This window comes from Coregonus clupeaformis, chromosome 8, assembly GCF_020615455.1.
Source record: "Coregonus clupeaformis isolate EN_2021a chromosome 8, ASM2061545v1, whole genome shotgun sequence".
NCBI lineage: Eukaryota > Metazoa > Chordata > Actinopteri > Salmoniformes > Salmonidae > Coregonus > Coregonus clupeaformis.
Window position 1 is genome coordinate 1,400,065 of NC_059199.1, and position 117,043 is coordinate 1,517,107.

Consider the following 117,043-nt stretch of genomic DNA (forward strand, 5'->3'; position numbering starts at 1 on the left):
TTGAAAGCGAGTGGCGCAGTGGTCTAAGGCACTGCATCGCTGTGCCACTAGAGATCCTGGTTCGAATCCAGGCTCTGTCGTAGCTGGCCATGACCGGGAGACCCATGGGGTGGCGCACAATTGGCCCAGCGTCGTCCAGGGTAGGGGAGGGAATGGCCGGCAGGGATGTAGCTCAGTTGGTAGAGCATGGCGTTTGCAACGCCAGGGTTGTGGGTTCGATTCCCACGGGGGGCCAGTATGAAAAAAAATAAAAAATAATAATGTATGCAGTTACTAACTAGTCGCTCTGGATAAGAGCGTCTGCTAAATTACCAAAAAAAAACAGAAATGGAACTGGAGTGATATGTTCTTTTAACACCAATGTCATAAACAGAAGAGAGAGAGAATAAACAAAGTGCAAACTACAATGGGGGACTTCATAATCAAACCTGTCCTTGGGCTGGGCCATGGCCTTTTCAAAGCATCAACTGCTATTTTTTTGGTAGTCCAAATAGAACGAACACCTGTCTTAAAAAAACAACCTGGTTCAAATTCTCCACAATAAAATAAGAAAAAAATTAAAACATAATATACAACCGATTACTGGTCTTCAGCGGTGGCGGCTGTCATGTCTACGCGCCTTACTGACAGTTGTTGGAGGCTTTTCCTGAACAATGAGCTGCATGTGAGCGTCTCCCCAGGCCCACCTCTTTCTCAATGCAGCCACACAAGAGAACAACTTAAGAGAAAATGAAAGGTAAAAGAGTGGGGGGAGCTAAGAGTCATAATCTTCATCATCGTCATCGTCGTCATCTTTGTGCGGCATGGAGGGGGGTGGCGGGGGTGCGGTGCCCATCAGCGAGGGGTGGGGGGCAAAGGAGCCCAGGGACATGGCCAGACCCCCCTGTGTGGTGCCCACGTGGAGATACTGGGGTTGTATGGTGTCTGGGCTGTGGCACACAACAGAGAGAAGAGTCGTGTTCAGGAGGTGGGAAACATTGTTGAAGCGTTTTGTCATTGAAAAGTAATCATTCAACTTGTCCAATTATGAACAGATTTTTGCTCTACTGGACACCACCCAGAAAAGCGAATATCTGCTTCACTTCAGTGTGCTTCAAGTTTGTATTGTCACGTGCACTAGTACAGTGAAATGCCTTTCTTGCTCTTTCCCAACAATGCAGTAATCAATATCAGTAGCACAAAAAGTTGAACAAAAACACACAAGAAACAGAAATAAGACGAACATGACAAAGTAGGTAAGCTATATACAGGGTCAGTTCCAGGGTCAGTAAGCTATATACAGGGTCAGTAAGCTATATACAGGGTCAGTTCCAGGGTCAGTAAGCTATATACAGGGTCAGTAAGCTATATACAGGGACAGTTCCAGAGTCAGTAAGCTATATACAGGGTCAGTTCCAGGGTCAGTAAGCTATATACAGGGTCAGTAAGCTATATACAGGGACAGTTCCAGGGTCAGTAAGCTATATACAGGGTCAGTTCCAGGGTCAGTAAGCTATTTACAGGGTCAGTAAGCTATATACAGGGACAGTTCCAGGGTCAGTAAGCTATATACAGGGACAGTTCCAGGGTCAGTAAGCTATATACAGGGACAGTTCCAGGGTCAGTAAGCTATATACAGGGACAGTTCCAGAGTCAGTAAGCTATATACAGGGACAGTTCCAGGGTCAGTAAGCTATATACAAGGACAGTTCCAGGGTCAGTTCCAGGGTCAGTAAGCTATATACAGGGTCAGTTCCAGGGTCAGTAAGCTATATACAGGGACAGTTCCAGGGTCAGTAAGCTATATACAGGGTCAGTTCCAGGGTCAGTAAGCTATATACAGGGACAGTTCCAGGGTCAGTAAGCTATATACAGGGTCAGTTCCAGGGTCAGTAAGCTATATACAGGGTCAGTTCCAGGGTCAGTAAGCTATATACAAGGACAGTTCCAGGGTCAGTAAGCTATATACAAGGACAGTTCCAGAGTCAGTTCCAGGGTCAGTAAGCTATATACATGGACAGTTCCAGAGTCAGTAAGCTATATACAAGGACAGTTCCAGGGTCAGTAAGCTATATACAGGGACAGTTCCAGAGTCAGTAAGCTATATACAGGGACAGTTCCAGGGTCAGTAAGCTATATACAGGGACAGTTCCAGGGTCAGTAAGCTATATACAAGGACAGTTCCAGGGTCAGTTCCAGGGTCAGTAAGCTATATACAGGGTCAGTTCCAGGGTCCGTAAGCTATATACAGGGTCAGTTCCAGGGTCAGTAAGCTATATACAGGGTCAGTTCCAGGGTCAGTAAGCTGTATACAGGGACAGTTCCAGGGTCAGTAAGCTATATACAGGGTCAGTTCCAGGGTCAGTAAGCTATATACAGGGACAGTTCCAGGGTAAGTAAGCTATATACAGGGACAGTTCCAGGGTCAGTAAGCTATATACAGGGTCAGTAAGCTATATACAGGGTCAGTTCCAGGGTCAGTAAGCTATATACAAGGACAGTTCCAGGGTCAGTAAGCTATATACAGGGACAGTTCCAGGGTCAGTAAGCTATATACAGAGTCAGTAAGCTATATACAGGGTCAGTTCCAGGGTCAGTAAGCTATATACAGGGTCAGTTCCAGGGTCAGTAAGCTATATACAGGGTCAGTTCCAGGGTCAGTAAGCTATATACAGGGTCAGTTCCAGGGTCAGTAAGCTATATACAGGGACAGTTCCAGGGTCAGTAAGCTATATACAGGGACAGTTCCAGGGTCAGTAAGCTATATACAGGGTCAGTAAGCTATATACAGGGACAGTTCCAGGGTCAGTAAGCTATATACAGGGTCAGTTCCAGGGTCAGTAAGCTATATACAGGGACAGTTCCAGGGTCAGTAAGCTATATACAGGGTCAGTTCCAGGGTCAGTAAGCTATATACAGGGTCAGTTCCAGGGTCAGTAAGCTATATACAAGGACAGTTCCAGGGTCAGTAAGCTATATACAAGGACAGTTCCAGAGTCAGTTCCAGGGTCAGTAAGCTATATACATGGACAGTTCCAGAGTCAGTAAGCTATATACAAGGACAGTTCCAGGGTCAGTAAGCTATATACAGGGACAGTTCCAGAGTCAGTAAGCTATATACAGGGACAGTTCCAGGGTCAGTAAGCTATATACAGGGACAGTTCCAGGGTCAGTAAGCTATATACAAGGACAGTTCCAGGGTCAGTTCCAGGGTCAGTAAGCTATATACAGGGTCAGTTCCAGGGTCCGTAAGCTATATACAGGGTCAGTTCCAGGGTCAGTAAGCTATATACAGGGTCAGTTCCAGGGTCAGTAAGCTGTATACAGGGACAGTTCCAGGGTCAGTAAGCTATATACAGGGTCAGTTCCAGGGTCAGTAAGCTATATACAGGGACAGTTCCAGGGTAAGTAAGCTATATACAGGGACAGTTCCAGGGTCAGTAAGCTATATACAGGGTCAGTAAGCTATATACAGGGTCAGTTCCAGGGTCAGTAAGCTATATACAAGGACAGTTCCAGGGTCAGTAAGCTATATACAGGGACAGTTCCAGAGTCAGTAAGCTATATACAGGGACAGTTCCAGGGTCAGTAAGCTATATACAGAGGTAAGCTATACAGGGTCAGTAAGCTATATACAGGGTCAGTTCCAGGGTCAGTAAGCTATATACAGGGTCAGTTCCAGGGTCAGTAAGCTATATACAGGGTCAGTTCCAGGGTCAGTAAGCTATATACAGGGTCAGTTCCAGGGTCAGTAAGCTATATACAGGGACAGTTCCAGGGTCAGTAAGCTATATACAGGGACAGTTCCAGGGTCAGTAAGCTATATACAGGGTCAGTAAGCTATATACAGGGACAGTTCCAGGGTCAGTAAGCTATATACAGGGACAGTTCCAGGGTCAGTAAGCTATATACAGGGACAGTTCCAGGGTCAGTAAGCTATATACAAGGACAGTTCCAGGGTCAGTAAGCTATATACACAGGGACAGTTCCAGGGTCAGAAAGCTATATACAGGGACAGTTCCAGGGTCAGTAAGCTATATACAAGGACAGTTCCAGGGTCAGTAAGCTATATACACAGGGACAGTTCCAGGGTCAGAAAGCTATATACAGGGACAGTTCCAGGGTCAGTAAGCTATATACAGGTTAAGTAAGCTATATACAGGGTCAGTAAGCTATATACAGGGACAGTTCCAGGGTCAGTAAGCTATATACAGGGACAGTTCCAGGGTCAGCAAGCTATATACAGGGTCAGTAAGCTATATACAGAGTCAGTAAGCTATATACAAGGACAGTTCCAGGGTCAGCAAGCTATATACAGGGTTAGTTCCAGGGTCAGTAAGCTATATACAGGGACAGTTCCAGGGTCAGTAAGCTATATACAGGGTCAGTTCCAGGGTCAGTAAGCTATATACAGGGACAGTTCCAGGGTCAGTAAGCTATATACAGGGTCAGTAAGCTATATACAGGGTCTGTTCCAGGGTCAGTAAGCTATATACAGGGTCAGTTCCAGGGTCAGTAAGCTATATACAGGGTCAGTTCCAGGGTCAGTAAGCTATATACAGGGACAGTTCCAGGGTCAGCAAGCTATATACAGGGTCAGTAAGCTATATACAGAGTCAGTAAGCTATATACAGGGTTAGTTCCAGGGTCAGTAAGCTATATACAGGGACAGTTCCAGGGTCAGTAAGCTATATATAGGGTCAGTTCCAGGGTCAGTAAGCTATATACAGGGACAGTTCCAGGGTCAGTAAGCTATATACAGGGTCAGTAAGCTATATACAGGGTCTGTTCCAGGGTCAGTAAGCTATATACAGGGTCAGTTCCAGGGTCAGTAAGCTATATACAGGGTCAGTTCCAGGGTCAGTAAGCTATATACAGAGTCAGTAAGCTATATACAGGGTCTGTTCCAGGGTCAGTAAGCTATATACAGGGACAGTTCCAGGGTCAGTAAGCTATATACAGGGTCAGTAAGCTATATACAGGGTCTGTTCCAGGGTCAGTAAGCTATATACAGGGTCAGTTCCAGGGTCAGTAAGCTATTTACAGGGTTAGTTCCAGGGTCAGTAAGCTATATACAGGGTCAGTAAGCTATATACAGGGACAGTTCCAGGGTCAGTAAGCTATATACAGGGTTAGTTCCAGGGTCAGTAAGCTATATACAGGGTTAGTTCCAGGGTCAGTAAGCTATATACAGGGTCAGTAAGCTATAGACAGGGTCTGTTCCAGGGTCAGTAAGCTATATACAGGGTCAGTAAGCTATTTACAGGGTTAGTTCCGGGGTCAGTAAGCTATTTACAGGGTTAGTTCCAGGGTCAGTAAGCTATATACAGGGACAGTTCCAGGGTCAGTAAGCTATATACAGGGACAGTAAGCTATATACAGGGACAGTTCCAGGGTCAGTAAGCTATATACAGGGACAGTTCCAGGGTCAGTAAGCTATATACAGGGACAGTTCCAGGGTCAGTAAGCTATATACAGGGACAGTTCCAGGGTCAGTAAGCTATATACAGGGACAGTTCCAGGGTCAGTAAGCTATATACAGGGTCAGTATGCTATATACAGGGACAGTTCCAGGGTCAGTAAGCTATATACAGGGACAGTTCCAGGGTCAGTAAGCTATATACAGGGACAGTTCCAGGGTCAGTAAGCTATATACAGGGACAGTTCCAGGGTCAGTAAGCTATATACAGGGACAGTTCCAGGGTCAGTAAGCTATACACAGGGACAGTTCCAGGGTCAGTAAGCTATATACAGGGACAGTTCCAGGGTCAGTAAGCTATATACAGGGTCAGTAAGCTATATACAGGGTCAGTAAGCTATATACAGGGTAATTAAAGATATATACAGGGTCAGTTCCAGGGTCAGTGCCAATAACATATTTAGAAGGTAAAAGGATACTGGAGTGGTAGGTAGTGCGTGTGAGTGTTTACCTGTGGAATCGGGATTGCGGCTGCAGGTTTGTGCTTGACTGAGAACCGTCCTCCTCATCCCCATCTGTCTCGCTGTCCTCAGAGTCATCCTGTTCCCATGGCAACAAAAAGCTAAATAAGCCTCTGAAATCCATACTCTTCCCTCTCACACTTGATGTAACTTAAATTGGCCACCAAGCCAAACTAACTAACATTTCCCTCTATACAAGGTTACTGTCATCCAAGGTAAGGTTCTGTTTAGTGGCCGCCAAATTAAAGGTCAACACCGACCTCTTGCTCCGACTCTGTGTCTGATAGCTTCTTGTCCTTTCCCTTGGAGCCAGCTCCTCCGTTCTTGCGGCCTGACCCCGGCTTTCGACCTCTGGAGGACACCAAGTACACAAAGTTAGGATTGCATAATTCACATTTTCCAGAGACCCAAACTTTAGGGTACTTCAGTAGTATCCTATCCAAGTCAACAGTGGGTATCATTCAGTGTCCGTTACCTGCGTGCAACTTTTTCCCCTCCCTCTGCGTGGTTGTCCTCTCCCTCACCCTGCATGTCTGGCACTGCTGCTACCAGGTCCTTCAGGAAGTCAAATTGCTGCTCCAGCTCAATGCACTGTTTTCTACACACAGACACACATTGTTTAAAACATTACTTTCCCAGATCCAAAAGCACTGATAGTCAACAATGCTGACCATTACGATCTGCAGTCCTATCGGCTTTTGTGACCAACACTGATAACTGAATACATGACTTACAAGTGTGACGTGGTCATTGTTTTTGCGTTCCGGGACTGGGTGACTTGACAGGCTTTCGTCAGGAGAGACTCCAGGAACAGCTCCAGAGCTCGTGCTGGTGGTTGAATTAAGGAAAGGGAAAAGTAGCCACTAGCCGACAGGACCAGGTGGCCATGTTTTCTTGTCTTCAATAACAGTTAGATATTTCACAACTACTCAAGATTGAATACTAGACTCTTACTAGGGCAACAAACCCTCAAAACTGTGGGTCAAATGAATTTCATTCAAACTGCACAACACAATGACAAACAATTAACACTATAGGCAAAATCTCCATATTGTCATTGGCAAATAAACATGTTTTTGAAATGCAATTACTGGGAACTTGCAATGAAATACAGCCAGGTGAAGCTCTCAGGCCAGAGAAGGATACATATGATGACAGGAACTGCAGCAGCCACTTTACCTATCTCTTCATCAGTCTGCATAATCTTCTTAATCCTCGCCTGTAATAGGAATGGGAAGACGTCAGTGAAAGAGTGTTTTAAAGATTCTACTACTATTAAGCATTTGCATGATTGCGGACTGTACTAACTGATCAATCAACCAACCACACATGCACAGCACATTTACCGTAGTTAGATGACAAGGAAACTAAGCTATAGACAGCAATGGCTCAATGTGTAATGCATAAGTCTAATCAGGGTTGCCCAAACGCGGTGCATGTTTTGTTTTTTGCCCTAGCACTACACAGCCAATTCAAATAATCATCAAGCTTTGATCATTTCTATCAGCTGTGTAGTGTTTGGGCAAAAACCAAAACATGCACCCCTTGGGGTCCCGAAGGACCGAGTTTGGGAAATGCTGGCTTAACTCATTGCCGAAGGATCTATCTAAACTAGGCCTATTCCCATCTGTTTGAATCACCTGAGGATTTAGGTAATGCGCAGAAGTCATGCAGAGCGTAGCATGATGACGATCTTGATAGATAGTTAATAATACCACACAAACTGGGAGCTAGTTTTTTGTTATGGTGACGATTATGTTATCTACATACCTATTTCTTTTGAAGCTGTACCTGTTATTCTCCTACCAAGTTAACCTAGCTACATATCACCATGCACCTACTTGGCTTCAGGCCTGTCTGTTTTGGCTCACCTCACATCTCAAGACAGGGAGGAGGTCATCTACATCTAGCTACCTCACTCCCTCACCTGCTGTCTCGACCTCTGAATGCTCGGCTATGAAAAGCCAACTGACATTTACTCCTAAGGTGCTGACCTGTTGCACCCTCTATAACAGGGTTCTTCAATTCTGGTCCTGGAGGGCCGAAACACCTCTGTTTTTCATCCTCTCCTTCTAATCAGGGGCTAATTCAGACCTGGGACACCAGGTGAGTGCAATTAACTACCAGGTAGAGATAAATAAAAAACAGAAGTGTTTCGGCCCTCCAGGACCGGAATTGAAGAACCCTGCTCTATAACCACTGAGATTATTATTTGACCCTGCTGGTCATCTATGAACGTTTGAACATCTTGAAGAACGATCTGGCCTTAGTGGCCATTTACTCTTATAATCTCCACCTGGCACAGCCAGAAGAGGACTGGCCACCCCTCAGAGCCTGGTTCCTCTCTAGGTTCCAGCCTTTCTAGGGAGTTTTTCCTAGCCACCCTGACTCTAAAACTGCATTGCTTGCCCTCTGGGGTTTTAGGTTCGGTTTCTGTATAAGCACTTTGTGACAACTGCTGATGTAAAAAGGACTTCATAAATAAATGTTTATTGATTGACTGAGTGAGTAGTGGCAGCAGGTATCATGACATTCGTAGGTGGACTGGTTTGCTAACAACTTAGCCATTATACTAGCTAGCAACATCCTCTTTTTCCGTATAAGATGTGTCACTTATTCTAATGCAAATCCCTACCTAACATGGTAATACTGATTTTGGTCAATAATTAATCTAGGTCTCTCAGCACAGATGACAAGTTTGCTAATAACAATGACCACGCTAGCTAGCAATGCAATGTTAAAGGCCACCCTCCCTAACTAGTTACCATTTTAGCTAGATAGCATATCGAACATTACAGTTCTAGCTAGTTACTAAGTAGCTAGGTAGTTTTGTCTTCTTGTATTGTTAACTAGCTAACAACCTAGCCCAAACTCCATTCAAGGGTGTACTGTTCTAGCTAACGTTAGCAAGCTACTTAGCAAACCGTTAGTAGTCCCAGCTCATTTTACTTGGATCATTAACGCTAGCAAGCTAGGTTAACTAACTGCTTAGCAAGCAAAGTATCAACTTACCGGAGGGAATCTGGCGTTATATTTCTTCTTTTTACTGGGCATTATTGAGTAACCTGACTAGTTAACTTAAAATAATCTTCAATATTGTGTTATTATATCTCCCTCCAACACGCACCCAAGTGGGTACCTAACGTTAGCTACTAGCTAGCCTAGCACGTAGCAACGTCGGCTTCTCTAGATGTTCCGCAGGGTCTCGCGTTCCGTAGTCTCTCGCCTGAGCCTGCACACTGTCTGGTCTGGTCAAATAGACAGTACGCAGGTTTGAAATAATAAACAAACACAGATTTATTATTATCAAAGGCCTCTCGTGTTGAGGTAAAATGCAACATTGCAAACTCTACGTGACAAAAAGCTAAAGGTGTAAGATCCAACTGTTTAGTAGCACTATATTGGATCGCTCCAATATGGTATCCTTCCGCGCGGCAGGATACATTCCGAGGAAGAATTTCAGATTAGTCCCGTATACCGGGTAGTGCTGCGGCTAACACCCTTAAATAACTGCCGCTGCACTACTTCCACCTCTTCTCGGCTCATACCAGAGAGGATTCACTTGGTAAGAGTTCTATGTTAGTGTATAAGCGCAGAAGTACAGTCGCAGCTATTCAATAGCTTGGAGCAGCTAGCTAGCATCTCCATCAGGGTGCTCTGCTGTCCCCCCACTCGGTTTGACTTGTGCCGTCTCGTTTGGGTTTCGTCCTTGTTTTTATTACTTGTGACAGTGTACCAACCTGGGCGATACTCTTGTTTGGCTACCAGTATTGCGGCGCTGAGGGTTTGTCTTAGTTGTCTGTGTGAATTGTCCGTCCACCTAAACCCTCCGGTTGTAGCCGGGTCGGGTCCCCCGCGCCTACCCCACAAGATCGGGAGACTATATTTCATTCCGGTGGGCTTGCAGTTCTCTCCTGAGCGTGAACTAGGTGTCGCGAGGCGCAGTCATCTTGCCTAGACTCTTGTGTGTCATGTAGCACTATATTGGATCACTCCAAAATTGTATTATTTCGCGCGGCAGGATACATTCCGAGTAAGAGGCTGCAGTCCAAACGCCTAAAAGACTCACGCTGGCAGCATTCCAAACACGTAAAATACACTCCCTCAACCCCCCAACCCTCAAATTAAGTCGACACTAATGATAACATATCATGAGGTATGATGATGAGTTGACACTTGCAGGGCAAGGTGGGAGGGAAGAATGAATGAATTTCAAATGGCCGCCCTTGCCCGGAAGTTCGTCTCAGGGTTGTGTTTTCAGGCATCATGGAACCACCGGTAGCGCGTGTGTGCGTGCAACAGTCAATTATGATAGCATTTCATATCTTGGCTAGAAGACTACATCCGCAGACATCGAATACTAGCCATCCGACGACATCAGGTAAATCGAAAATTACAATGTATACGTGTGATGTCAGGGAAAGTTGTATGCATGTGCTAGCTAACGTTTCCAAAGGCTAAACAAACATTACTTTTATACATTTACATTTTACATTTACATTTACGTCATTTAGCAGACGCTCTTATCCAGAGCGACTTACAGGAGCAATTAGGGTTAAGTGCCTTGCTCAAGGGCACATCGACAGATTTTTCACCTAGTTGGCTTGGGGATTAGAACCAGCGACCTTTCGGTTACTGGCACAACGCTCTTAACCACTAAGCTACCTGCTACGTGTTTGTGCCATCATGTGCATTAGTAGCACAATTTCTAACTTATTGAACTTTGTTTTTACTTACAGTTGTATGGTGACTTCTCCATATTGGTGTTGGTTTTAAGTTTTGGCAGACTTTCCTTAGCAGATGTACAGTCATCGCAAATTGAATTATGGGGCATTTCAGGCCCCGGAGTGAACAGAATCTTATACTCTCACAAACGAGGGCTGAGGGGCTAACGTTGTCAACTTCCCTTGCTTGGCTAATTGTTTGGACCGGCGGCTAAGATGGCCGCAAGGATTCCCCCATGGGCATAAGGCGAGGGTAAGTGGAGGAGGGTGTGTCTTTTACGTGTTTGAAACGCAGCCAGAATTTCAGTTTCGTCCCGTGGACCAGGTAGTGCTGTGGCTGACCCCCTTAAATAGCTGCCACGCACTACTTCCACCTCTTTGTTTTCTCGGCTCATTCCAGAGAGGATTCGCTTGGTAAGAGCTCTATGTTAGTGTATAAGCGCAGAAGTATACCCACAGCTATTCAATAGCTTGGAGCAGCTAGCTAGCTAGCTAGCCTCTCCATCAGGGTGCTCTGCTGTCCCCCCACTCGGTTTGGCTTGTGCCGTCTCGTTTGGGTTTCGTCCTTGTTTTTATTACTTGTGACTAACAACCTGGGCGATACTCTGTTTGGCTACCAGTATTGCGGCGCTGAGGGTTTGTCTTAGTTGTCTATGTGACTTGTCTGTCCACCGGAACCCTCCCAGTTATATCCTTTGGGTTCGGGGACCGCGCAAGATCGAGAGACTGTATGTTTCTCTCTGGCGGGCTTGCAGTTCTCCCCTGAGAGTGAGCTAGGTGTCGCGATGTGCACCACGTTTCAGCTCTCACGGCGCAGCCATCTTGCCTAGAGTCTTGTGCGTTCCACGGTGAACGAGCTATGCAAAGTAGCTAGTTTAAGGAGAGGTGACCATTGCAGGACTAAGCCCGGTTATAAACACACTTTCCCTTAAATCCTAACAACCAGCACCCCCACGTATAAAGCAAGAAATAAGCTATAAACGTGTGTGCAGTAGAATGCCCTGCCCCTTCACGGTCAGACAGTTTACACTGTTGGCTGAATTTTTCCACAAGGAAAAGCTACAGCATTCATGTCTCCTCTCCTTCAGATAATGTATGAGACTAAGGCTGATACTGTAGGTCCCATTCTATACTATTGCGCAGTGTGTACTATAGACGCAGTAATATTTCACTGTTGGCTTCATTTTCCAGTGTTGAGGAAGGGTGTTTTCCTGTGAAGGAACTAGCTGAGTTTATGTTAGCCCAACCATAGTGAGATTACACTGGTGTTTTGTTTTTTTCACACAGTTGCTGGGTTGCGATAGTTTTTGTTACTGTTTTACAGTACAGACAGTAACCATCACAGTTTGACTTGGAAACTCACATCTCCGCTCTAATACACTGAGGGTTACTGTCTGAGTTCTGTTGCACTACTTTACATTACAGACAGTAACTATCCCTTGATTGGAAACTGATAACTCTATTACACTACTGTTTTTCCACACAGTGTGTAGCTGGCTTTACAATAGTTTTTCTGTTGCACTACTTACAGTAGGCTACGTAGCATAACTATGCTAGTTTCCCTTGGAATCTCACTTTTCAGCTATTACACTGCAGTCTTGCACAGTGTGTAGCTGGGGTTACTAGTTTTGTTGTACTTACAGTTAAGACAGTAACTATCCTAGTTTCCCCTGGAAACTTACATCTCAACTATTACACTGAGGGTTTAAGTATATACAGTGCCTTCTGAAAGTATTCAGACCCCTTTACTATTTCCACATTTTGTTACGTTACAGCCTTATTCTAAAATTGATTAAATAAAACAATTTCCTCAGCAATCTACACACAATACACCATAATGACAAAGCGAAAAACAGATTTTTAGAAATGTTTGCAAATGTAAAAAACCCCGAAATACCTTATTTACATAAGTATTCAGACCTTTGCTATGAGACTCGTAATTGAGCTCGGGTGCATCCTGTTTCCATTGATCATCCTTGATGTTTCTACAACTTCATTGGAGTCCACCTGTGGTAAATTCAATTGATTGGACATGATTTGGAAAGGCACACAGTTGTCAGAGCAAAAACCAAGCCGTGAGGTCGAAGGAATTGTCCGAAGAGCTCCGAGACGACAGGATTGTGTCGAGGCACAGATCTGGAGAAGAGTACCAAAAAATTTCTGCAGCATTGAAGGTCCCCAAGAACACAATGGCCTCCATCATTCTTAAATGGAAGAGGTTTGGAACCACCAAGACTCTTCCTAGAGCTGGCCGCCCGGCCAAACTGAGCAATCGGGGGAGAAGGGCCTTGGTCAGGGAGGTGACCAAGAACCTGATGGTCACTCTGACAGAGCTCTAGAGTTTCTCTGTGGAGATGGGAGAACCTTCCAGAAGGACAACCATCTCTGCAGCCGATCGAACATCTCTGGAGAGACCTGAAAAAAGCTGTGCAGCAATGCTCCCCATCCAACCTGACCGAGCTTGAGAGGATCCGCAGAGAAGAATGGGAGAAACTCCCCAAATACAGGTGTGCCAAGCTTGTAGCGTCATATCCAAGAAGACTCAACACTATAATCGCTGCCAAAGGTGCTTTAACAAAGTACTGAGTAAACTGTCTGAATATTTATGTGAATGTGATATTTCAGGTTTTTATTTTTAAGAAGGGTGGCACTCTGCAGTCACCCTGAGGTGCTGGCATTGGCAGCTTCTCACAGGCCCAAAAGCCTAACAGAGAGGCAAGTGGAATCCCCACTGGCAATGAATACAGTGATGGAAGGCTACGAACTCCGATGCCGGCCACCGCTTTAGTTCTGGCGCCTCAAATGTCTCAGGGTCTTCTAGTGTTGACGCCCTGGTTGACTGAATGTTTCAGAAGGAGTGTCAACCTACATCCAAACCCCTCATTCTGACCAAGGGTTCTGTCTGACGAGACGTTAACCGGCCATTACAGTTGTCCACACTCGCTGTTGCGGGTGCACTAGGGGCTTCCCACAGTGTGTTGTGCCCGGCTAGGGCAATGGACACTTTTCACAGACGCAGGCAATACGAAAGCTTTATCCGTTTTTGTTAGCTATAGTGAGAGTTTTGGGCAAGGGCCTATCTGACCGGACTCTCACATTGCATGGTGGACACTGTTATTGCAGCATCTTGGCTGGCCTTTGCCTTTTGCTGTGGTGGCACATTCTACTGGATGAGTTAACTGCCTTACCTGGGCAGTCTGCCCCATCAAGGGAACAGGCCACAACAGACACGAGGACCCTCTTCAACCACATTTGAGTTATGGGACTCACCCTAAACGAGGAGAAGAGTCACCTGACCCCCCTCACGGAAGGTGATCTACCTTGGGATGTCCATAGACTTGACTCTCATGAGGGCACATCTCCCTTAGGTTAGAGTAACAAAATCCTGTCCTACCTCAACTAGTTCTGGCTTGGACGAGCCATGTCTGTGTTAGTGCCAACAGTTACTCGGCCTACTGACAGTGGCTTCACTGTTGGTTCCGCTGGGCATTCTCATCAGGCCCCCAAAACAATACAGACACCGTCAACTGTTGGTGGTTTAGTGCATGTTTGAGGACCCTATCGAAGTGGCTGCTCCTTCCTGGTAAAGGGGGTGAGCCTGAGCCGAGTCCACCGCAGAGAGCTGGTGTGCACTGAAGCGTCTGACAGGTTGAGGTGCCGTGTTCAGAGGCCGCTGGATCAATGTGCTGGAGCTCAGGGTGGTTCTTCTAGCTCTTTCAACAGTTCCAGCCCTACCTGGTAGGACAGCATTTCCTGATCCAATGGTTCGGGAGCTCTTTCCATGGGCCCAGACCCGCTTGGCATCGCTGCGAGCAGCACATATTCCCGGGGTCCTGAACAATGCTGCGGACATGTTCTCGAGAGACTCTGCTTAACGCTTTCCCATGGTTCAGCCTTCGGTCTTTCCTCTCGGGCACCCCGTGGCAGCTGTCCCTGAGGCCTGACCTTCTCTTCAGGCTGGGTGGACACTGTGCCATCACAACCCGCACCGCCTCCAGCTTCGGGCTTGGCCTCTAAGAGGCGTTAGTGGCCCAGTCTAGGCCTTCAGGACGATGTGGTGAACACGTTGCGGAGCACCATGGTTTCTTCCACCAATGCATCATATGAAATGTGGTGGGGCATATTCTGTACCTGGTTTGAGAGGCATATGTGCAAACTGTTTTCAGTCACTGCTTGATGCGGGCCGAGCAGCATCCACATTTAGTGTATTTAGTCGCTATCTGGGCATGCCATGACGAAGGCCAAGAGGGACCCATGGCTGGCTACCCATTGCTCTCCAAATGTATGAAGGGAGTTCGACATCTGTGTCCAGCAATGGCCCGCTTGGTGCCAAACTGGAACGTTGACGTCAGCGCTTGCTAAGCCGCCCTTGAGCCCCTAGAGTCTATGACTTTGAATACCCCTATCCATGAAGGTGGCATTCCTGTTGGCTATTACCTCCACCAAGAGGGTGAGTAAAACTCATGCCTTTTCAGTGAGCACTGAATGTATTTCAGAATGGGTCCAGACGAGGAGTGTCACCCTCCGTCTTAACCCCTCATTCTTGCTGAAAGTCCTGTTTGACAGACGTGAACCAGCCCTTACATTTGTCCACACATGCTCCTCCCACGGCTGAGGGTGAGCTTTTTTTTTTTCTCCCCCAAGTGTGCTCTGCCCAGGTCAGGGTCTTGGACACAGGCAATAGGGACAGTCTGATCGGCTATTCGTTTGCTATAGATCGATACAAAGGCTTTCACATTGAATTGTGGACACTTACTACAGCATATCGGCTGGCCAGCACATTCTACTAGAGGAGTAGCTACATCGTGGGCACTGCTCCAAGGAGTTCCCCTCAATGACATTTTCACTTTGACCAGTTGGGCATCATCTAGCACCTTTTTCTAGGTACTATCGAGTCATTGTTGTTCTAATAGACACCGTTAGCTAGGCTACATGCTATTTTGTATACGAGGTGTTTCAATAAAGTTTTGCTAGCGACATTGAAATCATGATGGAGGCTTGAGCAGGCTTAAACATTGCTAACTGTCCAGCTACCTTCAAGACTTGGTAGCTGGCATGTAAAACCGCTCAGTAAAGGGAAAACGTTTCATTACTATACTGTAAGTTGCTCTATGTTCATGCAAGTAAAATGTAAATACTGCGGGAGTTCTAAATGACATTTATCCATGCTAACGAGCTAGCTAGCTAGCTGTCTAACAAAGCTAGGCCAAAATAGCTTCCATCTTTGGTTGCACAAGCTCATTGCGGGCTTTCCATGCTCTCTGTTGTATGCTTGTTCGGGATGACTGCAAAGGCAGTGTTCTCATGAACAGGGTTTTATAACTTTTCCTACTCAAACTAACATCATGCTTATCTACAGGAAAATTGTGCACCCTTTTGACCATTGCTGAGAACACACCCCAGGAACCCCTTGTTGAGTTTCCACCATGGAGGATGTTCAGGTGGAGGAAGATGCCCCAGAGGGGGCAGAGTTGGAGAACCCAGAGCCATTCTCTGCAGAGAGCTATGCAGCAGAGTCCATGGCTGCAGACGTGGATCCCTGGATTATATTCGACTCCCGCAAAACACCTGCAGCCGAGTTTGACGGCTGGCTGGAGACCAACAGGCCATCCCAGGTGGGCCGCTTCGGGGACGATGAGGGTGGTAAGGGACCTGTGGGGTGGATCGCTGTGTTGGGCCCGGACCACTGCCCTGCCACAGGGGACGTCACTGGACTCCAGGCAAGCTGGGAGAGGCTGCTGGCCAGCGGGAGAACAGTCACCTTCCAAACTGTGAAGGAACTGGCACTGAACCACGGGGTGCTCACCGGCAAGTGGCTGATGCACCTGGACTCAGGCTTTAAGGTGGACCATGCCTGGGAGTGTGTAGCCAGAGCAACCCAGGAAGGGAAGATCTTCCAGACCAAGGTGAGCCCGTGCGACCCAAAGTCTGACCGTAAACACGTCATCTGTTCCTATAACAAGGACTTCACGGACGAGAACGAGGTGATGAGGCTGGACGCAGTCATCCGGGCCACGGGGGTCAAGTGCTTGCTGTCCTTCAAGCCGGATGTTTACACTTACCTGGGTATATACCGCAACAACCGCTGGAATCTCTGCCCCACCATCTACGAGAGCAAGTTCGACCTGGAGTGTGTGCCCCGACGTTCACACATCGTCAACAAAGTCACCAATCTGGAGGTCACATAGGAAAGAAGAGTGGGAGGATAGTTTGCTATTGCTAACCAAGCACTTAGCAGTGGACAGTTGGACACATGCCATGAGTTAGGCTACGTTGTACAGTACTGTACTTCTGACTTGGGTTCGGTTCATTTCCCGAAGTATGGGGTTTCATATTTCTGAGTTTTTCCTATATGTCTCGAAGCAGACTTGTTTCATCGTGCTGAAATTAATTTAAGATAATAGTTCTTTGGAGGGTGCTTCTATTGATTCTATTGTCTACCATACAAGCAAAAATGTTTGTTAAAACATTTTTGTTGAAGTAGTAAATCAAGTCTTAAATTGACTTATTCTGTAATGCAGCCGCCATCCACAACTCTGAAACCAGACCTTGTCATGCAGTGAATGAATACATGCATGTCTTGCTTTGTTGTTGTGATTCTGTACCTTAACTTTTACAAAGATTGCTGTACTACAAACATGTCATTGTATCTGTAATAAAAAATAAAGTTGCTTACCATTTTCATAGTTTGGCTTCAATATGTTTTGTACTTGATGTTATCAATTAATTACAACAATTGCCAAATAAAGTTATTTGAAACATTCTCTTTATTGCGTGACATTGTGGGAAGTAAAGTCCAGTGTAGCTCAGTTGGTAGAGCATGGCGCTTGCAACTCCAGGGTTGTGGGTTCGTGAAAATGTATGCACTCGCTAACTGTAAGTCGCTCTGGATAAGAGCGTCTGCTAAATTACAAAAAAATGTAAAGTAGGTAACACGTGCAAACCCAAATGTTTCAATTAATGTCATTTCCTGTCTGCATACAGTACCAGTCAAAAGTTTGGACACGCCTACTCATTCCAGGGTCTTTATTTTTACTATTTTCTACATTGTAGAATAATAGTGAAGACTTAACTATGAAATAACACGTATGGAGTCATGTAACAAAAGTGTTGAACAAATCAAAATATATTTGAGATTCTTCAAATAGCCACTCTTTGCCTTGATGACAGCTTTGCACACTCTTGACATTCTCGAAGGTCAGTCAATCCGGAAAATATCAAGAACTTTTAAAGTTTATTCAAGTGCAGTCGCAAAAAACATCGAGCGCTATGATGAAACTGGCTCTCATGAGGACTGCCACAGGAAAGGAAGACCCAGAGTTACCTCTGCAGAGGATAAGTTCATTAGTTAACTGCACCTCAGATTGCAGCCCAAATAAATCCTTCACAGAGTTCAAGTAACAGACACATCTCAACATCAACTGTTCAGAGGAGACTGCGTGAATCAGGCCTTCACGGTCGAATTGCTGCAAAGAAACCACTACTAAAGGACACCAATAAGAAGAAGAGACTTGCTTGAGCCAAGAAACACGAGCAATTGACATTAGGCCGGTGGAAATCTGTCCTTTGGTCTGATGAGTCCAAATTTGAGATTTTTTGTTCCAACCGCCGTGTCCTTGAGACGCAGAGTAGATGAACGGATGATCTCTGTTCACCTACTCTGTGGTTCCCACCGTGAAGCATGGAGGAGGAGGTGTGATGCTTTGCTGGTGACACTGATTTATTTAGAATTCAAGGCACACTTAACCAGCATGGCTACCACAGCATTCTGCAGCGATACGCCATCCCATCTGGTTTGCGATTAGTGGGACTATTATTTGTTTTTCAACAGGACAATGACCCAACACACCTACAGGCTATGTAAGGGCTATTTGACCAAGAAGGAGAGTGATGGAGTGCTGCATCAGATGACCTGGCCTCCACAATCACCCGACCTCAACCCAATTGAGATGGTTTGGGATGAGTTGGACCGCAGAGTGAAGGAAAAGCAGCCAACAAGTGCTCAGCATATGTGGGAACTCTTTCAAGACTGTTGGAAAAGCATTCGAGGTGAAGCTGGTTGAGAGAATGCCAAAAGTCTGCAAAGCTGTCATCAAGGCAAAGGGTGGCTACTTTGAAGAATCTCAAATATAAAATATTTTGATTTGTTGATAACACCTTTTTGGTTACTATATGATTCCATAGGTGTTATTTCATAGTTTTGATGTCTTCACTATTATTCTACGATGTAGAAAATAGTAAAAATAAAGAAAAACCCTGGAATGAGTAGGTGTGTCCAAACTTTTGGCTGGTCCTGTATATACTTGTACAAAATATTATACAAGTGTCTATTTTCAGTAAGGCAGCATTGACTTAAGTACAGAGTTATGGTTTAAACATGTTTTATTTTATATAAAATGAACTGCAGCCGAAGTTCATATACCATATAGCAAAATGTAGGTATCACACTGGCCTAAAAGCAAACTGCACTGTGAATGAGCATAATTGACATAGTGAGGGACAGAAATTATATTTGAGATGCAGACTCAACTACTAACAAGTATTTTTTCACTAAGCATTTCAGTGCATCTGCTACATTTTTTGGACATCTATAAACAATATCCTTCCCATTCCAAAGATGTATTGAATATTGAAAATGACAAGTTATAGTTAGATGTTAACATGGTAAAACTGTACATAACATTTAGTTTTGTCACCAAGGTGAGTACTGTATCGCGCATTTCATCACCTAAGGCAGGGGTGTCAAACTCATTCCAGGGAGGGCCTAGTGTCTGCTGGTTTTTCCCTTTCAATTAAGCCCTAGACAACCAGGTGAGGGGAGTGCATTACTAATCAGTGACCTTAATTCATCAATCAACAATCAAGTACAATGGGGGAGCGAAAACCCGCAGACACTCGGCCCTCCGTGGAATGAGTTTGACAAGTGATCTAAAGCCTAAGCACATTGAAATGACAATGTATTCTTGTCTTGCTTTATAGTACGGTGATATTACACTACCTACAGTATAGGCTAGTAATAAACTATTCAGATTGTAATTTTGAATGGTCGTAATACATAGAAATCTGGCTCACTCATCTACAAATAGATCAGGGGTGTCAAACTCATTCCACGGAGGGCCGAGTGTCTGCATGTTTTAGTTTTTTCCTTTCAATTGAGGGGAGTTCCTTACTAATTAGTGACCTTAATTCATCAATCAAGTACAAGGGAGGTGTGAAAACCCTCAGCCACTCGGACCTCCGTGGAATGAGTTTGACACATGAAATAGATGGACAAACCATTTTAAGGCTTTTCATTGGTTGTGAGAAGATTGCATAGCTAAACTGGGAACTTATTTTGTGCTTACAAAAATTATTCCCTTTTTGAGAAATATTTTCCCTTTCACATACACATTTCTCAATGGCAAGCTGTGAAAGCAGAGGTTATTATGACCTGATTTCTTGTAAAAACCAGAATCTTCTGACATTCTTCAAGGAGTCCAACAAAACCTATAGCACACAAACAAGCACAATATAATAGATGACAGAGCAATCATTTCATTTTGATTCTTATTTGGAGAACAACCAAGTGTCATCCCAAAAGGCCTTGATACAGACATAGTGGTTGTCGAGTGAACATTTGTCGGGGCATGGACACTACAAGATGTCGAAAGCATTCCACAGGGATCCTGGCACATGTTGATTCCAATGCTTCCCACAGTTGTGTCAAGTTGGCTGGATTTTATTAGGGCGGTGGACCATTCTTGATACACACAGGAAACACCTGGCACCTACTACCATACCCTGTTCAAATGCACTGAAATATTTTGTCTTGCCCATTCACCCTCTGAATGACACACATACACAATCCATGTCTCAATTGTCTCAAGGCTTAAAAATCCTTCTTTAACCTGTCTCTTCCCTTTCATCTACACTGATTGAAGTGTATTTAAGGGATCATAGCTTTCACCTGGATTCACCTGGTCAGTCTTTGTCCCTCAAACTCAACTCTGGACCTTAAAGCCAGCGCCACTGCATTTATTCATTGTTCCCCTCTAATCGGGGGAAAGATTTAGACCTGGGACACCAGGTGTGTGCAATTATTATCAGGTAGAACAGAAAACCAGCAGGCTCTGGACCTCGTAGGGTAAGAGTTGAATACCCCTAGTCTATGTCATGGAAAGAGCAGGTGTCCTTAATGTTTTGTATACTCTGTGTATGTTACATCTTCGGGCGTTGTAAGAAAGATGCATTGTTAAAAACCCTCGTAAGCCTAAGTTCCATCGCCATCAGGAAACCGGGCCCTGGACTATTCAGTCCATACATTGACACATTTCGAACCCTGATGTTCTTAGGGACCAGAAGTGAATACCACTGCCTTTGGAGACTAGATACAAGCCTGGGTTTCTACACAACCCAGTGGGTGTGTATCTTTAGGGGTTGACAAAAAGCGACAAAAATCCTTGGGTCTCGCGATTGCCCACAAACTGGCAGTTACCAGGGGTTCCCTGTAGCCCTCTCTCCTATTCACTCTGTTCATCGAGTACAGGCAGGGTTCTGCAGCTGTCCTAATAAACATGTCCACAATCCACATAGAGAAGAGCGCAAACGGCACCATCATCTGACTCTCGATCAGCCAGCCTTCAAATGTATTTTCTTTGTAGTCCATTATGAATAACAAGTACAAGGGAAGTTGGGTTAGAAAGGAGCTGGGTCTCAAAAGGCAAGGGGACAGATAAAAGTAGTATGGCAGTAAAAATGTCTAAAATCACAGAGGTCTCTTAAGTCTGATGTCCGGACACGAAACCGGCCTGGTTGCCAGTGTTCAGGATGGACATGAGACGTTCTTCGTCCATGGAGCTGAAGACGTCCAGGTCGTCGAGGACGGCCGGCTGGCTGGCATTGCCAGGAGAACTGTCCATCATGCCCTCACTCTGGAGCAGGTTCACGATGCTGTTGGGGTAGTTCATCAAGGTGCTGCCGCCACAGCTGATGTTGTGGTGGTTGGCTGGCTCTGTGTGGTTCTGGGTCGCGTTGTTGGACACCGGGTTGGTGGCGGGTAAGTGGCAGGGTGCCTGAGAGACCGACGCCCTACTGCTCCCTGGCCCCTCTCCAACCAGACCACTCTGGCCCAGCAGAGCCTGGAAGTCGTCGATGTTTATGCCATCTAGTGTCCCTGACGGGTGGGCCTCAGAGAAGCTGGGGAACTCGGGTAGCTCCTCATCCACCATGGGGCCATCCACCCTGAACTGGGAACCCTGGACGCCGAAGGTAGAGGTGGGCTCTGGAGTAGCGGCTGCGCTCACTGGCTCCTGGGGACTAGGGAACGTGGGGAAGGTGAAGCCGTGGAGGTCCAACAGGTTGACGGTGGGGAAGGCCTGGGAGGAGGCTGTGGCTGCAGATGCCTGGGCCTGGGAGTTGGTGGTGAATCTGGCCACGGGGGTGGCTTTGGGCTGGGAGTCCAGGGTCAGGCTGTTGAGGAACTTCCAGGTCTCTGCTGGAGTGGAGGAGGAGGGCTCTGCTCTGGGCTGGGTTTGGAACAGCTGGCCAGGCTGGGGGCTGTCGTAGTAGGGCTGGGGCTTCACAGAGGCGGCACGAGGGGGCGCCACTGGGTTCACTACTGCAAGAGACACAAACAGTCAATACCGCTGTCGAATTTACTAATAAACCTAGGGTCCCTAAAACAGTATTATCTATGTTAACTTCTGACCACTAATGTTACATACAGAACCCCCTTAACTGTATTAAGAGAAACAGCTAAATAAATAGGATGATTTACCAGGCTGGCTAGCTGCTGGCTTGGCGGCGACTGTTCTTCTGGCAGTGTTGAAAGGCCTTCTGTCTGCTGGCATGGCCCCTGGAATTCAAACATAAACCATCACACATTAACTCCCCCAGAACCGTCAGATGACACAGCTGTCTAGTTCAGTGAGTGACATGGATCATTTTAGACACCTACCTGACATCATGGTCCCCAGCTTCAGATTCTGGAACATGCCCTCTGTCCGTTTTCGCTTCTCTATCAGTCTATATTCATCTGTACAGTAAAAAAATAAGAGTTAGCCTGGGTGAAATGTTTGGCATGACAACCACACAGCCTACAGGAGTGTCGCCATAGAAACCAAATGGGTCGTCCTAGTAACAAAAAGGGAAGTGACCTGGGTCGGAGGGCAGGAATTGGAAGTCCATTGGCTCGCTGACCTCGCGGTCCGAGGGCCTGCGGAGCTGCATCTTCACTCTGATTGGCTCGGTCAGGTTGGTGTCGTAGAAGGGCGGGGTACGGAACACGATGGCCACCTGCCTGTGGACGTCCGCCTGGGAGAAGGTCCCCTTCCCCTCCCACGAGTCCTGGAAGAACCGCACCTCGATGTCCTCTGTGGAGGGAAGAAAGAAGAGGGTGGAAGTGGGGATGGGAAGGAGGAGGTGTGGGATAGTGAGGTCAGTTACTGGCTGGGAGAACTCATTCTGAGCCAGTCCAGCTGACTTGGTAACATTCTGTAACAACACAATTGGTAGCCCACCTTTTCATGTAATACAGAGAGGAGATCATAGTCCCTTCGTTTTTAAGTTTGAACAATTAAGTAAGCAGTTACCAGTGGGCTTATACACAATACTATCAAATGGGTCTCAATTAGGTAAGTGGTTACCAGTAGGCTTATACGCAATGATTTGAAATGGGTGTCAATTAAGTAAGTGGTTACCAGTGGGTTTTTACACAATGATTTCAAATGGGTGTCAATTAAGTAAGTGGTTACTAGTGGTTACTAGTGGGCTTATACACAATGATTTCAAATTGGTGTCAATTCAGTAAGTGGTTACCAGTGGGCTTATATACAATGATTTCAAATTGGTGTCAATTCAGTAAGTTATTAACAGTGGGCTTATACACAATGATTTCAAATGGGTTTCTGGCAAAGAGAACTTAAAGAGTCCACACACTAACAGGAGAACAAAGCCGTTGACAGCAGGTAAAAATAACTAACAGGCTCAACTCAATAACACCAACAAGAATAGGAGTATGTGTGTGTCAGACAAACCTTTTTGCACTTTGTCACAGAGTAGGAAGATCTCGTCCCCTCCTCTACAGCTCCCAGAGTTTCTGTTCACTCGACAGATCTTCAGTTCTGCTGTGTTGGGTGCTCCTGTGAGACGGAGAGAGGTGGGAGTGAAGGAGTGTAAAAGGGCCACAGCACCTGTCTAGATGTTTATAAATGAGTAAACAGTGGAACAGGAACAGCCTGAACAGAACAATGACAAATGAGGGAGCCAGTGTGTACTCAGTGAGTGTTTGGTGAGTGTGTGTGCAGTGTGTGTGTGCGTCCGTCTATGTGTGTGAGTGCGCGTGTGCATTTGTGTGTGTGTGTGTTTGTAGCAGACTCACTGTTGTCGTAGATGGGCTGAGACACCACGGGCTCCAGAGGGCGGAGTTCACCGGTAGGTAGAGTGATCGAGGCCTGGAAACACAGCCTCACTGCATTCAGGTCAAACTCCTCCTCCCACACCTTCGCCTCGGGAACTACCACCAAAACACAACACAGTCAGTCACAAAGCCAATGGGTGTGGCATCTGGGATTGGCTATCTGGCGTTGACAAGTGATGAAACAAAATCGATAGTTACATATCACAATATTATTTTTCTCATGCTACAACAGACATATAGTGAGCAATATGTTTGTAACATCAAATTGCAATAAAATCGCAATATTTATAGAATCGTGAGAATCGCTATACGTATCGGCACCTAAGTAACGTGATAATATCGTATCATGAGGTCTCTGGCAATTCCCAGCCCTAGCATTGACTGTATCCTGTCAATCAGGGTCAATAGAGGACAAATACATTACTCTTCACACAATATTATTGGATTAAACCAAGGTAAACAAAACATGAAAATTAGATTGGATGAGTCAATATGTGCATAACTGGCATAATGTTATGACAGCCTTGGTTTCTCAAATGACTACCTCGCCTGGTTCACCAACTACTTCTCAGATAGAGTTCAGTGTGTCAAATCGGAGGGCCTGTTGTCTGGACCTATGGCAGTCTCTATGGGGGTGCCACAGGGTTCAATTATTGGGCTGACTGATATCAATGATGTCGCTGGTGGTGACTCTCAGATCCACCTCTACGCAGACGACACCATTTTGTATACATCTGGCCCTTCATTGGACACTGTGTTAACAAACCTCCAAACGAGCTTCAATGCCATACAACACTCCTTCAGTAGCCTCCAACTGCTCTTAAACACTAGTAAAACTAAATGCATGCTCTTCAATCGAACGCTGCTGGCACCCGCCCACCCGACTAGAATCACCACTCTCGACGGGTCTGACCTAGAGTATGTGGACAACTACAAATACCTAGGTGTCTGGTTAGACTGTAAACTCTCCTTCCAGACTCACATTAAGAATCTCCAATCCAAAGTTAAATCTAAGTTTTACGAGGCTTCCTATTTCGCAACAAAGCCTCCTTCACTCATGCTGCCAAACATGCCCTCGTAAAACTGACTATCCTACCGATCCTTGACTTCGGCGATGTCATTTACAAAATAGCCTCCAACACTCTACTCAGCAAATTGGATGTAGTCTATCACAGTGCCATCCGTTTTGTCTCCAAAGCCCCATACACTACCCACCACTGTGACCTATACGCTCTTGTTGGCTGGTCCTCACTACATGTTCGTCGTCAAACCCACTGGCTCCAGGCCATCTATAAATCACTGCTAGGCAAATCCCCGCCTTATCTTAGCTCATTGGTCACCATAGCAGCACCCACCCGTAGTCTGCGCTCCAGCAGGTATATCTCACTGGTCATTCCCAAAGCCAACACCTCCTTTGGCCGCCATTCCTTCCAGTTCTCTGCTGCCAATGACTGGAACGAATTGCAAAAATCTCTGAAGCTTGAGACTTATCTCCCTCACTAACTTTAAGCATCAGTTGTCAGAGCACCTTACCGATCACTGCACCTGTACACAGCCCATCTGAAATTAGCCCACCCAACTACCTCATCCCTATATTGTTATTTATTTTGCTCTTTTGAACCCCAGTATCTCTATTTGCACATAATCTCTTGCACATCTAGCATTCCAGTGTTAATACTAATTGTAATTATTTTGCACTATAGCCTATTTATTGCCTTACCTCCATAACTTGCTACATTTGCACACTGTATATATATTTTCTGTTGTATTTTTTTGACTTTATGTTTTTTTACCCCATATGTAACTCTGTTGTTGTTTTTAATCGCACTGCTATGCTTTATCTTGGCCAGGTCGCAGTTGTAAATGAGAACTTGTTCTCAACTGGCTTACCTGGTTAAATAAAGGTGAAATAAAAATACATAAATAAACAGTGGACCGACTGTGTGTGTGTGTGTGTCTGTCTGTACTCACTGTTGAAGGGGTTGTTTTGGGTCTGCAGTCTACAGGAAACTGCTTCGGTCACATCCTTTTTCTTCACACACTGAATGCCCAGGTTCTGAAAACTGCGATCAGACAGTGAGAGGACTCAGAGTGAACGTGTGTGAAAGTGAGAGAGATCGTCCACAAGAGCGTGCTTCATTCAACCACGCTCTGGTTCTAGCCTTTAAAAAATCAAGACTATGTGAAACAACTTTTCCTTTTCCTGACCTAAATGGTCATATCAATGATTAACTGGTAATCTTTTGTCATCCAAGTGTATGTCTTCTATCACACTCACACACAGTCTAACCTGTGTACTCGTCTCTCCTGCAAGTCTGCCTCATAGTAGCCATGTTTGCAGTCTTTCCCCACCAGCTCGTGCGGGTGGGGCTTGTGAGGCGGGTTCTTGGTCACCAAGGAGACACGGACACGCAGGGGACCATTGTAGTTGTGCACCTGCATGGGAGCAAGCCAGGTTAACAGGATCTGTCTCATCACTCACCACAAAATCTCCACCACTTCCTGTCCTATGTTGCAAAGCAAGGTGGGTCACGTCTAGATGGGATACAGCTTCTGGCAAATTTGACGTCAAAAAGTATATATTTTTTACATTTTAGCTAACCCTAACCCTTTTCCTAACCTTACCTAATTATCCTAACCTGATTCATTCATTATCCTAACCTGCAGCGTAAGGTCTCCTAAACCTGCTACAAAAAGTCAATTTTGACAAAAGCTATATCCCTTCTAGACAAAACCCCTGTTGTGTAGTCGTAAAACAGACAGCTATAGGCTACCGTGGTTATAACTAGACAAAATGGCTAATTTGCATAACAAATCTTACTTTGATTAATAATTTATCCATCAACTACAGTATCTTAGAATATATGGTGAACGTAGCCATGGTTTAAGGTCTCAGAAGGTCTCAATAAGCTACAGCGCAAATAAAGCATGGCCCCTTAATACATAGTTAGCTCAGTGTGCCAATGATGTGTAATTTAAGGATGCCCTAACCTTGATGGCGGGGTGTGTCTTGGTGGTATCGTTGCTCTTCTCTCCCGGGATGCTGCCCGCCGAGCGCCCCTCACACTTGTACCTGAACCTCATGCCTCTCGGCTTGGGCTGCTCAATGATCTCTATGAAAGAATTCCCTGCAGAGAGAGAAAGAGAGAGAGAGAGAGAGAGAGGCAGAGAGAGAGAGAGAGAGAGGCAGAGAGAGAGAGAGGCGAGAGAGAGAGGCAGAGAGAGAGAGAGAGAGAGGCAGAGAGAGAGAGAGAGAGAGAGGCAGAGAGAGAGAGAGAGCGAGAGAGAGAGAAATACACTGTGACCTTCATTTCAATGGGATCTCATAACTATCTCAATGTAACTGATTGGCACACATAGACAATCAATGTCTCAATTGTCTCAAGGCTTAAAATCCTTCTTTAACCTGTCTCCTCCCCTTCATCTACACTGATTGAAGTGGATTTCAGTGGTGTGTATTCATGGATGCCAAGGGAAGTCAGGCTTCCCCCCAAAAAATTACAAGAACAAAAGAAACAAATATAAAATAATGTATCTTTCGTCTCTCTGTGTTTCATAATTTTCCTTCAATTCGCAAGAGGCTGAATGTGTCTCACCGGAGAAAGCATCCGAGCGAGAGAAACAGCGCCCCTCTGTCTCTGTATGTGTAGGCCATCTATCTGATGCTGTCTGGTCAAAACGAGTATGACATTGTTGCCACCCATAGCGTTGAATGTAAGGGAAGCCAGCGAGCATTTGTCCTACCTTAATTAATAAAAAAGTATAAAATAATAGCCACTCAGCGTTGAGCTAAACTGAGTGAGCTCAACTGTGAATGGTCCTGACGCACCAAAAAAAAGTGTTAAGGGAAGCCAGTTTGGATTTGGCTTCACTCCAATCACATCACATCGAGAGCATTACGTCATTGACAGAAACAACTTGAATTGTTCCATTTCTTTGTGTTGTTGTCCTCCGGTGGCTAGCTAGCTAGCTAAAATGATCCCTTTCCTAAATTAGCCATGGATGGAGATAGGGATTTGGACATGTGGTTTTACTTAATTCTCCGTACTGGCCAATGATTATAACGGCGATTCTGATCCAACCATAAATTCATACATTGTGCCCCTGGCCTGAGACGATGGAAGTTCAATATTTAGCTTGATGTAGAAGGCTAATGTTAACTAGCTAACGTTGCCCATTAAAGGAAGTTAGGCTAGCGAGGTAGCCTAGGACAACAAAACATTTAAGCGTGACGTGTACTGTATCACAGTCATAGACCTTTTCGTCAAAATGAAAGAGAGGAGGATGGCATTGGCATTTCTCAACAAGTAGGGTGATCCAACATGTTTTTTCTACTTGCACGCACACACACAGAAATCAGAACCATGGACAGCCACATCATATTTAGCTTACGTTGATTGGACTAAATTGTTTTTGGTATCTTTTAGTTACCACTGTATTAGACTAAGCATAGGTGATTTGATGATGATGAAATGTTGAAATTGAAATGGTGCTGGAATAGTGGAGGCAGCTCCTGTTTTCTTTGCGACTTGTGGTAACTCTCCGTGGTTCTAAATCAATAGTTGTATAGTAGTCCGAAAATGTCGGAAACATTAACTTGCTTGACCATGCTGTAGGTCATGTAACTGTTTGTTACATGCAATATGATTTGTGGATTTCACCGGAGAGAGGTTGCTCTCCGGTTATGTGATGAAACATTTCTGTCTTGGCTTCCCCAGTGATTTTACCCACGCACCGCTACTGCTGGATGTAACAGGTGACATCAATAAGGGAATCATAGCTTTCACCTGGATCCACCTGGTCAGTCTATGTCATGGAAAGAGCAGTGTATGTATGTCAGTATGTGTTTCAAAGCAAAGCTGATGCTTCAAGTGAATGCAGTCATGATGAGAGAGAAGACAGAAAGTCAACAGTGGAGACAAACAGAAAACAGGTACACAGCGTGATATACAGCGGGGGGGAAAAGTATTTAGTCAGCCACCAATTATGCAAGTTCTCCCACTTAAAAAGATGAGAGAGGCCTGTAATTTCCATCATAGGTACACGTCAACTATGACAGACAAAATGCGGAAAAAAAATCCAGAAAATCACATTGTAGGATATTTTATGAATTTATTTGCAAATTATGGTGGAAAATAAGTATTTGGTCAATAACAAAAGTTTCTCAATACTTTGTTATATACCCTTTGTTGGCAATGACACAGGTCAAACGTTTTCTGTAAGTCTTCACAAGGTTTTCACACACTGTTGCTGGTATTTTGGCCCATTCCTCCATGCAGATCTCCTCTAGAGCAGTGATGTTTTGGGGCTGTCGCTGGGCAACACAGACTTTCAACTCCCTCCAAAGATTTTCTATGGGGTTGAGATCTGGAGACTGGCTAGGCCACTCCAGGACCTTGAAATGCTTCTTACGAAGCCACTCCTTCGTTGCCCGGGCGGTGTGTTTGGGATCATTGTCATGCTGAAAGACCCAGCCACGTTTCATCTTCAATGCCCTTGCTGATGGAAGGAGGTTTTCACTCAAAATCTCACGATACATGGCCCCATTAATTCTTTCCTTTACACGGATCAGTCGTCCTGGTCCCTTTGCAGAAAAACAGCCCCAAAGCATGATGTTTCCACCCCCATGCTTCACAGTAGGTATGGTGTTCTTTGGATGCAACTCAGCATTCTTTGTCCTCCAAACACGACGAGTTGAGTTTTTACCAAAAAGTTCTATTTTGGTTTCATCTGACCATATGACATTCTCCCAATCCTCTTCTGGATCATCCAAATGCACTCTAGCAAACTTCAGACGGGCCTGGACATGTACTGGCTTAAGCAGGGGGATACGTCTGGCACTGCAGGATTTGAGTCCCTGGCGGCGTAGTGTGTTACTGATGGTAGGCTTTGTTACTTTGGTCCCAGCTCTCTGCAGGTCATTCACAAGGTCCCCCGTGTGGTTCTGGGATTTTTGCTCACCGTTCTTGTGATGAACTTGTTTCTGGTGTCCTTTGACAGCTCTTTGGTCTTGGCCATAGTGGAGTTTGGAGTGTGACTGTTTGAGGTTGTGGACAGGTGTCTTTTATACTGATAACAAGTTCAAACAGGTGCCATTAATACAGGTAACGAGTGGAGGACAGAGGAGCCTCTTAAAGAAGAAGTTACAGGTCTGTGAGAGCCAGAAATCTTGTTTGTTTGTAGGTGACCAAATACTTATTTTCCACCATAATTTGCAAATAAATTCATAAAAAATCGTACAATGTGATTTTCTGGATTCTTTTTTCTTAATTTGTCTGTCATAGTTGACGTGTACCTATGATGAAAATTACAGGCCTCTCTCATCTTTTTAAGTGGGAGAACTTGCACAATTGGTGGCTGACTAAATACTTTTTTCCCCCACTGTAACTCTCCTTACCTTGGTTCAAAGGGGGCTGTACCCATCCATACATTCCTATGGAGATGGGAGAAATTGACACAAAACATTTACTAGAACAAATAAGTCAGTAAGAAACGATGATCAACCAAAATCCACAACCCATAATTCCCCTCAACTATTCTCTGATGAGAAAAGGCAGACAAGAATTGGTGACGTTGAAGATCACAACAGCTTAGCGGTACAAATTCAGCTCCTTCTCCATAACCAGAAGGGTGTTAACTAAAAGTAGAAGTTAAAGGGGAAGTTCACCCCAAAAAACTTATGGGCCCTTTATAAACACTTGCCTGCCATTTGTCATCACGCTAGACCAGGGGTACTCAACTCTTACGCTATGAGGTCCGGAGCTTGATGGTTTTCTGTTCTACCTGGTAATTAATTGCACCCACCTGGAGTCCCAGGTCTAAATTAGTCCCTGATTAGAGGGGAACAATGAAAAAAATGCAGTGGAACTGGCTTCAAGGTCCAGAGTTGAGTTTGAGGGCCCAAGACCCTTCAAAAACCAAAATGTGGCAAATAACAAAACGTGCACCCCTTGGGGTCCTGAGGACAGAGTTTGGGAAACCCTGATTTAGACGTAGCTTATAAGCGAATTCTACCCCCTATTTTTGTATTGAAATCCAGGAAGTAGATTAATGCGCTCCGTGAGTCGGGTCATGACTAGTTACCACAGCCACAAAGTCACAAAGTCATAAAGCCTGCCTAAGATTGAATCCTACTACAGTGGCTCTGACGCTCCTCGGATGTGGCAGGGCTTGAAAAATATTACAGACTACGAAGGGAAACCCAGCCGCGAGCTGCCCAGTGACGCGAGCCTACCAGACAAGCTAAATATATTTTATGCTCGCTTTGAGGCTAGCAACACTGAAGCATGCATGAGAGCACCAGCTGTTCCGGACGACTGTGTGATCATGCTCTCCGTAGCTGATTCACAAAGCCGCGGGCCAGACGGATTATCGGGACGTGTACTCAAAGCATGCGCGGACCAACTGGCAAGTGTTTTCACTGACATTTTCAACCTCTCCCTGACCGAGTCTGTAATACCTACATGTTTCAAACAGACCACCATAGTCCATGTGCCCAAGAAAGCAAAGGTAACCTGCCTAAATGATTACCGCTCCGTAGCCCTCACGTCGGTAGCCATGAAGTGCTGTGGACAAAAGGAACACCTATGTGAGAATGCTGTTCATTGACTACAGCTCAGCGTTCAACACCATAGTGCCCACAAAGCTCATCACTAAGCTAAGGACCCTGGGACTAAACACCTCCCTCTGCAACTGGATCCTGGACTTCCTGACGGGCCGCCCCCAGGTGGTAAGGGTAGGCAACAACACATCTGCCACGCTGATCCTCAACACTGGGGCCCCTCAGGGGTGTGTGCTTAGTACCCTCCTGTACTCCCTGTTCACCCACGACTGCGTGGCCAAGCACGACTCCAATACCATCATTAAGTTTGCCGACGACACAACAGTGGTAGGCCTGATCACCGACAACAATGAGACAGCCTATAGGGAGGAGGTCAGAGACCTGGCAGTGTGGTGCCAGGACAACAACCTCTCCCTCAATGTGAGCAAGACAAAGGAGATGATTGTAGACTATAGGAAATGGAGGGCTGAACAGGCCCCCATTAACATCAACGGGGCTGAAGTGGAGCGGGTCGAGAGCTTCAAGTTCCTTGGTGTCCTCTTCACCAACAAACTATCATGGTCCAAACACACCAAGACAGTTGTGAAGAGGGCACGACAACACCTTTTCCCCCTCAGGAGACTGAAAAGATTTGGCATGGGTCCCCAGATCCTCAAAAAGTTCTGTAGCTGCACCAGAGAGCATCCTGACCGGTTGCATCACCGCCTGGTATGGCAACTGCTCGGCATCTGACCTTAAGGCGCTACAGAGGGTAGTGCGTACGGCACAGTACATCACTGGGGCCAAGCTTCCTGACATCCAGGACCTATATACTAGGCGGTATCAAAGGAAGGCCCAAAAAATTTCAAAGACTCCAGTCACCCAAGTCATAGACTGTTCTCTCTGCTACCGCACGGCAAGCGGTACCGGAGCGCCAAGTCTAGGACCAAAAGGCTCTTTAACAGCTTCTACCCCCAAGCCATAAGACTGCTGAACAATTAATCAAATAGCCTCCTGGACTATTTACATTGACACCCCCCCGTTTTTACACTGCTGCTACTTGCTGTTTATTATCTATGCATAGTCACTTTACAAATGACCTTGACTAACCTGTACCCCCGCACATTTACTCGGTACCGGTACCCCCTGTATATAGCCTCGTTATTGTTATGTACTTTTTAATTTTTAATTTTTTGTAACTTTAGTTTATTTAGTAAATATTTTCTTAACTTTATTTATTGAACTGCATTGTTGGTTAAGGGCTTGTAAGTCAGCATTTCACGGTAAGGTCTATCTATACCTTTTGTATTCGGCACGTGACAAATAAAATTTGATTTGATCTCTACAATTTCTCTTCTTAAAATGTGATTTTAACTCTAACCTTAACCTTAAAAGTAGCATTTTTATATACAAATACAGAAATCTAAATACTCAAGCAATGGACCTAAAAACTGTCTGGGGTGATGACAAATGGCCAGGCAAGTGTTATAAAGGGCCCAGGAGTGTTTTTGGGTGAACTTCCCCTTTAATAGCTTGAATGCAAAGCTAAATGCATTGAAAACAAAGGAGGTTCCTCTAAAACACAATAGCAGGCAAGGTGTAATTGCTCATAATGTCTGACCTGCCAGGATTGGCCTGAAAGTGTACTGCGGATTAATAAAGAAAAGTAAACACCGGGTCAATAAAGGGTGTCAGATTACCATTATTTTTACCACCTGACATCACTTCTATCACGTCTGAAATAGTTCAATAGAGCAGTCGGTTTATAGAACACATCTACAATACAGACTTGTTCTAGTTCAAAAAAAGACTGGAAACTGTTTCTTCCTTGATAGTCTATGGTCGATTCTGCATCAACTGGGTAGACAAGATTGATCACACATGGTGTTTGAGCATTGATTGAGTTGAGTGTTATTACATGACATTAACATTTTTATAAAGCTTTCAAAGCCTCACTTATGTTTTAGCTTTGATGATTGTATAGTTAACTTTGTCAATGATTTTCAACTCCTGATAAAACAGTATATTACTCGATTTTCAGACTCCTGTGTAAGCCAATGTAAATAATGCAGCAGGAACGAATACATGTACAACTTACCCTATATTGACAAGAGGTTAATTAATTAGTGAAAGTGAAAGCTCATCAAATCAAATGTATTTATAAAGCACTTTTTAAATCAGCAGATGTCACAAAGTGCTTACGTCCCACACGTGACATATTACAAGAACGTTTGCTTTTTGTGAGGGGCAAATTTCTGAGACGCGCCTCGCGCATGTGTGTTGTCCATACCTCAGTGGTGTTGTCGCACTGATTTGGTTACAAAGTATCCACATTGTTGATGTTCGACCTTCAAGCCTACTAGGTACAATGTAACTTTGAGTCACATTGTTGTTGCGTTGCTTTATTAATCTGTTATCAAAACCTCGTGACGACGTAGGACGATTTCTTAAATGTCATAAATTGTAAACATTTAGGCATGTAACATACAGCTACATCTATCAAATTGGGATATGCAATGATTTGTTCACACGATGACGTAATATCGGGGCCATTGTCCCCTTAATAATTACGCTAAGCGTCAACAACGTTGTATGGTCATAGAAGTGAAATATCTCGGAGAACCGCGTAGCCTAGGCCTCTTGACTGTCGCACTACCCTAGTGTTAGGATAAAAAGGCATCCATAATGTGCAGATAGGCTCCTGATAGCCTATACAACTTCAATGTCACGAGAGATCACGTTCTACTAGATATAATGTCAAATAATACATCTATAATAGATGTAGTCCTATCTCAAATCATGTCCAACTTCCTAGCAGGCTACATTGCTGGCAAGTCGCGGACAGTGATCTCCATTATGTTTATTGACTCCTCCTGCGGTAGTACAAAACAAATGGTATCTGGGCTGCCCTTATGCGCAAACAAGTGGCTAAGCTTCACACGAGACTCGAAAATGCATTTACTTTGAGGATCAGTTTGTAAACAAACTTACCATCCATTTCCGACTTCAACTTCTGCCACGTCGGTTATTGGAATAGCCTCAGGGTGTTTGTCCCTTGAAAACAGGTAAATTAGTAAACTTGTCGTGACAGATCGCTTTTTAGCCACCTCCGCCTTCAAGTCTCCAATGCAACTTGCCACCGCCCCCGAAAATGGGGCGGAAATACCCAAATGACGTAAAGGAACAGAAAATGTATATTGGTTTCGTAGGCGGGGGTACCAGTCAAAAGTTTGGACACACCTACTCAGTCAAGGGTTTTTCTTTAGTTTTACTATTTTCTACATTGTAGAATAATAGTGAAGACATCAAAACTATGAAATAACACATATGGAATCATGTAGTAACCAAAAAAGTGTTAAACAAATCAAAATATATTTTATATTTGAGATTCTTCAAAGTAGCCACCCTTTCCCTTGATGACAGCTTTGCACACTCTTGGCATTCTGTCAACCAGCTTCGTGAGGTAGTCACCTGGAATGCTTTTCAATTAACATGTGTGCCTTGTTAAAAGTGAATTTGTGGAATTTCTTTCCTTCCTAATGTGTTTAAGCTAATCAGTTGTGTTGTGTATACAGAAGATAGCCCTATTTGGTAAAATACCAAGTCCATATCATGGCAAGAACAGCTCAAATAAGCAAAGAGAAACTACAGTCCATCATTACTTTAAGACATGAAGGTCAGTCAATCCGGAAAATGTCAAGAACTTTGAAAGTTTCTTCAAGTGCAGTGGCAAAAACCATCAAGCGCTATGATGAAACTGGCTCTCATGAGGACCACCACAGGAAAGGAAGACCCAGAGTTACCTCTGCTGCAGAGGATAAGTTCATTAGAGTTACCAGCCTCAGAAATTGCAGCCCAAATAAATGCTTCACAGAGTAACAGACACATCTCAACATCAACTGTTCAGAGGAGACTGCATGAATCAGGCCTTCATGTTCGAATTGCTGCAAAGAAACCACTACTAAAGGACACCAATAAGAAGAAAATACTTGCTTGGGCCAAGAAACACTAGCATTGGACATTAGAACAGTGGAAATCTGTCCTTTGGTCTGATGAGTCCAAATTTGAGATTTTTGGTTCCAACTCTTTGTGAGACGCAGAGTAGGTGAACGGATGATCTCAGCATGTGTGGTTCCCACTGTGAAGCATGGAGGAGGAGGTGTGATGGTGTGGGGGTGCTTTGCTGATGACACTGTCTGTGATTTATTTAGAATTCAAGGCACACTTAACCAGCATGGCTACCACATTCTGCAGTGATACGCCATCCCATCTGGTTTGCGCTTAGTGGGACTATCATTTGTTTTTCAACAGGACAATGACCCAACACACCTCCAGGCTGTGTAAGGGCTATTTTACTAAGAAGGAGAGTGATGGAGTGCTGCATCAGATGACCTGGCTTCCACAATCACCCAACCTCAACCCAATTGAGATGGTTTGGGATGAGTTGGACCACAGAGTGAAGGAAAAGCAGCCAACAAGTTCTCAGCATATGTGGGAACTCCTTCAAGACTGTTGGAAAAGCATTCCTCAAAGCTGTCATCAAGGCAAAGGGTGGCTACTTTGAAGAATCTAAAATATTTAATATATTTTGATTTGTTTAACACTTTTTTGGTTACTACATGATTCCATATGCGTCGTTTCATAGTTTTGATGTCTTCACTATTATTCTAAAACGTAGAAAATAGTAAAAATAAAGAAAAACCCTTGAATGAGTAAGTGTATCCAAACTTTTGACTGGTACTGTATATATGTTTTTAAGGAACCCAGTCCAGCTTTCAACTTACTCTTGAAAGTTATAATAGTAGAATGCACAAGGTGCAATTTTGAAATTGGGTAGTGCATCATCAGTTTTCCTCTTGTCATGTCTGTCATTCCATACCTTAGAGAGCTATTTATAACTTGTCAGAAATGTCCAGATCAACTAGCGTGAGATGTTCCCCAATGCTGGGCCTGAGTGAAAAAGTTTGGGAATCCCTGTTATAAGCTACACAACTCGCCCACTGGGCATCGATGTCAATTCAACGTCTATTCCACATTGGTTCAACGTCATTTCATTGAAATTATGTGGAAACAACATTGATTCAACCAGTGTGTGCCCAGTGGGAGGCCAGTGGACTACCGGCATGTGGTCTCATTATTTTGCCCATAAAAAGCCCAATTCCCTATAAGCTATATGTAGTTTCTTGTACATGTAGGCTATATACACTGAACAAAAATATAAACGCAACATGTAAAGTGTTGGTCCCATGTTTCACGAGCTGAAATAAAAGATCAGAGAAATGTTCCATGTGCATAAAAAGCTTATTTCTCTCAAATTTTGTGCTGAAATTTGTTTACATCCCTGAATTTATCATTTGCCAATAATCCATCCACCTGACAGGTGAAGCATATCAACAAGCTGATTAAACAGCATGATCTTTACACAGGTGCACCCTGTGATGGGGACAATAAAAGGCCACTCTTAAATGTGCTGTTTTGGCACACAACACTATACCACAGATGTGTCAAGTTTGAGGGAACGCACAATTGGCATGCTGACTGCAGGAATGTCCACTAGAGCTGTTGCCAGATAATGTAATGTTAATTTCTCTACCATAAGCCGCCTCCAACATTGTTTTAGAAAATTTGGCAGTACGACCTCACAACGGCAGACCACGTGTAACCACGCCAGCCCAGGACCTCCACGTCCGGCTTCTTCACCTGCGGGATAATCTGAGACCAGCACCCGGACAGCTGATGAAACTGAGTATTTCTGTCTGTAATAAAGCCCTTTCTTGGGGAAAAACTCATTCTAATTGGCTGGGCCCAGCCCCCCAGTGGCTGAGCCTGGCTCCCAAGTGGGTGGGCCTATGCCCTCCCAGGCCCACCTATGGCTGCGCCCCTGCCCAGTCATGTGAAATACATAGATTAGGGCCTAATTCATGTATTTCAATTGACTATTTCCTTATATGAACTGTAATTCAGTAAAATCGTTGAAATTGTTGCATGTTGCTTTTATATTTTTGTTCAGTATATATAACATAGATAATAGGTAACCTATTATGTCTTGGATAGAGGTAAAGGCACCACAGTGTACACATTTATACTAGTGCACTACTCCGGCTATTGGACCATGCAGTGCGCCAAATGGCCAGAGGGAAGCGCCAAAAGCCAAGTTTGGTATCGACAGTTGACCCATCGCCCTCTCAAATCTCCATAATCTCTCGTGGACAGACTACATAAACATAATGATACTTTTAATCCAGCATCTGACCAATTACGCGAGACTTCAAAAATCCAAGACAAATCAAATATCCCACTGCAGGAGTAATAAAAACAAACCAGTATAAGATTTCCAGTAATGTTAATCAATTTAATTCACCCATTAATTTTGAAGTGATTCACAAATAGACTACTGAGATGTTAATTTTTTTATGATTTAGGCTACTCAATTTTATATGTAAAAAATAAATTATAAAACAGTATAAGCATTACACAATTAATTAAGAAATTGCTAATTGCAATTCCCTTTACTGAAATATGGCCATGGCTCATCATTATGCATAGGCCTTTATTGGATTTCATTCAATAGGTTAATTAGGCTATTTCTGCATATTTGCTATTGATTTATAACACACAGACACTAGCATACACCTGTTATGATTAGGCCTACATGTTCTTAGCTGTGTTATTACCATGAACCTGTGGCATTATAGGCCTATACTATAGGTCTACAGTGTTTTACCAGTACAAAACAACTTCGGGCGGAGAGACCCGGGAGCGTGCATTCCGCTGGCTGTGAGTCGGCGGCAGTGTTCAGGCGGTGCCTTCCAGGGACCGTGGCAGCAGTGAGCAGTGAGCAGTGGAGAGAGAGAGTGCTGTCTGACAGCACCACCCACTACAGAAATGGCTGAGGGGGAATTGGACGTCGACTCGCTGATCGCCCGACTATTAGAGGGTGAGTTTATCATAGCCGTTATATTTTTTAAATCACATTTCAAATCAGGGGGCTGGCCATTGCGTTACGGTATTAAACACTGTCCTTGCAGTGGAGGCCCTGGTTCGAGGGAAGGAGAGACAGAGGTGTAATCGTTAGCCAAACAGTTGCTAAAACGAGAGTTTCTATTGGACAAATTCAGGAAGGTCCTTCCCCGTTTGGTTCCGTTTGCTTTCGTTTAAGAAACGTTTTGCAACAGAATCAGCGTAATGAATATGCCCCCGGAGTTTAAGCGTATAGGTCTAGCCATAGTGAAGGGATACTTCAGAATTGTGGAAATGAAACCCTTTAACTACTTTCCCAGAGTTAGATGAACTCGTGGATACCATTTTTATGTCTCTGCATGCAGTTTGATAGAAGTTGCTGTTAGCGCAATTGTCTCTGTTTGCGGTTTAAATAAGTTGCTAACTAGTGTTAGCGCAATGACTGGAAGTCTAGGGTAACTCAAATCAAATGTATTTGTCACATGCTTCATAAACAACAGGTGTAGATAAACAGTAAAATGCAGTGCCAGCTCTAGCCTTTTGGGGGCCCTAAGCAAGTTTTGGTTGGAGGGCCCCCCACATCACTGCAAAACATTTTAGGCCCCCCATCGGTGGAGATAATTTTTTGTTTTAAACTTCATTTCCCGCAGTTCTACACAATTTGCCATGGGGCAGAGAGAACTGCAATTTTATAACACATTTCATGTAAATCTACTCATTTTGCCATGGGGCAGATAAGACATTTGCGGTTTTACAGCACATTTCCTGCAATTCTACTGATTTTGTAATGACTTATGCCTCGTTTACATTTAACATTTAAGTCATTTAGCAGACGCCCTTATCCAGAGTGACTTACAGTTTAGTGAGTGCATATATATATTTTTTATACTGTCCCCCTGTGGGAATCGAACCCACAACCCTGCCGTTGCAAACGCCATGCTCTACCAACTGAGCTACATCCCTGCCGGCCATTCCCTCCCCTACCCTGGACCAATTGTGCGCCGCCCCATGGGTCTCCCGGTCACGACAGAGCCTGGATTCGAACCAGGATCTCTAGTGGCACAGCTAGCACAACGCAGTGCCTTAGACCACTGCGCCACTCGGGAGTTATATATGATATCTGAGTTAGAATGACTAACAAATTCAATGTGGGCCCCCTGGAGGTCAGGGCCCCTGGGCACGTGCCGTTCGTGCCCGGTCGGTATTCGGCCATGATTACTTCAAGTTTAGATAGCTGGATAGACTAACTACCAATCAAAAAATTAAGTGACTAGGTAAAGGGGAAAGATAATAAACAGTAGCAGCAGCGTATGTGATGAGTCAAAAGAGATTAGTGCAAAAAGGGTCAATGCAGATATTCCTGGTAGCTATTGGTTAACAATTTAACTAACTACACTGAACAAAAATATAAAAGCAACATATAAAGTGTTGGTCCCATGTTTCATGAGCTGAAATAAAAGATCCCAGAAATGCTCCATACGCACAAAAGCTTATTTCTCTAAAATGTTGTGCACAAATTTGTTTACATCCCTGTTGGTGAGCATTTCTCCTTTGCCAAGATAATCTATCCACTTGACAGGAGTGGCATATCAACAAGCTGACTAAACAGCATGATCATTACACAGGTACACCTTGTGCTGGGGACAATAAAAGGTCACTCTAAAATGTGCAGTTTTGTCACACAACACAATGCCACATATGTCTCAAGTTTTGAGGGAGCGTGCAGTTGGCATGCTGACTGCAGGAATGTCCACCAGAGCTGTTGCCAGATAATTTAACGTAAAAAATAAAAAAAATGGTATCAGTGACCAACAGATACATATCTGTATTCCCAGTCATGTGAAATCCATAGATTAGGGCCTAATGCATTTTATTTAAATTGACTGATTTCCTCCATATGAACTCAGTAAAATCAATTAAATTGTTGCATGTTGGTTTATATTTTTGTTCAGTATATTTAGCAGTCTTATAGCTGCTAAAATAACGTAATTCGAAACTGTTACAATCTGACAAATTATGACTTTTGTTGCTTAAATGTTTACAAAGTTGCAAAACTCTATATAGTGTTGGTTTGGAATTATACTGTTACTGGTAGGCTTATACTGTTACTGAGTATTGGGTCAATTTCCTCTCTAGGCTACTCATGGATGATTAGAGGTTGAACCACAATCAATAGATCTAGATATCGATTTGGTTTGATGTGCAGGAATGTGAACAGTCTAGCCTATATAATTAGGTAAGTTAGGCTACTTCAGAAAAAGACTGTCTACTATACATAAAGCATAGAATAGAAGCCAAGCTCAGCTCAGCTGGTAGAGCACGGCGCTTGTAAAGCCAAGGTAGTGGGTTCGATCCCCGGGACCACCCATACACAAAAATGAATGCACGCATGACTGTAAGTCGCTTTGGATAAAAGCGTCTGCTAAATGGCATATTATTATTATTATTATTACACTTGATTGAATATTTAGGATAATATTATGAGATACTCCTTACATTAATAGTAACTAGATGGATGCTTAGTGAAGACAATTGTTGGACTTTCCAACTTGATTTACCAATTCATCTGTTGCAAAGAACCCTTCAACAAATGCTTGCCTATATCACCATATAGGCTAATGCTAATAATACACTGCAGTTACTGAGTCAGTTGCCTATTGGCATTATGTCACTTAGGCTGCATTTACAGAGGCAGCCTAATTCTGATCTTTTGCCACTAATTGGTCTTTTGACCAATCAGATCAGCTCTTTTGCCAAGAATTTGGATTTTAGTTTTAGAACATCTACTCATTCTAGGTTTTTCTTTATTTTTACTATTTTCTACATGGAATCATGTAGTAACCAAAAAAGTGTTAAACGAATGAAAATATGTAATATTTTAGATTCTTCAAAGTAGCCACCCTTTACCTTGATGACAGCTTTGGCATTCTCTCAACCAGCTTCACCTGGAATGCTTTTCCAATATTCTTGAAGGAGTTCCCACATATGCTGAACACTTGTTGGCTGTTTTTCCTTCACTCTGCGGTCCGACTCATCCCAAACCATAACACCTCCATGCTTTATGGTGGGAAATACACATGCGGAGATCATCCGTTCACCCACACCGCGTCTCACAAAGACACGGCGGTTGGAACCCAAAAATCTCAAATTTGGACTCCAGACCAAAGGACACATTTCCACTGGTCTAATGTCCATTGCTCGTGTTTCTTGGCCCAAGCAAGTCTTCTTATTGGTGTCCACACCTTGTCACAACACAACAGATTGGCTCAAACACATTAAGAAGGAAATAAATTCCACAAATTAAATTTGAAGGAGGCACACCAGTTAATTGAAATGCATTCCAGGTGGCTACCTCATGAAGCTGGTTGAGAGAATGCCAAGAGTGTGTAAAGCTGTCATCAAGACAATGGGTGGCTATTTGAAGAATCTGAAATATAAAATATATTATATAACACTTTTTTGGTTACTACATGATTCCATATGTGTTATTTCATAGTTTTGATGTCTTCACTATTATTCTACAATGTACAAAATAGTAAAAAAATAAAGAAAAACCCTGGAATGAGTAGGTGTTCTAAAACTTTTGACCGGTAGTGTATGTATATATATACATATATATATAAATATATATACATACATACATACTGAACAGAAATATAAACCCAACATGAAGCGATTTAACTGAGTTACAGTTCATATAAGGAAATCAGTCAATTGAAATAAATTCATTAGGCCCTAATCTATTGATTTCACATGACTGGGCAGGGGCGCAGCCATGGGTGGGCCTGGGAGGGCATAGGCCCATCCACTGGGGAGCCAGGCCCAGCCAATCAGAATGAGTTTTTCCCCACAAAAGGGCTTTATTATAGACAGAAATACTCCTCAGTTTCATCAGCTGTCCGGGTGGCTCATCTCAGATGATCCCGCAGGTGAAGAAGCCGGATGTGGAGGTCCTGGGCTGGTGTGGTTACACATGGTCTGCGGTTGTGAGACTGGTTGGACGTACTGCTAAATTCTCTAAAACGACATTGGAGGCGGCTTATGGTAGAGAAATGAACATTCAATTCTCTGGCAACAGCTCTGGTGGACATTCCTGCAGTCAGCCTGCCAATTGCAGGCTCCCTCAAAACTTGAGAAATCTGTGGCATTGTGTTGTGTGACAAAACTGCACATTTTAGAGTGGCCTTTTATTGTCCCTATCACAAGGTGCACCTGTGTAATGATCATGCTGTTTAGTAAGCTTCTTGATATGCCACACCTGTCAGGTGGATGGATTATCTTGGCAAAGGAGAAATGCTCACTAAAAGGGATTGAAACAAATTTGTGCACAACATTTTAGAGAAATAAGCTTTTTGTATGTATGGAACATTTCTGGGATCTTTTATTTCAGCTCATGAAACATGGGACCAACACTTTACATGTTGCGTTTTATAGTTTTGTTTAGTGTAGTAATCATAAGGAATTCAAGGAGTGCTCTGCTCCTCTTCTAGTATGGCAATTATTTTGTACCAGCCACAGAGAGATGGACAGGCTGCTCTGTTCACAACTAGGCACTTTCACACTGTAAGGTACATCGTAAGTGCACTGAGTTTAGGTCTCAGCAATTTGAAAAGTGCCTGTTTGTTCAGAAGTAGGCTACATTTAGACATTTGGCAGTTTCCTCCTAAAGTTAAAGACAATGTACATAACTTGGCAAAAAAATGATCTGTTATTCTGAGATGTTTTGTTATTAATGCAACACAGAATTACGAGTGTAAAGGGTTATGTGCTCCTGATCCTGTAGGTAACCTTTTTGCTTTCGGAAAAAAAACGATTGTTGTGCCCACACAGCCAATTATGAGCAGAGTTAGCTGGGCATGATGTCTCACTGAAGCATACGGGATTTCCAGACGGGTGAGGCTACAGTATGTGCTCTCAGGAACGAAAATCAAACTCAAAGACATTGTTCTTCTTGTGTGTTCTGTATATGTGTTTCCACACCTGGATTGTGCAACATTTGCCCATTTATTATTTTCAAAATTCTTCAAGCTCTGTCAAATTCCTTGTTAGTCATTGCTAGACAACCATTTTCAGGTATTGCCATTAGATTTTCAAGTAGATTTATGTCAAAGCTGTAACTAAGCCACTCAGGAATATTCACTGTCTTCTTGGTAAGAAACACCAGTGTAGATTTGGCCTTGTGTTTTAGGTTATTGTCCTGCTGAAAGGTGAATTCATGTCCCAGTGTCTGGTGGAAAGCAGACTGAACCAGATTTTCCTCTAGGATTTAGCCTGTGCTTAGCTCCATTTCATTTATTTTTTATCCCAAAAAACTCCCCAGTCCTTAACGATTACAGGCATACCCATAACATGATGCAGCCACCACTATGCTTGAAAATATGGAGAGTGGTACTTAGTAATATGTTTTATTGGATTTGCCCCTAAATATAACACTTTCTTTCAGGCAACATTTTTTGTAGTATTACTTTAGTGCCTTGTTGCAAACAGGATGCATGTTTTGGAATATTTTTTCTCTGTACAGGCTTCCTTCTTTTCACTCTTTTAGGTTAGTATTGTGGAGTAACTACAATGTTGTTGATCCAACCTTATACGTTTTCTCCTATCACATCCATTAAACTCTGTAACTATTTTAAAGTCACCATTGGCCTCATGGTGAAATCCCTGAGCGGTTTCCTTCCTCTCCGGCAACTGTGTTAGGAAGAACGGCTGTGTCTTTGTAGTGACTAGGTGTATTGATACATCATCCAACGTGTAATTAATAACTTCACCATGCTCAAAGGGAAATTCCATGTCTGATTTGTTCTATTTTTACCCATCTACTAATAGGTGCCCTTATTTGCGAGGCATTGGAAAACCTCCCTGGTCTTTGTGGTTGAATCTGTGTTTTGAAATGTACTGCTCGACTGAGGGACCTTACAGATAATTGTATTTGTGGGGTACAGAGATGAGGGATTCATAAAATAATTAATGCAACTTAGCACTATTATTGCAACTTATTATGTGACTGAACGTATTTAGGCTTGCCATAACAAAGGGGTTGAATACTTATTGACTCAAGACATTTCAGCTTTTACATTTTTGAAAAACATAATTCCACTTTGACATTGTGGGGTATTGTGTGTAGACCAATGACTCGCCCCTCCATTTCCTATAGTCCACGATCAGCTCCTTTGTTTTGCTGACGTTGAGGGAGATGTTGTTGTCATGGCACCACAATGCCAGGTCTCTGACCACCTCCATATAGGCTGCCCCATCGTCGTCGGTGATCAGTCCTACCACCATTGTGTCGTCAGCAAACTTGATAAAAAAAAAAAATGATGGTGTTGGAGTCGTGCACGATCACGCAGTGTTCAGTGAATAGGGAGTACAGGAAGGGACTAAGCACACACCCCGGAGGGGCCCGCGTGTTGATGGTCAGCGTGGCGGATGTGTTGTTACCTACCCTCACCGCCTGGGGGTGGCCTGTCAGGAAGTCCAGGATCCAGTTGCAGAGGGAGGTGTTCAGTCCCAGGGTCCTGAGCTTGGTGATGAATGCTGAGCTGTAGTCAATGAACAGCATTCTTACATAGGTATTCCTTTTGTCCAGGTGGGTGAGGGCAGTGTGGAGTGCAATAGAGATTGTGTTATCTGTGGATCTGTTGGGGCGGTATGCGAATTGGAGTGTGTCCAGGGTGTTTGGGATGATGATGTTGATGTGATCCATGACCAGCCTTTCAAAGCATTTCATGGCTCTAGATGTGAGTGTACAGGGTGATAGTCATTTAGGCAGGTTACCTTGCCGTTCTTGGGCACGTGGACTATGGTGGTCTGCTTGAAACAAGTTGGTATTACAGGCCGGGTCAGGGATAGGTCAGTGAATACATTTGCCAGCGCATGCTCTGAGTACGCGTCCTGGTATTCCGTCTGCGAATGGTTTTCCCTTTGTAATCCATGATAGTTTGCACGCCCTGCCACATCCGTCGAGCGTCAGAGGCGGCGTAGTAGGATTCGATCTTAGTCCTGTATTGACGCTTTGCCTGTTTGAGGGCTCGTCGGAGGTCGTAGCTGGATTTCTTATAAGCTTCCGGATTAGTGTCCCGCTGCTTGAATGAGGCAGCCCTTGCCGTTAGCTCAGTGCGAATGTTGCCTGTAATCCATGGCTTCTGGTTGGGATATGTACTTAAGGTCACTGTTGGGACGACATCGTCGATGCACTTATTAATGAAGCCGGTATAAACCAGTATAAACAAATGTATAGAATTTATTCCACAAGAGACAAAGTTCACAAATTCTACAGCACGTCTTAAGTGTAAAACTAACAATCCATGCCTTCTAGGAATGCTATAAAGTCCAAAGGTTATGGGCGGAGTTAGAAAGTTGGCTGTCAGAAGTATTACAATGTAAATTTACTTTTAGTCCGTCTGTCTGCATATTTCAAGACATGGCTTATGAGGGTGCAGTGAGATACCCGATGGGTTGGACGATACTTTTCTCGTCAATCATCTTGAAAATACGTAAAAACTGGAAATCAACCAATCCTCCATCGTTAACACAATGGAAAGGTCAAATGCTTTTATTATCTAAATGTTATAAGTGTGTGGGCGATGAAGGGAAAGAAAGTGATGCAGGTTGAGGCCATGTGGCCGAGAGTAATGTGGGCGATGGAAATGGGGGTGTGAGCAGGTGGGTCTGGGCAGGGGTGACGTTGTGGATGTTTGTGTGTGTCTGTATGTTGTCATTTGTATGTTTTGTATTGTTAGTCCCCTGTAGCTCAGTTGGTAGAGCATGGCGCTTGCAACGCCAGGGTTGTGGGTTCGTTTCCCACGGGGGGCCAGTATGAAAATGTATGCACTCACTTAACTGTAAGTCGCTCTGGATAAGAGTGTCTGCTAAATGACTAAAATGTTTAAAAATATATATAACAAATAAAATCGTACAAAAAACAACAACATTTTGTAGCTTAGCATCAACTTCTTAGCACCACTTCTGTATTGAGCGCATCACTGGTACTTCCTGTTTGAGTTTGCTTGTAAGCAGGAAGCAGGAGGATAAAGTTATGGTCTGATTTGCCAAAGAGAGGGCGAGGGAGGGCCTCAAGTTGCACAGGTGGCATGCTGGTAAAAATTAGGTCAAACGGATTTCAGTTTCCCTGCATCAAAATCACCATCCACCAGAAAACAAATATTAACACTGTGAATTCTACACCTCTACAACAGGGTCATGTTCAGCCCATATCAAATGGGAAAAAACATTTAGAAACTGAAGAGGTATTACCTGAACTTCACCAATAGGAAAACCTGTTGTTTTCATTTTCCGGTTTCACAATGTTTTCCCATTTTTTGCCTAATGAACACGTCCCAGGGTTGGAGATTCCTGGTTACCCCTTCAAATGGTGGTCTCACCTCCTTAACGGTGAGCATTTGTGCCACTCAGCTCCCCTCCAACCCCCTCTCGACCCCCCTCTGATCCCTCATTAAATGTCAACAGACGCACTTGTCACTCTCTGAGTAATTACCCACATGCCCCTTTGGTGACACACACACACGGCAGCAGCATACTGTATACTTGTGGTTGTTGTCTCTCATGACTCACTATTGCTCTCTTTCTCCTTTGTCTTTCATTCACACGCATCTCTCTCACTCACTCTCTCTCTCTCTCACACACACACACACACACACACAGGGCCAGCTCCAGGCATAAGCAACCGGAAAATAAATAACATTTGAGGAACAGAATCAGAACCGAGAACGAAAGTGGTCTATACTGTTCTGGAACAGAACCGTTATTTTAAAATCATGGGAACCAGTTATTTTACGTTCCAAGCATTTTTTTCTAGTCCTACAAAAAATGCAAGAAAGCGCCAATGCAAAGCCCTCAATTTGTCACTCAGAAAATTATTGTAGTGACTGCCTGCCTGCCAGCTGAAAATCTTTGCCAATGTGTGCGAGTCTAGGCTACCTGCCCCTTCCCCTCCAAAGAATAGTATAGTAGTCTGCTAGCTGATCCAATGTTAAGCCAACTCTCTGTTCAAAGATATTCAAGTTCCTTTATAGAAGCCGCTCCTCCGTAGGTATAATTCTGTGGGCCTAATTCAGATAATGCATGTCATAACAACAAAATTCCCAGCTTTTCAAGCCAAGCATCCTCCTCCATCCTCTCTCGCGCTCTCCCCACCCACAAAATTTCAGTCGCATTTCGTGCCCTACACTCGTCTGTTCAATGCATGTACAGTACCAGTCAAAAGTTTGGACACACCTACTCATTCAAGGGTTTTTCTTTATTTTTACTATTTTCTACATTGTAAAATAATAGTGAAGACATCAAAACTATGAAATAACGCATATGGAATCATGTAGTAACCAAAGAAGTGTTAAACAAATCAAAATAGATTTTATATTTGAGATTCTTCAAAGTAGCGACCCTATGCCTTGATGACAGCTTTGCCATCTCTTGGCATTCTCTCAACCAGCTTCATGAGGTAGTCACCTGGAATGCATTACAATTAACAGGTGTGCCTTGTCAAAAGTGAATTTGTGGAATTTCTTTCCTTCTTAATGCGTTTGAGCTTAATGCGTTTGTGTTGTGACAAGGTAGGGGTGGTATACAGAAGATAGCCCTATTTGGTAAAAGACCAAGTCCATATTATGGTAAGAACAGCTCAAATAAGCAAAGAGAAACGACAGTCCATCATTACTTTAAAACATGAAGGTTAGTCAATACGTAACATTTCAAGAACTTTTAAAGTTTCTTCAAGTGCAGTCGCAAAAACCATCAAGCGCTAAGATGAAACTGGCTCTCATGAGGACCGCCACAGGAAAGAAAGACCCAGAGTTACCTCTGCTGCAGAGGATAAGATCATTAGAGTTAACTGCACCTCAAGGATACCAATAAGAAGAAAGGACACCAATAATAAGAAGAGACTTGCTTGTCGTTTGGTCTGATGAGTCCAAATTTGAGATTTTTGGTTCCAACCGCATTGTCTTTGTGAGATGCGAAGTAGGTGAACGGATTATCTCTGCATGTGTGGATCCCACCGTGAAGCATGGAGGAGGTGGTGTGATGGTGTGGGGGTGCTTTGCTGGTGACACTGTCTGTGATTTATTTAGAATTCAAGGCACACTTAATCAGCATGGCTACCATAGCATTTTGCAGTGATACGCTATACCATCTGGTTTGTGCTTAGTGCGACTATCATTTGTTTTTCAACAGGACAATGACCCAAAACACACCTCCACGCTGTGTAAGGGCTATTTGACCAAGGAGAGTGATGGAGTGCTGCATCAGATGACCTGGCTTCCACAATCACCCGACCTCAACCCAATTGAGATGGTTTGGGATGAGTTGGACCACAGAGTGAAGGAAAAGCAGCCAACAAGTGCTCAGCATATGTGGGAACTCCTTCAAGACGGTTGGAAAAGCATTCCTCATGAAGCTTATTGAGAGAATGCCACGAGTGTGCAAAGCTGTCATCAAGGCAAAGGGTGGCTACTTCTAAAATATAAAATATTTTTTGATTTGTTTAATGCTTTTTTGGTTACTACATGATTCCATATGTGTTATTTCATAGTTTTGTTGTCTTCACTATTATTCTACAATGTAGAAAATAGTAAAAATAAAGGTGTGCAAACTTTTGACTGGTACTGTAAATTGATTGCCCGCTCTATAGCAAGCTGCTCTATAAGTAATTGAATGTTGAGCTATCTATGGGAAAAAAAGATTTCAGAGGTTTAAAAAGGAACAGAAACATAACTTTTTCTGGGTTCGAACCGGTTCAGAACTTTATTTTGCTGGTTAGAACAGTGGAACGGAACAAAGAAAATATTGGTTCTGTTCAGAACAAAACGATTGTAAAATAATTTCAGTTCCAACCCCTGCTGCTAATACATATTCACAAATTGGGGGTGGGACGTTGTGGTGATTTCCACGTGGAGTGGAGAAATAACAAGTAGGGCACTGACAGCTGTTTACCTTTTTTAGCTAGCGAATGTTTTCTGTTGTTATTACACCGTGTTCTAAAGATTAGCCAGCTGGCTAGGCTATGGCTGGTTCTGGAGCTGGATTTGTCATAAGTATTTAGGGAAAACTTCGCCACAGATGGATAGGGGAAACAAGTATCTTTGACTTTGCCATATATTGTTGTAGCCAAAGTTTTGGCATGTTCTATAAATAGCAGCCATGAATCCTCAATAGAAATAGAAATAATAAGATGAAGCTCTGGTAATATGGATAGCCTAACTATTGAACGGTTTGGACTAGAGACAACTCTTTCTACATTGTAATGGAATTTGTACAACCTTTGCGAGGCTGCTGGCAGGCTATTCGGCTGTGCTACAGCAATGCCAAGTCAGCCCGTGCTCATGCCATGGTTAGGGGAAGTGAAATGATAAGCCACAATGACTTTGCTCATGATGCACGCCGCAAATTATATCTGACAACACCCTGAGCGCATCGGACATGAAACGAAACACCAATACAAATGTAACAACAGCACAAAATAGATAAATAAGATTGTGGAATTTTCTTTCTTGAGTGCCTTTTCATTATAGGATAGACACTTGTGATTTCTAGCTGCACCAATCAAAGCAGTGGCGCATGGTCAAAACCATTCATCTTGGGGGGAGCGGGGTTCTAAAATGTAATCATATCACACACAATTGTACCATTTATAAAATTGTCTCTTTTTTATAGACTAGCTAAAAAAATTGAAACTTGACAAATTATCCAATGTATTATGATCATTTGCTGGTAAAAACATATGTTTGCACCTGCCATTTTAATTTGCTCCATGGCTCAGGCAGCCAAGTGTAGGCTACGGCGAAAAGCTGTGTTTCTCAGCCAAAGATTATTTATTATATTTCGCAGCTCTATCGTAAGAGGAAGAACTTTGCAGGTGTTTCTGATTAATAAACAATGCCATGCTGGTGGGTGGTACCATTCAAATAAAACCTAGCCCTGAAAAGAAATGTAGACTGAAAAGTATTAGCACGTCATATCATAGGGGAAACACACAGCATTGGCATGGAAAATATCCGAAGTTACCACTTCAGATTTCCCACTTCAACCCCAAATATGTCTATGATTTATTTACTTAAATCGTTGCATAACATCATGGGTAAGCTATGGGCATCGTCTTTCAACTGAAAAAAAGTGAATTTCCATCCTTGTGGGTGTTTAAAATGACTAAAATGTCTCTCCACCCCATGGCAAAATGTGTAGAATTGCATTAAATGTGTTATAAAATGTATTTTTTTCTCCGCCCCATTGCAAAATGAACTTTAAAACATACAGTTTTTGTCTCCGCCGTCAAGAGGGGCCACTAAAATGTTTTGCTCGAGGTGGGGGCCCCCCCAACCAAATCTGGCTTAGGGCTCCCAAAAGGCTAGAGCCGGCCCTGAACACACAGAGCACATTGTTTTGGCAGACAGGTGGTAGACAGGAACAGGGGGAGCCTGTCTTTCTACTACAGTCTATAGTCTGCATTCCCTCCCGTTTTATGACTAGGGAGTTTTCCTGATCAGGAATGACTACTGGCCCTGTTGTGTAGAGGTAAAGCCACAGGAGCAATGTACAGGTAACTGCCAAAATAACAAAAACACTTACATTTACATTTACGTCATTTAGCAGACGCTCTTATCCAGAGCGACTTACAGTTAGTGCATACATTATTCTTTTTTAAATTTTCATACCCCATGGGAATCGAACCCACAACCCTGGCGTTGCAAACGCCATGCTCTACCAACTGAGCTACCTCCCTCCCCCCACTTGAGTAAATGAGGGATACAAACTATATTGAAAGAAGGTGCTTCCACACAGGTGTGGTTCCTGAGTTAATTAAGCAGTTAACATCCCATCATCCTTAGGGTCACGCATAAAAAAGACACTTGTAGAATCTATGTCAAGTTGCATTGAAGCTGTTCTGGCTCATGGTGGCCCAAAGCCCTATTAAGACACTTTATGTTGGTGTTTCTTTTATTTTGGCAGTTACCTGGAACGCCATGCTTTATAAAATAAGCTTATTTGCTGTGTGTCTGTCTGTCCATCTGTGCGTGCGTCTTTGTGTGTGTGTGATTAATTGTTTATATCAGTCTCATGTCTGTGGTCTGTCACGGCCACACACACAAGAACCGAGGTTGTTTGACATTTGTTCCATCTGTTTTACTGTCCCTAAGACACTGGCCTCTGACAGAATAGTACCCTCATCTGATAGATGGACTCTCTCTCAGGGGGTCTCTCAGATTCTTCATACTGTACATATACAATACATTCTCTTGTCACTGTGTTCTATCTGTGTATTTTGGGGGGGCTAGTCATTGGAATTCCAGCCATTATTACGTGCTAGCTAGGAAAGCATCTTTGAGGGCAAAATGTAGACTAATTGAACAGTTTCCTATACCATCGGATTGAGTTAGTTTTAGTTCTCCATGCATGTTTCTCGTGTCTTATGCTTGTTTCAGTTTTCCATCTTTTGGGGGGTTAGCTTTGTACAGGAATGTGAGCATGTGGGAAAGTCATTGGAATTCCAGCCATAATTACATGCTAGCTAGGAAAGCATATTTGAGGGCAAAATGTAGGCTAATTGAACAGTTTCCTATACCATCGGATTGAGGTAGTTTTAGTTCTCCATGCATGTTTCTCGTGTCTTATGCTTGTTTCAGTTTTCCATTCCCCCCCTCCAGTACCTGCTTCTCCTTAGCTTCATAAGTATTGCTTCTACATAAGATTCACAGTATGTTGCTTGTAAAAATAATTGGCCAATGTTTATTCTTCTCTTCTCTTTCTCGTCGGCATTCACCTTTTATATAGCCATTGCTTTTGCCGGGAAGGAGCAAGAGACATTTAACTTTGACCATGTTGTGCGACCGTTGTCATGGTAACCTGACAGCTGCATGTTCTAAAATATGGTGCCCTTATATGGTGAGTAGAATGATTGAGCCTGACACCTTGGAAATCAAGTTAAAAACAATGAGTTGCTCTTTTTAGTACAGCTACTGTTGGCTTGTGACTCATTCAAAATACTTCTCTATAGAGCTCGTCAGCTTGTAGTCCTAAAACCCGGAAATAAGTTACCTCTGGTTTGTTCAGCCATCCCTATGGGAAAAATGAATGGGGAAAGAATATCATTTTGGGATAAACGCTTAAAATAAGGTCTGAGGTTAACACAGGCTTAGGAGATCTTATACCTTTTGTTCTATGAGATAATAGCAGTCCGTTAGCAGTACCTTTTATGTTTTTATTATTACATCAATTCTTAAACATTTACAAAAAGTGACGTTAGCTGATGAAGATTATCTCATAGAACAAACGTATAAGATCTCCTAAGCCTGTTTTTTGGCATTTATCCAAAAACCAGACAAAAGCGCCATTAATTTTCCTCATAGGCTTTGTCCAACGAACCATGGCGATGTTGGTGCTTACAAAAAGACGCCATTACTATTTCTCTCTATTCTTATACAATTACTAAATAAATAGCCAACATAATAAAACAATTAATAAACAAGTATTACAATGATCTATTGTCATACATTCATTTAATCATCACAAATACATTTACATTTTAGTCATTTAGCAGACGCTCTTATCCAGAGCGACTTACAGTTAGTGCATACATTACTTTATTTTATTTTATTTAAATTATACCCCCCGTGGGAAACGAACCCACAACCCTGGCGTTGCAAACGCCACGCTCTACGAACTGAGCTACATCCCCTGCCGGCCATTCCCTCCCCTACCCTAGACGACGCTGGGCCAATTGTGCGCCGCCCCATGGGTCTCCCGGTCACGGCTTGCTACGACAGAGCCTGGATTCGAACCAGGATCTCTAGTGGCACAGCTAGCACTGCGATGCAGTGCCTTAGACCACTTGCGCCACTCGGGAGTAAATTTAATCATCTCATTCTTCAGCTAGTGCTCAATACACAGCAAGAAACAATTGCTGTGTTCGAATACCCATACTAGCATACTTTATACTACATAGTTAATGAGTATATACTACATACTATATACTATTAGTTCATTTAAGTATACTGTAAACGAACGGTATCCTTTCAGTTGAACGTACTAGCGCTTCGCCTGTTTACCGGAAGTTGAAGCTGTTGCAATGCAACCTCTTGGTAGCTTCTTAGCGTAACAAATGACTAGCTAGACATTTTAAGATTTCGGCTGTGTTCATAAATTCAATATGGAGTGCAAGAGAGCGCTCAGAGTGCGCTCGTAAATCCAGAGCGATGTCAGTTTGTCCATTCGTAAATTCAGAGCGTTTCGCTCTCGGAGCGCACACTGGACGCTCTGGCCGAGGAGTAGGGTTGATCCGAGCATTCTGACCTCACAACGGCAGTCAAGCACCCAAGCTAACTGGCTAGCTTGCTAGCTACTTCCAGACACAAATGAGAGAACAACTCACTCTGACCATTTTACTCACCCTAGCAGAGCTGGTTAGGCTGTTTTCATGTTATCCAGAGTGTTGGTGACTGTAACTGTGCTGCTGGCAACAATTTAACTACGCTTTTTTTGCCGACGTTTACTGACACCGGCATATTCAACGGCTGTTGAGCATTTTGTAAATTGATCTGTTATTCTGCGCTCTGGCACACTCAGACGAGAGTGCTCTGAAATCGGAGTAGATAGCCAGAATTAACAATGTCCATTGAGAACACACAACGACTATACCATTTAGCTAAGAATGACGTGAATAATCAAGTCAATAAACGTTGGGTAGTTAGATAGCATATATTTAATATACTGCCTGGCAAGTTCAATGTATTAGTAGCAAACTAACGTTAGGTAGCTAGCTAACATACCGGTACATACTACTGTAATGCTATGCGGTTCGTAAGGATAGCATAGCTAACAAATTGTCAGCCAACAACTTGTAACTTATTTGAAAAGTCATTACTTTATTACATTGCTCAACATTTTCTTAACATTTGTCATAGTTAAAGCAAGGAATTTGTATCCGCTCTCGTCGGACTTCGGCTGCATATTTTCAGCCATTTACTTCAAATCTGAAAACGTTGTGAAGCCACGCCCATTTTCTGAAGAATTGCATTATGGGCTCTAAAAGCACCGAAATAGTGTCCACTGCTTGTATACTTCGTATTTTGGCGAATTTAGTACTATGACCAATAAGCATACTACATACTACATTTACGTCACAAATAGTGCGGTTAGTATGAGTATTCAAACACAGCTAATGTTTAGGCTTTTGTTTATATCCTGTGCCCATTTGGACTGAGCCTCCGTTACCATGACAACAGAGCTGCCATTAGTTATTGTTAGCTTCTATGCTAGCGGACATCTAACAAACTAATTTAACTATGAAAACGTAACGAAAGCAATAGTGTAACTACACTCCTCTTATCTTAGTGTTTCTTATTATGTGCTTTACAACTCGCTCACCTTGGAAAAAAGTTTAAACCAATGAGTTTATATCTGGTTGCTCTTAGTACAGCTACTGTTGGCTTGTCACTCATTCAACTGACAAGCTAGCGTGAGAACTACAGCAGTGAGAGCTCGTGGCTGAAACCAGCACAACCAAACTTCTATAAATATACTGTATGATTAGCTAGCAATTACAAAGTTTAACATACAGTCGGGAAAAAAAGTATTTAGTCAGCCACCAATTGTGCAAGTTCTCCCACTTAAAAAGATGAGAGAGGCCTGTAATTTCCATCATAGGTACACGTCAACTATGACAGACAAATTGAGATTTTTTTTCTCCAGAAAATCACATTGTAGGATTTTTAATGAATTTATTTGCAAATTATGGTGGAAAATAAGTATTTGGTCACCTACAAACAAGCAAGATTTCTGGCTCTCACAGACCTGTAACTTCTTATTTAAGAGGCTCCTCTGTCCTCCACTCGTTACCTGTATTAATGGCACCTGTTTGAACTTGTTATCAGTATAAAAGACACCTGTCCACAACCTCAAACAGTCACACTCCAAACTCCACTATGGCCAAGACCAAAGAGCTGTCAAAGGACACCAAAAACAAAATTGTAGACCTGCACCAGGCTGGGAAGACTGAATCTGCAATAGGTAAGCAGCTTGGTTTGAGGAAATCAACTGTGGGAGCAATTATTAGGAAATGGAAGACATACAAGACCACTGATAATCTCCCTCGATCTGGGGCTCCACGCAAGATCTCACCCCGTGGGGTCAAAATGATCACAAGAACGGTGAGCAAAAATCCCAGAACCACACGGGGGGACCTAGTGAATGACCTGCAGAGAGCTGGGACCAAAGTAACAAAGCCTACCATCAGTAACACACTACGCCGCCAGGGACTCAAATCCTGCAGTGCCAGACGTGTCCCCCTGCTTAAGCCAGTACATGTCCAGGCCCATCTGAAGTTTGCTAGAGTGCATTTGGATGATCCAGAAGAGGATTGGGAGAATGTCATATGGTCAGATGAAACCAAAATATAACTTTTTGGTAAAAACTCAACTCGTCGTGTTTGGAGGACAAAGAATGCTGAGTTGCATCCAAAGAACACCATACCTACTGTGAAGCATGGGGGTGGAAACATCATGCTTTGGGGCTGTTTTTCTGCAAAGGGACCAGGACGACTGATCCGTGTAAAGGAAATAATGAATGGGGCCATGTATCGTGAGATATTGAGTGAAAACCTCCTTCTATCAGCAAGGGCATTGAAGATGAAACGTGGCTGGGTCTTTCAGCATGACAATGATCCCAAACACACCGCCCAGGCAACGAAAGAGTGGCTTCGTAAGAAGCATTTCAAGGTCCTGGAGTGGCTTAGCCAGTCTCCAGATCTCAACCCCATATAAAATCTTTGGAGGGAGTTGAAAGTCCGTGTTGCCCAGCGACAGCCCCAAAACATCACTGCTCTAGAGGAGATCTGCATGGAGGAATGGGCCAAAATACCAGCAACAGTGTGTGAAAACCTTGTGAAGACTTACAGAAAACGTTTGACCTGTGTCATTGCCAACAAAGGGTATATAACAAAGTATTGAGAAACTTTTGTTATTGACCAAATACTTATTTTCCACCATAATTTGCAAATAAATTCATTAAAAATCCTACAATGTGATTTTCTGGATTTTTTTTCCTCATTTTGTCTGTCATAGTTGATGTGTACCTATGATGAAAATTAAAGGCCTCTCTCATCTTTTTAAGTGGGAGAACTTGCACAATTGGTGGCTGACTAAATACTTTTTTTCCCCACTGTATATCTCATATTCTCCCCCTCTTGAAAAATGTTGTTCCGATATTACAACTATACAGGTAAATTATACCTTCAACTACTTGTTGGCATTGCACAGGGAACCCAAAAATGACTAATTAAACTATACCAATTACACTGTGGCCAGTTTATTAGGTACACCCATCTAGTACCTGGTCGGACCCCCCTTTTTCTCTAGAACAGCCTGAATTCTTCGGGGCATGGAAATGTTGCTCAATTGGTATCAAAGGGACCTAACATGTGCCAGGAAAACATCCCCCACACCATTTCACCACTGCCATGGACTCATGCTGTTTACGGCAAATCCTCACTCTGCCATAAAAATCCTCACTCTGCCATCAGTGTGATGCAACAGGAACCGGGATTTGTCGGCAGTGCTTGACTTAGGCCGGAGCTTTCCGGTGTGCCGTACCAGCACCTCTAATTTTGGCAGAATTGAATTCCGGCTCCTCTATAAAACAAAGTAGCCTATCGCAGTCCCAGATTCACACACCAAGGTAAAAAAGCTTGATCAAAGCGTAATGAAGGCAGGATCTGCATTGAACGAGTTGACATCTGGAATGACTTCTCCTGTGCAGTGTTCCATCTGGTTTGATCTCTAGTATTCTCCATTATCTGAGCAAGGCTCTCACTTCACTGTGTGAATTACATTTGCACTTGGCCTCTGGTTTCTCATCTTGTACGCCAACACTTTTCCAATCACTGGATCTTTGTGTTGAGCCTCCTGTGTCTCGTCTCTGGAGATTGGTTGTACTGTTCTGAGTAGTGTCTCATTCTCTGTTTGTTCTTGGATGGCGTTGAATGTGATGGAGCTGAACAGTGGATTAGGCTCTTCCTGCTGCTTTGTGGCACTGACAGTGTCCTGACTTGCTCCCTCTGTACACTGTGTCATGAACGTCTCCGTATCCAATGGCATCCTTGATAGGCCATCTGTGTCTCCATTTGCCTTACCAGGTCTGTACTTTATGGTGAAGTTGAAATCAGCCAATTCAGCAACCCACCTCTGTCCTGTTACATTCAACTTAGCAGTGGTCAGTACCACTGCTTTAATTTCTTCACATTCACAACAGTAAGTTAGCAGCTTGCCATAGCCTACTTGTAAATCATTTGTAAATAATGACCTTGTATTTTCCTGTTATGGTAAATAAAAGGTTGGCTACTCAACGTTGTTAGATAGCCAATGTTCTGGTAATTATATGAGCTGGCTGGACAAAGAAAACCTTAATATTAATTATTAAAATATTAATTAATTAAGGTCCTAAGAAACATAAGACCAATACAATTTATTTTCAAAAGAATAGAATAGCATATTTTGAGTTTAAAATGCTTTCCCCACTGTCATATAACAAAAAACAAAAAAAGTTGTATTTTAAAACAGAGCCCGTGTCCTCATTTTTTTTGCCCATGTCCTCATTCCTTTTTGCGGTAGAAGCATTAGAATCGCTCTTTCCGATCATGCAAAGAAATACAAAATCTGACCTGGATGAACCTCTGTAGGATGATTTCAGAAAGTTGCTTTTTAAAGAAATAAAAAATCTGACCTGGATAAACCTTTGTAGGATGATTTCAGAAAGTTGCTTTTGTGATCCACATTGGTTGTGATCACAACATTGCACACTTTCTCTTCTTTCAAACTCCCCAACAGTTAATTTGGCTGAAAACAGATAGCCTACTAGTGATTTGTAGTTTAAGTTAGAATTTGTATGCATATTAACCCATCATTTCTTGGCTAAATATAAGGGCCTTTAAATATTTACCTGTCAACTTCAAGAAAGAAAGATGATGAAAATTCAGTGTGTATTCCCCCAGGCTAAATGCCAAAGCATTTCTGTGACAAAAGACAAGAACAGCTTAAGGACAGAACTACATACATTTAAATGGAGAGAATAAATCCATTAAAATCATTTAGTTGAAGCTTTTTGATTGACAAGGACAGTTTTGATGTCGGACAACATGATTTAATGCGTGCCAAAGACAGTAAGATAAAAGGCGACGTTTATAGTGAGAGGTTGGCGGGACTTTTAAATACATTACTGCAATCATGACTAGGTCAGTTGGGGGAAATAAAAGTACAGGCTTTGTTGTCGGCAATACCTTTCAGATATAAAGAAAGGATGTCAAAAAATTTGGCGGCATGGTAAAGTTGGCAGAAAAACGTATTGGTTTGAAAGGTGTCATTTTGGAGTCACTTTTATTGTAAATAAGAATATAATATGTTTCTAAACACTTCTACATTAATGTGGATGCTACCATGATTACAGAAAGTCCTGAATGAATCGCGAATGAGTGAGAACGTTACAGCAGCATGAAAATCATACCCTCCCAAAAATGCTAACCTCCCCTGTTATTGTAATGGTGAGATGTTAGCATGTCTTGGGGGTATGATATTTGTGCGTCTGTAAATTTCTCACTCATTATTATTCATGATTCATTGAGGAATTTCTGTAACCATGATAGCATCCACATTAATGTAGAAGTGTTTAGAAACATATTATCATTTCAAATCCGAAGTGCTGGAGTAAAGAGCCAAAACAAAACAAAAATAGCCACTGTCCCACTAACTATTCCACTGCATCTCTCTCTCGCTCTCTCTCTGCCCACACGCCCTAGCTTACCAACAATAGCCTCTCTGTCTCCCTGCCATCACAGGTGGCCCGTGACCTTTCACAGATTTTATATGGCACAAACAACACCATTTCGCCATACATGAGCATGGCAGAGAGCACATAAACCTGCAGTTAGAGCTGGAGTCATTTTGTGTTCTTTTTGTTTACAGTACATTAGGGCAGGGGTTCCCAAACTTTTTCACTCAAGCCCCCCTTCCAGCATGCGGAAACATCGCACGCCCCCCCCTCCCCTGCACGCACATCTATTTCTATGGGCACAAGCACTGTTCATGACACAAACTGTTCACACCCCTCTTGTTGGCGGAGAGAACATTTTGCAGGTTAAAGCTTATTTCCTTTGGTGGCATGTCTTGTGGCGTATGCATGGGTGTCTTAGCTGTGTGCTAGTAGTTTAAACAGACACCTCGGTGCATTCAGCATGTCAACACTTCTTACAAAAACAAGTAGTAATTAATGAAGTCAATCTCTTCTCCACTTTGAGCCATGAGAGATTTACATGCATATTATTAATGTTAGCTCTCCGTGTACATTTAAGGGCCTGCCGTGCTGCCCTGTTCTGAGCCAATTGTAATTTTCCGAGGTCCCTCTTTGTGGCACCTGACCACACGACTGAACAGTAGTCCCCCTACAACAGCCCGTCTGGTGTTCAACCTTCCCAAGTTCTCTCACGTCACCCCGCTCCTCCGCACACTCCACTGGCTTCCAGTTGAAGCTCGCATCTGCTACAAGACCATGGTGCTTGCCTACGGAGCTGTGAGGGGAATGGCACCTCCGTACCTTCAGGCTCTGATCAGTCCCTACACCCAAACGAGGGCATTGCGTTCATCCACCTCTGGCCTGCTGGCCCCCCTACCTCTGCGGAAGCACAGTTCCCGCTCAGCCCAGTCAAAACTGTTCGCTGCTCTGGCGCCCCAATGGTGGAACAAGCTCCCTCACGACGCCAGGACAGCGGAGTCACTCACCACCTTCCGGAGACACTTGAAACCCCACCTCTTTAAGGAATACCTGGGATAGGATAAAGTAATCCTTCTACCCCCCCTTACCCCACCCCCCCAAATTGTATTTATTTATTGTAAAGTGGTTATCCCACTGGCTATAAGGTGAATACACCAATTTGTAAGTCGCTCTGGATAAGAGCGTCTGCTAAATGACGTAAATGTAAATGTAGTCCAGATGAGACAAAACTAGGGCTTATAGGACCTGCCTTGTTGATAGTGTTGTTAAAAAGGCAGAGCAGCACTTTATTATGGACGGACTTCTCCCCTTCTTAGCTTCTGTTGTAAGAACATGTTTTGACCATGACAGTTTACAATCCAGGGTTACTCTAAGCAGTTTATTCACCTCAACCTGCTCAATTTCCACATTATTTATTACAGGATTTAGTTGAGGTTTAGGGTTTAGTGAATGATTTGTCCCAAATACAATGCTTTTAATTTTTGAAATATTTAGGACTAACTTATTCGTTGCCACCCATTTTGAAACTAACTGCAGCTCTTTGTTAAGTGTTGCAGTGATTTCACTCACTGTAGTAGCTGACGTGTATAGTGTTGAGTCATCCGCATACATAGACACACTGACTTCACAGCTGCCCTGGGGATTTCCTGATTCTACCTGGATTATGTTGAAGAGGTTTCCATTAAAGAATACCCACTGTGTTCTGTTATACAGGTAACTCTTTATCCACAATATAGCAGGGGGTGAAAGCCATAACACATACGTTTTTCCATCCGCAGACTATGATCGATAATGTCAAAAGCCACACTGAAGTCTAACAAAACAGCTCCCACAATCTTTTTATCATCAATTTCTCTCAGCCAATCATCAGTCATTTGTGTAAGTGCCGTGCTTGTTGAATATCCTTCCCTATAAGCGTTCTGAAATTCTGTTTTCAATTTGTTTACAGTAAAATAGCATTGTATCTGGTCAAACACAATTTTTCCCAAAAGTTTACTAAGGGTTGATAACAGGCTGATTGGTCAGCTATTTAAGCCAGTAAATGGGGCTTTACTATTCTTGGGTAGCGGAATTAGTTTTGCTTCCCTCCAGGCCTGAGGGCACACACTTTCTAGTAGGCTTAGATTGAATATATGGCAAATAGGAGTGGCAATATCGTCCGCTATTATCCTCAGTAATTTTCCATCCAAGTTGTCAGACCCCGGTGGCTTGTCATTGTTGATATTTTTTGGACCTCTTCCACACTCACTTTACAGAATAAAAAATTACAATGCTTGTCTTTCATTTATTTTGTTTTTCTATGTGTAATTTAGCAGATGCTCTTATCCAGAGCGATTTACAGTAGTGAGTGCAGCCATGCTGTTTGGGTCATTCAAAATGGACCGAAACCTACTTGTGATCCTTACTTACTTGTAATCTTGCATTCAATGGAATATTTGCATAAAAATCTACCCATACAGTGCATTCAGAAAGTATTCAGACCCCTTGACATTTTCCACATTTTGTTACGTTACAGCCTTATTCTAAAATTGATTAAAAAAAAAAAATCCTCATCAATATACACATAATACCCCATAATGACAAAGCAAAAACAGGTTTTTAGACATTTGTAAAAATGTATAAAAAATTAAAAACAGAAACCTTATTTACATAAGTATTCAGAACCTTTGCTATGAGACTCGAAATTGAGCTCAGGTGCATCCTGTTTCCATTGATCATCCTTGAGATTTTTCTACAACTTGATTAGAGTCCACTTGTGGTAAATTCAATGGATTGGACATGATTTGGAATGGCACACACCTGTCTATATAAAGGTCCCACAGTTGACAGTGCATGTCCGAGCAGAAACCAAGCCATGAGGTCAAAGGAATTATCCGTAGAGCTCCGAGACAGGATTGTGTCGAGGCACAGATCTGGGGAAGGGTGCCAAAACATTTCTGCAGCATTAAAGGTCCCCAAGAACACAGTAGAATGGAAGTTTCCTAGAGCTGGCCGCCGGGCCAAACTGAGCAATCGGGGGAGAAGGGCCTTGGTCAGGGAGGTGGAGATGGGAGAACCTTCCAGAAGGACGACCATCTCTGCAGCATTCCACCAATCAGGCCTTTATGGTAGAGTGGCCAGACGGAAGCCACTTCTCAGTAAAAGACACATGACAGCCCACTTGGAGTTTGCCAAAAGGCACAGAAAGACTCTCAGACCATGAGAAACAAGATTCTCTGGTCTGATGAAACCAAGATTGAACTCTTTGGCCTGAATGCCAAGCGTCACGTCTGGAGGAAACCAGACGTGGGATGTTTTTCAGCGGCAGGGACTAGGAGACTAGTCAGGATCGAGGGAAAGATGAACAGAGCAAAGTACAGAGAGATCCTTGATGAAAACCTGCTCCAGAGCGCTCAGGACCTCAGACTGGGTTGAAGGATCACCTTCCAACAGGACAACGACCATAACCACACAGCCAAGACAACGCAGGAGTGGCTTCGGGACAAGTCTCTGAATGTCCTTGAGTGGCCCCAGCCAGAGACCGGACATGAACCCGATCGAACATCTCTGGAGAGACCTAAAAATAGCTGTGCAGCGACGCTCCCCATCCAACCTGACAGAGGTTGAGAGGATCTGCAGACAATAATGGGAAAAACTCCTCAAATACAGGTGTGCCAAGCTTGTAACGTCATACCCAAGAAGACTCAAGACTGTAAGCGCTGCCAAAGGTGCTTCAACAAAGTACTGAGGAAAGGGTCTGAATAATTATGTAAATGTGATTTTTCAGTTTTGTATTTTTTATAAATTTGCAAACATTTATAATAACCTGTTTTTGCTTTGTGATTATGGGGTATTATTGTGTATAGATTGAAGAGGGGGGGAAACAATTTCATCCATTTTAGAATAAGGCTGTAACGTAACAAAATGTGAAAAAATTGAAGAGGTCTGAATACTTTCCGGATGCACAATAAATTCTGCACATGGATCACAAGTTGAGATTTGGCCCTATGAGTCCAAATCCATTCCTGAACTGAAGCACAGGACAGTACAGTGTACGGAGTATAGCTATGTTTTTTCTTCTTCTAGGTATTGTTATTGTTGTTGTTGATGATGAGGATGATGGTGCTATTGGTGCCCTCTTTGAAGGGATGGAGGATTTATGTATGTTGAGGAATGACAGTGAGGGTGGTGCACCACTGTTATGGAAACCACAATGTTGGTGCCCGTGTGTGTGGTGCAGGGCTGGCAGCACGGAGCGTCTCCCCCTGGCACCAGCCATGGCACTGCACTGGGCTCATGGAGGCTTTTCAGCTCGAGAGCTTTTCAGATAAACTGCTCTTTCTCTATTTTCTCTCTCTCTCTCTTCATCTTCCTGTGTCTCTCCATCCATCACGCTCTCTTTTTCTCCCTTTCTCTTTCTCTCCCTCTTTTCCTCTATTTTCTCTCCCTCTCTTTCGCTGTCTCCCTCTCTCGCTCCACAGTGACTGCCATTCACGGCCATTCACCCAACACTTCATGAAGAACAAAAAAGTGCTCTTGAAGAAAAACATATCTGAAATGCCATGGAAGGCAGTTGGGATTTCTGCTTGACATTCTCTCGGACCCAGTGTCAAGTCGCTGCGTGTCCACTGTGGGTTCACTGTTTTCCGTCCCCTGTTTGTGGGACAGGGGGATGGAGGAGGGGTGGAGGGGGGGTAGCCTGGCCCGGTGCCCAGAAGGAAGAAAGGAAGAAAGCGAGACGCATGGAAGATGGAGACTGGCGAAAGATCACAGAGTTCATTACCATAGTTGGGCCATTACACCTGTGGTGGTCTGACAAAGCACACCCCTCACCTGCTTGAAATTCATGAATTGTGTTAACTCATGTGGAGCCTTGATCTGAGTGAGTTTGAAAGATTTCTATCTGAATTGGATGTAGTACGGAGAAAAAGCTAATACATTTCATCGGACAATATTCTGTTAACGTCTCTGTTAAAACATTCCCAGTCAGTGTGGTATGTCTGTCAGTGTGACAGTCTGAGTTGCCCTTGCTGCCCTCACATAGTGAATGGGCTGACGGTGTGAATGGCTGGCTGCAGCAGCTGACAGGGCATGTATTGTTGTGGCTCTCAGTCATCATGGCTGCCAGGGGGGTGACTTGTGTTGTTGTTGTCAGATGTTGTTAAGTGAAACTGGCTAGCTGGTGGCTAGCTGGTGGCTAGCTAGTGTTAGTGTACTTAGCATCAGTTGGCCGTGGCTGGATACTTTTTGAAGTACTTTCCCTCAGTCCTCTATTGTCCTGAGTGACTTCTTCCTCCTTCCTCTCAAACAGCGCCATATATGGTCATGCCTGGGAGAAGCACGGTCTGACTCTGTTATTCAGTTTCTCTCCCCTTCAACACCAACATTAACTGAACCCTGCTCTTTTAAATGAATGGAAAACTTCTTGACCCACCTGACCTCTTTCCTTAATAAAAACTCAGCCAAGGAAGCTAAAAAAAGATGATATCTAAATAGACTCCAAGTTGCCCTATAACTAACCACCACAAGACTACCTTTGTGCCGTGTCTAGAAAACAACAACATATACAAGCTGTAAATATGATTTTTCCACACAATGAGCCAGTCTTTTAGCTTCCAAATGTTCTTTAATTGCATAAAACCATCCCATTTTCAGATGAATCTCTTAAGTTATATTTTATCCAACTTTAGACAGCCTTTTACTTTGCTAAAGGTCAAAACGTTGGCCGTTGTCTAAACTCTAAAAACACAAGTCAACAATAACAGGGTAAAAGTAATGAAAAATAAGCTCTAAATCCAATGTATTCAGCCCTGTCTCTGACTAACAGCGCTCTCAAATAAACCCAGCTCACGTTTGTCTCTCTCTGCTCTGAGCTGCTTAGAAATGTACCGTGTTTATTGCTCGTCCTGATATTTATATATTTCTTAATTCCATTCTTTTACTTTTAGATATGTGGATTGTTGTGAATTGTTAGATACTACTGCACTGTTGGAGCTAGGAACACAAGCATTTCGCTACACCCACAATAACATCTTCTAAATATGTGTATGTGACCAATCAAATTTGATTGGATTTGTTTTAGTTTCCCTCTTCACACTGTCATCAGGATGTAGTGTAGGAACTTGATTAGCCCTCAGGAGGTTTGCTGCTGCTACGTGTGTGTGTCTGCGTGTGTGTGGGCTGGCCTTGTGGAATGTTGTGTGTGTCAGGGGAGGGCCAGGGTTGGGCTGTCCTGTGATGTCACAGACTACTGCTTCAGAAGAGCTGTCAGATAAATAGATGAGAGTGGGAAACCGGGGGGGAAGAAGGGGTGGAGGAGAGGATAGAAGGAGAGAGGGTTTGGATAGGAGAGCTGCAGAGCAGTGCTCTGACCTGGCAGAGAGAAAAGTACAGAGCAGAACATTTTGTACTGGTGTTGGAAGGGTCAGCTTGTGTATCCTTATTCTCCACTTACCCTCTTTGCAGTGTGTGTCACACACACACACACACACACACACACAAACTGTCAGAACAGGGCCAAATTAGGAGTGATGAATTGGAAGGTGGAGCGAGGGATTATTTTTTCAAACAGAACCAAAGAAAAGCCACACTTGAAACCCGTACCAACCTTACATATGAAGCAGTAGAAACCCACAGGAAACTTCAATGTCTTTTCAATTAAAGTACCTTTTGACAAAATTACACTTTATTCTACAGGGGTCTGGCTCATTTTGACTCAACCAAACAAGTGGTGACGCCTATTCATAAACATCCTGGGCCTAGGGTGTGGAAGTCTGCTCCCCATGTCAGTCAGTGGCCATGACATGACACATTAGTATTCACACCATGGGGTAGCTGGAGTGGAGGAGCCTCTGTGTCTGCCAATCAGCTCCGCCTTCAGCTAGCAACCAACGCCCATCAACACCTTGCCAAAACCGATGGCCTGCCTGGTGTGTTGCCATGGTGACATCATGTTGTCCCACCCGTCACCGTTGACCGCTGCAGTGCAGTGAAAAGGGGCAGGATTAGTGGGTTGATACCTCCCATGAATCCTCCAGTTGGTTGCATCTGAAGTCAAGGTCACAAGACTGTGGGTGGCAGGCTGTGTGTGCGCATGACTGTCGTGTAGACTTTTCCATAACGTGTTGTAAGGCGATCCCCTCCGGTGTTGCGGTGGTGTCTGGTGTGATGGTCTCCTCTACTATATTGGGCCTTTCTGTCGCTTCTCTGTCAGCTGATACAAGACAGACCTGCAAACACGTCAGCACCGCTCTGAGTGGGAGAGCTGGAAGGGGTGTGTGGCAGGTCTGAGGGCAACACACACACAGAGATGTACGTACACACACAGGCAGACACACACCCCACTGACCGCAGCCTCCTCAGGTTTCATCCTCACTGTAGTGTGTGTGTGTGTGCGCAAGTCAGAAGGTGTGTCTATATTTTCAAATCTAGACCCCCTCTAAATCAAACAGTATCAGCTCGGACTGCTCAATGTTATGGCTACTATTAGACTAATAATAATAACACCTGGCTTCTCGTTAACGTGACTCTCTTTGGAATACAATAAATATTATCTGATGTGCTTAGATCACTTTTTCATGTGTGTTTGGAGGAGAACAGTGAATGTTTATACAGCTGGTTTAAGGTATCGGTGCATAAATAGCCAGGTCACGCAAAGTACCAGGCAACATTGCTAGAGGTGCTAGACAGTGTCTCGGTGACTTGTAGGAATCTCTCTGCCCATACCTATGCCTCATCCGTAGTCTGCCATTAAATAGGTAGCAATACAAAATGGAGGACAGGTTTTAGACAGGGGTTTGGCTATGAATCCATTGTGCATGTCTTTGGGAAGCTGACTATTTTTAAGACTGCATTTCTTTTTTTCTTTTTTTTCTCAAATGCATGCTATGAAAACCATTTTTCTTAGTTATAACTGAAGAAACCTAATTTGCTCAAGTGTATGATGAATTGCGCCCATTGTTTAACAATGTACCTTTTCATTTAGAATGCTTTAGGGACACCTTTGTCTACATATAGCTAACTAAATGAATGTGACCCGGTTATTTCATGTTAAATAACAACCACAGCCAGTGCTTTTGTTACAAGCGCTGTGTTAGTAGGCTATCTGTAGCTACCATAATGTTTGGCTGTTTCATGAAAACCTCACCCTCGGGACACTGGGCCGGACTGACTCGCCATGTGTTCCTGTTGTGGTTATAAACACAGATTTGAAAAATGTGAAAAGTAAGTAAAAGTAAGTAGGGTTCCGTGCTCGGGGGTAGTAGTGGGTACCTGCTTAGTAGAGTGTTGTGCCTGCGCTCGTATCCTGAACTGGACTAGTCCACTGTCCCACCCCCCACCCCCTCCCCCACTCCACGTCCCTCCAGTCATCACTTCAGGCTTGGTAGTACTGCACTCTGACTTCTGAGAAGCCATAAAGGAACACCCTCACGTACAAAATGTAGGTCTGTTGCACCTGGCAGAAAAGTGAATCGTCACCACAGATGATATGGGGACATGACACTTTCAAAGCAAAGTTTGTCAGATGTTTTCAGACCTCTAGGGTAGTCTGTCAAGATAGAACCACAACCAGTGTCGTAGGACGTGGTTTCATCTTGACATTACTCTACTTTTGAGGTTTGAAAACATCTGTCAAAGTTTCATTTATGAGGGAAATGTGCCTTTAAGTTCCAGCACTCTTTGCCATCAAATCTAACTGTCTCTCTCTGTGTCTCTGTGTCAGTGCGGGGATGTCGCCCAGGGAAGATCGTGCAGATGTCAGAGGCTGAGGTGAGAGGCCTCTGCATCAAGTCCAGAGAGATCTTCCTCAGCCAGCCCATCCTGTTGGAACTGGAGGCTCCCCTCAAAATCTGTGGTAGGTGGTGATGATGATGATGATGATGGTGGCTGATGATGCTGATGATGCTGATGGTGAAGGTGATGATGATGATGATGAATCCCCACTACATCTCATGTCCAGTTCTGGACCTATTATTCATTCATTGGCCTGACTGTGGATGGATAGGCAATGGTAGTTAAGTAACCCCCCCCCTCCTCAGGTGACATCCATGGCCAGTACACAGACCTGCTGAGGCTCTTTGAGTACGGGGGCTTCCCGCCCGAGGCCAACTACCTGTTCCTGGGGGACTACGTGGACCGAGGGAAGCAGTCCCTGGAAACCATCTGTCTACTGCTGGCTTACAAGATCAAATACCCCGAGAACTTCTTTCTCCTCCGGGGCAACCACGAGTGTGCTTCCATAAACCGCATCTATGGCTTCTATGATGAGTGTGAGTAGTATGCGTGCGTGCACACACGCTCTGCGCACATACACACACACACACACACATCAATACCTCGCCTCATGCACTTGTTAGTGTATCATACAAGTAATTGAGCTAAATACCCACCCGACACACACGCTAATTCATGTTTATTTGCCATTCAACACATGTATGCTGTGACAAGAGTAAAGTTGCAAATGAATACACTTGCACACACAACTGTCTCACATGAGTGTACAAGATCCCAGATGATTGTAGAAAGTATATTTAATCTTCATCTCTTAATCATTCTCTAGGTAAGCGCAGATTCAACATAAAGCTGTGGAAGACATTTACTGACTGCTTCAACTGCCTTCCCATCGCTGCCATCGTAGACGAGAAGATCTTCTGTTGCCATGGAGGTGCAGTATTGCTGGAAGAGCTGTCCCTCAAACTCCCTGTCTATAAATGACATGGTTGTTAAAAGAGCATAGCGTTTTGTCTTGCTCAGAAAGTGAATATGAAAGTTGATATAGCATTAGAATAATGATTACATACTACATATGTATTAAATAGTTACAGTATATAAAATAATGCAAGCAGGCATTAGACATGAGTCATGACTATGATTAAGTGAAAAAAATAGTTAAAGGTTCTGTGCACAGCAGTGCCTCTCCTACAACGTGCTGGTCCTGCCAGGGAAGCTAACCTTGAAAGTTTGTGTGGTTTGTATGTGTTTTGGATGACTGAGTGCTGTTGTCTCTGTGCTCCTCTGTCTCCTACCAGGCCTCTCTCCAGACCTGCAGTCTATGGAGCAGATCCGTCGCATCATGAGACCCACAGATGTCCCTGACACAGGTAGGTCCACATACACACAGATGGATGGATGCACATGGACATACACATATACTGAACAAAAATATGAATGCAACATGCAACAATTTTCAAAGATTTGACTGAGTTACAGTTAATATCAGGAAATCAGTCAATTGAAATAAATTCATTAGGCCCTAATCTATGGATTTCACATGACTGGGAATATAGATATGCATCTGTTGGTTACAGATACCTTAAAAGAAATGGGCCTCACAATGGGCCTCAGGATCTCTGTGCATTTAAATTGCTACACATATTGTACGTGGACACACACACACACACACACACACACACACACACACACACATATGTTTTACTGTCCTTGTGGGGACCTATTTTATCTAACCCCTAACCCTAAACAACCCTTACCCTAACCCCTAACCCTAACTCCTAACCTAAACCTAACCCCTAACTCTTAACCCTAATTGTAACCCTAAACCTAAGCCTAAAATAGCCTTTGTCCTCGTGGGGGCCTGGGAAATGTCCCCACGAGGATAGTAATACAAGCCCACACACACACACACACACACACACACACACACACACACACACACACACACACACACACACACACACACACACACACACCCTCTCCAACTCTCTAAGCTGTTTACAGAAACATGTGCTATTTCCTTTAGCAGACAGTAGGGGTCATCCCAGATTGTACTGTACATGATTTTGAGCAGTTTAGCTAATTCTTTGTTAAAGATTTTATGTTTCTCCAAACCAAATGAATATTGAAATTACCATAGATGGGTTGTTTAAACATTACTTTAATGACTGTCCATGATCAACCCATTGTTATGTCAACACAGTAGACCTATGTGTAGTTACATCTAAATAAGGTTCTGAGAATCATTGAATACAGTGGGGGGGAAAAAGTATTTAGTCAGCCACCAATTGTGCAAGTTCTCCCACTTAAAAAGATGAGAGAGGCCTGTAATTTTCATCATAGGTACACGTCAACTATGACAGACAAAATGAGAAAACAAAATCCAGAAAATCACATTGTAGGATTTTTAATGAATTTATTTGCAAATTATGGTGGAAAATAAGTATTTGGTCAATAACAAAAGTTTCTCAATACTTTGTTATATACCCTTTGTTGGCAATGACACAGGTCAAACGGTTTTCACACACTGTTGCTGGTATTTTGGCCCATTCCTCCATGCAGATCTCCTCTAGAGCAGTGATGTTTTGGGACTGTCGCTGGGCAACACGGACTTTCAACTCCCTCCAAAGATTTTCTATGGGGTTGAGATCTGGAGACTGGCTAGGCCACTCCAGGACCTTGAAATGCTTCTTACGAAGCCACTCCTTCGTTGCCCGGGCGGTGTGTTTGGGATCATTGTCATGCTGAAAGACCCAGCCACGTTTCATCTTCAATGCCCTTGCTGATGGAAGGTGGTTTTCACTCAAAATCTCACGATACATGGCCCCATTCATTCTTTCCTTTACACGGATCAGTCGTCCTGGTCCATTTCCAGAAAAACAGCCCCAAAGCATGATGTTTCCACCCCCATGCTTCACAGTAGGTATGGTGTTCTTTGGATGCAACTCAGCATTCTTTGTCCTCAAAACACGACTAGCAAACTTCAGACGGGCCTGGACATGTACTGGCTTAAGCAGGGGGACACGTCTGGCACTGCAGGATTTGAGTCCCTGGCGGCGTAGTGTGTTACTGATGGTAGGCTTTGTTACTTTGGTCCCAGCTCTCTGCAGGTCATTCACTAGGTCCCCCCGTGTGGTTCTGGGATTTTTGCTCACCGTTCTTGTGATCATTTTGACCCCACGGGGTGAGATCTTGCGTGGAGCCCCAGATCGAGGGAGATTATCAGTGGTCTTGTATGTCTTCCATTTCCTAATAATTGCTCCCACAGTTGATTTCTTCAAACCAAGCTGCTTACCTATTGCAGATTCAGTCTTCCCAGCCTGGTGCAGGTCTACAATTTTGTTTCTGGTGTCCCAGCTCTTTGGTCTTGGCCATAGTGGAGTTTGGAGTGTGACTGTTTGAGGTTGTGGACAGGTGTCTTTTATACTGATAACAAGTTCAAACAGGTGCCATTAATACAGGTAACGAGTGGAGGACAGAGGAGCCTCTTAAAGAAGAAGTTACAGGTCTGTGAGAGCCAGAAATCTTGCTTGTTTGTAGGTGACCAAATACTCATTTTCCACCATAATTTGCAAATAAATTCATAAAAAATCCTACAATGTGATTTTCTGGAGAAAAAAAATCTCAATTTGTCTGTCATAGTTGACGTGTACCTATGATGAAAATTACAGGCCTCTCTCATCTTTTTAAGTGGGAGAACTTGCACAATTGGTGGCTGACTAAATACTTTTTTTCCCCACTGTAAGTCACAGAAAACCCAAGGGATCTAGTATCTGGTCATCAGACCGTTCTAGCAAACATCTCCTTATATGGGCGTGATGTGAACCACCGGACCGTGAGGCCATTTTACACGTCTCAGATCTTGTTATGGTTGTGTGTGTGTGTGTGTGTGTTCCAGGGTTGCTGTGCGACCTGCTGTGGTCGGACCCAGACAAAGACGTTCAGGGTTGGGGAGAGAACGACCGCGGGGTCTCGTTCACGTTTGGGGCTGATGTGGTCAGCAAGTTCCTCAACCGCCACGACCTGGACCTCATCTGCAGAGCCCACCAGGTACTGTAATGATCAAGTGACCTGTCATTGTAGTAGAAACAAGACATTAGAGTTGTCCAGTACTAGCAACATAATCCAGTACACTGTAGTGTCATCCACCCAAACCCTCTTACACACAGAAATGACAGCTCCAGTTCCTATAAACCCAAAGTATCAAATCTTAAAACACTTCTCTATTGCTGTTGAGATACTTAACAACGTACCACTGTAAAATGTACATAGTGAATATACTTAATGACAATGATATTGAGGGCTCACTAGTGGCAACACTATAGATAGTTACTGGAAATTATGCTGTAAACTGGGTGGTTCGAGCCCTGAATGCTGATTGGCTGACAGCCGTGGTATATCAGACCGTATACCACGGGTATGACAAAACATTTATTTTTACTTTTCTGATTATGTTGGTAACTAGTTTATAATTGCAATAAGGCACCTTGGGGGTTTGTGGTATATGGCCAATATACCACGTCTAAGGGCTGTGTCCAGGCACTCTGCGTTGCATCGTGCTTAAGAACAGTCCTTAGCCGTGGTATATTGGCCATTTATACAACGGGTGGGTCTAATCTTGAATGCTGATTGGATAAAAGAGCATTCCAGCCAGTGTCTATTCCACAAGTTACCACAGTCTAAATCTATGGCGTTAAAATACCTATTTACTCTTTTCCATCTGACTGCACAACCCACTGTCTCATCAGCCCAGCCAGGCAATTTATAAACATGATCTCCACTTTAAAAAGCATCTAGACATTATCTCACATTTCTTTTAGACTAACAACACCTCCTCAGGCTTTAACGGCTCAGGGCTGTATCCAGGCACATAAGAACAGCCCTTAGGCGTGGTATATTGGCCATAGACCACACCTCCTTGTGCCTTATGGCTTTAATTATAGCTACACGCTTATATAGCTACATATAGTTGCACTTCATGACTTCGATGGTCCCCTCCACTGATGTGCTGACTGTGTGTGCCTCCCCAAGGTGGTGGAGGATGGCTATGAGTTCTTTGCCAAGCGGCAGCTGGTGACTCTGTTCTCAGCTCCTAACTACTGTGGAGAGTTTGACAACGCCGGCGGCATGATGAGTGTTGACGAGACCCTGATGTGCTCCTTTCAGGTAACGCTATTAATGTAACGTCAGTAGTGTCATTGGAACAACAGCTGTTTTCTGTCTCTACAGAGAGTAAGGAGTGTTTGTCATTAGGGTAGACTGACTGAGTTTATTCTCAGGATAAGTCCCTAAAGTGTATCATTCCACACACTTATGTTTGTAGGCCTACACTGTTTAGGCAATAAGGTACAGTGGCTTGCGAAAGTATTCACCCCCCTTGGCATTTTTCCTATTTTGCAAGGCACTGTACTTGTCAATGCTACGTTTTGATTATCGCTACTATCCCTCTGCTACAGCTGGGGCCAAACAACAGCCCTTAGCTTTGATAGAATCAAACCCTGTTCAGTCTCTTGCGTCTATTGGTTTTATTAATTCACTAGACATATTAAAGAAGAATTTCACAGGTGGAATATGCCTTGGATTGGGGTTTAGATGTATAGTCTAATGGTCCACCATCACTTTGTAGATCCTGAAGCCGTCTGAGAAGAAGGCCAAGTACCAGTACGGAGGGATGAACTCCGGCCGACCCGTCACCCCGCCCCGCACCGTGGTCCCGCCAAAGAAACGGTGAATGTGGAAGAGAGGAAGAGCGAGTGAGAGAGAGAGGAAGGGAGGGAGATGGAGGGACGTCGTGGATGAGTGTGATGGTCCCTGTGATCAGTTTTTCACAACGGAGAAACACTTGGCAGACATCAATAAACGTAGATAAAACGCAAAGTTTTTGATTTCATGACCCCCTGCTCCCCACCTCCGTTTGGTCTTTAGTTGGCATTTCCCTCTCTGAACTGTTCTGTGTCACGGGCCGCTCCCCTCCCCCAAGGCTTAATCAGTGTAACAAACCACCACCCCCCTCCCCCCTCCCCAATGCTTCATCTGTGTAACCAACCACACCCGTTTAAAAAAAGTTGTGTTTAAAGAAAACAATGAGAACAGTCATTCTGTTTGCATATCGGAGTGTTTTTCATTGTGATTTTGTTCTTGCTTTTTGGCTTATGACAGAATGACAACTACTAGCCCCAGTTGACCATTTCACCACCCCACCTGTCAAGGAAGAACAGGTGTTAATGACAGTTACTGGGTTTTCAATAAATAAAATGGGGGAAACATTTTTTGGGTTGGTCAGTGTCTTTTTCATTGATATATATAATGTGCTTTCAATGCAGTGAAAAATAAAACACTTTATACTCAAAGTATTGTAAAAAGAAGACTAAATCTCACAGAAATATAAAACAATCAATTTAATGTCACCAAATCAAAGCCATTTCCAACAGCAGCAACTGAAATTCCTCAAAACTGAAAAACTATAAAAATGCACACATGCATAGCCATGGTTCCCTTCGCTGTAGTAGCACATCCTGACGAATCAAATCCCTGCTCGCAGCCACAACCAAACATGATTGGAGTTCCATAAAACAAAGTTGAATTGTATGTATTAAACTCTACAGTAACATGTAACAATTATGTCCAAGAAGACTCTTTCTTCTCAAAACCTAATTGCATGCAGTACTTTAGCAATAGCTATAATTTCACTATCTACAACTAATAATTTAATCACTACTCTGCCTTGATCTGGTCTCGCATTCAAAAACACAGAATGTTTAACTTCTGGCCTTTCCTATATTTCACTCTTCTTGCTCATGTAATGTTTTATTACGCAACATTAGGCTGTCAACAGTGATCCATGCGACCTGTGTTGATAACAATTCCATGTTAAATCATTCAGACATGGTCATGACCTGAGTCCTGACTCCTTGGTCCTGATCCTCCACCATGTTCCAGAATTGTGAACTTGCACACTCCTCGTCATGGATTTAACATCCATGTGAGAAAGTTGCAAGTGCACACTTCGAGGAGAATCAGGATGCAACCTTAGTAATGCTCCTGGGCCCGGTTTCCCAAAAGCATCTGAAAGCTAAGTTCATTGTTAGAATCGTAGGACCATGTCCCTTTTGGGAAACCGGGCCCAGACCAGTGGTGTAGTGGAGGGTATATGCAGGTATACTCTGTATACCCACTTCTTTTTCAGTGGCCAATGTGTATATTCACTTCTTAATCCCCACGATGCGTACCAGAGTAGTGTAGTGGAGGTATACGCCGAATCAATGAATAAAGCTGATGAAACAGATCAGAATGATAAGCTTAAAATGTTGAACTATTATTTCTTCACATTTTAGGCGCAGCAATGTTCCAAAATGGAATTAGGGGGGAAACACCTTTCTAAAATGCACACAGCACATGCGAGCGGTTTCATGGACAGAGATGGAAATATTTAGAAAGAGGGGAGATCTAAAGATGCAACCACTATCATGAGTTGCTAATATGACTAGTATAATGCTTTTGGCTGCTAGACAATTAAAGAAAGTTGATTTGAAAACCAATATAACAGGAGAACGCATAGGAGTGTTTATTTAAATGTTAGTCATTTAGCAGACGCTCTTATCCAGAGCGACTTACAGTTTAGTGAGTGCATACATTTTCATACTGGCCCCCTGTGGGAATCGAACCCACAACCCTGGCGTTGCAAGCGCCATGCTCTACCAACTGAGCTACACGGGGCCAAATAATTGCCTTGGCTATAGGCTACTTTGAAGTAAAACAATGAAGGAACAGGAAAAATATAGTGATGCCAATGATAGACCTAACTGTCTTCTGGTAGATGGAAAGGCTTCCCAAAAACCTTTTCAGTTAAATGTTAACTAGCTACAAAGTAACCTATGCCTACCTGGCAGAATGATATCATGATTATTTGCATCAATCCAGTGGTCATTTGTTTTGCAAACTCCATCTCATGTGGCTACAGAAACACTGCTAACCAAACAACAGTGCTAGGTGCCTGGGTTCTTGAATTAAAGGGTAACTACACTATGCATTGTTGTTATGGACTTAGAACATCCAATTTTGTTGTTTTTATTTTTAAAAATCTAGACCGAATACCTGATTTATTTTATTGAAAAATCTGAAACTTGTGAATTTCTGACTCAGTTGACAACCTCATTAATCTGTTTCAGTAGTAGGACTACTATTAGCCTACAACACAGTACAGCTTGGGTTGGTCTGACTGTGAAAGACCAATATGGGATATCATTTTAGGTCCTTCAGAGTGTATAGCTTGTTTTCCATCCAATTGGCGACAGATTTTCATGCAAATATTTGCATAAAGAAAATGTACTAATTTTCCCACCAAACGGACTTGTTGATGATAAAAGTCTGTGCATGATGACGTAGTGTACATGCTGAAGTTTTCATGTACCGAATACAAATCTAAATGTTCAATCTGTTTCCATTGTATTTTTAACTCTACCAATAGTTTTGTCACAAAAAAATAGCAAATGTGCCTACTCTGGTCTTGGCATGTGCGCTCTAGCCAACAGCTAGCAGATACAGTGTGGGTAGGCTAGTCTACATGATGAGATTATTATGGATAAGAGAGAGAATCTTTTTATTTGTCAAACAGCAGTCATCATGTCACCAGAATAAGACCCTCGATATCACCATGCACTTTCACGATCCTGTAAAGTTAATAACTTATTTCATCTGTAGCCTAATAAACTGCACGGTTTCCCGAGTCATAGTGAGAGGAATGTTTTTGGCAAAATTTGAGTATACCCACTTCTCCAGGCACCACTACACCACTGGTTCAGACAGACGGGTATTGTTCAAAAGCGTATAAAATGCTTGCTTGCTTCCTTCCTTGATCACTGATCTAAAATGACAGGATAGGTGAATTATGTGTTGGAGATCTTGCTAACACCTGCGCAGTGCATTCGGAAAGTATTCAGACTCCTTCACTTTTTCCACATTTTGTTACGTTACAGACTTATTCTATAACACCCCATAATGACAAAGCGAAAACTGGTTTTTAGAAACGTTAGCTAATTTATTACAAATAAAAAACAGAAATACCTTATTTACATAGGTATTCAGACCCTTTGCTATGAGACTCTTAATTGCGCTCAGGTGCATCCTGTGTCCATTGATCATCCTTGAGATGTTTCTACAACTTGATTGGAGTCCACCTGTGGTAAATTCAATTGATTGGACATGATTTGGAAAGGCACACACGTCTATATAAGGTCACACAGTTGACAGTGCATGTCAGAGCAAAAACCAAGCCATGAGGTGGAAGGAATTGTCCGTTGAGCTCCGAGACAGGATTGTGTCGAGGCACAGATCTGGGGAAGGGTACCAAAACATTTCTGGAGCATTGAAGGTCCCCAAGAACACAGTGGCCTCCATCATTCTTAAATGGAAGAAGTTTGGAACCACCAAGACTCTTCCTAGAGCTGGCCGCCCGGCCAAACTGAGCAATCAGGGGAGAAGGGCCTTTGTCACGGAGGTGACCAAGAACCCGATGGTCACTCTGACAGAGCTCCAGAGTTCCTCCGTGGAGATGGGAGAACCTTCCAGAAGGACGACCATCTCTGCAGCACTCCACCAATCAGGCCTTTATGGTAGAGTGGCCAGACGGAAGCCACTTCTCAGTAAAAGACACATGACAGCCCACTTGGAGTTTGCCAAAAGGCACTTAAAGGACTCAGACCATGAGAAACAAGATTCTCTGGTCTGATGAAACCAAGATTGAACTCTTTGGCCTGAATGCCAAACATCACATCTGGAGGAAACCTGGCACCATTCCTACGGTGAAGCATGGTGGTGGCAGCATCATGCTGTGGGGATGTTTTTCAGCGGCAGGGACTGGGTGACTAGTCAGGATCGAGGGAAAGATGAACAGAGCAAAGTACAGAGAGATCCTTGATGATAACCTGCTCCAGAGCGCTCAGAACCTCAGACTGGGGTGAAGGTTCACCTTCCAACAGGACAACAACCCTAAGCACACAGCCAAGACAACGCAGGAGTGGCTTCGGGACAAGTCTCTGAATGTCCTTGAGTGGCCCAGCCAGAGCCCGGAATTGAACATCTCTGGAGAGACCTGAAAATAGCTGTGCAGCAACGCTCCCCATCCAACCTGACAGAGCTTGAGAGGATCTGCAGAGAAGAATGGGAGAAACTCCCCAAATACAGGTGTGCCAAGCTTGTAGCGTCATACCCAAGAAGACTCAAGGTTGTAATCGCTGCCAAAGGTGCTTCAACAAAGTACTGAGTAAAGGGTCTGAATACTTATGTAAATGTGATATTTCAGGGTTTTAAAAAAATATACATTTGCAAACATTTCTAAAAACCTGTTTTTGCGTTGTCATTATGTGTTTAGATTGATGAGGGAGGAAAAAACAATTGAATCCATTTTAGAAAAAGGCTGTAACGTAACAATGTGAAAAAAGTGAAGGGGTCTGAATACTTTCCGAATGCACTGTATAAATTGTGTTAGGCCAGTCCTAAAGTAAGGAAGGGTGCGGTGCATCTGTAGAGTATTTGAACAGGGCCATTATCCTCATCAGCCCTCTCAACAGCATTATGTACAGGTACCTCGTTTGTTTTCTACATACAGTATAACACAGTTCATTCTCACTCCATTCAGAAAACACTCTTACACTTTGAGTGATCAAATCAAAAACAAAGATTTCATGAGAGGGGAAACATGAAAAGGATTAAAACAACGGATAATGAAATGAGAGGAATGAAGAAAGTAAAGTCTAGAAACCAAAAGAGAGCAAAACAAGTTCAAGAGTTGGTAAGGTTCTAATCAATGCGTTCATATCTGAAGTGGAAACGTAATGGGATAAAAATAAATACTTTACAGACATACAAATCTATAACTTGACCTAATGCACAGGTTTAGAAATGGTTGTCGATTACTGTTTAATGGCACTCTTTACACTGGCAGTTTAAAAATGTATAACCTGACTCCATTAAGTCATCGTGGCCATGACACATTGTTGTTAATCCGTGTTCAAAGACTATAGTTTACTCAAGTAAATGACCAACAGCGAAACAAAAACAAGTGCTGTTACTTAAAATGTACATAATCGAAACAGAATAGCTTTTTCATGGTCATTGTAAAAAGTGAAATATTTGTTATTACAGTTATTTGTTTACAACAAAGCAGGAAGTGTATCCCTTTCCTTTTGAGAAATCTGTCACAGCACACCTTTGTACATTACACCTAAGGTCAAAGCACTGTTCAAACAAAGCAGTGGTGTAAAGTACTTAAGTAAAAATACTTTAAAGTACTACTTAAGTAGTTTTTTGGGGTACCTGTACTATACTTTACTATTTATATTTTTGACTACATTTACTTCACTACATTCCTAAAGAAAATAATGTACTTTTTACTCCATACATCTTTCCTGACACCCAAAAGTACTCGTTACATGGTGAATGCTTAGCAGGACAGGAAAATGGTCCACTTATCAAGAGAACACGTGGTCATCCCTACTGCCTCTTATCGGGCGAACTCACTAAACACAAAGGCATCATTTGTAAATTATGTCTGAGTGTTGGAGTGTGCCCCTGGCTATTCGTAAATGTTAGAAACAAGAAAATGGTGCCGTCTGCTTTGCTTAATATAAGGAATTTGAAATTATTTATACTCTTACTTTTGATACTTAAGTATATTTAGAACCAAATACTTTTAGACTTTTACTCAAGTAGTATTTAACTGGGTGACTTTCACTTTTACTTGAGTAACTTTCTATTAAGGTATCTATACTTTTACTCAAGTATGACAATTGGGTACTTTTTCCACCACTGAAACAAAGTGACTAGACAGCAACAGGTTAATAGGTAGATTAGCTTCGCAGAATGGTGTTAGGGCAGCGTTTCCCAAAATTGGTCTTCGGGACCCCCCCGGGTGCACGTTTTGGTTTTTGCCCTAACACTACACATCTGATTCAACTAATCAAAGCTTGATGATCAGTAGGTTATTTGGATCAGCTGTGTAGTGCTAGGGAAAAAACCTAAACGTGCAGCCCTTGGGCTCCCAAGGACCGAGTTTGGGAAACCCTGTGTTATGGTCAGACTTAACGCTACCCTCAGGAGAATAGATGAAAGGAGGAGTGAAATGTGGTCTGGTTCCCATAACCTGCCTGCCCTCTGGTCCTATCATTACACTGCATCATATCCTGTTTCGAAAACCAGTCCTACTGGGCCATTATCCTGACATAAACAGGAAGTGAATAGTGAATTTTTTCTATCGGTTTCACTCTATTGAACAAACCCCAAGTGGTCCTCTCCACTCCAATTGGCTAGAACGACATGAGTGTGCTGATGTCCACAGACCAATGTCCATGTTGTCTGTGTAATGTAATGCCTTTGTAATGATGTGCAAATAACAATAATGAATAAACCTATCTATCTGTAACCAAACGCAAACTAAGGAAAATAATTTAATTGGTCTTCCGTGCAAAAATATTGTACTATTTCATACCGTCATGATATCCAAAACAAATCAAACGTTTTAAATCAAATGAAATGCTTAGCTGAAAAATAAAAGTACTTACTCATCAGAGCTAGTAATCCTGATTTAATCTGATGTCGTTATGAAAATAAAAAAGACTTCCATGAGAAAATGATCTACTTTGTGGAACAATCCATTAGTTCTCCATAATCTCTTACAGCTACAGTACTTGACTAAGGTTAGTGCCTTTAAAAAAGAGAGAAGAAAACAACAGGAAAACATTATTATACAAAACAAACTCCTTAAAATGGTCCAACTAAAAAATAACGACCCAAGTTTAAAACTGTTTGGCACTGACGGTGTCCATCCGATGAGAGGCAACCAGTGCCTTTTACTAATTACCACTGTAAACCAGTTGTAAAGTAGCTAGCTAGTATTCATGTAGCGTTATACTGTTAATATCTCAGTTATTTCAATAAGTGTAGTGCATGTCAGGCATCTGGGGAGATGATACTCAATCCCTGGTATAATATCTATTGTGGTCAGTACTAATGTCATTTTGATGCAGGCTTTTCCGTAGGCAGCTCTATTCCCATCCTGGGTCCTTCTAGGTATGAAGATGGCGATGATGTCATGGCGTGTCCCGCCACTTTACGGATGGGGATGGAGGTATCCGTTGTCACTTGACAGCGGATGGCGTTGACGGATGGTGGTGGTCCTCTGGGTGTGTGTGTGTGTGTGTGTGTGTGTGTGTGTGTGTCTAGACTAGTAGGCGGAGCAGGAAGGACAGGCCGGCCCCGATGGAGAGGCCCAGCGCCAGGAAGAAAGTCATCAGGGCCCCTGCCGTCTCTGCATCTTTGGGAGCCACCAACCTGGAAGGAGACGGAGAGAGAGGAGAGAGAGACGGGTGTATTCATAAGCATACTGTAGCAAAATGATTTACAATGAAAAAAACTAAACAAGTGTTTCTTATTGGACAAATTCGGGTAGGCCCCTTCCGGTTTCTGCCCTTTTGGTTCCTATTGAATATACCCCAGATATAGAGTAGGTTTTGTTGCGGTGTTACAGTCGTAACAAGGAAGTTGGCATGGGGTAGAAAGTGTGGTTGGGTGACAGAAACAGTATGTCAGGTGACAGAGAGAATTCCAGAGTGTGTGTGTGGGAGAGAAGTGTTGACAAGAACTTGATTAAACAGAGTGACAAACCATGACAATTAGATTGGAGGAGTCAATATGTGCATAACTGACATAATGTTATGACAGTGGACTGTGACGTATGGTGTATGTGTGTTACTTCTACTCACTGTGGGGCGTAGGACATGGACAGGCAGACGCAGTAGCCGCTGGACAGGGAGAAGAGCGTCATGATGAAAGCGAAGGCAGCGTCGTGGGAGAAGAGGACGGGGAGGTAGGAGCGGCTCTGGACGTTACACAGCATCAGTAGAGGAACAAACACCACCCTGGAGACCACCAGCCCTGGGAACAGACGACTCTCCTTGGGGGGCTGTGGTACACATACAGAGAGAAATGTTACTGATATACAAGGTTTTATAGACACAATCAAATAATTTTATTATAATAACTAAATGTAATACTAATAACTAAAACTTTCATTCTGGGAAAGAAAGTGAAGGATTATAAAACACTGAGAAACTTAGGTTGTATCATAAATCAAATCCATTGTGATCCTATGAAATGTGTAATAAAATGACATTCATCCACAGAGATGAAATGAGATCAGACACCTACCCACTGGACCAAGGTGGTGACGGTTCTGCCGATCCAGTCACACACGTTGAAGATGAGGAAGCAGCACACAGAGATGAAATAGGGTTCTGATGGTGGGAAGAGGGAGAGAGGTGATTAATAGGAGTTTTAAGGCTCATTACATGCATATTAAACATACAGCATACATATCTACACTCTTAGAAAAAAAGGTGCTATCTACAACCTAAAAGGGTTATTCGGCTGTTCCCATAGGATAACTTTTTAAAGAACCCTTTTTGGTTACAGGTATAAAAGGGTTCTACCTGGAACCAAAAAGGGCTCTACCTGGAACGAGAAAGGGTTCTCCTATGGGGACAGCCGAAGAACCCTTTCGAAACCGATTGTTCTAAAAGTGTGTACATACCCCATTTCCCAGGGTATTTGGTCTTGACGTCCACAGTGACGGCGGGGAACACAGCGAGAGTGACGGTGAAGACAAAAACTACACAGAACGCCATCACCCATATCTGAAGAGACAGAGAGAAATATGGTGGAAGCTCTCTCTAGACCTTAAACTTTAGCTTAAACTACTCTGGAGCTTTTAAATCCATGTAGGGGAGTGAACAAGTCCACACTTCAGAAAAGGGTAGGGATTGGACCTCAACTATAGACCAGAGCCATATACAGTGGGTATAGAAAGTCACCAGCCTGAAATGAAAACACATTAAAAAAAATCAGACTTTTCCCGGATTTATTTACCCACAATATCCAAGTAATAAATTTTTTTACTGAAAATTAATTATAATTAAAACAGTAAAATACCCTATTTGGATAAGTGAACACCCCCCTTAGAATTGCAATTGCAAACTTGCTGAGGTATAACCAACCACCTTCCAGATCAAAAATCAAGCTAATTGGCTTCCATCTGTGATCAATTGTAGTGACTTTGACTAGTTCAGAATAAAAGCAGTTGTTCATATAGGACTCCACTGCTTAGTAGTGCAATTCGAAGCAAAGAATCCACTATGGGCGGAAAGGTACTTTCAAAGGATCTAGGAGATAAAGTCGTGGAAAGGCACAAGTCAGGGGATGGCTATAAAAAGATTTCAAAGGCTTTGTCTATCCCTCGGAGCACAGTTAAGACCATTTAAGAAGTGGAAGAAGTATGGCACCACCCAGACCCTGCATAGATCAGGCCATCCTTCCAAACTGGATGACCGGGCAAGCAGGAGACTAATCAGAGAGGCTACTGTCAAAGTCGCGTCAATTCAAATCTGGTATTAGGAACAAAAGAGGTCAACACGACTTCTAAGATATACTAGTTATTTTAATTAATGCAAAAACCTTCAATGGTAAATATGATGTTTCGTATATACGGGCTCTCTGAGATGCCTCGCAGGACACCCCAGAGAACTAACAACATTGTTTCAGAAACAATACCCAAATACTCTGACAGAGAAAGTTTCCCACTTCTCTGCTGGCCAATTAGAGTAAAGGACTGAGTGTGGTTTAAACTTACTCAGCCAATCCGTTGATGCATCTCTGTTACCAGGCATATGTCCATATCATAACACCTTGTCATAGTGAGAAGAGCCAGCTCCCTTAGACATCATTCCTACGTCCAAGGAAGGTTCACAGATCACAAAGAACCAGTATAGTCTAGCATTTGAAGACACAATCCTTATCTCATTTTACCCCCTAAAACAGCTCTTCACATCAATCACAGCCTTGCCAGGTGTCACAACCTACATTAGCCCAGTCAAGAATGCATTCTTTCTAAGTTAGTCATCCCATCAATTTAGGAGAATAATAAATCCCCAATACTACCAAGAAGCCAATGGCGACTTTGAAGGAGCTCCAGGCCTTTATGGCAAAGGCTGGTCAATGTGTGCATGTGACCACAATATCACAATCGCTCCAAAAATCTGGCCTCTATGGGAGGGTGGCAAGAAAAAAAACACTCCTCAAAAATGGCAACATCAAGTCTCGTTTGAGCTTTGCCAAAAAGCACATTGTAGATTCCGAGGCCAAGTGGCAAAAGGTGCTGTGGTCAGATGAGACCAATATTGAACTTTTTGGCCTGAATGCAAAACGATATGTCTGGCGAAAACCCAATACATCTTCCCACCCAAAGAACACCATGCCTACAGTAAAGCATGGCGGTGGCAGCATCCTGTTGTGGGGGTGTTTCTCTTCAGCAGGGACTGTCAGGATAGAAGGGAAAATGGACAGTGTAAAATACTGACAGATTCTTGAGAAGAACCTGCAGCCCTCTGCCAGGAAGTTGAAAATGGGAAGATGGTTCACGTTTCAACATGACAATGACCCAAAGCACACCGCCAAAGCAACCATACAGTGTCTGAAGGACAATAAGGTGAATGTCCTTGAGTGGCCTAGTCAGAGCCCTGACCTAAATCCCATCGAGAATCTGTGGAATGACTTGAAGAGTGCAGTCCATGAGCGGTCACCAAGCAATTTGACTGAGCTTGGACAATTCTGCAAGGAAGAATGGGCAAATATTGCAGTCTAGGTGTGCAAAGTTAGTAGAGACGTATTCAAAGAGACTCATGGCTGTAATTCAAGCAAAAGGTGGTTCCACCAAGTATTAACTCAGGGGGGTGTTCACTTATCCATATAGGGTATTGTACTGTTTTAATTTTAATTAATTTTCAGAGTTTTAAATTTTTAACTTAGATATTGTGGGTTACCGTGTGTAAATAAAGCTGGAAAAAGTCTGATTTTATGTTTTCATTTCAGGCTGTAAGGCAACAAAAGGTGAACATTTTGAAAGGGGGTGGTGACTTTCTATACTGTATTTAGAAAATAAAAAATCCATAAATATATGACCGCTATAGAGCCAGATGAGTAACAACAGAGGTCAGCATTACCTTTTTAAACACCTCCATGATGGTGGACTTCCTATCCCTGTCCTCAGCCTGCTCCAGGGTTAAGAAGGCCTGCTTGGGACTGGCCCCAGCCCCCTCTACATCCACCTCTTCGCCGCTGGCACCCCCATTGGCCAATGAGTCATTGGCGTCGCCATACAGATTGCCGTTCTCCGCCGTGACACTCTCTGTCACTGGAGGAAGGGGAAAGATTTCAGGGAAAAAAGGTCAACTTGACCTAACATTGACCATTCAACAGGCAGAGGTAAATGTGTGTGGGAGTGATGGCAGATGTCACTATAAAGGGAGGGAGGGACGGACACTAGTTTCTGTGGCCCACCAGACTACTACATTATCTGTTAAGAATACCGCCAGGAGTTTTGCCTCACCCCTTGACCTCACCAGGAAAAACTGGACCAAGCTATAGCTGAATTACTGTAGTCCCTAATTAGAAGGAGAGGATGAAAACCAGAAGTGTTTTTCGGCCCTCCAGGACCCACATTGAACAGCCCAGGCTTTCCTAGACCTTTGTTAATTTCCATGGAAACATCTATTGACGTTAACAGGAGAGTGATGGGGTGGTTTAATAGTGTCTGATCTTTAAATGTCCCACAGGGCAGCTCTTTGTCTGGGAGAGGTTGCTGCACTAATTGGATAAATGTGAATAAACTGGGCTAATGGGATAATGATCTGTTGAATCAGTTCAATTCAGACCATGGCCTGTATGTATCAAGCGTCTTAGAGTAGGAGTTCTGATTTAGGACCAGTTTTACCTTCTAGATCACAATGAAGACGATTACATGGACGGGGGGGGACCTGAACCTAAATCAGCACTCCTACTCTGAGACACTTAATACATATAACCAATGTTCCCTCTAAGCTGCGCGAGGGCGCGCATTAGCCCGAGACTGTCGCACAGCTCCCCCGGGACAGCTGAACAGAAGAAAGCAGAAGAAATATCAGCCCATGGAGAGAAGCTTGAGAGAGTTTTCCCTGTTAGTTAACACTATCAACGTTTCCCTTCACTGTGGCAATTGTGATAGAATCGACGCAATATTAGCCACTTTAAATGCAACATACCGAAACAAAACGAACTATGCAAGACTTAGCATGCAAAACTATTAAAGAGATGTTGTTGTAGGCAGAACACATCGGAGTAGGATTCTATTGCTTTGACGCGCAGTACTCAGCCCCTACTCTACACAGACCGGCGCGGCATAACCAAATCAGAGCTGCAGTAGGCCTATATGCAAATAGACCATTGCCATATATGGATCTGTGCCATTTACTTTGAACTGGACTGTTTACAGCAGGGTTCTTCAATTCCGGTCCTGGAGGGCCGAAACACTTCTGTTTTTTATTTCTACCTGGTAGTTAATTGCACTCACCTGGTGTCCCAGGTCTGAATTAGCCCCTGATTAGAAGGAGAGGATGAAAAACAGAGGTGTTTCGGCCCTCCAGGACCGGAATTGAAGAACCCTGGTTTACAGCATGAGCGGTCAGTAGATGCACTTGTTTTGAGATCAAAGCGAGAGCTGCATGTAGCCAGGTGTGCACATTGTTAATATCCTTAGCTAGTTAGTGAGTTATTAGCCCAGTTATTGATAATGTGTAGTCAGCAATAGGGGAGTGATTTCTTTCTACAAGAGCACAAAACTCTGAGTCAGGTAAAGAGCTTTTTCTTGTCTTAAAGGGGCAATGTTGTATTTTGAGACAGGCTTGAATAAGCTAAGTAGCCAATAGGAAGAGGGTAGCATAATTTGTCTGATTCTCTGTAATAATGGTATGGGAATAATAATGTATAATATTTTGTAAAGTGGTTTCTTGCATCAAACAACAACAACATTTTCAGTCACCTCCTTGTCTGAAGGACAAGTGGATAAACAGGTTAATGTCAAGCCCTGCATGTTTTTTTCAAAAGTTTCATGGAATGTAAACAGTGGCGATTTTAGCATGTAAATCTTAGTGGGGCAACAAAACAAAAACATGTTGGGGATGCACGCCAGCAAAGCCACTACACAACACAACACTAAACAATACATTATTTGCATTATAACGGTGACAAACGGTGCCCACAAACTGTTAGGGCCTACATAAAGTGGATGGTCATTGGTGAGATATATAAGCACAAAATAATCCACATCTTTCACTATGAATCTCACAGCTTTCAGCAGCCTCACCTTTCAGCAGCTCATCTGTGGTCTCCACCTCATAACTCCTGCTCTTGTCCAAGTAGAACTGGGAAAACTCCTGGATGAGACCGGCGCAGAGGCCAAATGAGACAGACTGAACATTCCCTGAACACGAACACAGATTCCTTAGATAAAACATAGTCATACCATACTGCCATATGGTTAGCTACAGCCCTGGGGGATACAGGGTCTGTTCTGAGGCCCAACCTGTGGTATCTATCAGTGGTTCTATTACATTCTAGTCCTGTAGAGCTGAGCCACTCACCAAGCGAGGCAGTAGGAGGTAGCTAAGCAGAGTGATCAGGGTTCCTACGCACGGCGTGATGAAGTAACCCAACGCAGCCGTCTCAGGGTCCGTGTCACCTGTTACACACACACACAGGAAAGAGAAAGGAGAGGTCAGAGAACTACTTACAAGTGGAGTTCCAAAGGCCACATCATACTCAACTGTCTATCCTTTTTTTTTTTTTTTTTGACAATTCAAAATACATAAAAATGTTACACCAGGCAAAATATACATATAGCATAACTTGAAGATATATACAGTGGGGGAAAAAAGTATTTAGTCAGCCACCAATTGTGCAAGTTCTCCCACTTAAAAAGATGAGAGAGGCCTGTAATTTTCATCATAGGTACACGTCAATTATGACAGACAAAATGAGGAAAAAAAATCCAGAAAATCACATTGTAGGATTTTTTATGAATTTATTTGCAAATTATGGTGGAAAATAAGTATTTGGTCAATAACAAAAGTTTCTCAATACTTTGTTATATACCCTTTGTTGGCAATGACACAGGTCAAACGTTTTCTGTAAGTCTTCACAAGGTTTTCACACACTGTTGCTGGTATTTTGGCCCATTCCTCCATGCAGATCTCCTCTAGAGCAGTGATGTTTTGGGGCTGTCACTGGGCAACACAGACTTTCAACTCCCTCCAAAGATTTTCTATGGGGTTGAGATCTGGAGACTGGCTAGGCCACTCCAGGACCTTGAAATGCTTCTTACGAAGCCACTCCTTCGTTGCCCGGGCGGTGTGTTTGGGATCATTGTCATGCTGAAAGACCCAGCCACGTTTCATCTTCAATGCCCTTGCTGATGGAAGGAGGTTTTCACTCAAAATCTCACGATACATGGCCCCATTCATTCTTTCCTTTACACGGATCAGTCGTCCTGGTCCCTTTGCAGAAAAACAGCCCCAAAGCATGATGTTTCCACCCCCATGCTTCACAGTAGGTATGGTGTTCTTTGGATGCAACTCAGCATTCTTTGTCCTCCAAACACGACGAGTATAGTTTTTACCAAAAAGTTATATTTTGGTTTCATCTGACCATATGACATTCTCCCAATCCTCTTCTGGATCATCCAAAGGCACTCTAGCAAACTTCAGACGGGCCTGGACATGTACTGGCTTAAGCAGGGGGACTGCAGGATTTGAGTCCCTGGCGGCGTAGTGTGTTACTGATGGTAGGCTTTGTTACTTTTGGTCCCAGCTCTCTGCAGGTCATTCACTAGGTCCCCCCATGTGGTTCTGGGATTTTTGCTCACCGTTCTTGTGATCATTTTGACCGCACGGGGTGAGCTCTTGCGTGGAGCCCCAGATCGAGGGAGATTATCAGTGGTCTTGTATGTCTTCCATTTCCTAATAATTGCTCCCACAGTTGATTTCTTCAAACCAAGCTGCTTACCTATTGCAGATTCAGTCTTCCCAGCCTGGTGCAGGTCTACAATTTTGTTTCTGGTGTCCTTTGACAGCTCTTTGGTCTTGGCCATAGTGGAGTTTGGAGTGTGACTGTTTGAGGTTGTGGACAGGTGTCTTTTATACTGATAACAAGTTCAAACAGGTGCCATTAATACAGGTAACGAGTGGAGGACAGAGGAGCCTCTTAAAGAAGAAGTTACAGGTCTGTGAGAGCCAGAAATCTTGCTTGTTTGTAGGTGACCAAATACTTATTTTCCACCATAATTTGCAAATAAATTCATAAAAAATCCTACAATGTGATTTTCTGGAGAAAAAAAATCTCAATTTGTCTGTCATAGTTGACGTGTACCTATGATGAAAATTACAGGCCTCTCTCATCTTTTTAAGTGGGAGAACTTGCACAATTGGTGGCTGACTAAATACTTTTTTTCCCCACTGTAGATATGTACACGAAAAAGTCTAGAGACTTTTTCCATTGTGATCCTCTATTGTTTTGCAAGATAGGCATTCAATCATAGATAATGTTCAAATATCCATCTATACAAAGCAAATATACACACCTAACCTATGCCTTCGGAAAGTATTCAGACAACTTGACTTTTTCCACATTTTGTTACGTTACAGCCTTATTCTACAATCTACACATAATACCCCATAATGACAAAGCAAAAACAGGTTTTTAGATTAAAAAAAAATATATATATATATATATATATATATATATATATATATATATATATATATAAAAAAATATCTCATTTACATAAGTATTCAGACCCTTTACTCAGTACTTTGTTGAAGCACCTTTGGTAGCGATTACAGCATCGAGTCTTCTTGGGTATGACGCTACAAGCTTGGCACACCTGTATTAGGGGAGTTTCTCCCATTGTTCTCTGCAGATCCTCTCAAGTTCTGTCAGGTTGGATGGGGAGCGTTGCTGCAAAGCTATTTTCAGGTCTGTCCAGAGATGTTCGATCGGCTTCAAGTCCGGGCTCTGGCTGAGCCACTCAAGGACATTCAGAGACTTGTCCCGAAGCCACTCCTGCGTTGTCTTGGCTGTGTGCTTAGGGTCGTTGTCCTGTTGGAAGGTGACCCTTCGCCCCAGTCTGAGGTCCTGAGCGCTCTGGAGCAGGTTATCATCAAGGATCTCTCTGTACTTTGCTCCGTTCATCTTTTCCTAGATCCTGACTAGTCTCCCAGTCCCTGAAAAACATCCCCACAGAATGATGCTGCCACCACCATGCTTCACCGTAGGGATGGTGCCAGGTTTCCTCCAGACGTGACACTTGGCATTCAGGCCAAAGAGTTCAATCTTGGTTTCATTGGACCAGAGAATCTTGTTTCTCATGGTCTGAGAGTCTTTAGGTGCCTTTTGGCAAACTCCAAGCGGGCTGTCATGCACCTTATACTGAGGAGTGGCTTCTGTCTGGCCACTCTACCATAAAGGCCTGATTGGTGGAGTGCTGCAGAGATGGTTGTCCTTCTGGAAGGTTCTCCCATCTCCACACAGGAACTCTGGAGTTCTGTCAGAGTGACCATCGGGTAGTCAGACCATCCTGGTGGAGATGGCTGTAACGTAACAAAATGTGGAAAAAGTCAAGGGGTCTGACTACTTTCCGAAGGCACTGTATATACAAATTAGTGGATTTGGCTTATTTTCAGCCACACCTGTTGCTGACAGGTGTAAAAAAATCGAGCATACAGCCATGCGATCTCCATAGACAAACATTGGCAGAATGGCCTTACTGAAGAGTTCAGTGACAATCAACGTGGCACCTTTCCAACAAGTCAGTTCGTCAAATTTTTGCCCTGCTAGAGCTGCCCCGGTCAACTGTAAGTGCTGTTATTGTGAAGTGGGAATGTCTAGGAGCAAAAATGGCTCATTCGCAAAGTGGTAGGCCACACAAGCTCATAGAACAGGACTGCCGAGTGCTGAAGTGCATAAGAATCGCCTGTCCTCAGTTGCAACACTCACTACCGAGTTACAAACTGCCTCTGGAAGCAACGTCAGCACAAGAACTGTTCGTCGGGAGCTTCATGAAATGGGTTTCCATGGCCGAGCAGCCGCACACAAGCCTAAGATCACCATGCGCAATGCCAAGCATCGGCTAGAGTGGTGTAAAGCTCGCCGCCATTGGACTCTGGAGCAGTGGAAACGCGTTCTCTCGAGTGATGAATTCGCTTCTCCAGCAAAGGTAACCTGCCTAAATGATTACCGCCCCGTAGCACTCACATAGGTCGAATTGAAGTGCTTTGAAAGGCTGGTCATGGCTCACATTAACACCATCATCCTGGAAACCCTAGACCCACTCCAATTCGCATACCGCCCCAACAGATCGACAGATGATGCTATCTCAATCGCACTTCACACTGCCATTTCCCACCTGGACAAAAGGAACACCTATGTGAGAATGCTATTCATTGACTACAGCTCAGCATTCAACACCATAGTGCCCTCAAAACTCATCACTAAGCTAAGGACCCTGGGACTAAACACCTCCCTCTGCAACTGGATCCTGGACTTCCTGATGGGCCGCCCCCAGGTGGTAAGGGTAGGCAACAACACATCCGCCACGCTGATCGTCAACACTGGGGCCCATCAGGGGTGCGTGCTTAGTCCCCTCCTGTAGTCCCTGTTCACCCACTACTGCGTGGCCAAACCCGACCCCAACACCATCATTAAGTTTGCTGACGACACAACAGTGGTAGGCCTGATCACCGACAACGATGAGACAGCCTATAGGGAGGAGGTCAGAGAACTGGCAGTGTGGTGCCAGGACAACAACCTCTCCCTCAATGTGAGCAAGACAAAGGAGCTGATCGTGGAATACAGGAAAAGGCGGCCCAAACAGGCCCCCATTAACATCAACAGAGCTGTAGTGGAGCGGGTCGAGTGTTTCAAGTTCCTTGGTGTCCACCTCACCAACGAACTATCATGTTCCAAACACACCAAGACAGTTGTGAAGAGGGCACGACAACACCTTTCCCCTCAGGAGACTGAAAAGATTTGGCATGGGTCCCCAGATCCTCAAAAAGTTATACAGCTGCACAAGTGAGCATCCTGACCGGTTGCATCACCACCTGGAATGGCAACTGCTCAGCATTTGACCGTAAGGCGCTACAGAGGGTAGTGCCTACGGCCCAGTACATCACTGGGGCCAAGCTTCCTGCCATCCAGGACCTATATACTAGGCGGTGTCAGAGGAAGGCCCCAGAGATGGTCAAAGACTCCAGTCACCCAAGTCATAGACTGTTCACTCTGCTACCGCACGGCAAGCGGTACCGGAGTGCCAAGTGTAGGACCAAAAGGCTCCTTAACAGCTTCTACCCCCAAGCCACTACTGAACAATTAATCAAATGGCCACCCAGACTATTAACATTGACCCCCCTGCTGCTACTCGCTGTTTATTATCTATGCATAGTCCCTTTACCCCTACCTACATGTACAAATGACCTCGACTAACCTGTACCCCCGCACACTGACTCGGTAACTGTACCCCCTGTATATAGCCTTGTTATTGTAATGTTATTGTGTTACTTTTTATTTAAAAAATTACTTTAGTTTATTTCGTAAATATTTTGAACTGCATTGTTGGTTAAGGGCCTTGTAAGTAAGCATTTCACGGTAAGGTCTACACCTGTTGTATTCGGCACAAGTGAAAAATACAATTTGATTTGATTTGACCATCTGGACTTCGGACGGATTAATCTGGGTTTGGCGGATGCCAGGAGAACGCTACCTGCTCGAATGCATAGTGCCAACTGTAAAGTTTGGTGGAGGAGGAATAATGGTCTGGGGCTGTTTTTCATGGTTCAGTCTAGGTCCCTTAGTTCCAGTGAAGGGAAATCTTAACACTACAGCATACAATGATTTTCTAGACGATTCTGTGCTTCCAACTTTGTGGCAACAGTTTGGGGAAGGCCCTTTCATGTTTCAGCATGACAATGCCCCCGTGCACAAAATGAGGTCCTTTTAGAAATGGTTTGTTGAGTTCGGTGTGGAAGAACTTGACTAGCCTGCACAGAGCCCTGACCTCAACTCCATCGAACACCTTTGGGATTAATTGGAACGCCGACTGCGAGCCAGGCCTAATCGTCCAACATCAGTGCCCTACCTCACTAATGCTCTTGTGGCTGAATGGAAGCAAGTCCCCGCAGCAATGTTCCAACATGTAGTTGAAAGCCTTCCCAGAAGAGTGGAGGCTGTTATAGCAGCAAGAGGGGGACCAACTCCATATTAATGACCATGATTTTGGAATGATTCAGCCACTGAGCATCACTGACGTGAGTTGTGCATGTTTCTTTCCAAGTAGTTCTTTGTATATTTGTGGGTTCTAGATATTTATTTGTGTGTGTGACTCACTGGCTATGGAGACCAGCATGGCGATAGCAGCGAAGGTGCCGGCCAACCCCTGGCCACTCATGAACACAGCACTGTACTTCTGAGGCAGCAGACCCACCAGGCCAAACAGACTGCCCTGTAACACCGCTCCAAACGCTATAAGGAGAGAGAGAGAGAGAGAGAGAGAGAGAGAGAGAGAGAGAGAGAGAGAGAGAGAGAGAGAGAGAGAGAGAGAGAGAGAGAGAGAGAGAGAGAGAGGGGGGGGGGGGGGACAGAGAGAGAGAGAGAGAGACAGAGAGAGAGAGAGAGAGAGAGAGAGAGAGAGAGAGAGAGAGAGAGAGAGTTAATGATATAGCGTGCACACACACACACACAACACCCAGTCAGACACACACCTTACTCAGCCACACACACAATGATTCTCCCCCCACCCACCCACCCACAAAATCATGTCCTACTCACAGTTGATGAACCAGATGGTAGCCATCGTAACAGAGAAGAAGCGGTCCTCCTCCATGGGGATCTTGACCAGGATGGCAGTGAGGATGAAGAGGATGAAGATGAAGACCAGGCTGCCCGCTATCCGCACCATCTCTGATATCCTACGCACAAACACACAAAACGTTAGTTCTCAATCTCATTGGATTAGAGCGTAGCAAGTTACACATACAGAGTATGACATATTTTTCTATAAAGTAAAGCCCCCCTAAAATCCACTGTATTGCAAAGCAAATAGGTTTTTTTGCACCTTTTTGCAGTTGAATAAAATGGCCAACTCAAAAGGGTTGTTTACACACACACTAGATCATCAGCCAAGTGTTCAATAGAAGGGTGTTGCTTGGAAGGGCATTTGGATGACTTGTAAACCTGAGAGAAGAAGTGTTGTCTCACCGCTGATAGAAGAAAGAGTTGAGCAGAGTGCAGAGCAGCAGGGGGAGCTGGGACAACAGAGTCATCCAGTTGTTGAAGTAGTACTCTTTGTTGGAGACCACCGTGCCGTTGCGCCGTTCGGTCTTGTTGAGGCGGCTGTTGAAATACTAAATGACAGAAGAGACAGAGATTAATAATAATATATGCCATTTTGTCATTCTGTCCCTGAGCAAGGCGGTTAACCCACTGTTCCCCGGGCACCGATGACATGGATGTCGATTAAGGCAGCCCCCCGCACCTCTCTGATTCAGAGGGGTTGGGTTAAATGCAGAAGACACATTTCAGTTGAATGCATTCAGTTGTGCAACTGACCAGGTATCCCCCTTTCCCTTTCAACCAAATGTTGGTTTAGGTGGCCCCAGCAGGAATCGAACCCACGATCCTGGCGTTTGCGCTACCAACTGAGCCACACAAGATGCATGAGACTACCCAGTTTAGTTTACATTAACAATCAATAAAAAAATTCCCACGGGGGGCCAGTATGAAAAATGTATGCACTCACTAATTGTAAATCGCTCGGGATAAGAGCGTCTGCTAAATGACTAAAATGTCAATTGGATCAATAAAAATAAAAAAATACGATGTTGTTTGTCACAAGTCACTCGTTCCAATACAAATAGGCCTATTCCTTAAGTAGTTATACAGAAGTGTAGGGTATACCAAGAATCAAAGCTTACCCTAGGGGAATGTTGTGGGGTTTGACGTTTTAATATTCAGAGAGCTAGGCCTAAGAGTCTGTACACACACAACCTGGTCACATGGTTGACCACACAGCTACGTGGAACATTCATGTTATGTTTTAGAGTTAAGGGGGCCTCTAACCACACAGCGAGCGGTTAACTTCAACATACCGGTACCTAGTGACCTAGAAAACACCAGGTGGCCAGTCACCAGGGTTGGGAAGTAACTGATTACATGTACATTACACATTTACATTTTAGTTATTTAGCAGACGCTCTTATCCAAAGCGACTTACATGATCAATTAGGGTGAAGTGCCTTGCTCAAGTGCATATCAACAGATTTTTAAGCTAGTCGACTGGGATTCGAACCAGCATCGGTTGCCGGCCCAATGCTGTTAACCACAATGCTACCTGCCACCTGCCACACATACAGTACCAGTCAAACGTTTGGACACACCTACTCATTCAAGGGTTTTTCTTTATTTTTACTATTTCTTACATTGTAGAATTATATTGAAGACATCAAAACTATGAAATAACACATATGAAATCATGTATTAACCAAAAAAAGTGTTAAACAAATCAAAATATGTTTTATATTTGAAATTCTTCAAATAGCCACCATTTGCCTTGATGACAACTTTGCACACTCTTGGCATTCTCTCAACCAGCTTCACGAGGAATGCTTTTCCAACAGTCTTGAAGGAGTTCCCACATATGCTGAGCACTTGTTGGCTGCTTTTCCTTCACTCTGCCATCCGACTCATCCCAAACCATCTCAAATGGGTTGAGGCCAGGGGATTGTGGAGGCCAGGTCATCTGATGCAGCACTCCATCACTCTCCTTCTTGGTAAAATAGCCCTTACACAGCCTGGAGGTGTGTTGGGTCATTGTCCTGTTGAAAAACAAATGATAGTCCCACTAAGCCCAAACCAGATTGGATGGCGTATCGCTGCAGAATGCTGTGGTAGCCATGCTGGTTAAGTGTGCCTTGAATTCTAAATAAATCACAGACGGTGTCACCAGCAAAGCACCCCCACACCATAACACCTCCTCCTCCATGCTTTACGGTGGGAACTACACATGCGGAGATCATCCGTTCACCCACACTGCGTCTCACAAAGACACGGCGGTTTGAACCAAAAATCTCAAATTTTAACTCCAGACCAAAGGACAAATTTCCACCGGTCTAATGTCCATTGCTCGTGTTTCTTGGCCCAAGCAGGTCTCTTCTTCTTATTGGTGTACTTTAGTAGTGGTTTCTTTGCAGCAATTCGACCACGAAGGTCTGATTCACACAGTCCCCTCTTAACAGTTGATGTTGAGATGTGTCTGTTACATGAACTCCGTGAAGCATCTATTTGGGCTGCAATTTCTGAGGCTGGTAACTAATGAACTTATCCTCTGCAGCAGAGGTAACTCTGGGTCCTCCTATCCTGTGGCGGTCCTCATGAGAGCCAGTTTCATTATAGCGCTTGATGGTTTTTGCGACTGCACTTGAAGAAACGTTCAAAGTTCTTGACATTTTCCGTATTGACTGACCTTCATGTCTTAAAGTAATGATGGACTGTCGTTTCTCTTTGCTTATTTGAGCTGTTCTTGTCATAATATGGACTTAGTCTATTACCAAATAGGACTATCTTCCGTATACCCCTCCTACCTTGTCACAACACAACTGATTGGCTCAAACGCATTAAGGAAATACATTCCACAAATTAACTTTTAAGAAGGCATACCTGTTAATTAATATACCATTTAGCAGACGCTTTTATCTAAAGCGACTTACAGTCATGCGTGCATATGTTTTTTGTGTATGGGTGGTCCCGGAGATCGAACCCACTACCCTGGCATTACAAGCGCCGTGCTCTACCAGCTGAGCTACAGAAATGCATTCCAGGTGACTACCTCATGAAGCTGGTTGAGAGAATGCCAAGAGTGTGCAAAGCTGTCATCAAGGCAAAGGTTGGCTAATTGAAGAATCTCAAATATAAAATGTATTTTTTTAAACAATTTTTTGGTTACTACATGATTCCATATGTGTTATTTCATAGTTTTGATGTCTTCACTATTATTCTACAATGTGTAAAATAAAGAAAAACCCTTGAATGAGTAGGTGTGTCCAAACTTTTGACTGGTACTGTACAGTTACGTAAACACACATACAAACAGCATCGGACACTTAGGGCTAACTGCATACCACCCTGCATCCCACTGCTGGCTTGCCTCTGAAGCTAAGCAGGGCTGGTCCTGGATGGGAGACCAGATGATGCTGGAAGTGGTGTTGGAGGGCTAGTAGGAGGCACTCTTTTCTCTGGTAAAAAAAAATGAAATATATATATATATCCCAATGCCCCAGGGCAGTGATTGGGGATGTTAAATGGGTGTCCTGACTCTCTGTGGTCACTAAAGATCCCATGGCACTTATCGTAAGAGTAGGGTTGTTAACCCCGTTGTCCTGGCTAAATTCCCAATCTGACCATCAAGGACACCTAATCATCCCCAGCTTCCAATTGGCTCCTCTCCCCTGTCACTATTCCCCAGGTCGTTGCTGTTAATGAGAATGTGTTCTCAGTCAACTTACCGGGTAAAATAACAGTTTTCAAAAACAACTTACTTTTCAAGTTAATTCCCTAAGAAGCCAATGTTCTACTTTGTGTGTTTGTATGATACAGTGTTGAACCTGAGCCAAAGTAGATCTGATCCTAGATCCGTCTAAAGTTTCCCAAAACAACCGATCTAGCATCAGATCTACCCTATAGCCTAACTGTAGCCTTTAGGGGGTTGAATAACTATCTGATCCTGGACCTGTGGTTATAGAAGGATGTTAGGTTTACCATGGAGGCGGTCATGAAGAAGTTCCATGGTAGCAGCGTCCCGACACCCAGGATGAAGAAGATGATCCCCACCAACCAGCCCCTGGGGTGGAAAAGATTAGAAACAAACAAGTCATTCATAGGTTATTGATGTGTATTTACCGTGTCATTTCTTTATAAATAGCAAGTAATTTATGTACCGTGAAATAAAGTGCTACCAGCCAGGGATCATTAGTGGATTTTATAAAAGTACATTGGAAATGTAATCTAGTCACTACTTTCATAGGTTGAAAACAGTACAGAGTCCCTTTTCAGAAATGCATTACTTGACTGCCGTGAGGGTGATAAGCACAATATTGTTCGCGAACTGCAGACCCCCAAACTATTCGTTCTTGTGTTCGAGTTTGTTGAGCAGAGGCTGTGTATGTTTTGGTTCTACAAAGCTGTGTCCATCATTAAATTCAATAATCAATTAATTGCATTCATTCTTGCACCATGCGATCAATTATAGTTCTAAACATATTTTTCTTCTCTATGCAGTCTGCAGCATGATCTATTTTCCGATCATGCAGTTCAAACGAACGACTAAAATTAAGGAGTCACTCAGAAAAACGAATCATGACTCTCAAATCAGTAAAAAGGTAGACACTCACCTATCGCGTGGGGCGTCTGTCCGACCCTTCATCCTGTGCTAGGGGGTTCGGTTGAAACAAAAGAGAGGGGAACACGATCAACATCTAAAGACAGAGTAGATTTGTCTATCAGCTCTAAGCACTTTATTTACAGAATACAAATACAGGACATTTTCTACATACTAGCACATTTCTGCAAGGAGGAGAGGGAGCCATTCTCACCACAGTACTGCATGTCCAAGACCCACTGGATTGTAGCCTGTACTGCTAGTTGTGCAGTTAGCTGTGCTGAGATATCCACCCCTCTGCCAGTTCACAACTTCACACTCCATTTATTTAAATAGGAACAGTCTATAGAGCGCTTGGCAATCAGAGTCAAAGACAAGGCCCTTTTCTCCCTTTGTCTGTAGATTAAGGAAGAATTCTGAGTCCACTCCCTGTGTACATACTTGGTCCTGTATGCACACAAACGCATGGGCTCCGCACTCCGACCCACTAACACAAATGTAACACGAACAGAGCGAAAGGTGGAGAGTGATATTTCAATTCAGAATGTGTGTGTGTGAGAACATGTTTGGTATTCATGCATTCAACCCCTACGCTCATTGCTTTGTTACATGTCCTTTCACAGAGAGCAACATTCCTGCCAGGAGGCATGCGTTCACTAAGAACCAACCCTCGTTTTCAATTGATAACATTGTTTATTCATACACTTCCTTCGAAGTTCATACAAATGCATGGAAGTCAATGATAAATGATATAGTAATATACCTGAGGTAGGCCTATAGCTTGGCCATGCTGTGAATTTGTTTGTCTAACTACACTCTTAGAAAATCTAGAACCTTAAAAGGAGAACCCTTTGTAAAAACCCTTTTTGGTTGCAGGTAGAACCCTTTTGGGTTCCATGTAGAAGCCTTTCTACAGAGGGTTCTTCATGGAACCCAAAGGGGTTCTACCTGGAACCCAAAAGGGTTCTACCTGGAACCAAAAAGGGTTATCCTATTGGGACAGCCGAAGAACCATTTTGGATCCCTTTTTATCTAAGTGTAGACGACAAGCTTTAAGCAGTCAAGCAGAACTGATGAAACTGGGTAAATCGTGGACAATGCTACATTACGAAGGAGTGAGAGAGATCTGCTGTACCTCATCACCCAGAGAGAGGGTGATACAGCCAGAAGATCAAAAGAAACTCATGTACACAAGCACTGCCCCTGTGGCAATTTAAGAATTTCTAAGAAAATGTTTTAAATGATAAACCAGCAACTTGGAGACTGTGAGGATTGTAGTCTCAGTCTAGACTCAGACTAGAGGCGAAGAGTTGAAGGGTTCGGAAATAAAGTCGGAAAAAATGTTTAATAGGCTAATATTAGAATTCCTGAAAGAAACATGAGATAGCACCTAAATTATATCCTGAGGCTTCTTTAGAAAAAAAACTGAAACGAGCAACCAGATTCTGTGGCATGAAAGAGTCATTTCAGTAAAGTTGTCCGTTCAGTTGTCAACAGTTTATCAGGCTAGTTGCCATTTCAGTAAATTCAAGCCAAGTCACATAAGGTCATCATAGAAAGGTCATCCAAGGTGATGGTTTCACTGTGGCCAGTAGTATGTGATAACAGGCCTTGGGAAAGTTAGATGGAATCTGTCAAAAAAGAATGCCAAATATTACTCCCACATTCACATAACTTGTCATTGGCTACTGTCAAACATGTTTTGGGTGAAAATGAAATCCAAGCATACAATCAAATTAAATCACATTTTATTGGTCACATACACATATTTAGCAGATGTTATTGGGGGTGTAGTGAAATGCTTGTGTTCCTAGCTCCAACAGCACAGTAGTATCTAACAATTCACAACAATACACTGAAATCTAAAAGTAAAAGAATGGAATTAAGAAATATAGAAATATTAGGACCAATGTCAGAGTGGCATTGACTAAAATGAGTAAAGCAGTATGTAAACATTATTAAAGTGACCAGTGATTCCATGTCTATGTATATGGGCCAGCAGCCTCTAAGGTGCAGGGTTGAATAACCGGGTGGTAGCCGGCTAGGGATGGCTATTTAACAGTCTGATGGCCTTGAGATAGAAGCTGTTTTTCAGTCTCTCTGTCCCAGATTTGATGCACCTGTACTGACCTCGCCTTCTGGATGATAGCGGGGTGAACAGGCAGTGGCTTGTGTGGTTGGTGTCCTTGATGATCTTTTTGGCCTTCCTGTGACATCGGGTGCTGTAGGTGTCCTGGAGGGCAGGCAGTGTGCCCCCGATGATGCGTTGGGCAGACTGCACCACCCTCTGAAGAGCCCTGCAGTTGCCATACCAGGCGGTGATACAGCCCGACAGGATGCTCTCAATTGTGCATCTGTAAAAGTTTGTGAGGGTCTTAGGGGCCAAGCTCAAGCTGCTGTTGCACCTTCTTCACCACACTGTCTGTGTGGGTGGACCATTTCAGATTGTCAGTGATGTGTATGCCGAGGAACTTGAAGCTTTCCACCTTCTCCACTGCGGTCCCGTCGATGTAGATAGAGGCGTGCTCCCTCTGCTGTTTTCTGAAGTCCACGATCAGCTCTTTCGTTTTGTTGATGTTGAGGGAGAGGTTATTTTCCTGGCACCACTCCGCCAGGGCCCTCACCTCCTCCCTGTAGGCTGTCTCGACATTGTTGGTAATCAGGCATAGTACTGTTGTGTCGTCTGCAAACTTGATGATTGAGTTGGAGGCGTGCGTGGCCAGGCAGTCATGGATGAACAGGGAGTACAGGAGGGGGCTGAGCATGCACCCTTGTGGGGCCCCAGTGTTGAGGATCAGCGAAGTGGAGGTGTTGTTTCCTACCATCACCACCTGGGGGGCAGCCCGTCAGGAAGTCCAGGACCCAGTTTCACAGGACGGGGTTCAGACCCAGGGACCCGAGCTTAATGATGAGCTTGGAGGGTACTATGGTGTTGAAGGCTGAGCTATAGTCAATGAACAGCATTCTTACATACAGTGCATTCGGAAAGTATTCAGACCCCTTGACTTTTTCCACATTTTGTTACATTACAGCCTTGTCCTAAAATTGATTAAATTAGCAAAAACAGGGTTTTAGATTTTTTTTGCTCAAATAAAATAAAGAAAATGTTGGCAAATGTTTTAAAAATAAAAAACTGAAATACCTTATTTACATAAGTATTCAGACCCTTTGCTATGAGACTCTAAATGGATTGATCATCCTTGAGATGTTTCTATAACTTGATTGGAGTCCACCTGTTGTAAAATCAATTAATTGTACATGATTTGGAAAGGCACACACCTGTATCTCCTGTATAAGGTCCCACAGTTGACAGTGCATGTTAGAGCAAAAACCAAGCCATGAAGTCGAAGGAATTGTCCGTAGAGCTCCGAGACAGGATTGTGTCGAGGCACAGATCTGAGGAAGGATACCAAAAAACGTTTTGGAACCACCAGGTGACCAAGAACCCGATGGTCACTCTGACAGAGCTCCAGAGTTCCTCCGTGGAGATGTGAGAACCTTCCAGAAGGACAACCGTCTCTACAGCACTGCCACCAATCAGGTGAAAACCTGCGCTCAGGACCTTAGACTGAGGTGAAGGTTCACCTTCCAACAGGACAACGACCCTAACCACACAGCCAAGACAACGCAGGAGTGGCTTCGGGACAAGTCTCTGAATGTCCTTGAGTAGCCCAGCCAGAGTCCGGACTTGAAGCTGATCGAACATCTCTGGAGAGACCTGAAAATAGCTGTGCAGCGACACTCCCCATCCAACCTGACAGAGCTTCAGAGGATCTGCAGAGAAGAATGGGAGACACTCCCCAAATACAGGTGTGCCAAGCTTGTAGCGTCATACCCAAGAAGACTCGAGGCTGTAATCGCTGCCAAAGGTGCTTCAACAAAGTACTGAGTAAAGGGTCTGAATACTTATGTAAATGTAATATTTCATTTATTTGTTGTTTTTTTGCACAAAAAAAATCTAAAAACCTGTTTTTGCTTTGTCATTATGGGGTATTGTGTGTAGGTTGATGAGGAAGAAAAACAATTTAATACATTTAAGAATAAGGCTGTAACATAACAAAATGTTGAAAAAGTCAAGGGGTCTGAATACTTGTAATTGGAGGTTTAAAAGCTAAATATAATCTGTTACAATATGTGTTCTATAAAAAAAATTATGGACTTTTGGATACATGATGAGACTTGGACAAAAGTGTTTTTCCTATGAACGGTAAGATAAAAGATAACATGACAATGGTCTACCAATCATCTCACAAGTCCTGCAGGTCTTCAGCTCCACTCATCTTTCCTGATTTTCATTTGCTTTTCCAACCCTTCCTCCGTTTAGCATTTTTCCATGACCAAATGAGTTGTTTAATTGTTGAAAATGGACCATTGGGAAATGCCATTAGATTTGTGCCCGAAATCGTTAACTAAAAAATTGAGAAAAATCTGGGGTGGCAGGATACTAACGTTTCAGTGACTTGTGGTTCCCGAGATCAGTACACGGAAAGTCCTTAATACATTACATTATATGTACACTACCCCACACACAAAACAGAACAAACACATTGAACACAAAGAGCTAAACCTGAATCTTATCAAGCAATACTTACAATCCCAGCAATGTCATTGACTCTGGCCCACAGGTTAATTGTTGTTACTAGAGTACACAGGGGTGGAGTGAAGGTGGGTGGAGTGAAGGTGGGTGGACAGAGGTGGAGTGAAGGTGGGTAGATGAAGGTGGAGTGAAGGTGGGTGGATAGAGGTGGAGTGAAGGTGGATGGATAGAGGTGGAGAGACAGTGGGTGGATAGAGGTGGAGAGAAGGTGGGTGGATAGAGGTGGAGTTAAGGTGTGTGGATAGAGGTGGAGTGAAGGTGGGTGGATAGAGGTGGAGTTAAGGTGGGTGGATAGAGGTGGAGTTAAGGTGGGTGGATAGAGGTGGAGAGAAGGTGGGTGGATAGAGGTGGAGAGAAGGTGGGTGGATAGAGGTGGAGTTAAGGTGGGTGGATAGAGGTGGAGTGAAGGTGGGTGGATAGAGGTGGAGTTAAGGTGGGTGGATAGAGGTGGAGTGAATGTGTGTGGATAGAGAGTAGGTGTAGCAGACCAGGGCCGTCAGAGTGGGGTTGGAAATATGCTGCTGCTCTGTGGTGAGGGAAGCAGGGCACTCAGGATCACCATGAACAGGACACCCTTTGTCCCCTGAATAAATAACATGTGTAGCGGTGAGCCTGAGCTGTTTCCTAGGAAGGCTCTGCCCTAAACTAGCCCTAGGTACCAATTCAACGCCTCTAGAAGACACACTGGCAGCCTAGCAGCCACAGCCCGTAGCCTATTGGTAGGTAAATTACATTCATTTCAGTTATTTAAAGCCACGATTCTGAATGAGCAGGTTTGAAGCAGGATGTTTTCTATGCAAAATAGCCCGCCATCAAATTGAAATTATTATTATTGAAGATGTTTGAACAGCAGAACTACAAAGAGCTCTTTTCCAGTTTTCCCAAGTCTTTAATGTGTCATAGCAATGTGTAAATGTGTCATTACTCCCCCCACACCTTATCATATCAGCCTCCAGTAAGCCACAGGAAGCTGCTCCGTGTCTCTGAGCACCAACTGGCCTATTTGTTACTGTCATAACAAAAACAGAAAGATCAGGATTTCCATCTGTTCTAACGGTCTTTGTTTACATATCGAACATGATAAAATGGTGGAATTTTCTCAATTCGTCTCCATTGATAGATTTTTCAAATACATTTACTCAAACAGCTCATTTGACGTATTAGGCCTATTTATTTAGGCTATACAGGGAGACAATTAAAATAACCTAGATGTAAATGTAGCCAATTTGAGCCCATTGCACATGGTTTATGAACTGATACACAAAACGACGCTGGATTCAAAACTGAAACGTTTTTCTATATAAAATATTATATCATAGTTTTGATGTCTTTACTATTATTCTACAATGTAAAACATTTTAAAAATAAAGAAAAACCGTTGAATGAGTAGGTGTGTCCAACCTTTTGACTGGTACTGTATATATATTTACAAAAAAATCTATGGGGAATGGAAATTATGCAGACAATTACATTGATGGAAGCCACAATCTATCTGTGGGGTAGACTGTGATCTACCCCTTAAAAAATAAATAATTGGGCCCTTCTCAGTAGAACTGTAGATTTTCAGTGCTGAACATTTCCAGTTCGAAATCATATGGCAGAAACCAGTAGAAAATAAACCTGTCTGATCACCAAGAAGAGATGGCCTAAAGGCCACGCGGTTTATCACTTATCAGGGATTAGGAGTAATCCTCGACTGCATCAATCTTGGCCATGTGGTGTCTAGAAAGCAGCAATGTCGCATAGTGGCCTACAGCAATTTCCATTCAACATGATGAATATTCAAAGATAGCCTACGCATCCTTGGTGACGATTTCCATAAAGGAGTGAGCAAGCACTTCGTCATGGCGGATGATGTGACAGATTCCATTTGTAAAGGCTGACTGGCTGAATGACGACCATGAGGGCATGCGTTTTGGTACACCAGAAGAACATTAATTTCCAATGGAATGCTGCGTTGCAGCATTGTGTTGCAGAAGCAGTGCATTCTGTGTGGTGCATACTTTAGATTTATCGAATGTGTAGACGGCTTGACAGAAATGGTAGCAGAAGGTGAATGTTAAACTTTTGTTGCACACATGACTGGGAGTTTATACATGTGTGCGACTCTCTTTATTTGTTTTTGTAGCTCCCAGTTTATTCTCTGTTGGTCAGCACCTCTACACTAAGTGATGTTCTCTGGGTGTGCGACAGCTCGTGCTTTTTATATGACACGCAGGTTAAAATACCTAAATCAACTGTGAACCAACTCTATTCATTTGGGGACAGGTCGAAACACACATTAAACATTCATGGACAGTTAGCTAGCTTGCTGTTGCTAGCTAATTTGTCCTGGAAAATAAACATTGGGTTGTTATTTTACCTGAAATGCATATGGTCATTTTCTCTTTAAATTTTAGTCATTTAGCAGACGCTCTTATCCAGAGCGACTTACAGTTTCATACTTTTTTCGTACTGGTCTCCCGTGGGAATCGAACCCACAACCCTGGCGTTGCAAGCGCCATGCTCTACCAACTGGATTTTTGTAGAATTTTGACCCATGGTGAGTCATACAAAATCATGTGTTCTCTACTCCGACTATTAATCCACAGATAAAAAGAGGAAACCTAGTTAGCTTTTAGTTTGTTTTCTTTGATAAATTTCTCCTCCTTCATCTGTCTTCTTCTGTGGACTTTATATGGCGGTGGGCAACCAACTTTAAGGTGCATTACCGCCACCGACTGGACACCTAGTTCATATTTTAATCACCCACCTGGGTACATGCTTGTAAAAACCAATGAGTAGCTGGGAGAGGCGGGGCTTGCAGCGCTTCCCACACGGGCTACGCAGACGCCCTTGACACGCGCGAGCAGTTTGGATGAAATGATTGAATAACATGTACATGTATTTTGCAATACTCAGGCACGCAATGCAGGCGGACTGGTTACCTGCCATTCATCAACACATATGGGCTGCCAACTTTTGAAGAAAGTTTTCCGTGAGGTTTGCTATGTCAATTTCCTTGCCCACTGGCACAAACCCTAGAAGGGAAGACATTTAGATTTTAAAGCTCATTTCCTGCTATTCTACATATTTTGACATGGCTTAGGCCTATGACCAGGGTAGAAAATAAAATAAAAACCACGTCAGATACTTTGAACATTAAATAAGCACTCAGAATTGGACGACTTTGTTACTTTGAGATTTTTGAGGGATGATATTGAAAGTATGCGAATATCTTTTTTTAAATGTTTAGGTCGTTTTACACGTTATTCAGACAGTACTGAACTGAGATGGGGAGACAGGCAAATGTTTGAAGGCCATTGTTAAAACATTTGGGAGGCGCATGGGGATGGAGTAATGGGCTAGATTTGGCCTCCACAAAGCATCCAGAGACTCCGCAATTGCGCCACACCCTCAGTACGCTCCGGAAGGCATTGCCAGAGCATGCATACATTATATTTAAGACATGACCATGTGTGAATTACAGCCTGCCTCCGTTGGCATTTGAATTTTGAGCAAGTGCTCAGCCTAAAGATTTGGGGAATATGATTTTGAAAAAATACATTTACCTTCAGCACATTTCCAATCATCTAATTTCACTAAACAACCCATTTGACAGTTGTAGCAGCCAACATTATTCTAGCAACATTATAAGAAGGCTGAGGCCCCTTCATCCCATCACAGAAATCGCGCAGCCAGGTGAACAAGAGCGGCCTGGTCGTGTCGCATCACCTAACGACCGATAATCAAGAAAACCCTCAAACATTATGGACTGCTGACGGTTCACAAAATTCTATTCTAAAACAATTCATTGCTACAATGAAGTGAAACAATGTAACAATTAATTCCCGCCATTCGTGTCAAACCGCGGTGTAGGCAAAAAGAGTCATGTCACTCCTACTAACCTTGCCGTGATGAGAAGTGCGGTAATCAGCTCAGTGTGTTTTCATTACTGCAACAACAACAACAAAAAAGCCAAAGTCGTTGCTAATACCAAAGCGATAAGATGTAACACGATAAATATAGACTATCACTCTACGTGGCGCGAGCGCCAAATAGTTATGAATGGCTATGCTGCAGTAACTATTTTACCTAGCGCGTAGACTAATGTTCATAATATCCCCGATTCGGCGTTACACACACTGACGTATAAATAAGATGTTACACATACAACTTAGCTCACTGCTCGGATGCCCCTCCCTATGTCATCATGGCCTACTACTAGTTTAAGGTGAGAATGGGAGGGGTGCATTGCCTCCCCATAGCCTAAACACACAATAAGAAAATATGAAAACTTATGACATTATCCAAAACAGCAACAGATAAACTTTAGAGATCAATAAAAAACTAAACAAGTAGGCTGCAGTTTTAATAGCCTACATAGAGTACAGTAAGTAGAGTCCCACTCACATCTATTTTATATGGCTTACTATATATAATCTAATGAATCAAAGATATGGTAATTGTGTACACAAGAACTAGGCACTTATTTATTAAGGCTAACTACCACCAAACTGACGTACTACAAAGTGAAAATCTCTAATGTGTGCCTTTGTACAAAGATAGTCGAAGACCTCCGACTTTGGTTTCCTCATAAAGTTCCTCCAGTGCTTGAATTGTTTACTTGAGAATACCTAAATCTGATTTCTCTATGATAGTCCTTCAGTTGTCTTTTAATTGAAAGTCCATTCTGGGAAAAACATTTCCTCTGCCATTCCTCCGACTTCCTCAACAGTTGTCCGTTTTTGTCAACATAGAGGTGTCTTGTACCTCCGCTGTTAACCATCCTGACATGCTTATACTCTTGCTCTTGTTCATTGAAATCCATCCAGATTAGTTTGATTATTCTTCTTAGCATTGGTATTCCCCAACAATCCTGTTTTCAATCGTGTTGGTTTGTTTGTCCTTAACAGACCCTAATCTGCCTCTCAAACTCTGTTATCCTAGCCATGTAATTCTCTTGGCTGCAAAATGTGGAAAGTGTCTCCATTCTCTGACAAATCACTGTTTGCCATGAGTGGATTGACTGAAGTATCAATCTGCAAAAACATGGAGAAGAATGATTTGTTGATTATAAACACAATGTTTCAATTGTAAAATAACTTAAAATCATTTGGTTTTGACTATTAATTGTGTGCTACTAAGTGACCACTGAACATATCCACTTCACAAAACTAAATACGGTTACTCGCTGAACACTTACACTTTCATTGGTTTGCGCTAGGATGTCCTCATCCTCTTTAATCCTCTTCCTCTTTAATCCAATCATTCGCATAATTTACAACTCTCCTTTTCCTTTTCTGTGAAAAGTCCAAATAATTAATGAAAAAATGAAATAATTTGCCAAAATAATATATGCTTTGAGAATGCAAGAGTACTTTGGTCTGTTTTTGTCACGGAGTGCATTAGTGGTTGAAATTAGCCTGGCAACATGAACCTTTCATGTAGTATTTTGCTCTTTAGGTGGCACAATGAAGAATGCTTTTATCAAAGAGTTGATTGCATACCACAGCCAGGGCTGTCCTGCAGACTATAGGGCAGTGGTTTTCCAACCTCTCCTTGGGGACCCCACCCAGATGTTTCACAATTTTGTTGTAGCCTTGACTCAACTCACCTGATTCACCTATTCAAGGGCTTGATGATTAGGTGACAAGTTGAAACAGGTGAGCTAGCTGTGGAATAGTTAAAATACATAGAACGGCTGCGGGTCACCGAAGACTGTTTTAAACCCCCCTGCCTATAGGGGATTCTTTGAGTAGTCATACAGTAATAACACTAACTCATCCAGTGCCTCCTGGTGGTACCTTTGGGAAATAACATAACCTTTCAGTTTTTCTAAGCCGAAAGTACCGCATTGAAAATTCAGTTAAAAAAAATTCTCACTCACATTTGAATAAACCATAGTATTAAAGGGCAGTCAGGCTAAGGCACAAGAAAAAATAAATCCATTCACATTACAAAGGATTTGGAGGTAGGTATATTGGTTTATTTTTAACTCAACTTCAACAGAAAAAGAAAACGTAACAAGTAGAACCAATGATGTATATAAACCAAGGATTACTCATGCTATGTACTGGCCATTGAGAGGCTTTGAAGCCACCGGTTGGCCATATGACACTCCCCAGTAGGAGCAGTCCTCCATAGGAATGAAAGGAATTCTACGGTAGTTCAATTAAATGTTTCAAGGACAAAATTACATGTACTTAAGTATTTTTGTTGGTGTAGTGGGTGGGGACAGTAACATTAGTAATCTAAAAATAATATACTTTAAGGAAAATGTGTTGATATTTTTTTCACTTTTTATTTTTATGTTAAGCTCACATTATAAAATAAGAGCGTGCCAAAACGGAGGCAAGGTGGCTTCAACACAGCGCCCCCTATCAGTCATCTAGTGTATATACAGTATAACTCATTGAGTAGAACACACTTGTAATAAGCACTGAATTGATCAAAAACAAGTTAGTAACAAGTTCGAATACCTGCCCCACTCATTTACACCACTCACAAAAACATAATCCAATCGTGTTTCACTATACTGTGTACGGTATAAAGGAAATAATATTTGAAATAAAGTGGATGATCTTTGACATGGTATAGAAGCATTGGCATATGAGGTTACTATGCTTAATTGTTTCAGTGAAAAAGTCAAATGTCAGCAGTAACAGTTCCACCACCACTTATGGGCTCATAAAGTATCACAGTTAGCCAGTGGTGTAATCAGTGACTGATGGTGATTTATTCGACCCATCAATTGTGATCACCCAATCAATGTTCCATCACCACTATGTTGTAAGCATGTTCTTTTTGCACTGCCGTCATGTTTGCCGGTGCAGATGTACCTCGCTCATCTTTCACGGTGGCCATGCATTTCATTGTAGAGATCTGTTTAGCCAAACTGTCCCTCAACGCCTCTCCGCTGGTCTCATTGGATGCTAGCCACTCCTTCAGAACCTCTGTCACCTTGCTTCCGTCCTCAATCTTCACTGGCTCCAGCACGTCTCCCGACCTGAGGCAGATGTTATGCAGCACGGTGCACACCGCTAGCACTTTGGGGATGAAGCTCGGGTGGAGCTCAAGAGGCTGCAGGAAGATAGTGTGCCAGCGCTTCTTCATGATTCCAAAGGTCCTCTCGATGGAGGAGAGAGCCATGGCGTGGTGCTGGTTGAACTGGACGTGCGCCGGGTTCTGGTCAGACTTTGAATAGGGTGTGATGAGGCACACGGGCGTCTGTAGGCAAGGGTACCCACCGTTGCCCAGGAGGAAGCATCCAGGTGGAGGGTAGAGGGCACATTTGTAAAGGGGACTGTGCCTCAGGACCCTCACGTCGGTCATAGACCCAGGCAGCCCTGCGAAGACGTCGATGAAGCTGCCCGTGTGGTCGCAGACCCCTTGGAAGTTGATGGTGGGGAGGGGCCGGTCACCTGGACATTGTTGGGGTTGCGGTGCACCGGGGATCTTGACCCTGACGTGGCACCCACCTATGGCCCCCACAGCTTTCTCAAACACCGGGTGATGGGCCAGCTTGCCGAACCCTTCCACCGTGAGGGCCAGCTCGCCTGAAGAGGGCTTGTTCACAATCTTCAGGGAGAGCTTGACCAGTTTGTCCGCAACATCGCGGACGATGCTGGTGGCATTGGACAGAGGGATTCCGAAAGTCTCAGAGACAGTTTTATAGGAGGTTCCGTGGGCCAACCAGTAAATAAAGACGAGGATCTTGAACGTTGCCGTCTGTCTGTCTTGACCAGTCAGGGCCAAGGAGAACAGATAATTCAGAGATTCCCTCTTTAGTCGGTAGTCAGGATACGTGTCTTGTTCAGGGTCACAGAAGACTTTGAGGATGGGAGAGGAGGGATTCAGCTTACTGCACTGAAGTAGACCTCCGTTCTGTAAAAAGACGACCAATTGTATGTAAATAAACACGTAGAGGGACTTGGTAGCCTGCCTGGTAGTCTGAGGCCTATGTCGATACAACAGGCATTTCTGTACGTTCAATAAGCTTCAGTTTTTTTTTATGTATAGGTCTTTGCTGTCTTTTTAGGGGATTGACTTTGTTGTTCATTTCCAGATGCTGCTGGACCTTGGGAGACACTTGGAAGGGCTGGGCCAGGTTCTTTCTTGAATAACTTTTCCATTGTTTGGGTTTGATTATTTGACTGTTGTATTTTTCTTCCCTTTCCTTTCCCATCCTTTGTCATGGCTCTGATTAGGGTTTTTTAATGACCAAAACATGTCTCAATAGATATGTATATCTCACAACCAACCATCTCAACAGCATGTGTAAAAACCTCTGATGGAAAGTGGACTGACCTGATGCTGGGTCATTGATGATCCTGGCGTTTCTTTCTCCTCTGTTCTGTCTTTACTGTCTATTCTGTCGTCTCGCCACAGGCTTTGGCTCCACTCCTTATCAAACACCATGTCCACTTTGGGACACGGCTGCTCATCTGAAACAGACACAGGTGCCATTATAGTAAATACAATGTATCAAATTCACTTCAAAAAGCTTAGTATGTACAGTCTGGGCAAAAGGTTATGCACTATTCTCAAACATAGAACTGTGATACATCAAACTGTCACACTCACATGTCATTGGAGATGGTGTGTCATGTTCTGTGTCATCATTTATTTCCTTCTTGATGCGAAGTACTTTTAATCCATCCTTCTCCATGGTAACAACTTTTAACAATTTCCACTGAAAATTTTACAAAAACAAATTTACTTGAAGAACAGTGCAGGTGTAAAGTTTGGTAACAGAATGACGGTAAAATCTCCCTCCATTTTTTTATGTGACTACAGTTTCCAAAAACTCTTAAATATCTACTTCGAGTTAAGACTGAAAGATGTCTGCAGAAACAATGGGGTATCTGCTATGATATGACACCTTGAGTTTGAAAAAATATATATTTTGGTTATTGAACTACAGTAAATGAAGTGGATTAACACCCTTTAACACAATTATGGTGACAGAATGACATCATGGGTCCCTGATTTGTACTATACAGAAATGCATATTTATGAATGTCATTCTCGTCATGGTACAAATAAAACACTGGCTAGTACTCTAATGAGCTCCGGTACCAAACAATACCAAATTTGGTTGGTCCGGACCAAATCTGTACCAATCATGGACGTCTATGTTATACAAGTCTGGACATCGCGGTACAAATTGGTAACAGAATGACAAAATTGCAGTAAAACATTTAAAAGAGAAAATATGAGTGAAGTTTTGACAGCTTCGGATGGTGCCTGCTCTTGGTGAAGGCCTCTATTCGTTTGGCAGGCGAGTTGGATGGTACTAGGGAGGGACAGGTTTGATGATGGTGGAGTTGGTTAGCCGGTTCTGACATTGTTCTCAGTCCCCACCCCTCTGTAGCCACTGGACGACTCCTCCGCTAGCTATGTGTAGCACCCACTTGGGTGACGCTTCTTCTGCTGCCGAAACGGCGATAAAAGCTCACCACACATCAGTCCAGTGTATAAAGCCACCCTCACTACAAGGGAGCCCTCTGCCATCTCCACATTGCAGTCCTCTCACTTTGGGTGGGTGAAACTAGAAGCGGGTGCTGAATGCATCTTTGTAATGCAAACAGTAGTTTGTTAGCTATAGCTAGCTAAGCAAACCAAATCAATCAATTTGCCATCATTTGTGCCATTCCATTGTTCAAGGCAACTAGATATATATTTCGATAGAAATTCAATGAGTTATCAAACACACAAAAACATAATAAAAAAATAAAAAACACTTAAATCAACTAAAATATGTACAATATTTTACAGGAGCTCTCCGACTGTACTGACCTATACTCTACTCTTCTGTACTGTACTCTACCGTGCTGTCCAAACTTGTGAAACAGACGTCTCTGATTGGTTCAGATTTGGATTGACCAAATTTCAACTATGTTTCAATGTCCATGGATGTCCAGTGCTCAGTGGGTGAGGTGGCTGGTTACAGTAAATGTAAAGAGAGGGGGCTCATTGGTAGGCGTCAGTAAGAGCCAAAAGAGGTGACATTAAGTGGAGAGAGACAGAGGAGAGACAGGGAGAGGGAGGGGTTGTCCAGACTGTTTTCACATTCTTGCTTTGATCCCCATAAGACAGAAAAAGAAATAAAAAAGTTATGAGCTGAACATAACAGCATGCCAGTGGAAAGGAGGACAGTAGCAGGTGACCCAACTGTGGTTTGTATCTACTATGATCTCCTATTGTAGCCAATTCAGTTGCGGTCATTCTGTTACAAATATTTTGGTCATTCTGTTACTGATTTGGAAACAGATTGAAACGTTTTAATCCCTTAATAGTAAAAACACGAACTATTTGGTAGGTCTACCTTTAATTGTTACCTGTAAACTTTCATAATCTTCCCACTTAAAGATATGTGGTGTTTTGTTAAAAGTATAACAATATTTCTTAAACTTACAGGCTAATAATTTCTGCAAAACTACATTTAAATGTTGATATTAGTTGGCAGCGGTAACATTGTGTTTTGATGGATTTCAAATACCTTGTAAGACTTTTTCTGCTACATGTTTTTTAAGAAAACATCCACTCCACTGTTTCCGCTTAAGCTACTGCCCATCCTTTCTGAACTGCCTGGCTGAACAACACCTTATCATCTGAAGCTGTGGAAGACCATTGCCCAAGACCTGCCAGATCTCTACATTGGTTTTGTTTGTTTTTACAGCATCTTTGAGATTCTCTTTGTAATGAAAAGCGCTATATAAAATACATATATTATTATTATTATTATTACCCATTTTCCATGTTTGCCCAGAAAGTCTTTGCTTATTCCAAATTTTTAGGATTGAAAATGGTTGAAACATTTATATATGCCTTAATTTCAAAAAAAGATATTGCCTCTTAGCTTTCATTTGACACCAAATGTAATGAGCTCCTATGAACTACACATAATTAGTACACATGGTTCCTTTTACATGATAATGCCCGTATACAAACCTGGGATTGGCCAGCCGGCTCCTGAGATTGCAGCCCTACACCTGTCTTCTCTCCCTTTCCATCTTCTTTTGTGTGGACAAATTCATCTATACAATTACCAGAAACAGAAGAAACCATAAAATACATGGTTGATTATTTGCCCAAAAATAAATCGTGTAAAAAAAACAATGCAATCAACTTAGTTTCCAACCATCCACACAGTTACATTTCCTGCCATCAGCTTCAGCTACATGACGACGAGCAACAGAACGCTGCTTTGCCGCCATCGACTTTCCTTCAAAAATGTGCAGCTTCTTTTTATTCGATTCGTTTTCGACTTTTAATGCTTCGTTCTCCAGTTTACTCTTGGACAACTGTTGGCGAAGGACCACGGCACTGTCCTCTACAAGTCTGACTATTTCCACGACCGCTGCCGTCACTACCGCGTTCATGAGAGAGGTTAGCTGACTTTGAAAGTGGGCAGCATTCTCCATTTTCATTTGCTAATAAATCTCCAACTTTGTTTAGAAAACAATAATGTGAGGACTGGTTATCAAAACCTACACGTATCCACGTTGTCTTCTACCTTTCCCTGGCAAATTGTAAACAATGGTTGTGCATGACTTCCTATTTGGGGAGGAGCTATTGACGAGTTGGTCACGAGGTCATGCAATAAGTATGGTGTGGTGCAAGTACCAAAATTAATTTAGAACGTCATGACCTGAATTTTTAATTTTACAATGCATTTAAAATGTACTTGCAAAACTATAAAGCAAGCAACTATGTCACTAGCCAAATAATATTATATTAACTTCATAGGCTACAAATTGTCTTGCTGTCTCAAAATGTGCCTTCCCACTGTAATCTCAATATTAATCAACTACAGTATATTTAGAATACCAGTAGAAATGCAAAAACCCACATTTAAAACATGTCAATAAGCTTATTAAATCTGTTAAGATTTATTTAATTCATTAGTCATACAACATTATTCAATAGAAAAAGAACAGAAAGAAGAGAACATTTAAATAAATCTGACAGTCCTCTACGAACACTACGTTGGGATTTACATTTACGTCATTTAGCAGACGCTCTTATCCAGAGCGATTTACAGTTAATGAGTGCATACATTTTAACAGTATCACACATCTATGGTTGCGACATGAATCATCACTGAGGTAGCATTTAAAATAAAAACAATTACTCTACAACAACATTGCATTGCCATTTTGACTCATCTAACTCATCTTCCATATTCCAGGATTTGAATGCTCGGCAACCCCAGCTCTGTACGAACCACTTCTTGCCATAATGATGCTCTTGATTTTGATCTCTGGCCTCAGGTCTACAAGGGCATCTTCCCAAGTGCCTCCGCAAATCCTGCCAAACAAACATTCCTTTCTATATGAATCTATTCGCATCACCTGGTTTGGGTTTCCTTTTCACTTTGAGTCACCCGGATCCATTATTTGTGATGTTGGTATTGTGTTGGAAATTCCGATTGTAACTCAGTTTCTCCAGCAACACTTCCCGCTGTCGAGACTTAAGACATAAGCAATTTCAGTGTTCTCTTTCTCATGCTGTTTCAAGTGGCAGGAGATTTTTGATTGGGGCTCTCTACATACAAAAATACTGGTCCTGACAGAACGAAAAAAAACTTTCGGGTGAGGCTCCCTTCTGCACCGTTCAAATTATTATCTGCCTTAGATGTTTAAGTTCGGATAGTGATTGAACGAGCCGTACACGGATCCCTAACAGCAGGGTTCTTCAATTCCGGTCCTGGAGGGCCGAAAGACTTCTGTTTTTTATTTCTACCTGGTAGTTAATTGCACTCACCTGGTGTCCCAGGTCTGAATTAGCCCCTGATTAGAAGGAGAGGATGAAAAACAGAGGTGTTTCGGCCCTCCAGGACCAGAATTGAAGAACCCTGCCTAACAGCATATGTTTCGAAAACCTTTACGCAAGTGATGATTTACGTTTCTAAACGTTGAAACAGAGCATCATAATTGTAGTTCACACGGAGCCAACCATGGGCGAAGCTAACCGCTGAAAACCCAATCAATAAGAAGCGTTTTTGAGAGGTACAGTGCCTTGCAAAAGTATTCATCCCCCTTGGCGTTTTTCCTATTTTGTTGCATTACATCCTGTAATTTAAATGGATTTTTATTTGGATTTCATGTAATGGACATACACAAAATAGTCCAAATTGGTGAAGTGAAATGAAAAAAATAACTTGTTTCAATAAATTCTAAAAAAATAAATAACGGAAAAGTGGTGTGTGCATATGTATTCACCCCCTTTGCTATGAAGCCCCTAAATAAGATCTGGTGCAACCAATTACCTTCAGAAGTCACATAATTAGTTAAATAAAGTCCACCTGTGTGCAATCTAAGTGTCACATGATCTGTCACATGATCTCAGTATATATACACCTGTTCTGAAAGGCCCCAGAGTCTACATCACATGTATGTAAGATTATGGAACATATGATTATGGAGAGGCTAACTTACTTCCTGGAGAGCAGAGGGCTAGTAACGCCATATCAGAGTGGGTTCAGGAAGGGTAGGGGAACTATGGATCCAGTGCTCTGCTTAGAAGCAGAGGTCAGGAAGGCTCAGGTGAACAAGGAAACTGTGGTAGCTGTCTTTTTTGATGTGGAGAAGGCGTATGATATGATGTGGAAGGAGGGGTTGTTAATCAAGCTTGATATTATAGGGGTTGGAGGAAGAATGTACAACTGGATAAAGGACTTCCTGTTTGGAAGGTCTATCCAGGTGAGGGTGGGGAAGTCTTTATCAGGCAGCTACTTGGTGGATAATGGTACACCGCAGGGGAGCTTGATTAGTCCTCTGTTCTCAATCATGATCAATGATGTTTACTCTCAGATACAGACGGATATAGGGAGGTCGTTATTTGCAGATGATGGGGCCTTATGGAAGAGGGGAAGACATGTGCCATACATAGTCAGGAAGGTACAGGAAGCAATTGATGAGGTAGAGCGGTGGGCATTAATGTGGGGATTCAGGTTCTCTGTAGAGAACTCAGTGTTCTTTACAAGGAGGAAGGTGGGAGATGAGGTATGCTTGAGGTTATATGGGAGAAACTTGGTGAGGGTGGGGGCCTTCAGGTTCCTTGGGGTATACTTTGATACTAGACTAACCTGGGCAGAACACAT

The 117,043-nt window shown here is 43.2% G+C and overlaps 6 protein-coding genes across 10 annotated transcripts; 2 read left to right on the top strand and 4 right to left on the bottom strand.

Moving 5' to 3' along the window:
* Positions 1-255: 255 nt before the first annotated feature.
* Positions 256-9,747, bottom strand: LOC121571122 (dr1-associated corepressor). 2 transcript variants are annotated; one of them, XM_041882429.1, is made up of 7 exons: positions 9,660-9,747; positions 7,066-7,138; positions 6,654-6,747; positions 6,395-6,517; positions 6,180-6,270; positions 5,910-5,998; positions 256-929 (listed from the first exon to the last, which is right to left on the bottom strand). In XM_041882429.1, exons 2-7 carry the CDS (start codon positions 7,118-7,120, stop codon positions 755-757), a joined length of 627 nt encoding a protein of 208 aa, XP_041738363.1. In that variant the 5' UTR covers positions 7,121-7,138; positions 9,660-9,747; the 3' UTR covers positions 256-754. The 2 variants fall into 2 exon arrangements, with proteins under 2 accessions (XP_041738363.1, XP_041738362.1); XM_041882428.2 differs by lacking the exon at positions 9,660-9,747 and adding an exon at positions 8,932-9,321.
* Positions 9,437-17,329, top strand: c8h11orf68 (chromosome 8 C11orf68 homolog). Of its 2 annotated transcripts, none has more exons than XM_041882426.1 (2): positions 9,437-9,484; positions 16,003-17,329. In XM_041882426.1, the coding sequence occupies exon 2, from the start codon at positions 16,070-16,072 to the stop codon at positions 16,829-16,831; it is 762 nt and encodes a 253-aa protein (XP_041738360.1). In that variant the 5' UTR covers positions 9,437-9,484; positions 16,003-16,069; the 3' UTR covers positions 16,832-17,329. The 2 variants fall into 2 exon arrangements, with proteins under 2 accessions (XP_041738360.1, XP_041738361.1); XM_041882427.1 differs by lacking the exon at positions 9,437-9,484 and adding an exon at positions 10,216-10,300.
* Positions 17,330-20,760: 3,431 nt separating this feature from the next.
* LOC121571123 (transcription factor p65) lies at positions 20,761-34,717 on the bottom strand. The gene is made up of 11 exons (XM_041882430.1): positions 34,571-34,717; positions 30,437-30,472; positions 27,031-27,167; positions 26,330-26,475; positions 26,011-26,102; positions 24,001-24,135; positions 23,657-23,761; positions 22,778-22,993; positions 22,579-22,656; positions 22,399-22,476; positions 20,761-22,239 (listed from the first exon to the last, which is right to left on the bottom strand). The coding sequence occupies exons 1-11, from the start codon at positions 34,575-34,577 to the stop codon at positions 21,401-21,403; spliced, it is 1,869 nt and encodes a 622-aa protein (XP_041738364.1). The 5' UTR covers positions 34,578-34,717; the 3' UTR covers positions 20,761-21,400.
* Positions 34,718-38,387: 3,670 nt separating this feature from the next.
* Positions 38,388-74,285, top strand: LOC121571124 (serine/threonine-protein phosphatase PP1-beta catalytic subunit-like). Its single transcript, XM_041882431.2, has 8 exons — positions 38,388-38,516; positions 68,007-68,138; positions 68,323-68,553; positions 68,844-68,948; positions 69,313-69,384; positions 71,913-72,064; positions 73,046-73,180; positions 73,641-74,285. The coding sequence occupies exons 1-8, from the start codon at positions 38,465-38,467 to the stop codon at positions 73,743-73,745; spliced, it is 984 nt and encodes a 327-aa protein (XP_041738365.1). The 5' UTR covers positions 38,388-38,464; the 3' UTR covers positions 73,746-74,285.
* A 5,501-nt stretch (positions 74,286-79,786) lies between these two features.
* On the bottom strand, positions 79,787-98,448 carry LOC121572698 (equilibrative nucleoside transporter 2-like). The gene is made up of 12 exons (XM_041884719.2): positions 98,371-98,448; positions 97,739-97,820; positions 94,184-94,329; positions 93,755-93,894; positions 93,314-93,448; positions 87,517-87,614; positions 87,240-87,309; positions 85,063-85,253; positions 82,599-82,701; positions 82,217-82,302; positions 81,772-81,971; positions 79,787-81,340 (listed from the first exon to the last, which is right to left on the bottom strand). The coding sequence occupies exons 1-12, from the start codon at positions 98,400-98,402 to the stop codon at positions 81,229-81,231; spliced, it is 1,395 nt and encodes a 464-aa protein (XP_041740653.1). The 5' UTR covers positions 98,403-98,448; the 3' UTR covers positions 79,787-81,228.
* A 10,724-nt stretch (positions 98,449-109,172) lies between these two features.
* Positions 109,173-115,652, bottom strand: LOC121571128 (protein ALP1-like). 3 transcript variants are annotated; one of them, XM_041882436.2, is made up of 5 exons: positions 115,293-115,652; positions 113,890-113,975; positions 111,520-111,628; positions 111,244-111,380; positions 109,173-110,820 (listed from the first exon to the last, which is right to left on the bottom strand). In XM_041882436.2, the coding sequence occupies exons 3-5, from the start codon at positions 111,602-111,604 to the stop codon at positions 109,702-109,704; spliced, it is 1,341 nt and encodes a 446-aa protein (XP_041738370.1). In that variant the 5' UTR covers positions 111,605-111,628; positions 113,890-113,975; positions 115,293-115,652; the 3' UTR covers positions 109,173-109,701. The 3 variants fall into 3 exon arrangements, with proteins under 3 accessions (XP_041738370.1, XP_041738369.1, XP_041738367.1); XM_041882435.1 differs by lacking the exon at positions 115,293-115,652 and adding an exon at positions 114,095-114,510; XM_041882433.1 differs by lacking the exon at positions 115,293-115,652 and adding an exon at positions 114,080-114,510.
* Between the last annotated feature and the right edge of the window lie 1,391 nt (positions 115,653-117,043).

Bases quoted from the DNA above. Each gene is read 5' to 3' on its own strand.
- LOC121571122 (XM_041882428.2), bottom strand. From the start codon at position 8,973: ATGCCCAGTAAAAAGAAGAAATATAACGCCAGATTCCCTCCG. The intron at 6,748-7,065 runs GTATCCTTCTCT...TTCAACCACCAG, and splicing joins TGCAGTTCCTGTCATCATAT to CACGAGCTCTGGAGCTGTTC. The intron at 930-5,909 runs GTAAACACTCAC...TGTGTGCCACAG, and splicing joins CCGCAATCCCGATTCCACAG to CCCAGACACCATACAACCCC.
- c8h11orf68 (XM_041882426.1), top strand. From the start codon at position 16,070: ATGGAGGATGTTCAGGTGGAGGAAGATGCCCCAGAGGGGGCAGAGTTG.
- LOC121571123 (XM_041882430.1), bottom strand. The intron at 26,476-27,030 runs GTTAGGGCATCC...GCTCCCATGCAG, and splicing joins AGACACACCCCGCCATCAAG to GTGCACAACTACAATGGTCC. The intron at 22,477-22,578 runs GTAGGTGTCTAA...TTTGAATTCCAG, and splicing joins GCTGGGGACCATGATGTCAG to GGGCCATGCCAGCAGACAGA.
- LOC121571124 (XM_041882431.2), top strand. From the start codon at position 38,465: ATGGCTGAGGGGGAATTGGACGTCGACTCGCTGATCGCCCGACTATTA. The intron at 68,554-68,843 runs GTGAGTAGTATG...ATCATTCTCTAG, and splicing joins CTATGGCTTCTATGATGAGT to GTAAGCGCAGATTCAACATA. The intron at 72,065-73,045 runs GTACTGTAATGA...TGCCTCCCCAAG, and splicing joins TCATCTGCAGAGCCCACCAG to GTGGTGGAGGATGGCTATGA.
- LOC121572698 (XM_041884719.2), bottom strand. From the start codon at position 98,402: ATGAAGGGTCGGACAGACGCCCCACGCGATAG. The intron at 94,330-97,738 runs GTAAACCTAACA...TCTGTCATTTAG, and splicing joins TCTTCATGACCGCCTCCATG to TATTTCAACAGCCGCCTCAA. The intron at 93,449-93,754 runs GTGAGTAGGACA...CTCTCCTTATAG, and splicing joins TACCATCTGGTTCATCAACT to CGTTTGGAGCGGTGTTACAG.
- LOC121571128 (XM_041882433.1), bottom strand. From the start codon at position 114,368: ATGAAAATGGAGAATGCTGCCCACTTTCAAAGTCAGCTAACCTCTCTC. The intron at 111,629-113,889 runs GTTTGTATACGG...TAAAATTTTCAG, and splicing joins AGCCGGCTGGCCAATCCCAG to TGGAAATTGTTAAAAGTTGT. The intron at 110,821-111,243 runs GTCAGTCCACTT...GTCTTTTTACAG, and splicing joins CATCAATGACCCAGCATCAG to AACGGAGGTCTACTTCAGTG.